The 144179-nt window shown below is 41.2% G+C and overlaps 1 long non-coding RNA gene across 1 annotated transcript; it reads left to right on the top strand.

Moving 5' to 3' along the window:
• Nucleotides 1-24688: 24688 nt before the first annotated feature.
• On the top strand, nucleotides 24689-142196 carry LOC117355063. Its single transcript, XR_004538273.1, has 3 exons — nucleotides 24689-24745; nucleotides 132648-132792; nucleotides 142066-142196. It is a non-coding gene; the product is annotated as an uncharacterized LOC117355063 (long non-coding RNA).
• The last annotated feature ends 1983 nt before the right edge of the window (nucleotides 142197-144179 follow it).

Raw genomic sequence — 144179 nt, 5'->3', positions numbered from 1 at the left:
TTATAAGTTATTTATTATGCAGATGTTTGTTAGTTTGTTATTAGTTCAGTATTAGACATATGTTAGTTTAGAATAGATAGGTATAGATTAGTTTAGGTTAGGTTAGGTTAGGGCCCTGCTGAAAGAGTCTACCTTGACGTGGCTGCAGACTTACAAATCTTTTGGTCAAAGAGTGCGGCGACAGAGAAAAGTATGTGTGTATTCGGCCCATGGAAGAAAGGGGGGTCGGGGAGGGGGAAGGGGTGCGTGGGGGTCCCAATAGGATTGCTCAGAAAGGGGCCCAGAAATTTCTGATGGCAGCCCTGGTCCCTATGCAGAGGTAAAATGTACTTTAGCTTCTCTCACAAACTGAATTCCTACTAACAAACTCAAGTTAGGGGGCTTAACAAACTTAAAGTTAGGAGGCAAGCAAACCCAAGTGTAAAAACAGATTGTGGAGACAAACTCTCTCTATGTGGTGTGGTTAAGAGAGAGTCAGCTTTCTTCCCGAGATGAAGAAGAAGGTGGGCTCCAGCAAGCTGCAACCAATATCTCTGGGAGCTGCTAAGCACTCTGAGAATTTGAGTCCACAGAACACACACGGTATACACATCTTAGACAATCTATTAACTTGTTTTGTATAAGAACTGAGAAACTGCACTATCGTGTTTGTAATCTCTTTTTTTAACAATGTTTTTACTATTAATTTTATGGATTTTATTTCTTTTTTTGTTTTGTGGTCTTCTTTGAGATTCAGTTTGGGGGAATTGGTCACTTTCTGAGAAAGGGACCCATAGGCTGGGGCAGGTTCCTCTTATGATAATAGTTCCTTTGACACAGATCAATAAGCGGCATGAATTGCTGAACTATGGGGTCACTTAAAATTGCTTCCTGGAATGTGGGAGGTGTGACTTCACCTATAAAGCAACAACAAATATTACAAGCCCTTCAACACCATAAGGTTGATGTAGCTTTATTACAAGAAATTTTCCTGTCCTCTCTTGAACATACTCGAAAGGGTCCAGAAAAGAGTGACTAAAATGGTTAAGGGGCTGGAGGAGTTGCCATAGAGTGAGAAATTGGAGAAACTGGGCCTCTTTTCCCTTGAAAAGAGGAGACTGAGAGGGGACATGATCAAAACATTCAAAATACTGAAGGGAATAGACTTAATCGACAAAGACAGATTGTTCACCCTCTCCAAGGTAAGGAGAATGAGAGGGCACTCTCTAAAGTTGAAAGGGGATAGATTCTGTACAAACGTAAGGCAGTTCTTCTTCACCCAGAGTGGTAGAAAACTGGAATGCCCTTCCGGAGTCTGTTATAGGGGAAAACACCCTCCAGGGATTCAAGACAAAGTTGGACAAGTTCCTACTAAACTGGAGCATACGCAGGTGAGGCTAGACTCATTTAGAGCACTGGTCTTTGACCTGGGGGCCGCTGCGTGAGCTGACTGCTGGGCACGATGGACCACTGGTCTGACCCAGCAGCGGCAATTCTTATGTTCTTATTTTATAAGTGGTGAGTTGGGCATATTATAGAGGTGCTACTTAAACCACAAAAATAAAAATCTAAATAAAGTAGGTTTTAGGTATAAAAAAAAGTTTTTGCTTTCCAATGATGGCCTGGGATTTGAGCCCTAAACTTCTACACCAGAGGCCAGGACTCTGATCCCTAAGCCAACTTCTCTCAACATATGTGAAAAATCTTTTTTTTAATATCATGAGTGTACTCAGTGCTCCAATTTAAAGGTCATATAGTAAAGACCAGTGGATTTGGGAATCATCACTACACTCCCACAGTTATTCACATTTCATATATCAACACCAAAACTAGATAAAATGTCATTACCAATTCTGCAACAGCCAAAATCAATTTACATTCTAATCATTATATGCAAAAAAAACTACTTTTTTGAAACGTGTTTCAATGTCCAAGGAGATTGCCTCATCTGCATCTGTATATTTGTAACTTTTAAAATGTTCACAGGTTTAGGGAGCCATGCAAAGCAACCAGACCGGAGGGATAGAAGAAAGTGAGGGCTGAGGTAGGGATAGATAGGATTGGAGGAGGGATAGGGTGGGGAAGAGTTTAGAGGTAAAGGGAATAATTGATTGGTAGGAAAAAAGAAATAAGGTGGAGTTAGGGAGATTAAGAAGGGGAGGGGGCAGGAGGGTTAAGGCTGAAGAGAATTTGACGGACGAAAAATAGGAGTTTTGTGAAAGCAGAGGAAGAGGGAGGTTGGGGAGATCAGGGAGCATTGTTTCCCTCCTGCCCTCCCTGCTGCTACTGTGTTAGGGTTCGGGTGGAGATGGGGGGAGGGAGTGGTGGTAAGGGAGGCTATAAGGGGTCAGTCGCGGCTTATTAGGTGTTGTGGGGCATAGGTAAGAACATTTATATTGGAAGGGGTGAAGTGGAGACTTATGCCTCCTTTTATGAAACTTTGATAGCAGTTTCTAGCGCGGGGAGCCGTGCTAAATGGCCCGCGCTGCTCCCGATGCTCATTGAGTTCCTATGAGCGTCAGGAGCAGCGCGGGCCATTTAGTGCGGCTAGAAACTGCTATTGCAGTTTTGTAAAAAAGGGGTTAATATGTGAGACATTTAAATATGGACTCGTGGGCAGCACCACTATGAGTTAAGGTGGCTTAATGACACCGTAAGTCACCAAATGTTATAAAAGTAGTATGGTGCATACTGGAGCTAGTTTTATTATTGAATGGTTCCAGTGAGTATCCAAAAATTTTGCAAGTTTGTATTTTGATGCATAATTACAAGTTTGTTCTCAATTATTAAATTGATTATGAATGTAATGTAGTTAAATAAAGCTGCAGCCAATATTTATGCCAATAATCATAAAATATTGTGGTTATTTGGTGTGAATTGGGGATTAAGGTTATGGCTGATGTATGAGTCCCAATGTTGGGTGTTGAAAAAATTATTGAAAAAAAAGTGTTGGTTCCTTGAGACTGGTTTCTACAACGTAAGCTCCAATTACTCCATGTGCTCAAAAGCGAAAATATGCAAAAATTGTGAAGAAAAACTTGCTCATGTGCAAATAAATTTTCAATAACCCCCTCCCCCCCCCAAGTTTCTTATTCAAATTCCCAATGCACATGAACTATTTTTTTCACAGTTTTCACAATTTTTGCTTTTGAGCACATGGAGTAATTGGAGCATACATTGTGGAGACCTCTGGAAAGAGAGTTACAAAAGTAAAAAGAAAGAAAAGTCTAAAAGGGACTCTGGGACCTAAGTGAATCAAAAAATAAACTGCTCAGACAACAAAAGATAGAAAAAACAAAAAACCCTTTTTACCATGAATTTATTGAAATATGTCAGCTTTCAGAAATGATTTTTAACAACATAAAGACAACCCCCTCCCCCCCTTTTACAAAACCGTAATGTGATTTTTAGCGCCAGCCAAGCAGTAACAGCTCTGATGGTCATAGGAATTCTATGAGCGTCAGAGCTGTTACTACTGCGACCAGCAATAAAAAATGCTAGCACGGTTTTATAAAAGGAGGGGAAAGTGAAAAACAAACCAACCAGACTTCAATAAGGTGGGCTTTTATAAAAGATGTGTTACTAGAAAAGTCACTAAGCAAGAAAAACTTGAAGGGTCTCTGTTTTCTCTAGTATAATTTACCCCCCCCCTCCTCTTTTACAAAACTGCAATAGCGGTTTTTAACGCAGGCTGGAGCACTGAATGTTCTGTGCTGCTCCCGACACTTATAGAGTTCCTATGAGCGTCGAGCACAGTGCAGAGCATTCAGCTTGCCAGCCTGCACTAAAAAACACTATCAGGGTTTTGTTAAAAAAAAAAAAAAAGAGGGGGGTTAATGAAAATACTGAATTGTACTGAAATTCTGTTTAATAATTAGCAAAAATATTGTTTAAGGGCTCCTTTTATGAAGGTGCGTTAGGGCCTTAACGTGTAGAATAGAGCACGCTAAAATGCCGCGTGCGCTAGTCGCTACCACTTCCTTTTGAGCAGGCGCATGCTAATCCGGTGCGTGCGCTATAAAGGCTAGTGCACCTTTGTAAAAGGAGCCCTAAATGTTGCCAAATAAACTAGCAGAATTTGCTAATTTTCTGCACAGAATTTTGAATTTTTTTGTGCAGTATTCCGCCAGGAGTAAGATACAGCCTCCAAAACACAACACAATATTCCAAGTGTTCCTCTGCTTCCTCCCAGACTCCTTCTTTCACCACAAATACCCAAATCTTTATCCCTTGGTCCTGATGACCTAGCCTCACTACATTGGTCTGTTTGTGGTTGCTACTACCAACTTCAGGTACAAAAATCTCTGACTTTTTATGGCCTTTTGATTAGAACATCTGCTGTTTAATCTGTGGAGCTCTCTATGGGTAGAGCACTTTAGGGTTCAAACATTATTTGTTTGAACTGTTCACGCATAGGCAGCAGAACACTATTTTTCTTTGTTTGGGGGTTCTGCCCTAGTCTCTGCCTAAGCTCTACTCCAGACCTGCCCAAGCTCTGCCTTAGATCAACCCCCCATAATAATAGCACTAATTATAATGCCATTTCTTCCATTCATTCTTCATATACTGTACACACAATATGACATTGGAGCATTTTTGTTAATACGATTATATTAACAATACATAATGGTAACCATATAATTTTGAGATATGACCAGACCACTGTACTTTTGCAAAATATAAAGGCCCGTTTTACTAAGCCATGGCAGAGGTTTCTATTGCGGCCCGGAACACTTAATGCTCCAACTCTGCTCCGATGCTCATAGGAATTCTATGAGCATTGGAGCTAATATCGCCACATCGCCTAATGCGGCTTTGTAAAAGGAGCCCTAACTATATCCTCTTCCCCCCCCCCCCATTCATCCTTTCATCCGGCATGTGCATTCTTTTTCTACCACTTCCATCCAGTGCTCAGGCATCCCACAATAATTTTGGGATTGGCTTCTCATATGCTAAAAACTAGTTTGTTTGCTTTTAGCTCTGCGGGCATGTCAGGGAGTAAAGAGTAGAGAAATTCTGCACTAACTGGTTATTGCTGCCACATCATAACATGCTAGCTGATTAGTGCATGATTAGCAAATGAGACCTTAATACCAAGAAATAGGTGCTGGCAAGTGCACACATGCTAATGGGAAATTAGAGCATGGCTATTAATAAGTAAAATGGAAAATGGGCCTCAATGTGCAGGAAAGCCCCACACTGGGGATAGTGCTGGCCACTTTTTAGTGCAGCTTAGTTAATGAGTCTCTTACATTCTTCACTCATTTTTACCTGTTTCATTTTTCTGTAGTTTTTTGTACCATATAAAAACTGTTTTTTTATTCATATTTTTAGCCACTCCTTTAGAAACCCTGATTTTCCTCCTCTTTTCCCTAACAAAATGGTTTATCGCCCTTACAATGTTACAAGTTTCAAGTTTAATAATTGTTTTGATTAATCGCTTAATCGTATTTCAAAGCGATGAACAAATTAAAATTACAATTTCTGGGAAACAATACATGACAGAACAATAAAAATTAACATACAATATTAAAAAAATTACCATTACAAACTTATAAACACAAGGAAGGGGGGGAGAGGAAATACAAAATCATTATAGAAAAGTAGTACAAAAAAGGAAAAATACAAAATGAGTATAAAAAAAAACAGTATAATATAGTACAATAAAATAATCTATGCTGCAATGAGTTTCATACCTTATAGGTCTCCTTTTACAAAGGCACGCTAGCGGTTTTAGCGTACGCTTAGCGTGTGCTAAAATGCCACGCACGCTAGCCGCTACCGCCTCCTTTTAATCAGATGGTAATTTTTCGGCTAGTGTGCACTATAGTGTGCGCTAATCTTGTGCGTGCGTTAAAAACACTAGCGCATCTTAGCAAAAGGAGCCCTTAGTTTTTCCCACTGTTCCTCTTCTTCCCCTAGCTTGTCTCATCCAGCTAACAACTCCTCGAGATCCTTCTCCTTCTTACAAAGGTTAATATTCTTTGAATGATCCACTTTTAACTGTACCAAATATAAGCACTGGTTCAAGTACTGTCTCCTCATATGTGGATTCTGAAACAGGATGTCTCTTGGATGACACAGCAACTACGATATGCCAATGAACATCTGCACTGATATTTTTAAGAATCTACCAGAATTGGACAGACTAGATGTAACCTTTATCATGCCTTTCTTCATGCAATTTCTGATGGTATAGAACATCAGCACATGTTTAGAATTATAGAATACCAGCTTGATAAAATTGGCCGACATTCCTTCCTTCTTCAACCCAGAATTAAAGCTGGAAGCAAGAGATTAAAAAAGGAACAAAAGAATCGAGCCGTGACCATTATACAAATAAAATGTCTAGTTAGTCCAGAGAAATAGAAAACAAAGCTCATACATTTATACACTTGTATATAATGAATTATAGGGGTAATGAAAAGATTTATCTAGCTTTGTTCAGCACAAATGCAGACATTTTCTCTTACATGCATAATAAATTGGGGAAGCCCCGTGAATAGGAGCGTGTCTTCTGGTCCCTGAACTAATGATCACTTTGTTCTTGGTACTCTATGTTGAGTCTGAGGGATAGCTCAGTACTTCTGGGTATGAGCTTGGATTTATAGAATAGTTTTATATCAGTGGCATACCAACGGGGGGTGGCCACCCCGGGTGCAGCACTAAGGGGGTACACAGTCAGCACACTGGGATCTCCCACCCTACTCTACCACTGTTGCTGCTTTCCTGAACCAACAACAGTAGAGGTAAATTTAAATCTAGCCATCAAAGGACCTTTGTTCATTTCCTAGCGACTGCCTATCCACCTCTTCCAATGTCACTTCCTTGTTCCAGAGCAGAGCCGGCAGCTGCGGGAAGGTGGATGAAGGTCCCACAATTGCTGTATTTAAGTTTACTGCCACTTCTGATGGGGTGGGGAAGGGGAATGATAGAATTGGGGTGGAAGGAGAGAGAAGAGAGCAGGATACTGTATGGCAGTGGGGTAGAGGGAGAGAGAAAGGGGCAGAAGCTTATGGAAATGGAATATATAGAGAGAGATATGGAAGTGGGGTAGAGGGAGAGAAAGGCACCCAATAAGCTCCTTCAAAATGCTTAAGAAAATGTCTACTTATCTCATCCTCATAATAAATTTCTGGACTTGTGACATCCAAGATACGTGGAATATATCTAGTCTGGACTTCCAGGATGATATTTTTGAATCAGATCCACACCTGATGTAAATTTTTGACCTTTGCAGCTGCTGCTCTAAGTTTTTGTTTTTTTTACTATTCTTCTCATGTTATGATAGTCTTCTTTTTTTAAAGTTAAATGCTGTTGTATTGGATTCCAGGGATTATATCAAATCTGATCATGTTATGATCACTGTTAGCAAGCAGCCCCAGAACTAGTACCAGTTCATGTACTCCACTAAGAAGTAGGTCTAGAATTGTCTGTTCCTGAGCTAGCTGCTCAATAAAGCAAACCTTGATTTCATTAATGAATTTTATTTCCCTTGCATGCCCTGATGTTACATTTATCCAGTCAATATTGGGTAGCTGAAGTCACCCATTACACTGGTCAACAAGCATTTTGTCAAGAAGTTCTATCACAAGTACCTTAACAAGGGCCACATGCTGATTCTAAATCTGAAAACAGTTTTTGTCTATCACATCCTGTTTTTAAGTTATGCATCATTTAAAAACATGGGTTAATTCAGATTGGACTGAATTTTGTCTGAATGCTTCTTTTTTAAAAAATGTTTTAAACATACCCCCTCCTTTACTAACACATAGAGTGGGTTTTAACGCCAACAGTGGTGGTAACTGCTCCGATGCTCATAGGAATTCTGAGCGTCGGAACAAATACCGCCGCTACCGGTGCTAAAACCCACGCTATGCGTTAGTAAAGAAGGGGGGATAGTTTTAAAAGATTTGAATTTTTCCTCTAATCTTAACTCTCGGGGCAAATAATGGGACTACTCATAAGGCAAATATGCATAGAGAAGATCCATGGGGCTCATAATCGAAACGGAAATACATCTAAAAACCGGCCTAAATCAGCATTTAGATGATCAGTAAGACAAGTCGTCCAAGTGCTGATAATCGAAACGGGTTTTAGACGTATCTATAAATGACTTAGGCCTTCACAGTACTGCAGTACACCCAGAGCTAAAAGGGGTGTTTTAGGAGGAGTGGTGAGGGCGGGATTTGGGCGTCCTAGACTTAGTCGTACTGCATGTATAACCAAAATTTTAACAACACTGCCTAGATGGAACTTGGACGCTGTGACTTAGGCCATTTAAAACCAGGTCTAAGTCACAGGAAGGTATCCAAAGTGACCAGATAACCACTAAAGGGACAAAGTACAGACCCCTACTTACTCCCTCAGTGATTACTGATTCCCCACCCACACCCCCATAAAATTTGTAATAAAAACGTCACATATCTGCCTCCAGAACATCAGCACCTGGCAGCCTGGCATAGGAAAGCTTAGTAGAACTGCACAAAGGTGGCTTAAGTGGTCTGGGGGGTGGGCTAGTGAACCATGGAGAGGAGGACTCAGGCCTATAGGCCACTCTAACCACTGCATGCATGGTGAAACATGTGCATCCCCCAAAGCCCCCCAAAACCATTATGTACTGCCTTATAAGTGGTACCTGCAGCCATAAGGGCTATTGGGGTGGTAGACAGGTGGGTCTAATAGGTTCTGGGGAGTGTTTGGGGGGGCTCATCATGACCTATAAGGTTGTTGTGAGATGTGTATGTGGCACCCTTTTTGTAAAGTTCACAGCAGTGCCCTGTAAGGTACCCCACTACTCTGGTGCAATGTTTGGGTGTCCAGTCCATCTCTTTGCTGACCCAGCCCATGTCCAAAAGGTCTTTTTCTAGGAATTTTTGACTTGGATGAATATGGGGTATAAAGATAGACGACCTAGCGGTCTGGACGATCTGACGGCTGGACATACAGTTAGATCATTTTTGAAAAAAAAATATTTTGGATGTACTTTTTAAAAATGGACTTTTCCGGTGTCCGATTTTGGGCGACTAGCGACTTAGGCCCATAACGGACTTAGACATATCTTTTGATTATGCCCCTCCACGTGTATGCAAATTTATTTTGAGCATACTCATTATGCATATCATGAAAGTCTGACTGTGGAGTCAAAAGGGCTTCAGTAGTTTGGAATCCCTTTGCTTTATAAATGAAGTGGAATTTGCTTCTCTGCTGTGTGCACCTCTGCTACTTATCTGTAATCCTCATTTTCAACTGTCTTAAAATAATACTTCTGTACTTTGCTGCTTCACTATTTTTCTACCTCTTCCTCCAATGCTGTCTTCTCTACCACATCTGTGGCCCTGTTTTTCCAGGTTTTTTTCCCCATTCACTTCTTTAGACATCATCTCTACCTTGATTGCATTTTTTTTTTCTCTTGTATTTTTCTTACCCTTAAAATATTCCTTTTATTGTAGTCTACTGTTGGATAAGATCAGCTAGACTCATTGAAATTATGTCTCCAGTTGATTTGATTATTCTTTGCAGCCACCCACATCATGAAAGATAAAGATGTTTTTCAGTTCCGTTTATGTTAGGAAGAATTATGTGTCTGGATGTAGAGTGTTCCTCAATGGCTCTACTTAATGTACACTAACTGATATTTTTAACATTATTTAGTTAAATTTGGGACATCTAGATAAACTCATTTCAGAAAATGAAAGATTCCTGGATTTGTGAAAGAAACATATTTACTGAATAAACAATTTATTACTAAGGCATTTACAATCCATCATTTCAACTGAGAAAATATGTTTGCTGATCTCAAAGTACACAGAGTTCTATAATTTTTCTGATCTTGATCACATCTGAACTGGAGACCTAACTAATCTTTGGCTAATTCTTATGTTAGCTCAAACAAGGCTATCTTATTAGAATGGAAGAGTATTTTAATAGGTAAAGCAAGGCACTGTACCCTAAACAGGTCAGTATTCAAATACTACTGATGAAGTTTGTGATTTTTTATTATCTCGGCTGTGTGCTTAGATTATAAATTCTTTTGGAACAGGGAAATGCCTACTGTACCTTCATCTAACTCACCTTGGACTACTACTGGAAATATGTGAGATACATATAAATAAATGTGATTTCATTTGCACTTTAAAGCACACTTTAAGTTAATCAGTATTGTTAGTAATTATGCAAAAGAACAGTAATAACTGTTTTTTGTTATTTCTCCTCCCTATATAATGAGATTTTAAGCAGTTCACAACAGTAATACTAAACAAAAAGGGAGACAATACAGTAAAATTATTATAAAACAAAATAATAGCATAGACAACACAACTAATTGCATAATTCACCACTTCAGAAATACACAAAAGGAATAACAGAAAAGTACTACTACTACTAATGATTTCTATAGCTCTACTAGGCATGCATTGCACATCAAAATATAGAAGAAACAGTTCCTGCTTTCCAAAGAACTTACAATCTAGTCAAGATGGACAAATTACACAAGAAGGTGCATCTATATGCAGTGCTCAGGTGGGGGAATTACAGAAGGAGTGATGACACAGATATTGGTGCTTAGCAGGTGGGTTGGAGTTTGGAATTGAAAACAACTTAAAAGAATCATTGGTTCTGATGATATATAGGTGAACTTGATTAAGTGAGGGGATGGTTAGAAGGTGCTGCTGTAAAGAGCACAGGTCCTTTTTCAGGAGTACGGTATTAGAAGGCTGGCAAAAATGATAGAAAACAGAAAGTGGTATGCAATCTTTATGCCCCTAATGTATATGATGCAAAGTTTTATAAATTACCGTTGAAGCACTTGCATACATTTGAGACTATTAGGGGTATTTTCAAAACTCTAGGACATTCCAAAAATGGAATAAATCAGCATTGGACATTTTTCTTGCCAAAACATCTAAGTGCCGTTTTTCGAAACCGTATTTCTGGACATCTTGGTTGTCATCCCAGTCACAGTGCGTCCAAGACAAAAGGGGGGGGGGGGGGAGCATGGTTGATGGTGTGCCCTGGGTGGGCTTTGGGTGAGCTTAGACTTGGACATCTTGTGGTGATAATCAAACTTTTTCCAAGACATCCTGGACAGAACTTAGACGTTGTGAGTTAGACCTGTTTTAAAAGCATCTAAGTGCCAAAAAGGAACCCCTACTGACCAGTTGACCAGTGGAGGGATAAAATTATGACCCCTCCTCCCTCCCCTTTTAAAAGGGCCACCCATATTAATCTGGGTGGCTAATTACATTGGTCAGAACATAAGGCTGCAATAAGTTGGGGAGTTAAGGGGTTAAAGTGATTAAAGGATTAAAGGGGGGGAGAGTGAGGGGAGGGGAGGCAATAAGTCCATAGGATTGGTTAGGGAAGAAAGACTGCCGGGTGGTAACAGGGATGGGACGGGATTGGAGGATAAGGGCAAGTTGTGATTGGTTGGATGAGGTAAAAGAGGAGCAAGAACAGGAGATTTTGGCAGACTGGGGACAGTGGGTGATGGTGTGAGGTGGGGGTGGGGAGGTAAAAGGGTCTTCTGTGGGGAAAGTTGTACCCTTCCTGCCATTCCTGGATCAGCTGTTTGAATTGAAGGGCTGGTATTTGTGGTGGCTTGGGTTCTTGAAGGCGTGGTTGTGGATTTCTTTGCAGGGGAGAGGAGACAGTGTGGGGGGATTCAATCGCAGCTTCAGGTTAGGGCTGGGCCATGGGATCAGTCTTGCTCCCAGATGTGGATGGAGATATGATTTGTAATGTACTGTAGTTTATAAGTAACTACAATTTTGACTCATGGGCAGTACCATCACCGGTTGAGGGTGGCTTAACGACACTGTAAATCACCAAGGAAGCAGGAGTAAAAGAATACCATTCAATAGTGGGAGCTAGTTCTGAGATGGCTCTGGGGAGTTGCCCAGTTGCATTGTGCAGTAGGGTGGCTAATGTGTTAATGAGTTATCTTATACTATGTTGAAGATTGTATTCAAGAGTCAATTGTAATTAAATAAATCTGCATCCAAAATTGTTTTGCTATGTTGATATTTGAGTCAGTTGGAGTGATTGGATAGTTGAGTTTAGTGTAATGAGCAGCATGAACTGGAGTGCCAATGTTTTTGGCACCAGTTTGAATTTGTAAGCATATCTTGCCATAGGCTATTTTATAAAAGCATGTGCCCAAATCCCATAGCATGCAACCCAAAAGGAGACATGGCCTTGGGACCTGCATCTGTAGGTCAGGGGCATTCGTGAAATTTGCATACAATGTAATAGAACACCAGGGATGTGCACCTAATTTGACACTCAGTGCTATAATGGGCACTAATATTTCAGCACCATTTACTGAATCTAGTCCTAGATGCTTCAGAAAACAAAGACACAAAATCAAACTTATTCCTGAATATCTGTAGGAGTTATTTAATTTCCCCATACATTATAGTTACTCCAGTACTAGAGATCCTTTACTTTTAATTTTCCCCTCATTTCTCTGTGATCAAGTATAAAAAATATTAACACATTCTTTTCAATATCAAGCAGTTCATTCTTGATTTTCTCTTCCATTTGAGTTATGTTTTGTCTTCATATCTTTCCTTCTGTAAAAAAAAAAGCTTGATTATTTAATAGATTCTTCTAATTATACAGGCAAAGCAATTTATTTTTTCAGAATCATCTAACACAGCACCTTTCTCTAAATCAGTTTTTCACGATGATTTCAGATCTGTTATTAGTTTTTTTCAGTCACGTAAACTTTTAAAGTTATGACTAATGTTAGCTTATAGGTTTTAGCATAAAGCGTTTAAGAATTGCAGTATCAACTTAAAGAAATGTTGTAGTATCTTCAGTCCAAAGTCAAATAAGCACACAGCATAAACTAAACTAAACTAAGCCTTATGTTTATATACCACATCTTCTCCACTGAAGTGGAGCTCAACACGGTTTACAGAGTTTAAAAAATATGGGAAGAGAGAAGAGAAAGAGTTTACAAAGCATAAAAAGAGGGGATGTAATCAGGAGAAGAGATTATTATATGCTAGAGAAAAGCCAGGTTTTCAGTTGTTTTCGGAATAGTTGGAGGGAGTCCAGGTTCCGCAGCAGGACAGTGAGGTCGTTCCAGAGGCCGGTGATTTTGGAGAGGAGGGATCTACCCAGTTTACCTGCGTGGAGGATGCCGTGTAGAGAGGGGAAGGATAGTTTATGTCTGTGGGCAGATCTGGTGGTAGTTGGTGTCAGGGCAAGGAAGGATAGAGGGATAAGGGGCGGAAGGATGCTGTGAATGATCTTGAAAGCCAGGCAGGAGCATTTGAAATGAATTCTGGAAAGTACTGGGAGCCAGTGAAGATTGGTAAGTAGAGGGGAGACGTGGTCATATTTGCGTTTAGCAAAAATCAGCTTAGCCGCAGTGTTCTGGATAAGCTGGAGTCTGCAAAGACTTTTTTTCGTTAGGCCTAAGTAGATGGCGTTACAATAATCGAGTTTGGATAGGATGATGGATTGTACAAGGACGGTGAAATGCTTTTGGTGAAAATAGGATCTAACTTTCCTCAGCATGTGGAGGCTGAAAAAACAAGATTTTGCCAGGGAATTCAGGTGATCGTTGAGGGAAAGGGAGGAGTCGATAGTGATGCCAAGGACCTTGCTTGAGAACTCAAGGTGTAGAGCAGGGCCTGTGGGTAGGGTGAAGAGGGTGGGCAGGTGAGCTAATTTTGGGCCAAGCCAGAGTAATTTTGTTTTGGATTCATTTAATTTCATCTGTACTGAGAGGGACCAGGCGTGAAGTCTCATTATGCATGATGTGATGTTCTCTTGGAGGTTTGTAAGGTTTGGATCTGTTTCGAGGAGGATGAGGATATCATCTGCATATGTGTAAATTGTTTCAAGGGGGGATAGTTTAAGGAGCTTCAGGGAGGTTATATATATGTTGAAGAGAATAGGGGATAGGGAAGAGCATAATTATACTGGACTGTGTCACTTAGCAACCAATATTTGTTAAAAAATGCTTAGAGTATGATTTCTTTTTGTGAGTTGTGTCTGGATTGTCACGGCATAACTTCCAACAGTAGCCAGCCATCATACTCTCATTCCAGAAACTTTGGTAGTGACGCTCCATTAACTGAATGTCCAGGTGAAAACGTTCTCCTTGCTCATCACTCACCATACCAAGATTTTCTGGAAAAAAGTCAAGATGTGAGTGCAAAAAGTGTATTTTTAATGACATGCGACAGCCAAGTTTCTGCTATGAGTCAAGGAGATTCTGAACTCTTTCCTTGCATGGAGACTAATGGTAGAAGTTTTCCACTAACCACTTGAATGCCTCCCAAGCTTCAAGCTCAGCTGCTGAGTGTGATTGCTTAAAGTCTTCATCCTGCATAACGGACTTGATCTGTGGACCTATAAATATCCCTTCCTTCAGTTTTGAAGCGCTGATTTTTGGAAATTTCTTAACAAGATATTGAAAACCTGGTGAGTTTGCGTTATCCATGGTCTTTACCAGGTTCTTCATCAACCCCAGCTTGATATAAAGAGGTGGAAGAAATATTTTATGAGGATCCCTGGGTTATAGGTATCGCTCAGCTGCTAGACACACTTGACATAATGTTCAGCTGTAGATCTGCTATTCCACAAGCACAGGAAACAGCAGAATTTAGTGAATCCTCCTTGCATTCCCACTAGCACGCCAATGACCTTCAGATCACCACAGAAGTTCCACTGGTGTACTTTATAAATGATTGCTTCCAGTAAATTCTTCATATTCTCATAAGACTCCTTTAGATGAGCAGAATGGACAATTGGTATACTTGGTTTGGAATTTCCATTGTGCAGTAACACTGTCTTCAAGTTTCTCTGTGAAGAATCAATGAAGAGACACTATTCATCTGGACAATGCACTTGTGACAAACTGTTGAAGAGCCTGTTGATGTCATGACAAAAGCACAATGAGCCATTTACAGTGAAGAATGTTGTTAAGTTATGATTCCTTTTTCTGTAATGTGTTATATTAGCATCTTTTGCAAGCAAGTGTTTTTGCTTAAGCCTTGAAGCAAGAAATTCTGCTTTTTCTTTTGAAAGATTTAGATCACAAATAAGATCATTGAGCTCAGCTTGTGTAAAGGTCTCTGGTTCTGAATCTTCGTCATTCACATAATAAGGATCAGATAATTCTGGATTGTGACCATCTGCTGCATCATCATCACATTCCTCATGTTCTACAGAAGCAAGTCCATCTTGTGGAGGGACAGGCAGTGAGTCATCATGAGGAACAGGCCTAATAGCAGAATCCAGAGTAGGATATATAATTTTGTGCTTAGTTTTAGCTGAGAATCCACTTGTGTTCACAAGGCAAAAGTAGCAATTTTTAATATAGTCTTGCGGTTCCCTCCATATCATTGGGATTGCAAATGACATTGCTGCCTTTTGGCGATTGAGCCAGTCACGATGTCCATTGAAACAACTGATACATGATATGTGGAGCCCAAGAATTATCCTAGTCACCTAGTGGACAGCCAAAGTACAATTTGTATACCTTCAGATCTATGGTAATTCGGTGACATTGTACTTTCGTCATGAATGAAATGCAGACGTAACAGAAACAATCTGGATGTTTAGTACAATGTCTTGACATGATAAAGACTGATATTAATCACCGTAAATAATGTCTGTAGCATAAAAAAACAAATAAAACTATCATTAACCCTCCTATAAATGCATGATATATTGCCCAATTAATGTTTATAATTATATATAATAAGTCTCATTACAAAAATGTGACTTGCTAGTAAAAAAACTAAACACAGATTTGAAATCAGCATGAAAAATACTACAAAACCCACCCAACATTAACTCTTATGAAAATGATGTGCTGACCTGTGTTATTTGATGCCTGTGCTGACACATTTGCTGAATATTTGGTTGTTTTCTTTATTCTTTTATTATCTGGATTGAACCTGTTGGTGGGGTTGACAGAATACAAGAGCTAGATAACATAAAATAGCATAACTTTGCAATTCTCTTTATACAAAGATTTGCCATGGATTTTCACTGCCTCTTCCATATGGCAATTATTATGTAATTATTGTTTCTACAAGTTCATTCAATTCCTCAATAACATAATGTGCCAATATTGTATCAAGCTATTTCTTTGTTCTACAGAATAACCTTGACTAAATGTGACTAGAAAGCACATCCTTAAGCTTTTTTTTATATGCTTTGATCACTCAGAACTTGTCCTATCCATAGAGGTTAAACACAAAAGCTTATGCTATCTACAGTTTCTGCATCTGTAGAAAAATAAAACCATATTGATTTTAAACTATACTCCAGGAACATGGTGCAATGTATTCTCTAAGCATTGAACACCTTCACTTTCAATAGAGTTGACTGATCATGATAAAATTGATTTTCTTAGTAGGTTGATTAAACTTAAATTAGACACAGTGTATTTGAAAAAGAACCATGTGATAAATTAAATTTGATTTTCAGGTTAATAAGAACAAGGAGACATTGGCCTCTGTTGGAATGATGGTAATGTACAAGGGAGTGCTGAAAAATTCACAGCCCAACCAACCAACTTGCTAAATTCTAAGCATTATTTTGCCACTGTAGCTGAAGAGGGTTATCTTATTTCGTTAAGTGCCAATTTGCAGAAACAAAATTCTATGTTTTTTGGCATTGTTTCAGATCATCCAAATGGCCGATGACTTTTCATGTGAGCAAGTGCAAAGTAATGAATGTAGGGAAGAGGAACCTAAACTATAGCTACATGATGCAATGTTTGTGATGTTTTTTTTTTATTGTTTTTATTATGTGTTTTATTTTGTATCCCACCTAGGTTTTAGGCAGGAAGAAGTTTTAAAATAAATAAATATGTGGACACATATGTGCATAAATGCCATTATTGTAAACATTTACCAGTATAACAGGCACATAAATGTTAGCGCCTATGTCATGATGCAAGGTTCCACATTAGCTGCCAGATTCTCTGTATGGTACCAATATTGGCAGCTGCCACTCACGAGTCAATCTTGCAGTAACGCTGTATATATAATCATGCCTCTAGGAAAGATAGGTGCCAGAAATGTAGGCCTGGGTTTTCCAGGCCTACATTTCTGATTACTATCATTGTCGTGAATTGCACCTATGTGGGTGCTTTAGGCCATTTAGACCCGGATTCTGTATAGGGCACCTGGTCTCAGAAGCCATCTAAGCGGCTTTTGAGAATCTCCCACAGACATACGGAATTGCCCTAAGTCGCCTAACCACCATAACTCTCTAACTGGCGCCTATGTTACAGACACTAGTTAGAAAATCACATTGCCGCTGAGCTGACCACAGCAAGGGAATCTTCCTTCTATGATCAGTTTAGCGACTGTGGCAACCTGCGAAGACTACTGGCAGGAAGGATGCCCAGTCACTCCTGCTGGACACCCCCCACCCCCTGCAAAGATCGCCAGCAGGAGGGATGCCCAGTCCTTCACCCCTACCAAACATCGTTTGCAGGAGAGATGCCCAATCCCTCCTGCCAGAACCCCTCATCCCCAAAAATAGCCCACCTGGAACCCCCAAAGCCCATCCGGACCCCCCCCAAGCCCTCCTCCACCAGAACCCCCCCTTACCATAATGAGATGGCCAGCCAGAGGCATCCTTCTTGCCTCCAGTCAGCTGGTCCGCTTTCACTAGAATGGTGGGCATGCCCTTTCCCAGTGCATTGTGGGATGTACCATAGGAGGGGCCTTAGGCACCTGGGCCAACTGGAATCTTAGGCCTCTCTTGCAGTGCATTCTGGAATACACTGGAAGTGGCCTAAGATTCATATTGGCCAGATCCCTTAGGCCACTCCCATGGGCATCCCTCCTGCCTGGGATGCTGTACAGGGTGCCGGCAGGAAGGTTTGGGCATCCCTCCTGCTAAGGATGCTGTGGAGGGTGCTGGCAGGAGAGATCGGGTGCCCTAGAATGATTGACAGGCAATCCTCGAATATAAGGCAAAAACCATGTGCCCCTAAATTTAAATCTGGCCTAAAAAACTTTTCTTTTTAAAGATACTTTTGACTTATAGATTCAAATTTTGATATCAGCTTACTATAAGCCTACCTATACTCCCTTATGTTCTTCCCTTTCCCCGCCCATTTTTTTTTATTTATGAAATGATGTAATGCTCGCTGTTTTCCTTTTGTCTCCTGTGAAGCTTCCCTTATCATTTTAAAGAGTCCTTTTGTAATGTGTAGTTAGATATTTATCATTGAAGTATATATTTACAGAGCCATCTCAGTTGATTAGTTTTCTCTCAATGAAACGTCTTGAAAAAGGAATAACAACGTCCATGGAAAATTAGCTCCCTGCACTTTAGTCAGACAAGGATTTTTCTTACTTAATTAATTTGAATTATATATGTTCTGCTCTTAATAGTGGATCCAATAATATTGAGGACTAGTGTGAGATCAGCTAGATTAGTTTTTCCTTGTAGTAAATATTAATTTTGGAACTTTAGTTTAATATGTTGTTTGATCTCACTTTACTGTACAAGATGTATATGCTTGGAAATATTGTAAAATTTTATAAATAAAATAAAAAAAAAAAAAAAAAGAGTCCTTTTGTTATCTTCTCTTTATAAGTATATTTTTTTAGCTATGATTTTATGTAAATCGCTTACTGGTATATCAAGCCGTAATAAACTTGATGTGATAGATCGGGGAGAAAATAGGTATTAAGTATTAAGCTGGTTTAAAGGTTTTTTGACTTTAAGGTCTTATGGAGTGAAAATGAAAGGAGCAGTTACAGTTTACGGTTTTATTTAAACATGAAATACTGCTTTATTACCTAGGCAAGAGTTTTACAACAAATAAAATAAATTAGTTAAAACATAAACAGACCTCTTTTAATTGATAGCACAACACACACAAAGTGAAACCCAGGGTCTTTAATTCAAACAGTACAATTTAAAACCAGTAAATTAACCTGCTTAATCAACAGCAGCATCTGCATTAGAGAATGACACGGGGACAAAATTCATCACCATTCCCATCCCCGTGGATAACCGCGGGAAACCATCTTCATGTCATTCTTTAAGGAGAGAGGAAAGAATCAGAGTATAATTGGGCACAACCACTGACCCGCAAGCTTTGCTTTGAAGAATGCTGGTATAGAAGGACCAAGGTTGAAATAGACACTAGAAAATGACATGGGATTATTTCCCGCGGTTATCCGCGGGGACGGGAACGATGATGAATTTTGTCAGCGAGTCATTCCTCCTCAAGCTGACCTCCAGAAAGCGAGACCTCCTCCTTATATTTAACACCTCAATTATTTCTTTAAACAACCGTTCTGGTATATCATTTAGTATGGGGAAAGGGTACCTCCAGTGCTTGCAGCTATTATGACTTTAGAACTGGTTTTGTCAATATAGCTTTAATGCAGGCTATCATTGGTCCCTTTCAATTCCCCTTTCTTCTTGTTTTGTACTTTTTATATTTTTTTTCTTTTTATAAATACCAGATTTTTCTAATTGGTGTTTTTAATTTCATTAAACTTTGTAATCAAATAAATTGATATATTTTCCAACGTAGTAACCTTAGCAATCATTTTTAGGGAAAAACAAGCTTTCTGTTTAACTCTTGTACTTAGCTTTGTTTTCCCGGCCGATTTTATGTGCAGCTGATATGATCTTCTTGCTAGGTTTTATGGTAACATTAGAATGCTCAATGGAGCATTCCTGTTTCACTCAGCATAGAGCTTCTTCAGGAGAATTGCGCTTGTTAGCTTAACCAATTTTCCATATTGTCGCGTTTACCAGCTTTCTGGCTCATAGCGCAAATGCAATACCAAAAGGTTCCCTAGTATCATCTATTTTATTTAACTAGATCCATATTCTGTAAACGGTGCCATAAGTTAGGCGCCTTGATTACACCTACTGGTGCCTAACTTAATAGTTTTAATTGGCTTTAATCAGCATACTAATTGATCAAGTCATTTAAAACCAATTAAAAACTCATTATAAAAGGTAGGTGCCGGAATTGCTCATAGAGCATGGCAGCTAGCAGTGACTAAGGTCAAAGTAAGCGTGGATAGACAGTGGAGACGACCTTGGGCACAGCTGGGCTTGATTCTCTAAAAAGCTTAGGTGAGGTAATGTAGGCTTTTAAAATCTTGGCCTACATTACCAGCACCTAACTCCCTCTTCTAAGAAACCACGTTAGCGGTTTTTAGCGCAGAGAGCATGCAGAGAGCCGTGCTACATGGCCCACGCTGCTCCTGACACTCATAGAGTTTCTATGAGCGTCGGGAGCTACAAGGGACATTCAGCGTGGCTCCCCGTGCTAGAAACTGCAAGTGCAGTTTCTTAGAAGAGGGGGGTAAGTTTTTTTATTAGGCGCTGCTAACCATAATTTTGTTAATGGTGCCTAAGCGTGATACACAGCTGGTACCATTTTTCTAGGTGCCAGCTGATTTGGTACCATCAACAGAATCTGGGCCTTAATGTACTTCTTTATACTTTGGGAAAAATTGAAGAGGCTGGATGTGAAGTATTTTATATATGCTGATGATATTACTTTGGTGATTTATATTTGAAAATTGAACAGTATGTGAATACAGTGGAAAACTGGATTACATTAAATAGATTAAAATTAAATTTAGATAAAACCAAGTTTTTCTTAACTCATTCATCAAAGCAAGTATCATTATGTCAACATTTGGCTATTAGAGAGGCTTGTTTCCTGTTGGTGGCCTCCATTAAAGTTTTGGGAGTTATTCAGGAAAGCACTTTATTATTTAAACTTCATGTTACATCATTATCACAAAAATATATTTTTTTTAGGTATGAGATGAGTGAGAAATTATTTTGAGACCGACAAGTTTAAGGTAATGATTCAAGCATTAATTAAATTATTGCACTATATGTGGGATGTGCAAATAAGATTTTCAAGAAACTAGAGAAATTGCAAAATGTTGCATTGAGATTGATATGAGGGAGTGCTGAAAAGTTCTCAGCCAAACCAACCAACTTCTTAAATTCTGAACGTTATTTTGCCACTGTAGCTGAAAAGAGTGTTATCTTATTTTATTAAGTGCCAATTTGCAGAAGCAAAACTTTGTTTTGACATTATTTCAGATCACTGATTGAATTATATCCACGTTGTTCTCAGTTGGGCTGAGAACTTTTCATCACCCCCTCATATTCTGCTAGTAAATTTAATAGGGTAACTCCTTTAATAATTAAATCACATTAGTTGCCTAAAAAGGCACGTACAGTGGAACCTTGGTTTACGAGCATAATTTGTTCCAGAAGCATGCTTGTAAACCAAATTGCTCGTATATCAAAGCGAGTTTCCGAATAGGAAGTAAGGGAAGCTCCCTTGATTGGTTCCACCTTCTCCCCCCCCCCCCCAACGAGGCCACCAGCGCTGCTTCACCCCACCTCCGCTCGAACTGGCATTGCTTCCCCCCACAAATGCCCCTCCTGAGAACCGGTATCATACCCTCCCCCACTTGAACTGGCATCGCTCCTGCCCATGAACGCCCTCCTGAGAACTGGCATCACACCCCCCCACTCGAAAGGCATCACTCCCACCTGCAAACACCCTCTGAGAACTGGCTTCGCACCCCCATGTTGGAGCGACATCCCCCACCCGCCCAAACAAGCCCCTTACCCCAGAGAACGAGAGCCAGAATGCCTTGAGCATGTGCAGATGCTCAAGGCCTGGGCCAAACAAGATGCAGGATCTTCATTGACTGGCACCGGCACGTCCTGTGGGTTGGTTCTGCGTGCCGGTGCTAGATGGGGTAAGGGGCTTGTTTGGGCGGGCGGGGGATGCCGCTTCCAGCATGGGGGTACGATGCCATTTCTTAGGGGGCATTTGCAGGTGAGAGCGATGCCGTTTCTAGCGGTGGAATGCGATGCCATTTCTCAGGGGGGCATTCACGGGCAGGGGGGAGCGATGCCAGTTCGAGTGGGGTTTGCAAGTCACAATTTGCGAGAATGTTTTGTTCATCTTGCAAAACACTCACAAATCACGTTACTTGTAAACCGAGGTTTGAATGTATTATTTTTAAAGCTTGTTGTATAGTTTAAAATAATGTTTATGGTCAAGCTCCAATTTATATATTGAGGCCAAATCAGACATTTCTATGACTGATGTTTTTGTTTATTTTCTCTTGCTTTTATGTATTATTGTTATGCACATTTTGTTTTATATGGTTTATTCTGAAATCATGAGTCCTATTGAAGTTGATGTCATATTAGATGACGGGTGGTAGTGACGATTGCCTTCCCAATTTTACTAAGCTTGATTCCTGAGTAATGACCCTTCATCCTTCCACTCCTACTGGATGTGGATGATGTCGTGACAACAACTGCAAACCCCTTATACCATGATCAAGGTGGGGAAGCCTCCTACGCGTAGGCTTCCAGAGGGGAATTTTAGAGGGGAATGAGGATGAATCAGAGGAGAACCAGGAATAAGACCTGCATGAAAATGTAGGTGGAAGATGACATAAGAATAAGACCTGCATATATTGTAGGCAAAGACCCCTGTGAAACCCCAAATAGTTATATTTCTAAGAGAGACATTATGCATATAAATTCAGATTTCTAAGCAGTCATTTTCCTTTCTGTCAGCAAAAGAGAGAGATTCACCTTTGCTCCAGAAACCAGCAGTCAGATCTCCTGACTGTGGCATTAATGTTTTGGGACATGATATGATGTTATCCTAAGAAGCACTAGCAAGGACAGTGTAACTCAGGAAGGTGGGGGTCTGTTCTCCGGAGTTATTAGCCTTAGTATTGAAAATGCATTTGTCAGGGAAATATAGAAAGGTCAGTTTTGGCACCAGGTGACATCACGTTTCAGTATGACTCTATGATGAGTGTTTACACCATATAGCCAATAGAAAAGCAATTGTGTAATCTGTATCTGGGACTACTGAGCAAACGTGTATAAATGTTATGCTGGATGGCATGAGGAGGGAGAGAAGAAGAGATGAATCCTAATTTCAGAAGCTAGCTACATTGTATGTATATTATCCTTATCTGCACTGAGTGCTGCTTTTTAGTATATTTTGCTAACTTTCATTTATTGCTAATAAATATATTTCATACCAGTTACCAAGGAGAACAAGGTCTATTTCTGTGATGCGATGAGCAGCTTATCGCTGTCAATGTCCATGCTTGTATCTTTACTGTCTTGTAGTAAGGAGATACAGTTGAAAGACCATATAACATTACATTACATTTCCCCTAGGGGAAAAAATCACATACAGTGGTGCCTCGCATAACGAACGCCTCGCACAGCGAACGCTGCGCACAACGAACTTCATGTCTTGCTTCCTACAACGAACTTCGTTTCACACAACAAAGTCGCCCGAGCTGCATCCTTCCGCGCAGGCACTGCGCTTAACTGCCCTCTCTCCGCCTGGCTCCCTGTGCAGTGGCGGACCGTCGGCTCGCAGGGGCCCGGCGCCTACTGCTGATGCGTTGGGGGGGGCAGAGCTACTCTCGCCGCTTCCCCGATGCTAGAAAAAAAAAATGAACAGTTAAGTCCCAGTTTTTGCCGCTGAGACTCTGCCCTCTCTCACTGTAAAATTAGACTCTACTTAGTCTGTCTTTAAATTTAAAAAATGTGTGTTGTTTTAAAAAAACAATTATGTTTTTAGATGTATCTAAATAAAAATAATAACAAAAAAATTTATCTTTTTTTATGTCATCTTAGCATATTTTATGCTACAGAACGAATTATTTTTTTAACATGTATTGTTATGGGAAAACGCGTTTCACATAACGAACTTTTTGCAAAACAAACTTGCTCCTGGAACGAATTAAGTTCGTTGTGTGAGGCACCACTGTATTAACAAATTTTTATGTTCATTGCTACATAAGAATTGCCATACTGGGACTGACCGAAGGTCCATCAAATCCAATATCCTGTTTCCAACAGTGGCCAACCCAGGTCCCAACTACCTAGTTAGATCTCAAGTAATAAAACAGATTTTATGCTGCTTATCCTAGGAATCCTGGGATTTTCCCAAGCTATCTCAATAATGGCCTATGGACTTCTATTTTAGGAAATTATCCAAACCTTTTTTAAACTCTACTAAGCTAACTGATTTCACCACATTCTCCGGCAACAAATTCCAGAGTTTAATTACACGTTGTGTGAAGAAATATTTTCTCCAGTTTGTTTTAAATAGCTTCATTGTATGTCCCATAGTCCTAGTATTTTTGGAAAGAGTGAACGTGCGATTCACATCTACCCTTTCCATGCCACTCATTATTTTATAGACCTCCATCATATCACCCCTGAGCCATCTCTTCTCCAAGCTGAAGAGCCCTAGCCTTTCCTCATAGGGAATTAGTCCCATCCTTTTTAGAATTTTTGTTACCCTTCTCTGTCCCTTTTCTAATTCTGTTATATCGTTTTTGAGATATGGTGACTAGAACTGAACACAGTATTTGAGGTGCAGCAATACCATAGAGCAATATAAGAGCATTATAACATTTTCATCTTTGTTTTCCATTCCTTTCCTAATTCCTAACATTCTATTTGCTTTCTTAGCAACTGTCAGTACATTGAGCTGAGATGTGGAATGATTTACCAATTGACATTAGGCTATGTGTGAGTTATTTACAATTTTGGAAACATCTTAAAACTTGACTGTTTCAAAAACAATTATCATATAGAGATCTTTTTATAAGCTGCTATAATGTTATATTTCCTGTACTTTGTATTTTCCCTAGGTATGTGATGGGATCTGTTAAATCTAAGAAAAGAAAGCTCCTGAAATTCCTCTACATTAGAGAAGGTAAGACAATAAAGAATAAGAAAAAAGAATCGAGGAGAAGTATAAACATGAAGGAGCAGACTTTCCGAGTACAGAAGAGAGACAATGAGAAAGTTACATATAAGAGCAATACTTCCACTCGCCTTCCCCTACCTAAGCTTGCTCAGAAAAGAGAAACCAGGTGAATTGTTTTATCTGAGTTACTACTACGAAGATACACACTATAGAGCTAATCTACATTATGAGTGTTTTTTTGTTTTAACTGAAATTAACAAGAATAGGAAAGAAAGTTAAAAACAATCACATCATTAAAAACTTTACTGTTCATCATGATTTTCAGATGTAAATTATGCATTAAAAGAAAGGTCATTTCCAGAAAGTGTTCAAGACAATCATTTCTGAAGCATACATTTCTTTTTTTAACAATTTCATGAAGAATATTTAATAGGTTGAAGTTTAATAAGGCCATTATTTTCATGGGCTCAGTATGATTTTATTAATTACAAGATAGGGAGTCATAAGGGATTTATTCGGCGTCATCCCTAATGTGTATAATGCAAGGTCTGTTTCTTCACATCAATAATAAATATTATGTTAATGTGACATAGAGTTTGATTTTTTAAATATTATATATTTTAATGATTTTTTGCTTTTCCTTTTAAAGTCTATCAACTGCTCTGTTTATAATTTCAGTAGGCTATGTCTTTCTTCTTGTCATGATGGTGCCTTAAGCAGATTTGTGAATGCTTAGCATGTTGAAGCGAGACTGAGTTCCATCAATGTTTCAGGAACCTTTTAAGACACCACTCTGACAGCCAGAAAGATGTCTCCTAATGACAATATACTATGGAGGCAGTTAAAAGCTGCCATCAATCCATGAGTTGCTGTGGCTCCATTGAGATCCTCGGGGACTCTGTGGAACTTCACAAATGACTGGTCTCTTAAAATGGGAAGCAGTGCACACTTGAAGGTTTTAACTAATTTATTTCCTAATAATGGTACAATACAAAGCACAGCTGCTTGTGTTCTACATAAAAGGAGATTGCAATAATATGACAACTTGAGGGAAATAATCAGTCCTTGCTTCCTCACAGGCTTCATACTTTGAATAAGGTCTCTTTAAACACAATCCTCATTTCAGTAGCCTGTCCGTGACATGGCTACACACTTCAATATGCAATAACTTCCTCCGGCATAATCACAGTTCCAATAACCAAGGGATAATTGATCTCCTTGTCAGTCCTCAATCTCACTTTCCAATTCTTTTTCCTACCCCTTACCCTAAAACAACAACCGACCCCTCCCAAGGATCCTTCCACCCTCATAGATCGCCCCCCTGGCCTACCTTCCCAATCTCCGAGATCTAGCAGAGAATAGGGAAACGTGATGCCTACTCAGTAGCAGTGGCTTTGTAAGGGGGGATAGTGGACTGCCCCGGTTGCTGTCTTGGTGGGGGCGCTGGCATCTATCCTCGTCTCTACCTCCCCACTCTACCCCTGCCTCGCACATGCCTTTAATTCCCCACCACCATACCTCTAACCCTTTGCCCGCGAGCAGCAGGTCCAACTTGCTGCTCGCGCCAACCTTGGCGCTTCCCTCTAGTGTTACTTCTGGGTCCCACAACTAGGAAGTGACATCAGATGGAGAGCTGATGCTAGTGAGGACAGCAAGTTAGAGATGCTGGGGAGCTAAACAAGTACAGAGGAAGGGGAGTGAGTGCATGCAGCGGGGGGGGGGGGCAAAGAAGAGGGCAAGGGGGGTGCCACAGCCCTGGTTTCTTCCTACCCTCACAATGCCACTGCCTGGTAGTACCGCAAGACTGCCACTAAAGGTTATATCAGCCATTCTAAAAGGGAGGCAGTTGTTGACGGGACTGCATGTGCATCACTCCTGCCCATTCTCACCTAGGTCACCAGGGATTGGGGGAGATAGTTCTGGGGAGGACTAGGGAAGTGGGGATTCTTGGGGAGGCTCAGTTACTGTGCCAGGGGTTGGGAAGGGGGAGGGGGATATAACACATCAATCTGATATCCAGAAGTTATGTGGGTGTCAGTCAATATTCAGTGCTGGCACTTGCATGTTTATGTAGACATAGGGCTGTATTCACTAACCTGCCCGATCGCGAACATGCAGATAAGGGCAATCGGAGAAACGCCCCCATCTGCCTGCATGGCTCGTGCATGCGCAGAACGTGCAGATCTGTCCTAGCCGCGACTTTAAATCTGTGGGCTCGCACTGAAGGGAAGGCGGCAGAGCCAGGGGGAGCAGCAAGGACATGTCAGGCAGGCAAGCCCAGGGATGCAGGACTGCAAGAGCCAGGGCAGGCAGATTGAGGCAAGCAGATCAGGGCTGCAGGAGGTGTACGAGGCTGCAGGAGATTGGGGATGACAGGGCAGAGAGCAGGGCTTCTTTAGAACAGGAGAGTTGGAAAGACGTTTCCGACTGCTTTCCAGCAGTCGCTTCTTCCGTTGATTCGGCCAGCCCTGTCAGATGTGGAATTTTGTGTACTGAATCGCGTCACTGTCCAATTTGCATGTCTTTCTCCTCATTTGCATGCACGGATTCGAAGCGGATCGCAGGAGAGGTAAGTGAATCAGGCCGGAGGGAAATTTGTTCATTAAAGGGTTCTATATGCCCACTTAGTTATGTAGGCATCAGCTCTGAATATTGCCGGCACCCATATAAGTGTTGACTCCTCTCTGACTTTGTTCCATAACTCTCCTGTGCAGACCAATTTAAAATGACCTGTTAGTGTCAATATTTATTGGCACTGCCTGGCTAAGTGCCACTGAATATAAGCAGATAGCTGGCTCCACATGATTTAAGTGAGCAGAAGCCTCTCCTTTGAATACTAACCTCTTTGTAATTAGTGTCAAAACTGGTGCTATTTAACTTATTTATAAATGATCTGGAAATTGGAACGACGAGTGAGGCGATTAAATTTGCAGATGACACTAAACTGTTCAAAGTTGTTAAGATGCGTGCAGACAGATCTTGGTAAATTGGGAGCCCAAATGGCAGATGAAATTTAATGTAGAGATGTGCAATGTGATGCACATTGGGAAGAATAACGCAAATCATATTTACCAGATACTAGGATCCACCTTGGGGAGTCAGTACCCAAGAGAAAGATCTGGGTGTCATTGTAGACAATATGCTGAAACCTGCTGTCCAATGTGTGGCAGCGGCCAAAAAAGCAAACAAGATGCTAGGAATCATTAGAAAAGGGATGATAAACAAGACTAAGAATATTATATATAATGTCTCTGTATCACTCCATGATGTAACTCACCTTTTATTTATTTATTTGATTATTTTTTAGCCTGCCTTTCCAAAGGAGCTCAGAATGGGTTACAAATCAGGTATTCGGGACTTTTCCCCATCTGTCCTGTCCTGGTGGGCCCACAGTCTGTCTAATGTACCTGTGGCAGTAGAGGATTAAGGGCTCCTTTTACAAAGACGTGGTAGAGGTTTCTACCATTGGCCACTGAGGTAAATGCTCCAATGCTCATAAGAATGCTGTGAGTGTCGGAGCATTTACCTCACTGGCCCGTGGTAGAAACCTCTACCAAAGCTTTGTAAAAGTCAGCATAAGTGACTTGCACAAGGTCACAAGGAACAGGTTCAAACCCAAAACCTCACGGGTGCTGAGGCTGTAGCTCTATCCACTATACCATACTCTCCTTGAGTATTGTGTTCAATTAGGGTTGCCTTACCTCATAAAAGATATAGTGGAACTAGAAAAAGGTTCATAAAAGAGGGACAAAATGATAAAGAGGATGGAACTCCTCTCATATGAGGAAATACTAAAGAGGGTAGGACTCCTGAGCTTGGAAAAGAGACAGCTGAGGGAAGATATGATTGAAGTCTACAAAATCCTGAGTGGGTGTAGAACAGGTACAGTGAATCAATTTTCTTTTTTGGTTTAAAGTTTAAACATTTTTATTGAGTTTTAACAGAAAAATAAGTACAATCATTCTACAACAAAGTACAGCATCCCCACCTGTAAAAACATTATATAGCCAGGTTTCCTCACAAGTTATTCATTAATCTAAGCAATAAGAATCCTAACAAATTCCATAATTTTGGAAAATGATGCTGCTGATTTCGCTTTACTGCTGCAGTGCTCTTCAAACTTTCTCATCAGATATTCAGTATTCCAGCAAGTACATTAAGAAAATTCCCCAATTGGCTTAGTCCTCCTTCCCCTTGTATCCCGGGATACAGAGGGAGGATCCTAAGATCCTGATGGCTCAGGACACTCGGAAAAAAACAAAAGGAAGTGACCCCAAGATATCCACAGAGAAGAAAATCCAGAGAAAACCAAAAATAACTCTGTGGAGTGATGATATTCCTAAACAGACTTTATTTGAAAGAGTCAATATTCTAAAGTTACACCAAAATCATCCACATAAAATAATTTCATCCACATAAAAGTAGGTTATTGGTATACAGGACCCAACATGGTCCGCGTTTCAACAAAAAGTCTTCTTCAGACCCTGGGGGTCCTATAAAGGTGAATACGTGGGAAACAATTGTGTGGTGAACCAGAAGTGAGACACTGCTTGCGTTTAGTCAATGACTGTTCCGTCTAACAATCCCCAGTCATTGACTAAAATAAGTCTCATTTTGCTGCCATAGTTATGACGTTTATTAAGTTACTTTAAGTAAAAATATTTATTGATAAAAGTAAGATAAAAGAAAGAAAAAATCAACACAGAAAAAGATTTATAGAAAAATCATAAGTGAAAAATATCAAATTATTTGGAGTTTTTTAAGTCAATGATAGACAACCGAACCCCTCTTAAACGCGAACAAATATTATCTCATGTAAATGGTTTGCGGGGTTTCTGAGACTCTTTTTCCTCCAATTTAATTATCTATCTTTGGCTTACACAAGAGATTGTTTGTTTTGGGGTGATAAGCTTTACACTATAGAGCCCACCGTCACCCTGAAACCCACCAACATCAGCCCCCCATTTTATAAAACCATGATATCAGTTTTTATCGCAGGCCAATGCCCTGAATGCTCTGCACTGCTCCAGACACTCATAGAGTTCCTATGAGTGTTGGGAGCAGCACAGAACATTCAGCACGCTGGCCTGTGCTAAAAACTACTATCGTGATTTTGTAAAAGAGGGGAGGGGGGTATATAAAACATCATTAATAAAAAAAAATTAAAACCATCCTGGACTTTTTAAAACCAACAGGAGGAAATTTTTTTTCACTCAGAGAATAGTTAAGCTCTGGAACACGTTGCCAGAGGATATAGTAAGAACGGATAGTGTACCTGGTTTTAAGAAAGGTTTGGACAAGTTCCTGGAAAAAAAGTCCATAGTCTGTTATTGAGAAAGACATGGGGGAAGCCACTGCTTGCCCTGGATCAATAGCATGGAATATTGATACTCCTTGGGTTTTGATCAGGTACTAGTGACCTAGATTGGCCACCATGAGAACGGGCTACTAGGCTTGATGGCCCATTGGTCTGACCCAGTAAGGCTATTCTTATGTTCTTATGACTGACCAGGATGATTTCAATTACAAAAACCAAACTGTTTTATATTGGTGGGATTTTGGATGGGGATGGGCTCTACAGTGCCCAGGATTGTTTTAATATTTTTTTTTTTAAGTTTTATGTTGACATATTTCTGTTGGTGTGTGTGTGGGGGGGGGGGGTACTGAAACCATGGCGAGGGAGATGCTATGGGGAGGGGGTAAAGAAAGCTAGGATTAAGCTGATGCTATGCTACAGGGAGAAGTGGGGGAGTAGGGAAGGGTAAGCTGATTTTGGACATAAGGGTGGGGGGGGAGCAAGGGAAGAGTAGGGATGATGCTGGGCTACAGGGAGGGGTGAGGAAGGGTAGGACTTATTCTAGGCTACCAGACAATTTATTTATTTATCTATGTATTTTAGTATTTATAGACCACTTACAGTTTAAGTGGTTTGCATTAAGGCACCCAAGTATTTCTCTCTATCTGTCCTGGTGGGCTCATAACACTGGTCAACAAAAAAAAGAAGTTTTTCTTTGCTACTGAGAACTTAAGAAGTGTTCTTAGTTAATTTAATGGCGTTGCTTTCAGATCTGTAATTGAAATTCAGCTAGCACATCTGGTTTCTGGGATACACGTTACTGCTTTTTTAGACGGTTTGCCATTTCAGCTAAGTTAAGGAGTTAATGCAGTTAAGGATTTACTCTGAAAACACAAAGACAATAAGGAGACATGCTACAGCCTCTATTAACTCACACAAAAGTGATGTCAGCATGTTCAGAAATGTTTGAGACACTTGCTTTTACGCTTGTACTGTACATTTGTCTCTCTTTACAAGAACCAACAATAGTCTCTCATCATACTTGGATTGAACTTTCCCTGATATCTGCTTTCCATCACCTTGATATCTTGATGAAATCTTTCCCCATGCTCATCGCTGACATCACCAAGATTGGGTGGGAAGAAGTCAAGCTGAGAATGTAAGAAGTGCATTTTAAGTGACATTCTGGCACCAATTAGCTGTTATGCTGTCAGCATATTCTCCATAAGCTCAGTATAATTCTCTGATCTGTGATTACCAAGAAAATTTTGAACAACCAACACAAATGCTTCCCATGCTGCTGATTCAGCTGGGTTCAGCTTCTGTTTGAACACAACATCAAGGATCAGTTCATGGATCTTGGGTCCAACAAAAACACCTTCTTTGATTTTGGCTTCACTTTTCTTGAAATCAAACGTACTTCTTAGGTGCTGAAATGCATTACCATTTCTGTCCATTGCCTTGATAAAATTTTTCAGTAGTCCCAGTTTTATGTGAAGTGCCGGAAGATAGATTTTCTCATGAAGTAATAATGGCAGGTGCTTCACATTGTATCTGCTAGGTACGGATTAATCTCGGTTTGGCCACTGTTTCTGCCTGTAGTGATTGGCATCATCACGACTGTTCCAAAGACACAAGAAGCACATGTATTTGGTATATCCCAGTTGCAGGCCCAGAAGGAATGACGTAACTTTGAGAGGTTTCACTGGTGATATGCATAGTGTGTGAGTTTTAAAAGTGTCTCCATCGACTCGTACGTTTCCTTCAATCCAACTGCATGAGCAACAGGAACAGATGGCTTCTGGTTTCCATTGTGTAAAAGTACCGCTTTAAGGCTTGCTTTGCTTGAATCAATGAATACTCTCCTTGCATCAGAAACATGTTCATATCCCAGTTCATGCATGAGACCATTAATATCAGTACAGAAACATTTGGTACAAGGAAGCCAGGATGTGTGACGGTCACGGAAAAAAAAGGTATTTTGGTATCCTGCTTTAAAAGATTCCATTGCTTCAACCTTGAAGCCAACAATTCTGCTTTCTTTTTTTACAGTGACAAGTCTCTAACCAGATCATTAAGATCTTCTTGAGTTAGCAGGTGAGGTTGTTTTTCATCCCCTTCAGGTTCATACAACTCCTCCACAGAAGCAGAGGCACATTCTTCATCTGAACATTTGGCACATTGTGCTGCAGATGTGGAAGGAGGAATTGGAACTGGATTCTCTGAGTCATGGGGAACGAGGCTTAATTGCTGACGGGCAATCAGGATACACAATTTTTGATTTATTCCTCTTTGCGAATTCAGCAATTTTTGTCATGCAAAAATAACAGTGTGAGTGATGATTTGATGGTTCACGCCACACCATGGGTACAGCGAAAGGCATCTTCTTCCATTTCCCATTCAGCTACTGTGTTAATCCGAAAGAACAGAAAGTGCAGCACACATGAGGTGCTCACGCTGTATCTTGGTCACCAACTTTACAGCCATAATAATGCTTGTATGCACTTTGAAGTCTGCTGGAAAGATCCTTCCGCTGATCTTGTGCAGTGTCCGCAGACATAACAGAAATTATCAGGATGGTTAACACAATCTCATCAGTTTCAAGATATAGGGCTCCTTTTATCAAGGTGCGGTAGGCGGTTAACGCGCGGAATACCACGCGTTCAACCACCTGCCACGCTAGTCGCTAACGCCTCCATTGACAAGGCATTAGTTTTTAGGCTTGCTGCGAGGGTTAGCGCATGATGAAATATCCAACGCGCTAACCCCCATAGTGCGCCTTGATAAAAGGAGCCCATAGTGTTAAGAAAATTTTTGCCTTGAATTTAATATTCAATGCTTTTCTGCATTTTAGTTGTTGAAATTATGATTTGATAATGTTTGTTTTTGATATTGCATTATTTTTCCCTGGGGGAGATGGGAAATTTATGTTTGTCCATTGTTTGAATCATATGTTTAGCGACTAAAGGGCGACCAGGATAATATGTATGTAACCAATATGTAAACCGCATAGTTTTACGCAGTATATAAATGGTTAAATAAATAAATAGACAAAAACAAATAAAATATAAAAATGCTCGGGTAGAGAAAGCAGCACAATCACTTTTTAGTTTAAACTTTCAAATTACTGGTACAATACAAAGCACAGCTGCTTGTGTTCTACATAAAAGGAGATTGCAATAATATGACAACTTGAAGGAAATAATCAGTCCTTGCTTCCTCACAGGCTTCATACTTTGAATAAGGTCTCTTTAAACACAATCCTCATCTCAGTAGCCTGTCTGTGACATGGCTACACACTTCAATATGCAATAACTTCCTCCGGCATAATCACAGTTCCATGTATGATCTAGATCGATGAGCTGTTCTAAAATGCAAAATTGTGTTACAGAAACGGTAAAATACTGACGCTTCACGGTACCGTTATGACAAAAATAATATAAATGCAAACTGACGCATAACTTAAAAACAGGATGTGATAGACAAAAATTGTTTTCAGATTTAGAGTCAGCATGTGGCCCTTATTAAGGTACAGATGACAGAACTCCAATAGCAAAATGCTTGTCGACCAGTGTAATGAATGAACACCTAAGATGAATTAAGAATAAAGAAATTGTTGATCATTACCTCAGCAAAGATATCCAAAATGAATTGATTGGTGGGATGGGGAAGCACATCCTTCAAGCCATTGCAGAAGGAGTTAATCATGCAAAATATTTTGGCGTGATCATGGACAATACACTTGACAGCAGCCACATTAAGCAGCAGCAGCAGTTACACTCCATATTGTTTATTGTGAACTACCCTGTTTCCCCGAAAATAAGACCTATCCACGAAAATAAGTCCTAGCATGATTTTTAATAAAAGCTCTACCCTAAAAATAAGCTCTAGTTAAGATCGACCCCTGAAGCCCCCCTCCCCCAAATGTCTCTGACTCCATCCCTGACACTAGTGCTGCCCGACTCGCTGAAAAAATTGGACTCGTCAATTCAGCAGTCCCTACCCCAGTGAGATCTGATATACCTCCACTCTGAGTCCTCCAAAAACAGCTGCCGTTGCTGCTGTTTTTGGAGGCCTCGGAGCAGAGGTATGTCAGTCTCACAGTGGGAGGGTCAGTGAGGTTCTGCTGCAAAAGGGGATGGGTGACAGGGGAGGAAAGATGCTGCACATGGGGGGGGGGTGCGAGAAAGGAAAAAGGAAGAATTGGGGTGGAGGAGAGGAAGGGAGAGATGATTGTAGTACATGAAAAAATTAAGACATCCCCCCAAAATAAGCCCTAATGCGTTTTTTGGACTCCAAATTAATACAAGACACTGTCTTTTTACGGGGAAACACGGTATCTGTTCATGTATGTTTGTGAGAATTTTACTAAATTCCTTGCTGTGGAAGCTACTACTGGTGAGGTACTATGTGATACTCTTTTAGACCAGCTGCAGGGCATGAAAATTAATGCTAATGACTGCAGGGGACAGAGCTATGATAATGCAAGTAATATGAAGGGTAAAAACCAAGGTGTACAAAAAAAGTATGCAGGACACTAACAAGAAAGCTTTGTTGAGGCCCTGTAGCAGCCACAGCTTGTATCTGGTTATCCTGGATGCTGCTAAATCATCAGTGCTATTTGTGTCCTTTTGGGGGGGGTACTACAGTGTACTGTAGTAATGGTGGTATGGGAGATTAGGGGGGCAGGGAGGTGAAGGAATCAGAGGGCCCCCTCCTTAATTTCTGCCCTGGGCCCCAAAATGTCTAAAACCGGCCCTGTATGTGCCAAAAGCATAGCATGGCTTTGGCATCGGGGAAAAGGACACCATAAAATAAGGACAAGCCCCCCTCATGTCTAGGGGGGGGCGCGAGTGACAAAAGGACTAAGGCAGTTGCCCAGGGAGGGGAAATGGGTGTGTTGGGGAGGGGCTAGGAGGGGTCAAAGGAGAAGGGGGGAGGGGAACAGGCAGGGAGCCAATCAGGGGAAGGGATATAGGCACTGGGGTGGGGAAAGGGGGGCAGGGTGACCAGAACTGAGGCGGAGACTCCAGTTCGAACTTTGCCAAGGGAGCATCTCGGTGTTTCCCTCCTTGCCCCAAGGGTGCGTCCTGCTGCCTGCTCGCCCGTGCTTGCCATGTTCTGTGGGGAGGGATGTTCCATGTCGGATGGTTTCCTCCCAGGGTGGCATAGGACATCCACACAGCATGTAGCATGAGGCAGGCAGGTAGGCAGTGGAGGTGCCCCCTTTTGGGAGGCCGATTGCAATGGGTGGGGCGGGGGTGCATATTTTTTCTCTCACAGGGCGTATGTGTCTTGCAGGGCGCTGGAGCCATGGTGGCCGAGTTGGGTGGGAGCTGCCTGTCTCGGCCTGACAGTTGGAAGAGCTGCCGTGCTGAGGGAGCAATGGGGAAGTATGGACCGGCGCCGGCAGAGAGGAGCATGAGGCAGGTCAGGTAGGCAGGAGGTGTGTGTGTATGGGGGTGTCCTTTTTGGGAGGCTGACCGGGTGAGAAATGGCAGTTGGAAGAAGAGGACATGCTCCCCATCGCCTGGGAATCCGGCATGCTCGGGCCTATCTGCTTGTACTTCGGTGGTGTTTGCAGCTGGCTTCAGCAGTTGGGCAGGTAATATGAGTGGGTCCGAGGCTGCCGCAGCCACTGAGAGAGGTGCCCGGGGCATGTGGGTAAGTGGCAGAGGTTGCATTCGCTGGCCCTGCTTGTCCAAAGGGCGTAGAGCGTAGGGCGCTGGAGCCTTGGCGGCCGAGTTGGGCGGGAGCTGCGGCAGACGAGTTGGGCATCAGTGCAGGGTTTTTTTTCCTCCCTGAGTCAGCGCCGGCTTGAAGAGCTGCCATGCTGAGGGAGCAGTGGGGAAGTACAGGCTGCTGGCTGCTGTGGGGAACGTGGGCCCACGGGGGGCGGCCACTCCTAGAGGTCCGGGCGGCAGGTACACGGACAGCTTGGGGTGTTGCTCTACACTCAAGCAGGCAGGAGAGAATTTTTCATCCGAAGCACCGCAGTCGGCCGGGTGAGGCTGTGGGAGCGTGCCTGCATTCATTACTAGGATTCTAAGTCCTGTTTTCTAGCATGCTAAGGACGAAGCACGGGAGGGCAAGAGTCGAGTGGGCGACTGGCTCACACGTGTTTGCAGGGCAAAGAACAGGGCAGCAGGCTGACACACGATCGCAGGGAAAAGAACAGTAGTGGCTGATTAGCTCATGAGCCCTTAGGGACTGGTCCTGTATAGGACACCGGTATCAGCAGCTGCCTAAGAAGTGGCTGGGAATCGCACACTGGCTTCCTATACAGTCATGTCTGTCTTAAAAAACAGATGCCATAACCCCCCCCCCCCCCGATTCTCAAAGTGGCACCCATGTCATCCCCCCTCCTTAATTTCTGCCCTGGGCCCCAGAATGTCTAAAAACCGGCCCTGTATGGGCCAAAAGCATAGCATGATTTTGGCATCGGGGAAGAGGACAGCATAAAATAAGAAGTGCCAGCGTAAGTAGGTTTACAAAACTGCAGAGGCACTATTTTCATTGGAATTTCATCTGGGAGAAAGGCTGCTCTCCTTACGACCCCCTAGCTACACTTCTGTTATGGCAATTACCCTAAGATTCAAATGATCAACCAGTCTTTTGCGGTGTAAAGGACCATCCATTCACTCTATAGTTTAGCAAAATTTAGTCATAGATCCACTTTGTGATCTTCTGCCTCATAATACAAACATTTATGGCTATACAACTCTTTCCAATTTCATGGTTCATTAGTTTTTTCAAAGGACCTAATTTATTTAATTGCGGGCTCTTACATAAAATAACACAAACAGTTTATATGTTTCACTATCTTTTCTCACTGAAACCTATTAAATCCTTACTTCAACAGCTCAGACAAAATGTTTTCCTACAGGCACCTTCACAGAGGTCTGTCTCCATCAGTTGACAGGCTCTGTCCAAATTCTCCCTCAAAATAAACTGAAATGAAAATTGTCCACAAAGCCACAACATATATTTTAATTAGATTCCATTTTATTCTGATAGCTAGTAGCCAAATTAACTCATACAGCTCAGTGTTTATAACTGCAGATTCCTCTTGTTACTTGTGAGTCAGGCAATTCATATATTTGCCCATTGCTTTAATGCAATTTATGCTGAAAAAAATTGTTATTGAGGACAGTGGCAGAGTAAGGGTCTCGTGGGGGCGGACTTCCCCGGGTGCCATTTTCGCAGGGGGCACCAACACCTCTCTTCCTCTCTGACCTCCCCCCCCCGTACATCTTGAAATGTTTGCCAGCACGAACAGTATCTTCCACTTGCTACTTGAGTCGCCCTTGGATCCCTTCTGATGCCATTTCCTGGTTGTGGGTGTGGATCCCAATGCCTAAAGATGTGCACGCAAATTTTAATTTATGCCAATTAGTGCTGATACTTGATTATTAGTGCTATAATTACTAATTGGCTCATTTATCAATTAAAATGTTCAGACACAATTTTGAGGACCATATAATTAGAGTGTAGCTGATTAGCTCATGAGCCCTTAGGGACTGATCCTGTATAGGATACTGGTATCAGCAGCTGCCTAAGAAGTGGCTGAGAATCGCACACTGGCTTCCTATACAGAGTCACGTCTGTCTTAAAAAAAAGATGCCTTACTACCCCCCCCCCCCCGATTCTTGAAGTGGCACCCATGTCACCGGCACCGGTTACAAAGTCGCGCCTGCCTGATCATGGGATCTTTGCCATCAGCTGATCGTGACAAGATAATCCTTGATCAGGTGAATCTTCAGGCCTCTTTGAAGCCAAGGCTTTAGGGAGTCTTATCAGCTCAGCTGATTGATGGAAGTACCCAGCCACAATTAGCTGAGCCAGCTGTGGCAGGGGACCCCCAGCACCCACCCATCTCCAAAATCAACAGGAGGGATGCCCACTCCCTCCTGCCACTGGCATGTGATCCCCCAACACTCCCCCAAAGCATCAGCAGCAGGAGGAATGCCCACTCCCTCCTGCTTACATCCCCCTGAACCCCCAAAACCCCCCTCAACACTTCCACGACACCTCTAAGCCCATCCCGATACCCACACCCCCTATACCTTTGTTAGAGAAAGGCTGGCTGTAGGGATGCTTACTTTCTCTGTCTGGCAGGCCCACCTCTTCAAAATGGCAGGCCTTCCCCTTCCTGGTGCATCCTGGGATGCACTGGGGAGCAACCTAAGGCCCTGATTATCAGATGCCTAAGGCCTCTCCCCTAGGAGGGGTCTTAGCCATCTGGGGCAATCAAAGTATTAGGCCTCCTTCCCGATGCATCCTGGGATGGAATGGACATGGCATAAGACTCCGATTGGACCATGTTGGGCGTTGGGGGATTGTGGGCTGGTGGCAGGAGGGAGTGGGCATCTCTGCTGCTGATTTCAAAGGTGAGTGCTTGGGGTCCCCTGCCATAGCTGGCTCTGATGAAATTCCCACTGCAGCTCCTTGTGACCCTAGGCAAGTCACTTAACCCCCCAGGTTACAAAACATAGATTGTGAGCTCACTAGGGATAGAAAACTGTACCTGCATATAGAATTTATGTAAATCACTTTGACTGTTCTCACAGAAAGATAGTATATCAAATCCCTTACCCTTACCTTTTCTTACTATCCTTCCTGATCTTTAAACAATCAATCCCCTTTGCCTTCCCTAGCTAATTAGCTCCAAGTCATTCCTCTCTACTTCTGTCCATCTGTCTCATACTCCCTTTCCTTCCATCCATACTCATATTTCACATACTGTATCTTTCATCTGTTCAAATTTAATCTATTTCATCAGCATACCATTTATTGGCACATTCCAACAGGTCTACCTGTTTAATGCACTTATACCCCTACTCAACTTGCCCTCCACACCTTGTTACTAGCAATATCACCAGGTTGCAAATCAGTCCATCTTTGAGAGCTTCAGTTCCATTTCCTCCAATTCCCCTACTGTCTTCAGATATGTCCTATGCTTGTCATTACCCCAGATTTAAGTCTATCAGGCCCTCCTCTTGCTGTGTGAGTTGCTTTTCTATATTCTCCATTTTTTGTCCTAAATATATGGATGAGTTGAGTGTGTGTAAGATTGTGAATGTTTTTGAATGGTTTTGTTTATAGGATTTGCTGCACATGCGCTTTGATCTTTGACTGCGGTATTCAGTGTGGGTTTGTAGTATGGAGCGTTTATATGGTGGTTCTAATTATGTTTGGATAGTTTTTTGTTTTTATTTTCTAATTATTCTAGTGTGAAAGTTCTGATCATGAGCGGCATCTGTGCTATGGTTAAAAATGTCAGCATTTTGATTTAGAGCGTCATTACGTTTCGCTTTAGCAAGCACGTTAGGGTCACGTTTTGACCTGGTTAATACACATGCGCTCTGTAATATAAATGGTGGTCAGTCAGCGCTTTGTTTCAGAGCAGCTCCAGACCCGTGTAAGAGAGGACGCCAGAAATTAGGTTGGTTCTTTGAATGAACAGTGTGACTGAGTCCTGATAATTTTCAATAGTGTCTTTTAGCGTTAGTTTTTAGTCACTATATGTTTGTTTAAACGACGGTTTGATTATATATCAGGGTGATTTTCTGACTCTTTTAGAGGGGTTATTGTTTAGACACATGAGTGTTTACCATGCTACAGTTTAGTAAATTAGTTAAGTTTCAATTCTTTTAAGGTATTTGTGTGGCTGATATAAAGGGCGTTTGCTGTCAGTGTTTAGGATTATTGCAGTTCCTGACCCGTGGAAGATAAAATGCCAGCAATTAGGTATCTTTGAATGAGTTGTGTGATTGAGTTTAGTAGTAATTTTAGTTGGTTATTTAACATACGCACTGATGATTCACTAATTTTAAATTTAATTAAAATTAATTTTACATTAACTTAAAGGAGTAGTTGGGTTTTAGCTCGTGATTTCCGCTTCACTATTAGGGGTGATTATACACAGCAATGGCAGACATAATTGTCTTGTGACTTATTACTGCTTATGTTTAATTAGTTGAGGAATATGTAAAACAATTTTAGTAATTTATTTTTTGAATATAGGCTTTCAAGTATTATCTATTTATAAGTTTTCTACTGAATTCAATTTTATTAAGCATATTTAATGTATTACATGAAGTTGATGAAAGTTTATTAATATATGTATGATAAATATTAATTAAGATTTCCTCTATTAAAATTGTTTTATTGAGAGGATTATTGATTATATAAGTTATCATGATGATTTTCATATATGTATTAGTTAATTTTGTTATCAGTATGTAATTTTATTAATTTTGAATATGTATTTATCTATGAGTTAAAATACAGTTTAGGGTAATTGTGTGATTAATCATCTTTTTGTATTTATATTATGCAGTGCTCCCAGTTGGAACCCTTGATAAAGCCTTTTTGGGCGAAACGGGTCCCGTCGGGTACACTATTGATGGAGCAAGCTATTTTAACACAATAAAGGACAAGTAAAATGGAATGACAAGTTGTCTTGGATTGATTCATCAGAAAGAAGTAATTTACAGTTTGAACATTTTGCCTGTTAGATGTTTTATCCTAACAAGTGAGATAACCAGTAATCTCCCATTGAATATTTGGGGTTAGCACCTACCACTAAACCGGCTATGTCATGCAACTTATCCAATTAGGTATGGATATTCAGCACTAGACTGGATACAACTAGCAGTTAAATCAAACTGCATAAATAGTAGTCATATCTTTAACCACTATTTAACTGGTTAGCCACTGAATATCAGTTTACTATACTATTCAGGCCTTATATCCCACAATTTTTCAACAAGGATTCAATGCAGCTAACAAAAGACTGTGCAGTGATTAACAATAGAAACAGTTAATGAGACAATATAGATCAATTGAAACAGATCTAGTGGCCAGAGTCATCTTATAAGGAGAAGAGAAATGTCGTTAGTGTCATCTGGAAGCGGAAGTAAGAAGCAATCTGTCATATAGATATTGAAAGGTTACATCAAATGTATGGATCTTGGAATTTGAAAGTTGACTCAAACAGCTTTTTGTGGTGGACTTGTAAAGACGGGATGGCTTGGTGCAGTGAGGATGCTTGCAACACGTTCTCCTGCCAAAACTTTTTTGTTCCCATTTATCGGGGCTATCCTATAACAAAATGCCTAAAAGAAGGGGAAGAGCGGCTGCCACACCACGGTAACCTGAGCTCAACTTGCAAAGGCAGGTTTCAAGTTTATTATTAGCATTTGATGAATCGCCTATTTGAATTACTAAGCGATGAACATCTTCCCCTTGGTGGATTTCTTTACATCTTCCCCTCGGGGTGAGGTGGCTGCGCCGAGCCAGAGGGAAGTCTCGGTGCTCGGAAGCGAGGTAACGCTTATCCCTGCAAGACCAGTGCCTCCCCAACAGCTGAGAGAGAGGGGAAATTATGGCTGCTCAAAAGGGACAGGAAGCAGTTTCCCTAGCTGAGCTTGGAGAGCTTACCGGTGTCCCAAAACTCCCAGGCAGAGAAATCAATTATGGAGAAGGCAGCGATGGCTCCAGCAGTTGGAGGAAAGATTCCAGTGGTTCCCTTGTTGGTAAGGCCATCGGAGTTCACTTTGGAGTCTATCTGGATGGCTTTAGACTCACTTTATAAATTGTGTACAGGAACTCTATCACTGGTTAATGCACAGGAAAAAAGAATTCAGGAGGGAATAAAGTCTCAGGGGGAAAAAGTGGGCTGCTTGGACCAATGAGTTCAAGGGCTACAAAAGACCCAAACTACCTTAATGCAAGATAGACTATTGCTAGTAAGGAAAGTTGAAAATTATACTAAAATGTTGAATTTGAGTATACTTAACTTTCCTAAAGTTGTAGCAATGTCTCCTAGAGACTTATTCTATAAATTCCTTAAGGACTCGTTTAAATACCCAGAGACTGGTTTTCCACCCTTACATAGAATATACTACCTTCCTGTATCTAAGAAAGCTTCTCAACCTGAGGTCTCATCTGATCCACCGAGTCCAATGAATTTAACAAGAATATTGGAAACCTCCATGGACGAAGTTACTTCATATTCTACACTTCTGGTAACATTTGTCTTTCAACAAGACAAAGAGGCACTTCTTAGGCTGCTTTTTAGGCTTAAAGAAGTGACCTATATGGATTCTAAGATCTCCATATTCCCAGACATCTCAAAGTTAACTCAGACCAGAAGGAGAGGGTTCCTACAGTTGAGACAATCCGTACTTTCTTTGGGGGCTAAATTTCAGCTTAGATATCCTTGTAAATGTTTGATCCTTTTTGATCAATATTCATATAGTTTTTTTGACTCCTCTCAGCTATGGTTTTTTTCTAGAGGGAAAGGGAGTAAAACCATCCAGTGCCTCCACAGTGGCGTAGGTCATTAAGAATAATGTAGAAGATGTAACACTACACTAATGATTTTTTTCTTTATCCTTGTTAAATGTCAGATCCCACAATTATGGGCTTTATTTGAGAGATTTATATCTTATAATGAGTTTTATTTGTTTTTATTTTATTTTTGTTTCTGTTTCTTTTCAATCGTATGTAAAATCTCTCATTTTCCTTATATATACTGTATACTGGTTTATGTATACCTATAAAAGTATTAATAAAATAATAATAATAAAAAAGAAACATTGTGTTATTCTTGAGTTCAGGAAAGAAGGTGTAACCTTGATGTTTGTGGTGAGTCCATAGGAGGTTTTGTCATATATAGCTTTGTGGGTCATGCATACCACCTTGAACTGTATTCTTTTGTTTATCGGTAGCCAGAGAAGCTCTTTTAGAAATGGGGTAGCCTTGTCCACTTTGCTGGCTCTGAATATCAATCTGTCTGCTGTATTCTGAAGGAGGGAGGTGAGAGAGAGAGAGAAAGAGAGGGAGACTGTGAATCATTGGGTAGACCAGGAAAAGAGAAAGGGGTTATATATATCTAGGGTTACCATATGGCTCCCGAAAAAATAGGACAGATTGAGACATCTGGGTTTTACTTCCATTGCTTTCATTGGACGTAAAACCCAGATCTCTCTATCAATCCTCCTTATTTCCTTTTTTTATATCTATATAATTCTTCATTTTAACACTTCCAATAAGTGAAAACAGTAAAGAATACAGTTTGCATAATAAATAACACTTAATAATCTTTCATGACATTAACAAAATAATAACCCTCCCTCCCTACCCCATATTATCAATCAAATTATCCATTAGTTCTTAGAAGTAAAATAAGTATCATATAACATATATGTCCTGCCTATATAACAATCATTTATAAATCATAAAAATAGTAAACAGAACCTTCACCCCCTCCCAAATCTTTAAGAAAGATAGTATTTCATTTAAGACCTTTTATTCCCTTCCCCCATCCCCTGGATATGTAAAGTAATACGTAAAATAAATTTAAACTATAATAATTCTATAAAAGACGTCAATGGGCCCCATATTAATTTGAAATTTTTTGTGTTCCCTGTCAGATCAGCATTCATTTTCTCAAATTTATAAATTAAACATAAATTTAACATAAATTTGTGAAATTGTCGATCCCAATTTTTCCAATTTCTTGTGATTAATTGTATCGCTGTTCCCGTCATTATTAAAAAAAGTCTTCTTTTATATTTATCTAGGGGATCTTTTACATATAACAGTGTGCCACAAATCACAACTTCATAAGTCAAAGGGATCACAACTTCTAAAATATTATTTATATGTCCCCAAATTGACTTCCAAAAAATTTGAATCATAGGGCAATAAAACAGTAAGTGATCCAATGTTCCCATGTCCAGATGACAGTGCCAGCATCTATTAGACCTTGAATTATCTAACTTATTCAATCTAACCAGGGTCCAAAAAGAACGATGTAACAAAAAGAACCAGGTTTGTTTCATAGATGCCGACGCTGTACATCTCAACCTCCAAGACCAAATCCGTGGCCATCGAGATACAGAAAATGTACTGTTTAATCTCGACCACTCCAAATGTCTCTAAGAGCATTTTTGGGTTTTTTTATACACTAGTTCAGATAACAATTTATACCACCTGGCAGCTTGATGTCCAAGCATATACTGCCTGAAAGCAAAGGAATTGCAAGCTATAATGATTTTTAAAATTATGCCAATCAGGGAACTCTTTCTGAATAGCCTGCTATCAGTTGCAACGATTTATAGAATTGATATTTTGAAATACCAAAAGTTTTGTTGCAACTCGTGAAAAGTCAAGCAATTTTCCTTTAAAATAACATCTTCCAATGATGTTGCATCCATTACCTTCCAGGCACTTTAGAGCTGCCTATATTGTATCTTGGAGTTCAGCCATAGGGATTGACACAAAGACTGTTCTATAGGAATTTCAGTAATCTTATTAACATATCTTAAAGTCTTCCAAGTATACCAAAATAATATATATTATCCTTAGCATAGTTAGGTAGATTTAATATCCAATACAGTGACAGACGCATTGGGGACATGATTTTCCATTCCAAAATTAGCCATTCAGGATAATACTCCGTGAGATCAGGCAGGATCCAATACATACATCAGATGCAGAATATAGGTCCTGATGATTCTATAGAAATTTGGAAAATTTACCCCTCCCTCCACAATTGGTTTTTGCACAGATACTAAAGCAATTCTAGCAGTTATTACCCATCCAAACAAACCTAATAATGATACTGTTCAATTTCTTATAAAATGACCCCTGAAAAGTAAATTGTAACTTACCCATGTTGGTACACAAACCACAGGCAAGGATCATCATTTTAATAGTTTGGATTCTCCCCCACCAAGACAAATGTAAAGGGGTTCCATGCTCACAACAATTTAGTGACCTTCAGCAATAAAGAATTTTTCATTTACTTTCATCGTATCTTCCAGTGTCTTATAGATCCATATTCCTAGATATTTTATACCCTCTTCTTTCCATAGAAAAAGGGAACCGATCAAACAGATCCTTTTGACAATGTAAATATTAAATGGAAGAATTTCTGATTACTCCAATTTATTTTAGAATCCTGAAAATTTTCCAAAATCTTTCAATCAGATCCAGTAAATGAGGAATGGTAGATTCAGGATTTCTCAAATGAAGCAAAATGTCATCAGCATATGCCGAAACTTTATATTCTCGGCCTGCATAAGGAACACCCTGAGTCTCCTCAGTCTGTTGAATAGCCAATAATAAGGGTCCCAAGGTAATATCAAACAAAAGAGGAGATAAAGGACATCCCTGCCTAACTCCCCTCTCTAGACAAAAACTATCTGAAAAAGTATTGTTTATATATATTCCTCCTTATTTCCATTGCTTTCAGTGGAAGTAAAATCCAAATGTCTCAATCCGTCCTTCTTTTTCTGGAGTCATATGGTAACCCTATATATTTCAGAAGTTTCTTACCTGTCTTGGTGGATTTAAAACCTGAAAACCCAGAGTGGCTTGTTTTGAAGACCTGGATTGAACTGCCTATTTGTGGATTACAATGTTCTTGGTTGCACTGCTTTGCCTGGCTGAAGTCTGGATTTTGTGAAAGGTTTTTTTGTTTTATTTTACTGAGGTTTTAAAAGTTGAAACCCCGGCAGGATCCTTTTGAAGCCCAGGATTGTACTACCTGTTTGTGGATTACAATCTTTGGGCTATGATTGACTGATTTTGGGGAGATAGCCCATCAGTGTATTTGAATCTAAGGTGATTGATCCAAGCCAGCAAGACCAACTTGAGAGGAGAATCCAGAAAGCCTTTGGAAACAGAAGGCCTGCCCTGGACCTTACACTACATTACCTAAATGTGCCTGTTGCAGGAGCTTGGGGGTGGGGTGAGGGATGTGTCTTGCAGTTGCTTAAGGGTTATGTGTAATCTAGAGTTAGAATGTGGGGGCAGGGGGGTTTAAATTCAGGTTTAGTCACAAGGGAGGGGGACAGGTATTATTTCTTTATATAATAAAATAGTTCACCCCCACTTCACACACACACAAAACAAAAACTACTATAAAGAAACAAAATGAAAATAAAAACAACAATCCCCCCCAAACTAATGATAATACGAGGGGCTGCTGAAAAGTTTTCAGCCCAACCAACCAACATCCTAAATGATTTTGCCACTAAAGCTGAAAAGAGTGTTATCTTATTTCATTAAGTGCCAGTTTACAGAAACAAAATTCTGTTTTGACATTGTTTCAGATCATTGATTGAACCATATCCACGTCATTCTCGTCGTGGTTGGGCTGAGAACTTTTCAGCACCCAGTCGTAGTAAAAATCATCATCATCATAAAACTTTAAACCCTAGGGATTATAATTTCCCAGGGGTGGGGGGAGTAGGGCTATATATCCATTCTTATAATGAGGAGGAGTGCCTTGCTTAGCTTGACCTGGGTGTAATGACGGCCCTTACCCACAACCATGGAAAATACCAACTCAATAAATACCTGAGGCACTGAGTTCAGAAAACCTGAGAAGCAAAATTGTTCTGAAACAGTGAAAAGCTCAGCATGTTAACCTTCCCTTTGATAATTCATTACACATTAAAATTATGCTGGGCTTCTGCTGGCTACCTTGAAATGTGCAGCACAGGGAATCTTAATTATCCTGTGATGATCACACTCTGTAATTAGGCTACTGCTTTATTATAACCATTAATACTACCTTCTGGTCTTTTAAAGGTACAACTTAAAACAAACATTTCTCAGGTCAGATGGAAATGATGTTAATACATGGCATTCAAATCTAAGTATAAACCAAATTGTATATGCATGAAAGGCTTTAATTTTGCAAATGGGTGTAAACCTCAGATGTTGCTGCATGCTAATAAACATTAAAATGAGTTATTTACTGGAAGTCCCATTTAATGGAATAGGACCTATTTACTAATAACATGAATTAGTGGAATTAGCATATGCTAACATGGTTGAACATTTTAGTACATCTAGGGCTCCTTTTACGAAGCAGCGTTAGCAGTTTAACGCGTGTAGTAGCGCGTGCCAATTTGCCAGCTGCGCTAGCTGCTACTGCTTCCTCTTGAGCAGGTGGTAGTTTTTTGGCTAGTGTGGGGGTTAGTTAATACTTAAAAGCTGCGTGCCATAAAGCCGCTAACACGGCTTCGTTAATGGAGCCCCTAACCCTCATCTGGTCCCATGATAAAACAAAAATGTATTTAATTAATATTAGTCTTGCAACCTGTTCCATAACCAAATATGATTATTTTAGATGTGCTTCTTAGATGTGCATATACTAACATCTAGATGTTTATATTGTATAAATGCCTATTTCCCAAATTAACAAAGCTGGGATATATACCCAAGGAGGTGTTTATTTTATTTAAAATTATTTATAACCTGCCTATCTATAAATCTAGGCAGGGAACAATACAGACATACAAATTCAGCAAATAACAAACGATAAAATGCAATATTTATTTATTTTTAAAATTTCTATACCGTTTAGTCCTAAACGGTTTACATAATTTTACATACATAATTCTACAAAACAAGTAAGATCAGACAATACATAAACAAATAATCCTCAGAAAATCAACTATGAAAATGAAAGCCAAAAAGGCTTATACAAAAAAATCATATAAAAATTCTTCAACAAGCAGCAATCATAAAGGATCATTATCTAGAAGAAGGCATTTACAAATAACCGCGTTTTAAGTAATTTTCTAAAGCTGACCTTTTCACAACATTTTCATAATTGGCTGACAAGCGAGTTCCATAGTTTAACCCCTGTGCAATAGGAACAAAAACAGAACAAAAGATACAATAAAAACAGAATTAATTGAACCTGCACATCTATACACGGTCACACAACTTATCCTCAAGTGGACAATTCAGTACCAGTACAACTCGTGGGCTGAAGCAAAAAAAACAAACCACAACCCTACATATACTTATACTAACACATGGAATGCGCCAAAAGCTTGCTCAAACGACACTGTTTTTATTCCTTTTCTGAACTGACAAAGCACAATCAATTGACGCAATGTTATTGAATTTATCCTATTATAGACCAACTGGCTGATCTCAAGGACTGAGCAAATGTTGAAGTTGGGTTTTTCATCTGTAAAAGATATCCAGGTTAAAAAATCACTATTACCATCTTATTTATGGTTTTGTAAAATCATAACAGCATAATTTATATCCTGAAAATAAGAGAAGTTTAATGTATTTAATACTTCTCAAACTTTGATATTGTTTGTGCTGGATTGTATTTTATTATAGGAAGTTTCCTGTTTATTTCAGGATTCAATTTAAATATGCATGCATTGTCTTTAAAATTTTGTTTGGTATTTTTATAGCTTTGGTTCCATTAATTTGGAATGCCCAAAGATCTAGCTTCGCGTGGATACTCAAAGATTAAAACTTCCCTTCCCTTCTTTTAAGGGAATTAGATCTATAGGAAAATTGGCAAATTCATATACAGTATGTTTAAATTATCAAATACAGAGTGATCAAGATGGCGGCAGGCTGATGGTGGCATTTTTGACTTCTGGTCTGTTGTCCCACCTTACCTTTGAATTTTTTCTGCTTTGGATTCAAAATACCTCATTCAAAATGGAAGGGATTTGGCAAGACTGTTCCTCCTTCAGTCGAGATGTCCCTGGCTCAACAACAGATGATTTTGAGATACGCCACCACTGCAGTTCCCTTTGTAGCATCTGGAGAGGCTTCCATTGTTTCTTCGGCTAGAGGAGAGTCTGACAATCAGGGATTAAACATCACTCTTTCATCTCCAGATTCCTACCCTCCACTGCATCCCACAGATTCTATGTCCTTGCAGGGGCTTTCGGGCAGCGTGGCTGTTACTCGGGAAACCCCATATCGAGGGGCAAGGTCTGTGATTTCAGTGGATGAAACAGAAGAGCAAGGATCCTCAATCGCGAACGTTTTGTGGCTTGGCTTGAGAAGCCATTGGTGGTGACACTGGCATTATTTATAGAATCAGGGTCTAAGTGTCTCTGCACTAATACGTTTAGCATGTGATGTCTGCCATGCTATCTTGAATATATAATACTATGTCTGCCAAGCTATGTTTGCCATGCTTGTTATATTATACTTATCATGTGCTATGCTTGTATATATGACTATGTCTGCCATGCTAAGCTGCTATCCTATGTTTGTTGTGCAATGCTTCGTCATGCTGTGTCACACTGTGTCATGTTTGTCATCTTATATTTTACCAGGATTTATTATGTAGGTAAACTTGTAACCCGTTCTAAGCTCTCCTCGGAGGATGGGATATAAATAAATAAATAAGTACGTAACTGCACTTTAGTAAAAAAACAAACACTTTTTATGTTTTTAAAATAGCTAACACAAATGGTTATGTCCCTGATTGGACTCCATTTTTATCTTAGATGTAACAGTTGTGAAATGGATGTTCCTGCTGCATATAACTGGTACATAAACATCCATTTCTCCATGTATCTTAGAGCAGGCTCTATGTTTGCAGATCTTACTCTAATATAATTCCAATTTGTACGTACTTGCTAAAATGCTATTAAACTCCTTATACTGTTCAAGTTCAAGTTTCAAGTTTAATAGATTTTGATTTTTTACGCAATATCATATATTTCAATGCGTATTACATGCTTCAATACATAAAAAGAGAGCAGTATGGACAAAATAAAATAAGATAATACATTACATACAAATCATTTGTTCTATTACAAATTAGTACAAACTGGTACAAATGGGTAATGGGAAGAACTACAATTTATACAAAAAAGAAACATTTAAGGTTTGAACACAAAGGATGGGATTATTTAAGAAAAAGTATAGAATGAATGAAACAGAGGACTCATTTGGGGGGGGTTTCCCTTGGCAACGCGGGCCCCCCTGGAAAGATCGACAGTGCTGGGCCCCCCCCAGAGATTGACATCACTGCCCTCCCCTGGCATCGCCATCAACCAACCTGAATAATTGACATCAGAGGGGATGGACCGGCAAATGCAGTTGCGCCAAGGTCCTGCGATGACTGCGTCTGCTGGTCCAACCCCTCCGACGTCATTTACCTCTTCCCTGAGCAAAGCCGGCAGACGCAGTCATCGCAGGACCTTGCAGCAACTCTTTGCATCTGCCAGTCTATCCCCTCCAATGTCACTTATTCAGGTTGGTTGATGGCAATGCCGGGTGAGGGTGGTGTTGTCGATTTCCTGGGGGGGCCCAGCACTGTCAATCTTTCCGGGGGGTGGGGCAGTGCTGTTGATCTTTCCCGGGGGGCCCACGTTGCCAAGGGAAACCCCCCCCAAAATGAGTCCTCTGTTTCATCGGGCCCCCCTGACAACTTCGGGCCCTAAACACGTGCCTAGTTGGCCTATTGGTTAATCCTGCCCTGGGAGAGGGACAAAGATGCTAGATCTGGTGTAGGAGAGATAAAAATAGAGAGCAGTGAAGCTGGAATGAATCATGTAAAAAGGAAAGAGGGGTGCAGGCTGGATGGAAAGGGGAGAGGAGCATAGAAAGAAGGGAGATACCATATGGAAGGGGGAGAGGGCAGACAGTGGATGGAAGGGGCAGATGCTGGATTGAAAAGACAGAGAGGGCAGCCGCTGGAAGGATGAGAGTAAAAAAAAGATGAAAGCAGAAACCAGAGACAGCAAAAAGTTAGAAAAAAATAATTTTATTTATATTTTGTGATTAGAATATATCAGATTTAAAATATATATATCCTGCTAGAGCTGGTATTAAACATAACTGAGGACTGCAAAGCCCAGGCAGTACTTCTTTAGCTTCCAGCTTGCTTAGGGTTCTCTCTGACCAGGGGGCAGTTGTCCTAGTTGCACTCCTCTAACACTATTCCTGTCATGTGTGACTGCGGTATTCTGTTAGCATGATATTTCTGTGTAGCGTTCTGTAATAATTTTGCTTATTCAATTTTCTTGATAGTAGAGGAAATATATGCAAAGGGGAGGGGAGACAGGGGTTTTGTTGATCCTTGCTCTGTATTATTTGTATTTATAAAATGACAATTGTACAGAATATTGTTTTTTTTTTAATACTTTAATACAATACGTTCAATATAAAATCATAACTGAGGCTTGTGTGGATGTTATCAGATGGTTTGCGGGGACCGAGCTCAAGGGGATGGGGTGGAAATTGTTTTTTTTTTTTTATTTCAGTCTTAGTAGTTTGCCAGTCCACAAAATAATTCTTTTATTTCCACTGGTCCATAGGTGTAAAAAGATTGAAGAACACTGCACTACATCAACTGGCTCCAAAAGCTGTAGATCCAGGCATACCGATTTCGCACATCAAAATAAAGTATTAATTCTCCCTCAAAAATATTATTTTCCCAGAACTTAAATAAACACGCTTCTTAACCACTCATGCACACTGATATTACCAGTCAGAGCCTTCTGAGCTTCCCTGAAACATCATGCTGCCACCCCAGATGAGCAGTCTTTTATTTAAGGTTAAAAAAAATAACATGGTTACATTTGGGAAGCTGAAAAGAAAATCATATTCCTAATTCCCATTTTAAAATGCTTGAGATAGATGTCTTATTTGCAATGAGTGGATTACAAAAAAAAAAAAAATCTTAATTGGAAAAATAGCAAATCCTCACAATATGTTAAATATACTGCAGAATGACAACAAACAAAGGCTAATAAGTCTGAAAAATAAAATGTTTGACTTTTGGTAATAACTATTTTTATTTCACAGTCTATACGTATAAATGAAGTGCTACAATTATGAACTAGTGTGATAGACCCTGAACTGAGAAAACTATGTCCTCTGGCTTACCTAATGGGTTCATACACTACTGAATTGTGAATACATTGTTAAACATTAGCCTGGAAGCAAGAGATAAGACAGGACACGCTTCCTCTCCTGATCATTCAAGTTGTCAATCAAACCTGACAAAATATAACTATGGAATTTCAGAACTGAGTACAAGGCCCACAGGAGGAATGCAGTGACCAGACAATATGCCAATTAATGGAATTAAAATGAAAAGATTTCAAGGAGTGGGGGAAGGGCTAAGGAAAGGTTCCATGTGGGTATGATGTAAAATAGGAGACAATGGCTAATCCAATAAAGACAAGAGAATAATGAGTAAGCTATAGGAGAATCACAATATTTCAAACTGATGATGTCAGAAGACTTAAAGAACACTGATTTGTGATTGCCACACATTTACTTTCTCCCAGCAATCTAGTTGAACTAAGACTCCTTTGTTGTTCAAATTGGCTCATCATTAACTTCAAGTGAAAAAGTAGCGTTCTTTTATAAAGAGATATAAAGCCTGAAACTCAGTTTCCATTTATACAGGAGAAAATTTTATCCTGTAAGAGATTTGTCAGTATATATTTGATGAACTGGTAATTCTGGATATGTATGTGACACAAATTGTCTCTCTTAATAGAGGGGCCATGACAGATCTTTGCCCATGCAACTCCAGTTATTTTTAGTTTTCAGGAAGTGATTAATATGTTTTTAATTTTTTTTATTACTGTATTTTACTATATTTCTCCTTAGTGTCTGAATCTTCAAGAATTGCAGTTTAGATTTTTGACACCAATCATACTCTAGAGCAGGCTTGTCCACACTTTTTTGTACTGGGGCCCACATTTTATATTTTGTAACATTCAGAGGATCAAAACACACACCACTGCATTTCGCCAAATGTTTTGTCAAATAGTGGCAAATTATGACAGTGCATTTATCTCCTCCACATCGTTTACACCAGTCTCTTGCTCATCTGGCTTTGGCTTCAGAAAAATGGGATTCCTGCTGACTTGGATCTCTGCAAGCTTGAACCGCGCAGTGCTGGAAGTTCAAGGATTCCACCTGGTCCCTGTGACCCCACTATTACAACCTTTTATGAGTGTGTTTTAAGGGATATTGAAAAGATGGAACAGAAGAGATATGTCAAATATCAACAGAATCTCAGTCAGATAGAGATCAAAGCCATTAATGATCTTAGAATAAACCAAAATATTGTAATTAAGCCTGTGGCCAAGGGCGATGGTATCATTATTATGGATAGGGACAAATATGTAATAGAGATTTTTAGGCAAATTTATGACGTGACATTTTTTACGCCCTTAGATCTGGACCCAACGTCAAGCCTATTAGTAGAAATTAAAGAATTGGTAAATACTGCCTTCCAGGCAGGCTATATTACATTAAAAGAAAAATCTTTTCTCATAAATCTCTACCTACTATTTTAAGTTCTTGTAAACCGTGTCGAGCTCCATACTCATGGAGATGATGCGGTATATAAACTTAAGGTTTAGATTAGATTAGATTAGATTAGATAAATGAAAACCCAGTTATTCCCACAATATATATTTTGCCTAAGATTCATAAATCTCCAACAGATCCACCAGTAAGACCCATCATTTCAGCCAATGGTTCTGTTCTAGAACCCCTATCAGACTTCACAGATTATTTTCTACGCCCATTTGTTCCTCTCATACCCTCTTATGTACGCGACTCAGTACATATTATTACTATTCTAGACGAATTTGATGGGGATTTAGAGGATTTGATATTTGTCACCCTGGACATTGAATCACTACAAATCTATAAATGGAGGCTATACAAGTTATTAACACATTAATTAATAGGAACACACATAGCTGGATACCCAACAGATTCATTATCACAGTTGCTACGCTAGCCCTCACACAGAACTATTTTTGTTTTCAAGATAAATTCTTTTTACAAATAAAGGGTACAGCCATGGGTGCCTCTATGGCCCTGACATTGCTAATTTATATGTGGCTGAATTCAAAAAGAAGTTTCTAAATACACATGAATATCAGGAAGAAATCAGGTTGTACAAACGTTATATAGACGACGTATTCATTTTGTGGAAAGGTAGCAGTTCAAGATTACATTCTTTTTTTGAGTGGCTCAATTCATGCGACACCAATCTCAGATTTAAGATGAACCATGATAATCATCACATAGCATTTCTAGATATAATAATTTCTAAGGATCGATACAGTTTCCGTACTACAATTTATAAGAAACCCACAGATAAAAACAATTACTTGCACTATTCCAACTTTCACCAAAAACCACTTAAGAAAAACTTACCTTATAGTCAATTCTTAAGATTAAAGAGGCTCTGTTCTACACCTGAAGAATTTGAAAGGCAGGCACCATCCATGGCTAAAAGATTTGCTACAAGAAGATATGACTTAGAAGATATCTTTAGTGGTTATACACAATCTAAACTATTACATAGAGAAGATTTGCTAAAAACTGGTAAAAAAGACCATAAACCACCAGATTTTACTTGTGTTCTTAGACATTCACATCTCTCAGGAGATGTGAAGCGCATTATTATGGACAATTGGCACATTTTAGAACTACACAAATGTTTTAGGAATACCAAACCAACTATAGCGCTTACTAGAAATCCTAATCTTAGAGATAAATTAGTTCCCTCTGCTCTTCCCCATATTACACCAGTACAGGGCAATCACACCGGACATCAATAATAATAATAATAATAATTTTATTCTTATATACCGCCATGCCCATCGAGTTCTAGGCGGTTCACAACAATTACATTAGGATCCGCATTGACCTGCCGATTTACAAACAATGTATTGGATTTACAACATCTTCAGCCGAACAAGACTGAAGAAGCGGAAGTGGGAAGGAGAGAAGGAGGAAAGCGGTCAATAGAGGGGGGGGCAGGGCTGGGCAGGCCGATTTACCACAATTTATTGGATTTATAACAACTTTAGCCGAACTTGGCTGATGAAGAAGTTGGGGAGCAGGAAGACAGCGATCAATAAAGGGGAGGAAAGGGTCGAGTGTGTGGCCAGGTAATTCCGGAGAGTGGGCGTTACAGGGCTTGTTTGTTGAATAGATAAGTTTTGAGTGTTTTTCTGAAGTCGAGGTAAGTGGGAGCCTCGAGGATCATTTGGGCGATCTATGGGTTCATCTTGGCTGCTTGGAAGGCAAAGGTTTTGTCTAGGAATCTTTTAAGATGACAGAGCTTTAGCGAGGGGTAGGCGAACAGTTGGATTCTGCGGGATTTCTTGTTGGTGCAGTAAAGGTTAAAGAGGGGATTGATGTATCTTGGCGAGAGGCCGTTTACCGATTTGTAGCAGAAGCATGCAAATTTAAAGAGCACTCTGGATTCGAAAGGCAGCCAGTGAAGTTGGTGGTAGAAAGGGGTGATATGTTCCCATTTCTTTAGGCCATAGATGAGGCGAACGGCGGTGTTTTGGATCACTTTTAGTTTCCTGGTAGTTTTCTTCGTGGCGTTCAGGTAGATAATATTACAGTAGTCTAGAATGCTGAGAATGGCAGATTGTACTAGAAGGCGGAACGAGGAGTCATTGAAGTATTTTTTTATGGTGCGGAGTTTCCAGAGTACCGCGAAGCATTTCCTGATGCTGAGGTCAGTGTGAGTTTCTAAGGATAAATGTCTGTCCAGCGTAACACCAAGGATTTTTACGGTGTTTTCAAGGGGGAAAGGCCTTCCTTTCAGTTGGATTGTGGTGTCCTTGATTTTGTCGTTGGGGGAGGCCCAGTTTGCTCAGTTTGCAAACATTCTCTCAATATAACCACTTTCGTACATCCGAAGACTGGCAAGAAATATTATCTCAACTTTAGTAGTGATTGTAACACAGAACAAGTTGTTTACATTATTATCTGTCCCTGTAAACTCCTTTATGTAGGAAAAACAAAGAGAAAAATTAAGACTAGGATAATAGAGCATCGGAGTTGTATCCTCAGAGAAGTACAAACAGCGCCTTTAGTTGTACACTGGAAAGAATTAGAACACACTATTGATGATCTCCGCTTCTTCGTTTTCAAAACCTTTAAATTAAGATGGAGAGGTGGTGATATTGATCACATTTTACTACAGGCCGATCAGAGAGCCATTTTTGAGATCAATACTATTACTCCAGCTGGTCTTAATCTTGAAGTTGACTATCGTCCATTTTTATAAATCATGTTCGTTGATATAATTTTTCTTCATATTTATCGATCATAGAAACATAGAAATAGACGGCAGATAAGGGCCACGGCCCATCTAGTCTGCCCACCCCAATGACCCTCCCCTACCTCTCTCTGTGAATAGATCCCACGTGTCTATCCCATTTGGCCTTAAAATCAGGTACGCTGCTGGCCTCAATAACCTGAAGTGGAAGACTATTCCAGCGATCAACCACCCTTTCAGTGATGTCCCCGTGCAGTTTCCCGCCCCTGATTTTCCACGGATACCCCCTTGTTGCCGCGGGACCCTTGAAAAAGAAGATATCTTCTTCCACCTCGATGCGGCCCGTGAGATACTTGAATGTCTCGATCATGCCACCCCTCTCTCTGCGTTCCTCGAGTGAGTACAGCTGCAACTTATCCAGCCGTTCCTCGTACGGGAGATCCTTGAGTCCTGAGACCATCCGGGTGGCCATTCTCTGGACCAACTCCAGTCTCAGCACATCCTTACGGTAATGCGGCCTCCAGAATTGCACACAGTATTCCAGGTGGGGCCTCACCATGGATCTATACAATGGCATAATGACTTCTGTTTTAAGAATCACACGTTGGTTCCCTTTTTTTATCAAATGTTAGAGAAATGCATGAATGATTTTATGCCTTTGTAACCCATTATGTATTCTTGTTCTATCTTACCCAAATTGCTTTTATTCATTTGCTATTTATACTTATTCATTTTATAAATTTTACATTGTTGCAATTTTTACTATTTATATTTATATTTTTTATCCGATCATACTCATTCATTGTATTGTCATACGTCTGTATTATCTATTGTAGTATTTCAATATAACTGACGTTTTGATAGGTGTTTAGTTATCAGCTTGTATCAATTATTGCTGTATCATTTACATTATTAACATTTTGATATGGGTTTCACTCATCAATTGAGTCACTTTGCATTGCTTTTCATTTATTTTATTTCTTTATGTATTTTTCTCTGCTTTTCTTCACTCTCCATGTATGGCTTAAATCTTTGCTAAAGTCCTCATTCACCTCATATGAGTTTATTTCCACACATCATTGGAGATTCCCTTGCCCCAACACTTTCATTTTTTTTCTTTCTTTATTTATTTCACCATTCTTTCATTTTGTAGTTGGCTTCATGGTACAGCTTAGTTTCCCCCTCTTTTTTCCCCATTCATTCATTTATTTGTTCTCTTGAAACAGCTCTCCTTAGCTCCCCCATTGAACATATATTCAGCGGTGATTCGTCCTGGCTTAGTTCCATCATCTCACACCAGCTCTCTTTGGTGCGAGTTTGTACATGCCTCTCCACTCATGGCAGCCTATCCCCTTCCTTCTTCCTTTCTGACTCTGCCTATTTAAGTTCCTGTTTCCTGTGCCATCTTTTTTTTCGAAATCTATCAGCCTACATACAAGCTGCTCTTCGACGTTCGTCTTCACACAGGCTTCAGGTAAGATTCCCTCCTGGTATTCCCTTATTAGTAGTTTATGTCTTTGTATGCGCTTTTTATACTCTTAGCTGCATTTGCCATGTCTTTTCAAGAGACTGTTTGTTTTTTATAAGTCTTTTTAGGCATTTTCTTTTTTGAGTCATAGTCATGGGGCGAGTTTGTTTTTTTAATTTTTTTAGTTTTTATTCTGGATTTTCACCTTTTCTTTCGCTATTTTTTTTAAGTTTATCTCAGGTATGTTTTTATTGCTTATGTTTCCTGGTATTTGGTTCTGTTTTTCACGTTTTTTATTTTCATTTATCTTTATCCTTTAATTTTGTCGTATTTGTCGCTTCAAAAATTATTAAATGAGGGTTTGATAGTTCTTTAAGAATATAAGAAGTTGCTTCCGCTGGGTCAGACCAGAGGTCCATCGTGCCCAGCAGTCCGCACCCGCGGCAGCCCATCAGGCCCATGACCTGTAATGTGATCCTTCTCTAAGCCCTTTGATCCCTTTTATCCTTCTATCCATACTCTATCTAAAACCTATCTCTACCTCTATCTGTATCCCTCAATCCCCCTATCGTTCAGGATTTTTTCAAAGATGTACTGCTTTGTGGTTCAGTTTTCATACTTAGGCCTAATCGTTTTAATATTTTGAGCATTATGGCTATTACTCTTTGCCATCATGTCTGCCATTATGAGTACTTAATTGATTTTCATTTCCCTTTCTTTTGAGCACAACATTTAGCATATTTCTGAATTCTTATCTACTTTTACCTCTACAGCATGCTTTTTGCGGTTCAATTTGACTCCTTTCCAATCTAGGTAGGTTCCACTGATTCATTGCTTTTATTCACCATCTTTTTCTTCTTTTTAAATTTCACTCATTGGTTTGTTACTTATTGTTTATGATCTGTCATCTGATTCCCTTCCCCCATGCCCTGGAATCTTTCTTCTTCTTCCATCTCTCCCTCTCCCTCCATGCACTAGTATCTCCTTTCCTTCTGTTTCCTCCCTCCTTTCCTTCCTGATGGTCTGGCATCTCACTTTCCTTCCCTTCCCTCCCCCATATCCTGGTATCTCTCTCCTTCCTTTCCCTACCTTCCCTCCCCATGCCCTGGCATCTATCTCCTCTTCTTCCATTCCATCTCTCCTTATCCCGCCTCCTCCATGTTATGGCATTTCCTCCCTTTCCTTTCCCTCCCTTCCCCATGGTCTGGCATCACTTTCTCCTCTCCTCTCCCTTCCATTCCTTCTCCCTTTCTCCCAACTGGATGGCTTTCTTCCTTACCCCTCCCTCCCTCCAATCAGATGCATGGTGCAGCATTTCTCTATACCCGCCCCCCCCCTCCGGATGGGTACCTCTCTTTCTTTCATTGTCAGCAGCCTTCGCAACTCGCTGCTCTGCCAGGTCCAGCCTACTTCCCGGTTCCGTGAATGCAGGACCCAGCAGAAAGGAAAGCCTGATACCGGCAGAGTAGTGAGTTGTAAAAGCTGAGGCTGTCACTGCCGTAAAGAGAAGTTCCCGGACCATGACACCGACTGGTGTACCAATCGTTTTTGAAGAAAAATTGATTTATTCATCTGTCTTTTACACATTAAGCTTTTCACTGCACCACACAGAGCTTTTTCAAATGCCAGGGAAGGTGTTTTGTGCCAATGAAGTTATTGCCTGAACACCTTTAAACCACCATTGTAGAATGGGAGGGTCTGTTTCTGGGGATTTTTCCTCCTCTGTGTTTTTGCCTAGCCTGTGTTGTTGCTTTTCAATATACTTTGCACTATAACATGTGAAAGAGTTATTTATTATTATCATTAGTGGATTTTCCCAGAATCTACTTTTTTTTTTTTTTTTTTTTTTTTGGGGGGGGGCAGGGCAGTGAGAACCGATATTAAGCAGCAGTGCAGTACCTGCCTTAGGAACACAGACTGCAGAAGTTTGTCCAACATTGGCTTTAGTGCCCATTACTCTTGCCCAACATCATACCTCAACATCCATCCTATATTTCCATCCTCTTTCTATTTAGGCATCCTCTGTATCTATCCCACGTTAACAAATAACAGCACTGCATGTTATGTTATATGAGGGTTCTATGTATACTACAGATTTATCTGCAGATATTAAATGACATGTTTTACTTTTTCCACTGTAATTCTAATTCCCCCTTTAATTATCTTCTAAAAATATGAGCACTTGCAGCTTAGTTATCTTTGATTTACTATGAACCATGATTAAATCCATCTTTCAGTATCCCTGATTGAGCTTCCATGAATGTGAGACTGACTCATACAAACACCAAATAAGATGAAAATCACCTCAGCGTTCCTAGGCTATTTAAAATGGAAATTGAGAAAGCACGGGGACAAGCACAGAGAATGCTTAAAGGTAGAAAACTAAATGCAAAGTCAAAGATCATGTACGTGCTGCCTATAAAAAGTCTGATATAGAAAAAAAATATTAAAATTTTATCAGAAAAGGTGATGTGTTGAAAACTTTAGTACAGCAAGTCTCTTCTTGCATTTTTATATTGAGAATTCATTTTCTATAAGTCTTTTTTTTTTTTTTTTTAAGAAAACTAAGGAGATGTTTTCTAAAGTGTTTTTCAAAATTTTGCATTCATTGCACCTTAATAGCAAAACTGTAGGTAAAGTATGTGCAGAGTATCTATGCTAAGTGTTGAGGATATGGTCAGCATATGCCCAAGCTTTACCACACAGGATAGGCAAACAACACAGAGGCATGCATCAAATGCACCCATACCATCTCCCAAAGTCTTCAATGTTGGCCTCTATGCTAAAATCAAAACTTTGCATGCAACCTTCCTCTCATTCACATCCGTGGTCATATAATGCAGAGAGAAGAAGCAGGCCTCCTCAGCTCCTACCCCATTTCTGCCCTGGTTCAAAATCATGGCTCTGACTCCTAGTGTTTTTTCCATAGTACTACTGCTAGGGGTTAATCTGCTAATCAAGAACAATAGCTCTAAGAATTGAGGAGCCAACAATACCCTTTTAGAGCAGCATAAATAATTAGATAAAAGCTTGCTGTTTTCAGCCCAAATCCCTGAAGCAGTGAACTTGAAACCTGTGTGGTTTTGGGCACTGGAGGGGCTTTTAATGGCAAATGTAAATTAACATACACCACTGCCTTCTTTCAGATAAATAGCTTCTTAACTGCAGAGAACAATTCTATTTTATAGAATACCTTTTGGATTTACATTGTCATTATTTAGAGGATGTTATATTTAATTTTGGAGTGCACTGTGAAAGAAATATATGATCACTCGATATAGCAGCTTACTATTATTGGTGTAAATTTTTTGAAGTTCACCTTTCACTCAATAGATTTTGACTTTTTTTAAACAATATAATTACTGTATTGATTAGTACATTGTGGTCATTTAATATACTGAACTTTTTGGAAGAGGGGTCAGTGATGCGATATTTAATCCAGGCAATAACAAGGTAGAAGCAAAGGGGGACTGTTCAGTTCCTGTCCACAAGATGATTAGATGGAGTCACTAGTTAATCCAAGGGGGTATAGTTGTGGTCTTTGAAGGGGGAGGGATTTGGCCAGCTGGAGTGACTTCACTTGGAGCGATCTGGACTCGGGGATGCTGATGGGAGAGTCTTGCAAGGGGCATCAGGGGTCACCGTGCCATTATTTAGGGGTGTGGTCACTCTTCTTGTATCATGAGTACACTGGATGTCATGTCTTGAGGCAGTATGAAGTTTATCTGCGATATTAGCAGCGATGAACTACTGCATGCAGTTAGTAAGGCTAACCACACCCAGTCTCTGCTCATAACCCTCTACTCATTCTAAGTAGCTACCATGGGTCTGCATTAACAGTTACCACATGCTTAGCATGATTTAAGACTGCTTTTACTAAGCACTAATGCATACTAAAAGGGCTTACTATGGAATGGTACATTCTGAATGTGCTACACTTTTTTATTTTTCTGGGAGGGGATGTTTCTGGGGGATGGAGAGTAGGCATGTTTATGCTCATCAGCACATCTGCATTGCTGCACACTGATTAGTGCAGGATTAGCACATGAGCCCTTGTCACCTAAAAAATAAGTGGCAGTAAGAGTCCCCTGGCTAATATTTGGTATTGTCCATGCACTAATAGTAACATTAACATGTGGCTATTAATTTGGAAAACGGAAAATATGCCATTTTCTGGAAGCGGTAAAATGAACTTAGCACAATGAAAAGACCAGTATAAGGGTGCATCTTCTAACACAGCTTTGTCGAAGGACCCCTTCGTAAACATCCCCTAAAGGTAGATTTTTTTTTTTTTTTTTCATTGTTAGTAAAACATAGGAGCCCTTTTGCTAAACTATGCAGAGCTGGGAGCATTGATTATAATGTGCTCTGAAAGCACAATCATGCTAACCTTTACAAGCTATCATGACTGCACATGCTAATTCATGTACTAAGGCCCAGATTCTATAAATGGCGCCTGAACCTAGGCACCTAGATTAGTGTGCCTTGTCAATTTAAATGCCTAAATTAGCTTAATCTGTGCCATTAATAAGCAATAATAAGCTCATAATTGGCAGTAATTAAAATTAATTTGCTGGTAGGCACCTAACTCGGTAGGTGGCTATGGTGCTCATAATCGAAAGAGAAAAACGTCCAAAAACCTGCCCTGTCCATCGTACCTCCTCTGCTGCTGGAATCCCATGAGAATTCATGGGAGCCATTCAGAAAGCTGCTTAGCGCCAAGAAGCAGCAACAGCGCCAAAGCACGCTCCTATTCGGTATCGCTCAGCAGCTGAAGCTGGAACTTGCGGCAGTGTACAAACGACCAGGTTAGCAGTGGGGCAGGAGTGTGGAAAGCTTGCTCCTACCTGCTACACCTCTGGACCACCAGGGATTCCAGCGCCAGAGGAGATACAATGGACAGGAGGGGGGACAGGGTGATGAGCCTGGGAGGAAGAGAAGAAAACTGTGTGCAGTGCCTGGTAGGGAGAAGGCTGGCAGGGAGGGAGCTGGGTGCAGAGCCTAACAGGGGAAGGCACTTAAATATTAAGCCGCCTGACTTATATTCGACTCAACCATTTTTCCTCCTTTTGGGGGGAAAAATGGGAGTCTTTATATTCGTATCGACATATTCGAGTATATATGGTAAACGTGATTTTTTTTTCCAAATTAGAAGTTTGTCTCTGCTGCTTATTAACTAAAAATATTTATATGAGGGTAAATTATAAAGTAAAGACAAAATACATTTAATGGCTTTAATAGAAATAACGGTGATCAATTGAACATATCACTTTTCCATGGTCCCCATTCAAGACAACACATTTGTTTTATTGTTCAACTAGCTTCTGCATTCCTGCAGAGAAGTTTTTTGGCTGCTTCCAAAGCCAGGTGACCACCGCTTCCTTTACTTCATTACGCTTTTGTCTTTTATTTTCTGGGTCACAGTGATGCATCCATGTCTCATTGCCAGTGACAATTCTCTCCATAATATTTGGATTTTCTTCATACCATCTCAGGAACTGGGTCACAACCTCCACATGCTGTTTCTGCAGATCAGTAAGCTGTTTGGGAACCCATCGTGCACAGATGTTCCTGTATCCCAAGTCATCATGCATTCTGGCAAATGCAGATCCATAGCTGATATCCAAATTTGCAGCAAATTGAGACACCATTATCCATTGGTCTTCTCAAATCAAGGCATCCGCCCGGTCAATTTGTGTGCAATGTTGATGGGTGACCAGAACGACCTTCATCAGTTACACCTGTTCTTCCTGCTTTAAGCCTTTTTACTCACTCATAAACTTTTCATTGGTAAATTTCCACAGGTTTCACTCCCTCTGCCCAAAGAAAATACACTACTGCTTGTTCTTTGATGGTACAATCTTGCAATGGAGCATCCAGTTTCTGACCTCATGGCTGCCACATGACTAAAGAACGAGTGCTGTACTGTGCGTGGATGAACTATCAAACAGGCAATATATGAGTATAAATGTTGCATTTTAACAATTGCCTTTAATTTTTGATTCACCCTTTTGGGACAAGCTATTTGGAATAGTGTGTTGCAGAGTAAGTCTGATTCACCTGAAGAGTGTGTAAGGCTTTTACTTTTTAGGGCGTACTGGCACCTTTTCCATTGCTTGATAAAAATGACCCATGGTCCTCAAGTATTAATAAAGGAGCTCAGGTTCTGCACACTCAGTGCTGCCTTTTCACGGATTCTATGGCTGGTTGCAGGGGGCCTGGCTACTGTGAAATGGGTTCCTCAGTCATCACCCCACTCTTAAAGAATGGCCTGTGTATTTGACTACCGGCACCTTTTTTGCTAGAAAAAAATGCACTAGGAGTGTGCATCGTTTTTCATTAATATTATACAAATTCATTATAAAATTCAGGATCAAATTATATGTTATCTCAGTCTGACTGTTCTTCAGTGGGTATGTTCTCTATAAATTCAGCTAGCAATTGGGTATGCCCACATGAAGCTTTCTTGAGATGGTCTCGAAGGAACCTCAAATTTCTAGCATGTTATCTGCTTTGCAGTCCTCATAGGCTATTAATATACAATTTCTTTTTCTTTTCTTTTTTTTTATTAATTCTTTATTCATTTTCAAAAATACATTAAATGTTAAATATATTCATTCATATTAACAATAAATACATCACTTACAAACAATCATTGATATATTTCATAAATTCTTATCACTTCCACTTTCCCATCCCTCCCTCCCATATATTGGAAGGATTGGAGGAGATTAAATTACAACTTCTGGTGGAATTCTTTATGTCATATCTATAAAATGGAAAGGTTTATTGCATTACAACGGGGATATTTTAAGAAGTTTCAGAATGTGTGGAAACCATTGACAAAGTATTGTAAAGATTAATTTGAATTTGTTTCCCTTATATTTATCAACTTAAGGTATAGGGAGGGGGAAGTTTATTATTATATGTTTTATATGATAATATACAATTTCTTAGTAACCCTCCACCATATTTGAGTCTGAATCTTGATAATTGTCCTTATATTAAGCCCATTTAGATTCAAATTCTAATATGGATCTTGAGGGTCCCCATGGGTTTTATACCTTTTTGCAGTAATTTCTAAAGAACTTGAGAATGATTTAATAGTTTTGTACTCCTCAGCCTCTATGTTTAGATAATATGTTCTTAGGACTCATTTAATCTTTCCTGTCTATTCTGTTACATCAGCTATTTTAATCCATTCCCCACTGCTTTCCCAGTGGGTTAAAAGTGAAAAAGAGAGGAGATGACCCTGAAAGAGAACTCCCCTCAGCAATGGATAATAAAATGTATTCAATAGATTAATATAACATGGTTCTTTGTTAGCTGAGGCACCGTGTTAGACATAAATAATGCAATAAAATCATAAAGAACATTTAGATGCATAAAACTCATACACATAAATATCAATGCATAATTTTGTCTTTGGGTAATTTTATAGTGATTATGAATGTTGTTTGTTTCTATTCTTATTAGTTTTTAATATTGAGGTTTTTTTTGGGGGGGCTGTGTTTGTTTCTGTGATTTTATGCTTTTATTATTGCATAAACTTTGTATTGGAAGTAGGATATAGATAATTGTACATAAAAAAAACAAAAAAAAACAGAGGCCCCCTTTTATGAAGCCGCGTTAGGCTTTTTTATTACCAGCCATGGCAATATTAGCTCCAACGCTTATAGAATTCCTAAGAGTGTCGGAGCTACTACTACCACGGCTGGTAATTAAAAAGTCTAATGTGGCTTCATAAAAGGAGGGGAGGAGGTGCAGAAGTTGAAATGCTATTCCTAGTAAATGTATTATGAGCTAAATATGTATTGTAACCAAATAAACACAAAGGTGGAAACATCTTCAATTAGGCACAAGACTCACAGCTCTAGAGCATTCAGAGCTTGATTTTCAGAGGGTGAGAGCACATGATCAGCGACCTGAATTGTCGCCTTCTTCTTCAGCACCTACCATTTCTTTTTGTGGTCCTGAGCATGGGACGCACACTCATAAATCTCAAGGTGTGAAAAATAACAAAAAATGCAAAATGGCGCTAACGTAAAGTTACCAAAGTAATTTTATTGTTTTAATTTTTCCAATCATGACACCAAAAAAACAAAGCATAATTGCATTAACAGTTACGTTAGCGGGAGATCGTTATAGTTGCCAAAATGCTGGCCTTCTGATAACGAGCTCAGTTTAATATCTCAAGACACTCTATTATATACTTTTGGCTCAGTATGACATCATCAGTTTGACAGCCAATAAAAATCAACAAAGGAGGTGTTTAAAGTTAGACAAAGAAAAAAGTTTCAGAAATCCTATTTGTTTGTTTACATTCATTTCTGAATATACATTAACATTTTATAACATTTCCAATATTCCTTTATCATTCTTAAAACTTATTTCAGACAATTTGTCTATGTATCAAACAAGCTGCTGAAAAGTTCTAAACCTGCTTTCGTGTTACCTACAAATAGTGCTGAAAATTAGTCAGCCTGCTTGTCATTACAATAAAGGAGAAGGAGGACGAGAAGGAGGGGCTGTTTTCCCCCTCTCCCTGCTAGAAACTGTTACAGAATCAGATTTCATTGATCTGCACACAGAAGCCTTCCTATGTTAGAGACTGGAACAGCAGTTTCTAACTTTAAGTTAACCATTCCTGGATGTTGTGTCTTCCATTTTATTTTTAATACCAATTCTTTCATATCCACACATTCATATTTGCTTGGGCCCAAGCATCCAGTCATAATTTCATTCATATCTCGGCCATTCATATTCAATGCATGTTATATCCTAGTTTAGGACACATTATCCAATATGTTTTTCCTAGCCAGCCTAAAGCACATCTGGTATCAATTAACACCACGATGCTGAGAAGCGGGAACCTCTGAACAAAAACTTGACAGAAAGTTAATGGAGTCCATGCACATCCCAATTTCCTCCATGATCTAGCCCAATAGCAAAGTACACAAAAATAATATTATTATACTGTCCCTCAATATTAATCTGTAGTGTGTTTTTCTGGCTTTGACTGCATCGATATTCAGATTTTTATTCACCTTTTTTCGTACGCTTCTATTTGGGCGTGGCCTTAACTAACACATATGCTTGTATCTAACTAGAGTTACATAGAATCATACGAAAAAACCAGCACTTAATACTGCACTATCATATCCTGACGTCCATTCCATTACCGTCCCATAAACATCACCCCCTACTGGCCACGAGGCACTACTCCTCAGTCCTCATCCTTCCAGGTGTTATGATAGAATGCAATGACCTGCTTGGCAATATCCTACCAGGCACACTGCTTGTCATGGGCACTGCCAACCCCCCCCAAAAAAAAAAAAAAAAAAAAACTAACTCGGTTCTTCAGGATCACATCTAAAGTGGCTTTTCTTGAGCCTGTCACTGTGTCATAGAAACACTGTGTAGGAGGATTAGGGGTTAATTTTCAAAGTACTTAGACACACAAAGCACCGTAGAAACCTATGGTACTTTGTGTGTCTAAGTGCTTTGAAAATGAGCCTCTAATTAGCTTTTAAATATAAATGCATAAGCATTTGCTAATGAAAAACAGGTAATTCATTGTGAGCAGGTTATATAATTTAAGTAAACTACTAGATTTTTCACTAGCATTAAAAACATGTAAGTAGTTAGGCCAGCAAGTAGATGAATAAGTGTCACAATCTGTATATATTCAAAGTTTTCCAAATTCAAAGCCTTCAATTCAGCTCCAAACAGTGCCATGAATACATTATTTGCATTTGGCTGAATAGTGGTTTAAATTTGAATATGAATAACTCATAATCTGGGGCTCTGCTGTGCTAAATCCTAATGAAATAGACACTTGGGGGAAGATTCCTCAAAATTTTAATGTGGTCACTAAACCGGTTTCCAGCCAGTTTTAGCGTTCATATTGTCACGATCCTAGCCCTAAAGCTAGACTCGTGCCTAGCCTTTACTAGTGCAAAAGCTAGTCCATTGGTTCAAAGGGCTAACCAGGGAGATAAGGTTAATCCCAGTAGAAGGGAAATGCTGAACTTCTCCTTTAACCCTGAAGCAAACAAACGGCAGGGAGTGGAGGGGTTTAGAGAGGAACAGCTTTAGAACAGCCTCTGAGTCATGCCTCTTCCTCTACTGTTCCCCAGCTGAAGGTCATAAGCAGGAAATCAGTCAAGCTAAGCAGGCAGGGCAACTAACTCCTCCTCCTGTGAGAACAGGGTGTGGGCAGCTCTGCAATTTAGAGGCTGCTCTCAGAAGGAGAAAGTTAGTCTTCCCTGAGCCAGCTACAGGAGAGGGCTCACCTGAGGCAGTGCTTCATTCCCAGGATATTGAAATGCTTGAAGCAGATACTGACCTGGGGCTCAGCCAAGCAAGCAGTTCCAGAGCCGATGTAATGTTCCCAACCAGATGAACTGACTGAGGATACCGGCATGGATTTAAGCTAAGTAGCTGGGCTGGGTGATTAGCAATGTAGCAGTAGTGCTTTGACTGTTTGTTTCTTAAAAACAAGGTTCTATGCGAATTGTCTGAGGCTTGTGCTGCTGTGCTATCCTGAAGCCAGAAGAAAGAAAAAAAAACACGTTTTTTTTTTGTTTTTTCAACTTTAAAGAGTCATGAAAGCATGAAGTTGATATATTTTTCTGCTGAAGAATGTAACTGAGGGAAGTGAAGCAAGTGGGGAGAATTCACTAACAACTAGGTTGGGTTAGTGGGCCAGTCTTGGCATTCTGTTTTCAGAAAGTTTAATAGTGAATTCACTTGCTCCCCTCGCCCCATTAGCTTTCCTGAGCTGATTGTGGGACCAAGCCGGTCTAATCTGAAGGCTTGAACTCAGCACCATAAGGAAGTGCTATCAGGATCTTGTTGTCCTGGTGAATTGGAAGGGCAGCAGCAATTTTGGACTTTCTTTTGCTGACTTGGAACAATATTAACTTTTGAGTTTGGTTTAGGATTTTGACCTACCTGAATGAAGGTGTGGGCTGTGCTATACCTTTTTGTAGCAGCCACATATTTGTGTTTTTGTTGGACTTACTGGATAGTGTGGAGTCTGAACTGGATACAAGTAGACTCACATGCCAGTGCTCAATAAATCGTTTGAATGAGTACCAGGAACTGATTCTCTTGGATTGTTTTTGTTCCCTGTATGGTAGAAAGGGTCCAGCAGGACTTCCTACCTTTTGGAAGCACGCAGGAGTGAAGGCAAAAGTGAACAGGGTCCAGCCCCATTAAGCATATTGAGCTGGGCGTTTTGTTACAGTTGGTATCAGGAGTGGGATGGTGCGCCTCCTGCTGGACATTCAGTGAACTTTGGGGAAAAAAAAAAAAATTTTTTTTTGATATAGTTGGGAAAAAAAAAAAAAGTTTTGGACTTTGGAACTAATTTGTTGTGTTAGCTTGTTATTTTAGTTTTGTTATATTGGTTCCTGTCCTGGAGGATCTTGTGGCCGGACGTTCTGTTGGAGTGACCGGAGGGATCTGACCTGGACCGTGGGGAACCGAAAGCTGAGGAAGAGCTGGAGAACCTGTGGAAATAATAAGAGGACAAAAACGCAGTAAGCGAACTGGGGGCCAAGGAGGCCTACAATCAAAAGGCTGAGACTCACCTTGCTCTCTGGTAAGCTGCTAGACCAGGGGGGGTGAGGGGAATTGGGCTACCCTAGTTATATGGTACCGGCACTTGGGTTGGTCTTTCTGTTGTTTCTATATGGCAGGCCGCACGACACGATGGACCAGCAACAGCTGATCGCGTTCATTGGCCGCCGAGAGGCAAAAACAAAGCGAAGACCTACAGGCTGTACTCAAGGCGACCCAGGACTTATGGGAGCGCAGCCAGGAACGAGCTAGGCAACAGCACAATGAACTTGTGGATGGTAATGGGGTGAGCAGACCAAACTAGTAGCTCAGCTGCTACAGTGCTCATTCCCCAAGTGCAGAGCCGCGTGGGGCCAGTCCAGAGACTGGTAGCAGAAAGGGACTACTTCCTTACAGGCCCTGGAAGAAAGTAAGGAACAGGCCCGGGGGATAAGAATACGGGATCCCAAAGTCAGATCCATAAAACGGGGTGGGTCCAAGCCCAGGGAGGTCTCACGGGAGAGGCTACGGTGTTTCTGCTGTGGGAAAGAGGGGCATACACAAAGATTCTGTAAAAAGAGAAAAGATTTTGTGTACGCCCGGGGACTAGCGGACAAGCACCCTAGGGAATGTCGGGTGGAGGTCCTGGTAGCAGACAAAGAAGTCTCAGCACTTGTGGACACAGGCGCCGAGCAATCGGTGGTATCAGGGAAACTGTGGGAAGAGCTAGGTGAAGGCCCAGGCACAGGGATGGAGAAGGTACCCATAACTTGCATTCATGGGGAGGCCCATGAATACCCGCTTAGACACCTGAACCTTCAGTATAAGGGAAAAAAATCTCTCTTGCCAGTGGCCGTATTAGATTCGGCGCCTTACCCATTAATATTGGGTCGGGACTGGCTGGTACAGGCACAGACAGGAAGAGGCAGCGGCAGTGAGAGACAGGGAGGATATGTGTTGGGCACTCAGGTAGAAGGAAGTATAGGTGATGCTCCAGCAAGGATACGCAAATCACGAGCGCCGAAACCGAAACGGTGGAAGCCCATGATTAGGTGGGCCCCACTGTCGGACCAGGCCAGGGCACCCACAAAGGCGTACCCTAAGGCCGCAGGTTATGACCTGTATGCTGCGCATAACCAAGTGATCCCGGCTAAGGGAAGGGCTCTGGTAAAAACTGACATTCAAGTGTCTCCCCCACCAGGTGCCTATCTTAGGATAGCACCAAGATCAGGATTAGCCTTAAAACAGCTAATCGATGTAGCCGCCGGGGTTATTGACCCGGATTTTAGGGGTAATGTAGCGGTCCTACTAGCCAACCATGGGGACAAAGAGTACAAAGTGCAAGTGGGAGAACGGATGGCACAGATGATATGCGAAAGGATCTGGCAGCCCAGTCTTGCTCAGTGGTCTCACCTCCCAGAGACGGAGAGGGGAAATCAGGGATTTGGATCTACCGGGGTAGGAACACTAGAAAATGGAGCTCGCTCTGACTTAGGTCCCCTCCCGAGGGAAGAGAGTGAGGCTGCTAAGCTAGCCTGCCTGGATGCGGAGATACTGAAATTAAGGGATGAGTTGACATCTGCACGAAGGGATTGGGAGGCCAAGCTGAAATTGCAGGTGGAAGCCAAGTCTCAGGCTTGGGAGGGTCAGTTAAATAGGGATAGGCTAGGGACGAAAGCACTGCCCAATACCAGAGAGAATCGGAAAAACTGACTAGCCTCATGGCGCAGGTTACCTCCCAGCTTGAATTAGTCCAGGGTCAAGTTAAGGAAAGCCAGGCCCAACAACAAGAGATGCAGCATAGTGTCAGAGAAATTAAGGACACTTGCGGTGAGCTAACCAGCAGAACTGGCACGACAGAGGGTTGGGTGGAAAAGCAAAGAATGCAAGAGGAGCAAATAGAACAACACGCTCAACACTTTGAGAAGGTCCTGGATACGTTTAAAGGAATGGATCAGGATCTTGAGGCGGTAAGGCAGCAAATCGAAAACATGCAGAAAGAAGGGTTAGGAGGTATAACCAGGTGATAGCAGCATTGGCTCAAAGGGTGGATGGATTGGAAGGGGCCCAGGGACAGGTTGATGGGGACTTAGGGGAACCATATAAGCAACCGCTGTTGAGATGGCCCGAGGACTTTGAGAACTCTGACCCGCCAACTATAGAGCCGACAAAGAAATTTAACAAACCAAGGAGACGCTACTAATATGAGTTCGTTCTAGCTCTTAGGTAGTTGCCCGCCTTGGTGGGGATGTAGAAAAGGGAGAGAGTCCTTTTGAAACCAGAGGACGGTCAAACTTTTAGGGTAGGAGTATGTCACGATCCTAGCCCTAAAGCTAGACTCGTGCCTAGCCTTTACTAGTGCAAAAGCTAGTCCATTGGTTCAAAGGGCTAACCAGGGAGATAAGGTTAATCCCAGTAGAAGGGAAATGCTGAGGCTCAGGGGAGATATGATAGAGACCTTCAAGATCATGAGGGGCATAGAGAGGGTGGATAGGGACAGATTCTTCAGGCTGAAGGGGTCAACAGGCACGAGGGGGCATTCGGAGAAACTGAAGGGAGATAGGTTCAGAACAAATGCAAGGAAGTTTTTCTTCACCCAAAGGGTCGTGGACACTTGGAATGCGCTACCGGAGGAAGTGATCAGGCAGAGTACGGTACAGGGATTCAAACAGGGATTGGACGGATTCCTGAGGGATAGGGGGATCGTGGGATACTGAGAGAGGTGCTGGGATGTAACACAGGTATAGAAAGCAAACCAAGTAATAAGTATAGAAATCCAACCAGGTCGTGCATGTGCAAGACCGGAGGGTTAGGACTTCGATGGGAAGATAAGACTCAATGGGAAACCAAGGTGGCAAGGGGGCCCCTTCTGGTGAATCAGAAAGGCCGTGACCTGTTCGGGCCGCCGCGGGAGCGGACTGCTGGGCAAGATGGACCTGTGGTCTGACCCAGCGGAGGCACTGCTTATGTTCTTATGTTCTAACCCTGAAGCAAACAACCGGCAGGGAATGGAGGGTTTAGAGAGGAACAGCTTAGAACAGCCTCTGAGTCATGCCTCTTCCTCTACTGTTCCCCAGCTGAAGGTCATAAGCAGGAAACCAGTCAAGCCTAAGCAGGCAGTGCAACTAACTCCTCCTCCTGTGAGAACAGGGCGTGGGCAGCTCTGCAATTTAGAGGCTGCTCTCAGAAGGAGAAAGTTAGTCTTCCCTGAGCCAGCTACAGGAGAGGGCTCACCTGAGGCAGTGCTTCATTCCCAGGATATTGAAATGCTTGAAGCAGATACTGACCTGGGGCTCAGCCAGCAAGCAGTTCCAGAGCCGATGTAATGTTCCCAACCAGATGAACTGACTGAGGATACCGGCATGGATTTAAGCTAAGTAGCTGGGCTGGGTGATTAGCAATGTAGTAGTAGTGCTTTGACTGTTTGTTTCTTAAAACAAGGTTCTATGCGAATTGTCTGAGGCTTGTGCTGCTGTGCTATCCTGAAGCCAGAAGAAAGAAAAAAAAACACGTTTTTTTTTGTTTTTCAACTTTAAAGAGTCATGAAAGCATGAAGTTGATATATTTTTCTGCTGAAGAATGTAACTGAGGGAAGTGAAGCAAGTGGGGAGAATTCACTAACAACTAGGTTGGGTTAGTGGGGCCAGTCTTGGCATTCTGTTTTCAGAAAGTTTAATAGTGAATTCACTTGCTCCCCTCCCCCATTAGCTTTCCTGAGCTGATTGGGGACCAAGCCGGTCTAATCTGAAGGCTTGAACTCAGCACCATAAGGAGTGCTATCAGGAATCTTGTTGTCCTGGTGAATTGGAAGGGCAGCAGCAATTTTGGACTTTCTTTTGCTGACTTGGACAATATTAACTTTTGAGTTTGGTTAGGATTTTGACCTACCTGAATGAAGGTGTGGGCTGTGCTATACCTTTTTGTAGCAGCCACATATTTGTGTTTTTGTTGGACTTACTGGATAGTGTGGAGTCTGAACTGGATACAAGTAGACTCACATGCCAGTGCTCAATAAATCGTTTGAATGAGTACCAGGAACTGATTCTCTTGGATTGTTTTTGTTCCCTGTATGGAGAAGGGTCCAGCAGGACTTCCTACCTTTTGGAAGCACGCAGGAGTGAAGGCAAAAGTGAACAGGGTCCAGCCCCATTAAGCATATTGAGCTGGGCGTTTTGTTACAATATATTTTAGTGTGGATTATCAAACTGGCTTACCGTGGTCTTTTCCGAGCTTCCTAGCAGTCTCTGACTGTGTCATACAAATGTATTATAATGAGGTCATTAATATTTAAAGGAACACTCCCGTCGATTCTCTATTATTGCTGGGTGATTCCCTAACTTCACTGTATTACATTTGTGAGCAAAATTTCCTGGCAGGTCTGAGCTGTTATAGCCTTACTTTCTGGTTAGTGCCTGATGCACTGATTGGCTCAAGCATTGACAGGAAAGTAAGGCTTGACATCTCAGACCTGGCAGAAAATTTTGCTAAGCAAATTTTGCCAAGCAACCCCTTCCCCGACCCACCCCCCCCCCCCCCGGCAGCAGGAGAGATGACTGAGATGACTACTCCGTTCGCCTCCATGCAGCAACTCCTGACACCTCCTCCCTGGCAGCAGGAGAGATGCCCACTCCATCCTGCTACCATGCAACAACACCCAACATCCCCCCTGGCATTGGGAGGGATGCCCACTCCCTCCTACCACTACCGTAGTGCCCCAATGACCCCCCCACCCCCTTTCCTTGTTTATGAAGTCTGGCCAGAGGAATGCCTACCCCCTCAAGCCAGCAAGCCCGCCTCTTCAAAATGGCAGGCCTTCCACTTCCTGAAATGTCAGAGAGGGGCCTAGGGATAAGAACATAAGAAGTTGCCCCCGCTGAGTCAGACCAGAGGTCCATCTTGCTCAGCGGTCCGCTCCCGTGGCGGCCCATCAGGCCTAGTGCCTGAACAGTGGTCCCTGATTAATTTTGTAACTTACCTCTAATCCCATCCCTACAATCTACCTTTACTCTTATCTGTACCCCTCAATCCCTTTGTCTTCCAAGTACCTATCCAAAGCTATCCAGGTTGCTTAAGACCCCTCCCATGGGAGGGGCTTTAGGCATTTGGGTCAGTCAGAGCCTTAGGCCCTTCCCTGGTGCATCTGATAAGGATAAGGAAGATGACTAGAGACTTTGAAAAGAAATTTGCTTTGGAAGCAAAATCAAATAAAACCTTTTAAAGTTATACTTGAAACAAGAAGCTAGAAAAAGAAACAGTTGGACTGCTATATGATTGAGAGGTATAAGAGGCACTGGGGGAGGACAAGGCCAACGAAGAGAGACTAAATTAATTCTTTACTTCGGTTTTCATTGAGGAAGATATGGGGGAGATACTTTTGCTAGAAATGGTATTTAAAGGGGATAAGTCGGAGGACCTGAAGCAATTCTCTCTAAACCTGGAAGATGCAGCAGCTTTGTGACAGTTCTGTGAATCTCATGAGGCTTCCACATGAAGTCTCAGCCACCATTTTGAAAAAGCATTGAGACTATACTAGTTGCAGGGGGCAGGAAAAAGTGGGATCTATCCTGTCTCCAAAGAGGCCACTAGTCCACCAGGGTTGTTAAGGTAGGTCTAGGGAGAGCCTGCCTCTCCCCACTGCTGTGGGATTATTGCAGAATACAAAATGATTTACAGCTACTGTAGTAATAGCAGGCAATTTTTGTAAACTTTTCCCATTACTGCAATAATTACTGTGGCAACCATGGTGTTACCACAGTAATGGTTACTGTGTCACTCTCTAGTTTAGTCCCTTTCTGAAATGGGGCTATAGCTATAGTTTATTCATTGGATCTTGTATTTTAGCCAGAAGTAAAGGGCAGAGATAGTATGCACATCGAAGAAACTGGAACACTTAGATTTAAGGATTAAGAGCTCTGTTGTACCGATGAAAATATTCACCTACTGTAGCTCAGTGTTGATAACTTAGACACGGCTATTTTGTGTCCTGAAATGTTTGGATGACAAAGATGAGGAGTTAGTGTGGCTGTTACACTGGATAGTCGATATAGTCTTTTTGGCCCCTATTTTATAAACAGTGCCTAAAACATAAGCAATGAGGAATGTGGTGCATAACACATGTCAGTCTTAAGTTAGGTGCTGTTTATAGAATCATGCCTAGCAGCGCCTAAGTGGTCTTAGGTGCCAGTAGGTGTCCTAAACTTAAGCATATCCTATTTATGCCAGGATTTTCTTGGCTTACATACCGGTATCTAAGTTAGACACCTACCAGCACCTAAGTCAAAAACAGGAGCATATATGCCAAATATGTCCTTAATCACATCTACTGTCTGGTATGAACCTTGTACAAGGTGTCTACTGAATTAGGCACCTACCATCCAATTAATTTTAACTTAAGCCAATTATAAGTTACTAATTGCTTGTTATCATTACTAATTAAGCTTTTGAAATTGAGATAGATGCACTCCACATATTTGTACCAACAGTCTTTCATACATTTCTCCTTCTCAAAAAGCCAATTCAGCAAAAAGCTGTGAATTTCTAGCATACACTAGAGACACCTTGATCTCATAAATAGAATGTGTACAAGGTCAATCTTTTGTCTTATTGTGAATGAAAAGATGAAAATCTTCTGCTAATACCACAGAAACTTGAGAAATAGGGTCTCTCTGGGTGGAAAAATAAATTACCTCACCCCCAGAAAAAATGTAGAAGGCATTGAAAGTCCTCTGGGGGAGCAGGTGTTATTCTAGAAGCATAACGCGTGGTGTAGCGCATGGTAATTTTGTGTGTGCGCTAAAATTGCTAGCGCTACTTAGTAAAAGGAGCCCAATATGTTTCGTAGGAGATATTTTTCAAACAAATGTTGATTTGTAATTCACCTAAATATTCTTCAGTAGAAAAATAATTGCCTGTAGCAGTGCTCTCTCAAAATTTAACAAAGGTTAGAACTGATACAAAAGAGTATAATGTGACTGAAAATAAGAAACTTTTTGTACTATTTATATTGACGAGCATATAGAGGATTAAAACTGTATAATGACATACCTACATTTTAATACAGTGCAATGGGTGGAAAATTGAAGGCAATTTTTATTTATAAAGTATCTTATACTGTTGAATAAGGTATCAGGAACGGATTTTATTTACAGGGTGTATGGAAAGCTGGTCCAGATGTGTAGCGAGTGGATAGTCAGTTACCACTTATATTAAAGGCTTAAGAAAAGAGCCAGGCTTTCACCTGCTTTCTAAAGTAGAGGTGGGAGTGACTTCCAGATTATCGGGGCTCTTCCTGAGAAGGCTTGCTGGCAGGTATCACATTGTATAATTTCTTTTAATGAGGGTACAAATAGTAATGCTCATTGAAGAGACTTAGAAGCCTCAAAGGCATGTAGAAAGTTGATTTATTGTTTAAGTACTCTGTCCCTTTTTCCTTTGTCTGAAGATCTGGCAAATCAAAGATAGTTTTAAATTTGTCCCTATAAGGTACCGGTACCCAGTACAGCTTTTGCATGAAAAGTGAAATATGGTCATGCCACTTGTAGCCTTTTACCAGTTGTGCTGCTATATTCTGAAGTTGCTGCAAACTCTCTTTTTGGTTTGACTAACGTACAGTAGCCTAGTCCTGACATTATCACAGCATGGACTACTATGGTCAGACTCTTCCTTATATGGAGAGAGATTTCAAAGTTCATACATGTGATAGAAACAGTTTTTAAATATTGTTTGAATTTGCAGGATTAAAGTAAATATCCCTCAGGGTGGGTTGGTTGATATTTGTAATGATATAGAGCAGTGGTTCTCAAACCTGTCCTGGAGGACCATCAGTCAGTTGGGTTTTCAGTGTATCCTAAATGAATACACATGAGAGAAATTTGCATATAATGGAAGTAACAGGCATGCACATCTGTCCCAGGCATATTCTTTAGATATATTGTGAAAATCCAATTGACTGGTGGTCCCCTAGGGCTGGCTTGTGAAACACTGATCTAGAACATCTTTCATAGATGTAAGAAAACATGTTTAAAAGTCAGGAAGAAAGAAAAACATTCAAATAGTTACCAAAATGATTATTAAAACCCCAACTTTTATAGTTTGTATAGGTTGGGACAGTCACAATTTGCAGCCTGTTGTACAAAAGGCTTACTGAACACAGAGCCTTTTGTAAAATACATCAGATACCTAGTTGTCTTTATAAAAGTAGGCTTTCTATATAGACATCTTAAAATGTCCTTTAACTAGGCACCCCATTGTAAAATTATCTCCTAAAAGTATATCGAACCCAGGCCCAGAGAATGATCCCTTGAAATCTGTGCATACTGCTGGCTTATTTGCTTTGCTAGATCTGCCCATTTACACAAGTAAATAGCTTTTAAACAATGACTTCCAAAGATGTCAGAGAACATAGCATTTATGGGTATAAAATATGTTATAATTAAGGATATCATCAATTAGGTTAAAGAACCTTATGAACAGCCTTTAATCCTACTACTAAACATTTTTGTTTAAGGGGAATGTAGTGACGTTTATAAACACTATATACATGTAATTGGTATTTGTTCAGCATGTTTAAAATTTTAATGGCTTCCTAAACTTCATAATGAAAAAACAACTCCATAGGGTAAACCAATTACATTTAATAAAGTTTTAAAGTTGATTTCTTCTTGTACTACTAATTTTTATACTAATTATTATAAATATATACTTAAAGAATGTAATCTATTTCTTAGATAGTTTAGAGGGAAGAATTCACTTGGGCAAAGTTTGATGAAAAATCACATTACAAAAATATTCACTACTAATCTTGCATGCAACCAGGCCAACAGCAATTTTAAAAGTAATTTATGAGGGTAAAAAGCAATTTCTTATAGAAAAAAATCTTCTCAAACTCCCTCCTTTACAAAGCTGTGCTAGCATTTTTTAGTACCAGCCACCACAGTAACAGCTCCGACGCTCACGGAATTCCTATGAGCATCCGAATTGTTAGTGCCACGGCCAGTGCTACAAATGCTAGTGCAGCTTTGTAAAGGAGGGCCAAAATTTCCCTTCTGACTGTAGCTACAAGTATGACACATTTAAGGCCCCTTTTACAAAGCTGCGATAGTGATGATGACGTATTAAGGACGTAATAAAAATCTGTTCCTTACCATTTTTTAATCATTTTAGCATATTTTACAAAATATTAGACTACTTATTTTATTGTTCCCCTTCCTTTTGTTTTGGTCCTTCTCCCCCCTCTTTCTTTTATACAAATTGTATTTCTGCCCCTTTCCATCCTGTATCGGTAAGTTAATGTTTGTCAGTGCATTCGATGTTTGCAGCATTATTTGTAATTTGTTTTTAACATACGCTTTTTTTATACTTTGTTTTTATATTATGTAAAACCGCTTTGAATTTTGATAAGGCGGTATATCAAATTTTTTAATAAACCTGTAATCTGATGATGCAGCAGTAAATGCACCGAAGCCCATTCAGTTCCTATGGACTCTGGATTTACCGTGGCAGCATCACTACCATGGCTTTGTAAAAGGGGACCATAGAAAAGTTGTTAGATGGAAGGAGGAAAAGCATACGCAGACTGTGTTTTAAAATCTATATGCGTGTTTTCCCAACACAATTCTACCATCAAAAGAAACAGGGGCAAAGATTTGCAAGTGCTTTTGGTGTGCAGTAAGTTTCAAAGAGAAGATTTCACTTTCATGCTTAGGTCAGAATGCTTAGATAAAACGTATTGGTGGATCTTGCTCCAAAATAGTTTGAAAACTGTCCCTCATCCCCTACATAGAAGGAAAATCTGAATTAACAAGGAAACTTAAGAATGTTTTCCTGGAGCCAATATAATTTAACTAATAATGATTTAGGGGCCTTTTAATAAAGTGTGATAAGTTTTTGCACATACCACACTTCAGGGTCCTTCTACTACACTGCAGTGGAAAGTAGCCTTAGCTTGTATTTGTATAGATTTTCCTTCACACTAAGGGCTCCTTTTATAAAGGTGCGCTAAGGGGCTCATAATAGAAAGAGGAAAACGTCCAAAAACCGGATTAAGTCGGCACTTGGACGATCATAAACGAAAGACGTCCAAGTGCCAATAATCAAACCGGGTTTTGGACATATTTCTAAACGACCTAGGCCTTCATAGTGCCAATGAACGACCATAGCTAAACGGGGCATTTCAGGAGGAGTGTCGAGGGCGGGATTTGGGTGGGACATGGGCAGGCTTAGACTTAGCCGTACTGCATGTATAACCGAAAGTTTTACAACAGAGCCTAGACGGAACTTGGACGTTGTAACTTAGACCATTAAAAACATGGTCTAAGTCACAAAAAAACTACCTAAAGTCACCAGATAAGCACAGCAAACACATAATACAGACCCCCACACACTACTCCAGTGATCACCGACCCCCCATCCCATAAAAATCATAATCACACCTTTAAAATTCAGCCTCCAGACCATCATCACTTGGCAACCTGGCATAGGAAAGTCTAGTCGTCCTGCACAGAGGCAGCTTAAGTCATCTTGGGGGTGGGTTAGGGACACATGGAGAGGAGGCCCTATGTCCATAAACCCCTGTAATCACTGCATTGATACTGAAATATGTGCACTCCCCTATACACTCCCAAAATCCTTTTGTATTGGCATATAAATGGCTCCTGCAGCCATAAGGGCTATTGGGGTGGTAAATAAGTTGGTTTAGGGGATTCTGGAAGTGGTTTGGGGGGCTCATTGTGACCTATAAGGGAGCAGTAATGAGATGATGACATGGCACCCTTTTTATGAAGTTCACAGCAGTGCCCTATAAGGTACCCCACTATTTAGGTGCCATGTCTAGGTGTTCAGTCCATCACTTTGCAGACCCCTCCCATGTCCAACAGGGCTTGTTCTAGGCGTTTTTGACTTGGACGAAAATTGGACAAAAATATGGTATAAAGATGGACAATTTAGTGACTTGGACGATCATGTCTGCAGGACGTATAGTTAGACGATTTTCAAAATGAAAAAAAATTTGGACATATTTTTCGAAAATGTGTCCTAAGCTGTTTTTTACTTTGGACGACTTGCGACTTGGACAAAAATGGACTTAGACGTTCCTTTCGATTATGCCCCTCCATGCGTTTTAGCGCGTGCTAAATATTAGCACATGCTAACCACGCACTAAACGCTAACGTGTGCATGTTAGTCTACGGACATGTTAGTGGTTAGCATGCACTAAAACACGTGGTATACCTTAGTAAAACAGGGGATAAGACCATCTATACTTTAGCCATTCAAATGGGCCTTTTTTGTGTTTTTTATTAGTCATTTGTTAATGTTTCTATACGTACAACAAAAGTGAACAATCATGAATCGAGTATGTCCAATTTCTATATATAAAGAAAGAAAAAAAGACCTCAGTGAGTGGACCAGCCTACGTCAATAATCAACATTCTGCAAAGCTGTAGCTCCAAAACTCAGTTTAATCATAGGTCAAAAAAACCCTCCTTTTTTTTTCAATTTGAAACACTTATCAATTATATATTGTATATTAATTTCTGCAATTATATGTTGCATATTGATTACATTGCAAATCCCATCAATCTCAATAAATATTTAACACTGATACTCTTATTATATGAGTCCTCTCTATGGTCAGTAGTCATATGCTTACAGTACTAATGCACTATATTCAAGCTCCATCAATATGGCCATAAAAATCTAATGCAAATAACAGCACTTAACTTGATAAACTTAACTATATCTTCAGAGCACCTCCGTTTTAACACACAGCTTCTTCAGGGGTATGAAGCAGCTATCATTTGCTATATCCATGCATCGTCGTAACTCACTGACTCACAATGAAATCTGCAATGAAAAAATATTGTGTACAAAAACGTGCTTAGATATATGCACTTACATCCAGGCACACAGAACATATGTCTATAAGTCCAATAAACTCATAGACAATTTTATCATTGTATAATGGCTTAGAAATAACCTGAGGTTTTTCCTTTCACCATAGTAAGTGACAATATTTTCAGCAAACGGTTGAGTATTTAAGGGCTCCTTTTACAAAGGTGCGCTAGCGGTTACGCGCGCTAGCCGCTACCGCCTCCTTTTAAGCAGGCGGTAGTTTTTCGACTAGCGTGCACTAAAAACACTAGCGCACCTTCGTAAAAGGAGCCCTAAGTGTGGGCTGTGGTGTTTTCCTCCATTCCTCATATTCATTTGATCATTTGTATTTTGGCAATATTTTGATGTTCTCTTGCCTACAAAACATGGGAATTTGAGGTTCAGTCTTCTCAAGGTTCTTCTCTTTCCTTATAGGTCACACATTCACTATTTCCACGCCATCTTCAATTTCTTCAAAACTACTACTTTCCAGTGGGGCTCCCCAAGGATCCATTCTATGCTCACTATTTAACAAATTTTAAGCCCTCATTTGGAATAACAGCAGTAAATGCTTTATCTATGCAGATGATAACTTACTTCTTTATCCAACATCTGTGTTACAAACAGATATAACCCCTCATCAGAATTTATATCCTATATAGCAGGCTGGTTATCCCTATAGACCAGGGGTCTTAAAGTCCCTCCTTGAGGGCCGCAATCCAGTTGGGTTTTCAGGATTTCCCCAATGAATATGCATATTCATTGGGGAAATCCTGAAAACCCAACTGGATCACGGCCCTCAAGGAGGGACTTTGAGATCACTGCTTTAGACAGAAAGTTATCCCTTTGCCTATTTGATTAATGGGATCTATCCCCCCTCTCACTGTTACAACTGTTTGACCTACCTATTTCCTCAGTTCCCTCTTTTTGCCATATGGGAGTAATTTTAGAGCCCCATCTAGCTTTCCATTCACACATATATAATGTTATAAAATCAGATTCTATATACTTCAGAAAAGAAAATTTGTTCCCTTCATTCTTTGACTTTCAGGCACTCCATACTTCATGTATTATTCATACCCCCCTCAACTATTGTAATATTATTTATGTGGTCTACCTCAGTTCCAGTTAAAACATATTCAGACATATTTCATGACATCCATGTTGCTCTGCATATGTTTGTGATATTAAATGGTTTATTGTGTTTTCTTTATCCATATTATATTACGTATTACATATAACCTTGTGATCATATTGATGAGTTTTCTTTTTGTTGCCTTATAGGCTTATTACCTCCCTGTCCTTTTTTAAGCTGTCACCTCTATTTTACTTGCTTTAGTTTTATTTTAATTTGCATTTGATGCATACTAGATTAAGACATAATTGCCAATGCATTGATTATATCATTATGTTATTAAGATGGTTACCATGTTTGGCATGCATTATTATGCATCCTATGTTTATGATTTTTGTTCTTATAAACTTTAATAAAGATTACTTGAACTTAAAAAAAAACATATTCAGACACTTCAGAATGCATAAAAGCACAACTCTTCAAATTGCACTCAGGATTCAATTCAGGATTAAGTTTAAGATACTACTCCTCACTCATAAAGTATAATACGCCAATTCTCCCTCTTTCCTAAAATCTCTAATCTTTCTTTACACCACCACAAGAATACAATTGACTCTCAAAGACTGGCACTTCCCTCACCTAAGCTTGCCCGATGGAAATCCACAGGCCATTCTGCTTTTCACTTTCTTGCATCATCTTTATGGAATTCACTTCCTCCCTGCTTACACTCCAAATAATTGCATACAAATTTTCCTAATTGGTCATGCCTAAAAAATATAGAACATGTTTATTTCCACAAAACTTTGCTTTTGTGACTAGAATAGTCAAATTTTGCAATTTACCTGTTTAAAATGTTAAAACATTTAATTTTCATCTTTTCATTCTTCAAAAGTCATAAAAAGCAACATATGAATCACAATTAACATCTCATTTCTGTAATTTGTTTAATTTTTTTATTGACTAAAATACAATGTTTGGCCCGCTACAACTGTAATTAAATATCATTTATATTATTTGATGTTGAACTAACTAACCAAATTAATTATATTATTTTCACTAGTGGAGATTAAAATTTAATTCTATAATAATTTTTAATTAAGTGGTTCATTTACTAACAGTTAACATGCGCTAACACTGTTAATGTGTGTTATTTGCCGATGGGCTCATTTTATAAAACTGTTAATGATGCTGAAAATGAATTTCATAAAATTAAATGAGAGTATTAATTACTCTATGAGAATGAAGTTTCACATTGAAAAATAATGTTTAAAGGTAGTTTATGATGCATAACAAAATAAATAAATATGTGGTATAACAATTAACTTCTAATTCTTTAATTTGATGAGTTATAATATCTGAACATAATGCATACTAAGGGCTCCTTTTACAAAGCTGCGCTAGCGGTTTTAGCTTGCACTAAATTGCCACGTGCACTAGACACTAACACCAGCATTGAGCTGGCATTAGTTCTAGCCACGTAGTGCGGGTTTAGCACGCGCTAAAATGCTGTGTGCGCTAAAAACACTATCGCAGCTTTGTAAAAAGAGCCCTAAATAATGGACAGTCTAAGCTAAAAAAGTAATAAACTGCTTAAAACATGACTGGGGTAAACCGGTTCAAACTAAGACATTGAGTCATCTTGTTGGACATCCTCCCAGAAGAGGTGATAGATATAAGGACAATATCTGAATTCAAGAAAGCACAGAGAATCTGAAGGAAAGGAAGTGATTTCAAAGCTCAGTGGTTGGTATGACTAGGCAAACCAGATAGGCTGCATGGAGGAAGTCCATGTCAAAACAGTGATATCCAAGTCAGAACTTCCCAAATCGATGTACATCCATTTGGAGTATGCGAGTAAATCAAAGAATTTAAAATAAATAAACTTGTTCATGAGATTGATGTCCATACATTGGAAACGTCCAGCATCAGCATCCATTTTACAGACTGTAACATCTAAGTTATGAACGAGGCAGGGGGTTTAAGACAAGAGGCATGGATATCATTATAGACATCCATGCAGAACAGAGGAGCAACCTAGTGGTTAGTGTAGTTGACTGTGAACCAAGAGACTCAGTTTCCAATCCCACTCTAAGGGTCTCTTTTAACAAGCCGCAGTAGCGAGTGCTGCTCGGCAAATACCCCAAAACCCATTTAATCCCTATGGGCTTCAGTGCATTTACCATGCTGGCCTGTGCTATTTGGCTTGATAAAAAGAACTCTAAGGCCCGGATTCTGTATAGGAAGCCTGGTCTCAGAAGCCGACGGGCATCCTACACAGAATCGCGCCTAAATCCGCCTATAAAGAACCCGATTCTCTAACTGATGTCCATGTTACAGACGTCGGTTAAAGAATCAAGTCATGTAAGTAGACATGGCCGCTGAGCTTATCGTGGCAAGGGATCTCCCTGTCATAATAAGTTTAGTGGCTGAGGCCGTCCATCCCCCCTGAATAATCACTGGCAGGAGGGATGTCCAATCCCTTCTGCCGGACTCCCCCCCACATAGACCACAGCAGGATGGATGCCCAATCCCTCCTTCCAGAAGCCCCCACACCCCCGTAGATTTCGCTGCACCCCTGGACCCTCCATACCCACCTGGTACCCCCCACCACCCATACTATGGATGTTTCTTCCCCATCGGTAATTGATTTTGGATGTCCAGTTTTCAGGCCTTCCATAATCCCGCCTAAAACATGCCAACATGTCCCCTAGCTATTTGGATGTACTGTATTATTCAATAGAAACATGATGGCAGATAAAGGCCAAATGGTCCATCCAGTCTTCCCATTCACAATAACCATTATCTCGTCCTCTCTCTAAGAGATCCCACATGCCTATCCCATACTTTCTTGAATTCAGGCACAGTCTCTGTCTCCACCACCTCTTCCGGAAGACTGTTCCAAGCATCTACCACCCTTTCTATAGAAAAGTATTTCCTTTGATTACTTCGGAGCCTATCACCTCTTAATTTCATCCTATGCCCTCTTATTAATCTCATTCCAGATCTTCTTGTCAAATGAAAGAGACACAACTCATGTGCATTTACGCCACACAAGTATTTAAATGTCTCTATCATATCACCCCTTTCCCGCCTTTTCACAAAAGTATACATATTGAGATCTTTAAGTCTGTCCCTATACACTTTATGATGAAGACCACGCACAATTTTAGTAGCTTTCCTCTAGACCGACTCCATCCTTTTTATATATTTTTGAAGGTGCAGTCTCCAGAATTGTACACAATACCTCCTTTATCCTACTGGTCGTACCTCTCCTTATACATCCTAGCATCCTTTTAACTTTTGCTGTCAACTTTTCAACCTGTTTGGCCACCTTAAGATCATCACATACAATTACATTCAAGTCCTGCTCTTCTGTCATGCAGATAAGATTTTCACCCCCCTAAACTGTACCGTTCCTTCTGGTTTTTGCAGCCCAAATGCATGACCTTGCATTTCTTAGCATTAAATTTTAGCTGCCAAATTTCAAACCATTCTTCAAACTTTGCGAGATCTCTCTTCATGTTATTCACCCCATTCGGGATGTCTACTCTACTACAGGTTTTGGTATCATTTGCAAAGAGGCAAATCTTACCTGACAGCCCTTCAGCAAGATCGCTTATAAAAATGTTAAAAAGAGCAGGCCCAAGAACAGATCCTTGAGGTACACCACTGATATCATCCCTTTCGTCAGAGCAATCTCCATTGACTACTACCCTCTGTCATCTTCCACTCAACAAGTTTCTGACCCAGTTCGTCACTTTGAGGCCCATTTCTAGGGCACTCAGTTTATTTATTAGACGTTTATGTGGAACACTGTCAAAAGCTTTACCAAAATCTAAATACACCACATCTAGTGCTCTCCCTTTATCCAATTCTTTTGTCACCCAAAGAAATTGATCAGATTTGTCTGACAAAATCTTCTTCTAGTGAATTCATGTTGCTTCTGGTCCTGTAATCCATTGGATTCCAGAAACTTCACCATTCTCTGTTTTAAAAGTGTTTCTATTAATTTGTTTACCATAGAAGTCAGGCTTACCGGCCTGTAATTCCTTACTTCCACTTTTGTATAAAGGGACCACATCCACCCTCCTTTAATCCTCCGGTACCAGTTCTGACTCTAGAGAAACATTGAGAAGGTTAGTCAGTGGACCTACTAGAATTTCCCTAAGTTCCTTCGGCACCCTCGATTGTACACCATCTGGCCCCATCTCTTTGTCTACCTTTAATTTATCTAGCTCCTCATGAACATAATCCTCTGAAAATTGATCAGTCTACCACTATGCCATCCCTATTCATGTTTGTCTTCTGTGGTTCCACTCCTGACACTTCAGCCATGAACACAGAACAGAAATATTTGTTAAGTAATTCAGCCTTTTCTTTATCAGCTTTCATATATTTCTCCCCTTCACTTTTGAGCTCACAATGCCACTTTTGCACTTCTTCCTGTCACTGATATATCTAAAAAATGTTTTGTCTCCCTGTTTTACTGTATCAGCTATTTTTCTTCCATTTGTATCTTAGTTTCACGATTACTCGACCAGCCTCTCTTAGGTTTTCTAGATATTTTTGCCTGTCTTCCTCTTTCTGCGATCTTTTGTAGTTTATAAAAGCTAACCTCTTATTCCTTACCTTCTCAGCTACTAATTTTGAGCACCAAAGCAGCTTTCTTTTCCTCTTACTTTTATTTACTTGCCTCATAAAAAAGTATTTTGCCTTTATAATGTCTCCTTTCATTTTTGCCTGTTGCATTTCTACTCCTTCCAGATGTTCCCATCCAGACAACAATTCCTTGATGCAATTCCTCATCTGAACAAAGTTCATTTTTTTAAAGCCTTGAACCTTTACTTTTGAATGAACCGTCTCTATACCTGTCTCAATATAAAACTGATAATCAATCACTGTAACATCAGAAACATTTTGTGGAGCCCATTGACTGATTTTGTTAACATACAATAATGGTAATGTATCTTTTCTTTCTTAGATTTCCTTGCACATCCAGGGTGGGGGGAAGGGTTTTTTGAAGATTAAAAATTATTTAATTATAATGTTGTAATACATAATATGATTTGATATATTAATAATTGGGAGAAGGGTGGGGAAAATGATTGTTTTCTTTAATATCTGTGTGAGAATGGTGCGTTTTATGTAATCTTGTTATGTTATATTATTTGTAATGCACTGTCAAAGATTGAAAATTAATAAAGATTTATAAAAAAAAGAAACATTTTCCCCATTTGTAAGCACTAAGTCCAGTATGACCCCCATCCCATTGAACCAGTTCGCCTTGTTGCTACTCTTTGTGTTTTGCCAGGTACTACTGACCTGGTTTGGCCACCATGAGAACGGGCTACTGGGCTTCATGGATCATTGGTCTGACCCAGTAAGGCTAATCTTATGTTCTTATGAATTCCCTACTTCTAGAAGACCCCACAATAGGGGTATCCCAATCAACATCCAGCATGTTAAAATCACATGTTAGTAAAACTTTCCCTTTTTTTAGATATGTTCTGAATATCTACTATGAAATCTCTGTCCACTTCTTCCGTCTGTGAAGGAGGCCTGTATATCACACCAATGTAAATATATTTATCAATCCCTCTTTCCAAATTGACCCACAGAGCCTCTTCCTTCCTTGCTTCCTTCTTTTTCCTGCGGATCCTGAAATTGTGTGGTTTTAATATGATCTTTAAAATATAATGCTGCTCCCCCTCCTTTTTTTCCTACCCTGTCTTTCCTGAACAGATTATAGCCCGGTATAATTAGATCCCAGTCATGGTTCTCCATGAACCATGTCTCCATGTTCACAACTCTATCCAACTCATCTTCTTCTAGATCCAGAATCTTGTTTCCCATACTTTGAGCATTAGTATATACAGTACTGCTTTCCACACATTGCCCCCATTTCCCATCCGTGTAGAGGTATTCAATGATTTATTTACCTGAGGGCTTATACTCACCCGGGGGGTAGTGGGGGATGGACTTTGATTACCCTGCCCTCTAGTTTAAAGCCTTCTTCAGTGACATCCAAGTCAGAATTTTCCAAATTGATGTCCATCCATCTCCTGTTCATGTTCAAAAATACATGAGATGGATGTCCATACATTTTACAGACTGGAATATCTAAAGTTTTGGACAATTCCTTGAGGAAAGGTCCTTTGGCTGCTATTGAGACAGACATGGCTGGGCTGCTGCTTGCCCTGCGATCGGTGGCATGGTGTGTTGCTGCTGTTTGGATTTCTGACAGGTACTTGTGACATATCATTCACTATGGAAATAGGATACTTGGTTAGATGGACCATTGATCTGACACCAGTTTGACTATTTTTATGTTCTTATTTCTAAGCCATCTTCTCGATCTACTGCAAAGGAATATACTTTTACAACATCAGCCCGCAGGGACATAATATTATACAGACAATATTGTATAATTTTAATCAAATTTTAAAATTAATAATATGATATATTTTATACAGATACATTACTTATTCACAGGCCTGTTTATAGCTCATAGTCAGATAATTATTTTGCAGAATTTCTCTTTGAAAATGAAGCAAGTTTGCAATTCAACTCACATGCCTTTAATTATGCAAGTATTGCGTGTACAAACCCCAGAGACTAGCTCCTTTTTGCTGCTGCTTCAGGATATAGGTTCACTCCTACGTTCCCAAGTTAATGCCAAACAATATCTTCATGGTATGGCACTGTAGATCTGGTTGTGAGACATTATTTTCTGGAACTGGTGAAGTTTTCTCTTAGCATGAGAGCCACATCATAAAATTGAGGAGTTACCCAATTAATCTATCAAACACATCATTCCCAGTATGTGGCTTTCCAAGGAAAATATTCTACCATGGAAGTTTCCCTATGTTCTCTATGTAAGCATGCCCAGACTGGAATCATTTCCATGGGCGTTATGCAAACTGCCCTGAATGTATGCCTGGACATGCCCACACTATATCCAGCAAGGTATAATGTGAGCAATAGGCCTATATTAAGAATTAGGCTAAGAATTAATTGCATTAGCCTGAAAGTAACATAACATAAGAACATAATATAAGAATTGCCGCTGCTGGGTTAGACCAGTGATCCATCGTGCCCAGCAGTCTGTTCACGCGGAGGCCCTTAGGTCAAAGACCAGTGCCTTAACTGATAGTAGCCTTATCTGCATACATTCTGGCTCAGCAGAAACTTGCCTAACTTTGTCCTGAATCCCTGAAGGGTGTTTTCCCCTATAACAGCCTCTGGAAGGGTGTTTCAGTTTTCTACCACTCTCTGGGTGAAGAAGAACTTCCTTACATTTGTACGGAATCTATCGCCCTTTATTTTTTTTATTAATCCTTTGCTATATTATTATTGTATTACACACAGCTGAATAGTTCGCTTGTTTGAATCTATCCCCTTTTAACTTTAAAGAATGTCCTCTCGTTCTCTTGGAGAAAGTGAACAACCTGTCTTTATCTACTAAGTCTATTCCCTTCATTATCTTGAATGTTTTGATCATGTCCCCTATCAGTCTCCTCTTTTCAAGGGAGAAGAGGCTCAGTTTCTCTTACTGTACGGCACCTCCTCCAGCCCCTTAACCATTTTAATCGCTCTTCTCTGGACCCTTTCAAGTAGCACTGTGTCCTTCTTCATGTATGGCGACCAGTGCTGGACGCAGTATTCCAGGTGAGGACGTACCATGGCCTGGTACAGTGGCATGATAACCTTCTCTGATTTGTTCGTGATCTCCTTCTTAATCATTCCTAGCATACTGTTTGCCCTCTTCGCCGCCGCCACACATTGCGTGGATGGCTTCATCGACTTGTCAACTAGTGCTCCCAAGTCTCTTTCCTGGGGGGTCTCTCCAAGTACAGCACCGTACATCCTGTATTCGTTTATAAGGTTTTTGTTACCAAAATGCATCACCTTACACTTATCCATGTTAAATCTCGCCATGTTGCGGCCCATTTCTCGAGTGTTGCAGATCCTCGTAATCCTCCTGTGTCTTCACTACTCTGAATAACTTCGTATCGTCTGCAAATTTAATCATCTCACTTGTCATACCAATTTCCAGGTCGTTTATAAATATGTTGAAGAGCACAGGTCCAAGCTCCGAACCCTGCGGCACTCCACTTGTGACGCTTTTCCAGTCTGAGTATTGTCCATTTATCCCCACTCTCTGTTTTCTATCCGCCAGCCAGTTTGTAATCCACAAGAGTACATCACCCTCGATTCAATGGCTCGCAATTTTTCAAAGTAGTCGTTCATGCGAGAAATTGTAAAAATGTACTTTTTGTTAAAGCGGTATGCGATATGTAATTTTAAATGTGATTTTCATGATCAGTAGTCAAAAATCTGTAGTATGCACCCAAAAGAGTTGAAGAAGCAAAAAGTTTGTTGTCTAGTGTTATTATAAACAGTTTATCATTAGCAATAATAAATGGACAGATAGTTCTAATACATAAGCAAGAATGGGAATATGGAGCTACTATAATACTAACTACTATTTATGGAAGCTTTTATTTAGGGAATAAAAGAGCCCAAGAGCTTGTCTCGTTGGGCGACTATAACAATGGGCGGGATAGCCCAAGTAGTCGCTCATGCTGAGACAGTTTGCAAGGGCATAGGGGAAGTAGTAGGGTAAGAGAGGATAGGTGGTAGAAAGGAGGGACTTGGTCTCCCGCCAGGAAGGGATAGGTTGAGCAAGGGGAAGTAGTAGGGTAAGAGAGGATAGGTGGTAGAAAGGAGGGACTTGGTCTCCTGCCAGGAAGGGATAGGTTGAGCAAGGGGAAACAGGTCCTGATGGGAGGGGAGATTAGAGGAAACATGCCTCCAGGGGACAGCGTGTATCCCTGTCCCTCAAAGGCAACTGTCGTGCCTACCCTCCCTTTTGGCTATAGGGTTCGCTCAGGTGATTTGGGGGGGTTTAGGGATGTCACAGCGGCGGTAACCCAAGCTACAAGATTTTGGTTCATCGGAAGATAAGCAGATATTTGGCAGTCAGCTCAGTTGAGTGGTGATGCCACGGGTCAGGTGACCCTGTAAGGGGGGGGGCATAGCGGGCCATGCCTACACCCCTAGGCTCATAAGGGGAGGAGCGGTTAAGGGGAAGGGAGCTCAAGTGAACGAATGTCTTGAGGCCTGTGGCACGGAACAGGGGCATGGAGGCCATGCCACCCCCTAGGTTCTTGCTGATATGGCAGGATCAGAGGAATACAATTGTGAGTTTTGTAAATTGCAATGTCTTGTAGCTCGGGGTGAAGCAATTGTTCATTGCTTATTAGTAGTCCCAATAAACAAAGCTGCACCCTGATTATTACCATCAATAAAGTGTCTGTGTTTTATCTATTGTTGACATTATTGCTGAGAATATAAGTGTATGAGTAAAGCGAGGGGTTTTTTGTAATCAGTGGGTTGGTGATGAGTTAGAGGGGGTGTGAGGGGATGACAACTTGGCCATTCTAGATCCATATGTTAAATGTTATAAGTAGTTTACAGGACTTGTATGTTGTTTATAATTATATATGTCTTTTTGTAAATTGCTTAGGTTTAAGCGGGCTAGAAATGTAATAAATAAATAAATAACCTATGATTTTGCAAAGGTTTGAAAACCTATTTGCAAGATATCTCATTGACTTTAACAGATGAGCAGATCTTCTATTTGTTTTGATTTTTAATGTAATACTGTAATTCCTGGTGAAGGCCAGCTTCTTATTAACTTAGAAATCACATTGGGGTATATTAGCAATTCATAAATATTTATGTAATGTAATGTATTATCATTAGAAAGATGAAAGACACAAGTACCATTAAGCATGCAATTATCATAATAACTTTCTAGGTTACTATACCATACAATATAATTATTCTTACCTAGGGGGATACATAAATCTTACAAAATAATATAATTGACCAACTATGTAAAAGCAGCCACTGCCTTGTCACACTGTTTCTTTGCCTTTAGATCTTTGGCCACTATTACCCCAAGGTCCCTCTCCCTATCAGTGCATATCAGTCTTTCACCTACTCAAATGCATTACTCTGCACTTCTTTGCACTGAATTTTAATTGCCAGATATTAGACCATTCCCCTAACTTTTGCAGATCCTTTTTCATGTTTTCCACTCCCTCCTCGGTGTCTACAATACTGCATAGTGTCTCTGTCATAAATTCTTGTACCTGTGTATAAGCCAATGCCAAGGTGCTATTTAACATGTCCATACTTACGTATGTTCATGGTAGCTGTCTGATGATGATACCACAATGTAACCAAGTCTCATTGATATGATTGGAGTGTTTGTAGACTGTGGGTGTCAATTGTGAATAAGTCCATAGCTTGTCTTATTTTCTCATTACTACCTGCAATTTCATTAGTAAGCACCTCTGAACCCATAGCATTGATGATACCCCAAACCTGTTCCATCAACTCCTAATGTATGTCTTTCCATGGAGTCCAAGCTCAATTAAAGTCATCATACAGGAAGTGCACTAGGGATAACTAACAGAAATATTAGTAGCAGATGTATTTAAGGAGATAGAATGAGCAATGGGAGTAGAAGATAACAAAAGGGATTTAGCAGCATTATATTTGACAATATATCCTGGAATAGAAGATCCATCAGGAGGAATGGTGAAGTTAGGGTCAATGTAGCAATATAGGGATTTCTCATTGTTCATGTAACTGGTATTTTCAAAACACAAACCCATAGATACAGCTGTAATAGTAGACACCGTGAGGTCTCATTGGTTCTTTCTTGCATACCATTATCACAATGTATACCTGTAATATTAAGAGTGTATTGTTGTGTTGTAGGTAGCTGACTCCAGGAATTGGGGTAACATTTCTACTATGAACCATGATAAAATACATCATTATCTCACAGGGATTTTTTCAATACCTGTCTTAACCTTAGATTCTACTCTTATATGCGGAACATCTCCAAATATATCAGCAACCAATGTGTTCTATATGGCTAGCCTACAACAGCAGTCTGTATTTTTATCAGCAGGTATACAGTATGATTGGAGACATAGGGGACAGAAGGGGGGGCAAAGGGGCCGTGCCCCCCCCCAAAAAAAAAAAAAAAAATTGGCAGTGGCGCTAGACTCCTGACTTCCCTACACCTACCTTCTCACCACCGGTGTTTGTTTCTTTTAATTTTCAGGCAGCGTCAACAACATCAGCGTGCTGCCATCGGCCTGCCCTGGAAGTCTTTATTCAGCAGCGGTTTCCTGTTTCTACATAGGCGGGCTGCTGCTGAATGAAGGATTCCAGAGCAGGGCAACTGTAGCATGCTGATCTTGTCGACGCTGAGAAGGTAGGTGAGGGGAAGTTGGGAGTTTGCCTGGTGCTTAGACTTTGGTTTGCAGGGAAAAGAAGGAGCAGAGGGGCGGCCTGGCTCGAGGGTGATAGGCTTGGAGAACAGCGCCCTGCAGAAATTTGTCTTGCAGAAGCCGCCATGTCCCTTGGCCTCTGGTGTCTCCTTGTACCGTGCTTTACTGATAGAGGTGGCCTGCCTGCCTCCGTTTTCATGTACAGCCCCGATAAGAGGGATATGGTTAGCAAAGCGGCCCAGTATCTATAGACTTTGCGCCATCCTTGTTTGCTGAGGTTCTTGTCCTGTATAGAAACAGATGGAATTCATCTAGTCACAGAGAGGGTACAACCCCTGGAGATGGCCATGGAGAATCTTTTCTCTGAGGAGATCTGTGCTAAAATCTATGACATTCTGCAGGCGTTGGTATTTCTGCATGATAGAGGAAGCTCAGCTCACAACAATATTAGATTATCATCTGTACTTGTGGCTCACGTATTCTATTCACTGAGTTGGCCAGGGCTCTGAGAGGCTGCAAGGGCAGCCTTTTAGTGCTAGGAGGAGGGAGAGTCCCAGTACCCAGTACTCTGTACACGATTGACTTTTTTGCTGCTTTGTTATATATATGGGACCATGTCCATTTCCATACAAGTGATTGCTTGGTTAATGTGCACTGTTCAAGAAGAAATGCATTTGTTTCTATTTCACTGGAGGTTGTACTGCATGCAGAGTCTTGCATCTTAGGGTTTTGTTTGTATATTTTAGTACTTTTAGTTTCTTGTCCTGTATTTGCATAGGGGTTATCTGTGTTCTGCATGTGTGACCAAGGCCAGGTGTTCTGGTAGGAATGAATGTTGAGAAACATACAGTGTGCTTTGCATAATTTTGTGGTTAATCATTATGTATTGTTAATAAGATTATAGTGTGTGTGTATATATGAAAAATGAATGGAAAAAATTGTATTACAATTAGTACTATTATGGGGCGGGGTCTGGGGTGGAGATTGGGCAGGGTCAGGGGCGGAGCTTGTGGGCCGCCCGCCCCCAAACAAAAAAGTGTTCTGCTGCCTATGATTGGAAACAATTGCTTCTACATTGGTGGTGATCTCCCTACAGTAGCCCATGCAGGGAGAACAGTAGGTAGGTAGGTAGGTAGGTAGGTATTAGGAGTTATAGTGGAAATAGATAATGGAGTAGTTGAAGGAGTTGTTGTAGTGCATTTTTGCCACTGGGCTCGCTGAACCTGGCAAACCTCAGACTGGCTAGTTTGCTGTATTTCTAGATCTAGGATGCTTATGTTACCCTCATGATCTGTACATAAAAGCAGTGGCATAGTAAGGGGGGTGATGGTGAACCACCCCAGGTGTCATCTTGGGATGCCATCGCTTCTTCTCCTATCTGCCCCCCCAAACTCTTTGTTTTTTCACCAATACAAACAACATCTCCAATTTGCTACTTATGCTAGCCTCAACTCTTCCCTTCCTCTGAAGTCAATTCCAGAGGTGTGTGTGTGTGGGGGGGGAGGGGGGTCAACAAGAGGGCAGAAGAGGTACCACCACTCTGGGCACCTCCTACCCTCACTATGCCTCTGCATAAAAGTGTCAAATTCTGGGTATGATCCCTCATAATTACTGTTTTGTTCTTCTCATCACTAATTATAGGAAAGTCAGCAAAACTGACTAGACAATCCAATCTTACCCCGATCATAGGAACCAAAGATTGTAGACTGGTATCTGAGTGAATGAGTTTCCTATAAAATGCTTAGCACAATTGATTCTGCCTTCCTGTAATGACCAGATAATAGAAAATAGTCCTGTTCATGGCTGACTACAGAAGAATATGGTATTGGAACAAGTTACTATGCTGTTGTCAAATATCTGTGGTGGTTTCTTTAAGTTAGAGGTATATCTTTGGACTAAAGACTTCTTAATACTCTAGGGTTGGAGACAGGCAATGGATGTCTTACCACTACAAATATTAGGGAATCAACAGTAGCATTTTTTTAGATCCCTTCTGTATGTAAATATATGGACTACTTAGAAACATGTTTAAATATTGTAGTAACTGGTTCTGGGATCCTGTCCTTGTCACAATTGATTCTGTTTCACATATTTATATTTGTCTTCCATAACCTTCATAAGTACTTTTCCCCCCTAATTGAACTGAAATGCTGGTACTAATGAGCTAGTACAATTCTTCCCTATCAGTTTAAAGGATTTCTTTTATTCTCTCTTTTCTAGAATAGAGTGGGTAATATCAAGTTTCAAGTTTCAAGTTTATTAAAATTTTGGATTAATCGCTTTGTCTTTTTTTCAAAGCGATGAACATACATATATATAAATAGAATTAGTTAATATTACAATATTAAAAACAAAAATTAAAACATTAATTATACATGACCGTAAAAATAAATATAAAAGAGACAAAAAACATGACACAACATGAGTATAGGGAAAAAAGGGATAAGAACTGCAAAATATAATTAAAAGAAGGTTGGGTAAAATATCAGCCACTTGATATAGAATTGTTATCCATAGGATAACTATAGTCACATTTCTCCTCATCTTAAGATTCTTGATTATGCTGTGACTTCAGTTTGATTTAACCACGCCGACAAACTACATCAAAGTTTAATTTTCACCATCCAAATTTTTTATCTTCACTTACAGAGTCCCACTACAACATACTTTTAAGCAGAAAATTAGAAATAGCAATATTTTACATGCTAACCATAGTCAATGTGTAATTCCTAAGAGGCCTTTTCCCATTCCGAATAAGACGAATAAAGATTCCATGTAGTAGTGTGCCTAATATGACACACTGGTGAGAAACAATTTTCATGTACTGATTGTATTACCAAAACAGATAAACTTTCTTGCGCACTCATGGTGACAACAAAAGAAAATAAAATTGTTTATGCTCATACACAAAGTCATGTATCAGATAGGAAAATAATTGATCATATTTCTTTAAATGAAAAATGTGTATCCATTTGGGGGAAATTCTATAAACGGCACCTAAACGTAGGTGCCGGTAGGCGCCCTACTGGCGCCTGTTAATTGAGAAACACCAATGGTCATCTGGTGAGTTTGGGCAACTTTTTTTTGTCACTTATTATTAAAACATGTCTTGCCTCAGTTGTCCAAATTGTATCATAGATGTAATCTTAAACGTTTGATTATGGCAGAAAAAACATCCAGGTTTTAAGCCTGCCCTAGTCCCACCCATACCACTCTTCTAATACTCTTTCTTGAGATTTAGACAAACTACTGATCAATGGCATAAATATCCATCTAGAACAGTGGTTTCCAACCCTGTCCTGGAGGACCACCAAGCCAGACAGGTTTTCTGGATAGCCCTAATAAATATGCATGAGAGAGATCTGCATATAATGGAGATGCCAGGCATGCAGATCTGCTCCATGCATATTCATTAGGGCTATCCTGAAAACCTGATTGGCCTGGTGGTCCTCCAGGACAGGGTTGGGAACCACTGGTCTAGAATATAAGTTTTGAAAATAGTGAATTGGAAGGGTTTGACAAGAGACGCATCTATTTGCCTCTTTATGCCACTTTTTGGTTGTTTTTTTCTGTATTGAAAATGAGCCTCTAAGTGAAATTATAACCAACACGTCAAAATCAATTGTGCACACATGCAAAAACATATTTATTTCAGGTTTCAATGCAAGTTCCATAATATAAGAATGGAAGATAAGTTGAAAGTAAGGGGAAAATCTATCAACCTGCATTTCTGAAAATGACAGGGTAATGTTCAGGATCTTCCTATGCTGGAAGCATTTCACATGCTTATTTTCTGTAACCAATGAGCAAATGTAGGTTACATGCAGAAACTAAATAAAAATATAGCATACATTAAAATACACATTCTTATGAAGTACAAAGGTTTATCTCGTTATCTTAGCTAAATAATACTTCTGAGAAATTTAAGATCATGTTTGTTCTCTGCTTGATTTTGAATAATACAATCAGTTTCTCTTGTCTGATAATGGATCATCTTTCACATTAAAGCAAAGAAATCTAAACTGACAATCGGAGCTCACAGGTCATCAACTATTACTGTTGCTTTCCATAGTACTGTTCCCTACTAACTTAGCCATTCTAGCGCACAGGAAAAAGAGGATATGAAGTGAAGTAGCCAAAGGCATCCTCATCTCCTTCTGTCATGGGGGATTATTTATTGGGGGTAGTGTTCCTTCTATAGTGCAAAAGGTAATAAAAGTCTCTAAGCTACCCATGAAGCACAGCAAGCAGTGTGTAAAATCTATGAGCGCCATCTAGAAGATAATACTAAGCCTGCTGAAATCTGTTATTAATAGATTGGCCTGAAGAAAACAATTTCTCAGGAACTGAGTGTATCAGGCATACATTTTCAGCTTGCCCGTGCTTCACACATCTGATTAAAGAGCAATAGACTTCCATCTGGAAATTAACACCATCATGACATCTAACTGCAAGTGAAATTATTCACAAGGCTTTACCATTTTTGTTAGTCAAAAGGACAGGTTTAAAAGCACAGAAGACAAAAATGAGGCAGTTAAGACTCACGAGACCCATCTAGTCCAGCTCCAGGTGCAATAATGCAGAGCCTGCCTGAGCGCAGGCTTTATCCGCACCTTATATTCTCACTCCAAGTAATATTTGGCCTTATCCCACGATTTACAGAGCCGTGCAAAAGTTTTGCATCACCTCCGAGTAATACATTGTTCCGTCTTTCTTGCTGGATCACAGCAATATTTCTGATGCCTACTGCTGCATATTATATACTGATGTGTTCAGAATTTTATGCTCTATCACCCTGCAAATTTTAAATTGATTTAGGACTTCAGATTTAAGACCTGTAATACATAAACTGCAGCATGTCAAAAAATGTTGATATTTTGTAAATGGATTACATTAGCTATTTCAATACATAGTAAGCTTATTTTATATTTTAACTGTTACCCCCTTCAAGAGGAAGTAGCCCTGAAAAGGGCTGGTTGTTTTCTGCTATTCTAATAATGTATGGGCCAGCCTTTGTTCTTGATAATAAGCTTTGTTTTTCAGTGTTTTCTGAATACCTTGACAGCAAGATTATTCCACAAATTCTCTAAACTAAACTAAACTAAACCTTGGGTTTGTATACCGTGCCATCTCCACAGTGCAGAGCTCGGTACGGTTTACAGAGTTAAGAGGAAAGGAACTACAATGAGGGGATATAGGAGAAGGACTAAGGAGATAGAGAGGGACAGGATACTGGAGAACGGGAGGTGATTAGATTTTTGAAAAGAGCCAAGTTTTCAAGTGTTTGCGGAAGGATTGGAAGGTGCTTGAATTTCTGAGCGGGGATGAGAGGATTGAGATCTGGTGACTGCCCTGGCCATTCTAGTAATTGAATATGGCTCAATGTCATCTCCTTTGTCACCATCTTTGCCCGATGACAGGGTGCATTGTCATCCTGGAAGTGGAAGTCACCCTGGAAGAGACTCCTTGCAAATGGATCCATTATGTTTTGCAAAGTGAAGAGATACTTGGCACCGTTCATCAAGCCATCAATCACCTGAAAGCGTCCAATCCCATTGGCTGGCATACAGCCCCAGACCATGATTTTTGTCAGATGCCCTACAATCAAGTCCAGACACTGTGGTTTGAAAGCCTCATTCTTAAATCGTCTTACAAATGTGTTGCACTGGCTTCCTAACACATAGAAAGTACTCTCATTGGTGAAGAGAATATTTTCCCACACCTCTGGAGTCCACATGCTGTACATTCTGGCCCACTCAAGCCATCGTTTTCTTTGCATCAACGTGACCAACGGCTTCTTTCTTGCTCCACAGCCACATAGGCCAAAATCCAGGCACCGCCGACATACTGTGAGGCAGATATGTTCACTGAACACATTTCCTGCTACTTGGCTGACAATTTTGGTGATGTGAGTTTGTGATCTGCCACTGAGATCCAGCAAACAACCCTGTCCTCTCACACAGTGGATTTGCTTGATCTTCCACTTCGAGCCCTGTCAGTCACATTTCCTGTCTCTTTTTTCTTACCGAGCAAGCGTATGACTGTACTTTGATTGCACTTCACCCTGGCTACAAATTTTCCGGCTTGAATAGCCTTTTTCATTAAGTACAACCACCGTCACACGTTTTTCTTTTGAAAGATTTCTAATGTTTCCCATGTTGCGATTATGTTGTCACTGGAGTAGCAGATGGTTATGAAAACTGATTTTCCCGCTTCGCCATATATGCACGTAAATGCTGCGCTGTGATTGGTTCCTCAAAATAAACATTATTGGCTGAAAATGGAGTGATCCGATTGGACTGTTTTGATCTGGTTTTGACGCAAAATATCAACGTATTCAACATTTCACAGTTTATGAATTACAAGTCTTAAATCTGAAGTCCTAAATCAATTTAAAATTTGCACGGTGATAGAGCATAAAATTCTGAACACGTCAATATATAATATGCAGCAGTAGGCATCAGAAATATTGCTGTGATCCAGCAAAAAAGACAGAACAATGTATTACTCGAAGGTGATGCAAAACTTTTGCACGGCTCTGGTATATCTTGTAATTTAATAATACTTTAAATCAGTGTCTCTGTCATTTGCATGGATTTTTCAGCATTGAATCTTTTTCAACACTGAACCTCTTGCCTGCAGTGTTTCATCTTTTTTTTTCTCTGTCTCTTTCCTGTGTCTTTTATCTCTGAGCAAGGTCATTTTTTTTTCTGCGTATTGGGTGTGATGGACTCATGTGAGCACATCATAGGGAAATACATTTTCCTGCTGATTCATCATGTTTTCTAGTTTGTGTAGCTCAGTAATAGCTCACAGAAAAAGTTCACTGCCTATTACAAAAAGAACACATAAATAAACTACATCTCTAAGGTATTGAATTTGAATTATAACACTTTCTTAATATTAGACTAGTCTTAGAGACTAGAATAAACATTTCTGTAGTAAACAAATTTTTATTTTGGTCTACAGAATAGAAAGCCAAGTTACCTATCTGTAGCAGGTATTCTCCATAGACAGCATCATGGGTGGTATCATCATTGGAGCTTATGCACAAAGTTTATCCAAGTTAAAATTCTGGAGAAACTTCCTGCATGGGCTCCAATGACATCATCCATGATATGAGCACTTGTTTTCTGCTATGTATGAAGAACATCTGTTACAGATAAGCAACTTCAAAACACTTGAAATTTTGAGTTAATCCACTGTGTGTGCATGCCACATCTCACTTGCTGCCGGCACATGGAACCACCTGAGTCTATATGCATAGTTTGAGTCAGATGCAACTCCTTGGGGATGTAGATGGGTATAGAAGGAATTATAACCTACTGCCCATAGAAGTACCTGCTATAGGTAAGTAACTTGGTTTTCTCTGATGATGATCAGTATAGCGAGTCCTCACATTATGGAATTCCCTAACTGCAGGCTGCCTTCAACAGAAGGGAATAAAAAACAATAACAAAGTGTTACAAAAAGTAGACACCAAGATATTTTGGTGGCAACTAACCATGTTCATAGTTTTCTTTTTATTATTTTTTTGAAGAAATCCTGGAAAATAATGCTGCCCGGGGATGGAGTTAGATTCTAATTCCCAAAAAACATTCTGGAGGACAGACTGGTCGTGTGGGGAATCCTTTTCTAAACAGTAATGGGCTCTGAATGTATGAAGAGATGTTCATGTTGTAGCAAAGCAAATGTTCTCCATTGAAGCTGATCTCGTAGTTCTGACATTGAACTATGACATGACCCTCAAGAGTCAAACTTGCATGGGTATAGCCGATTAGACACTGTCCACTCAATATTCAGTGATATTTGGCTAGCCAGGAATAGCTTCTGGCCATCCTAATAACATTTAGCTGGCTATCAACCGATGTTCGGCAGGAAATAGCCAGCTATTTCCCACTGAATATCTGGCTTGGCAAATAGGCTGGTGATTGGCTATGTCACGTGACATAGCCAGTTACCGCCAATATTCAGTGACTCACCAACTAAGTTCAGCAGCCAGATAGATCCACCTAAAAGGCTGGCCTATTTTTGGCTGCTAAGATTTAGCCAGCCAGCTGTTGAATATTGGTTTGACTGGCTATATCTGAGCTGGCCAAAAATGGATCAGAAATTAAATACCAATTGCTGGATATGGCACCAACATTGAATGTCCAGGTTTGCCACAGACCGTGGGAGATAGATGGCTGCCCCCATGGTCTAAATATTGGGCACTGTGTTTTTATCGATGATATTCCCTATCCTATTTGGGTCAAAATAATAAAAAAGTCAGTTGAATTCTCTAAGGGATTTAGTCTGCTCTAAATAGAAGACCAAGATTCTCTTGCAATATGATTTCAACGTTGTGGGAATGAGGTTTGGGAAAAAAATGTTGGCAGGTATTAGATTGACTAATATGGAAAGAAATGGGATGAGTGTGCAGAAATATCTTCTTGTTAAGAATTAACTGTTTGGCTGTTTTTGCTCTGTTTGCTTCACAATAAAAATGTGTTAAAAAAAAAAAAATGAATCAGTTACTAATGCCTAGAGTTTATTCTGCATGCTGAAATCACCACTGCCTATAATAAGACCTTTAGGCCAGACATTTCAGTTCACAGATGCTTCAAAGGGAGCTTTCATCCGATTTATAGGCAGCTCTATCTAACCACTAGCCTTAGCCAGCCAGCTGATGAATATTGGCAGTGACCAACTATGTTGCGAGACATACAGGCCACTGGCCAATCCAGCAAGCTAGATATTCAGAAGGAGATAACTGGCTGATTGGCTGTTTTTCTGATGGTGTCTGTTAAATGAAGCTTATTGATTAAAATGGTTTTGGCCACCATCAGGAAAGCTAAGTACTTTTTCAATACTGCATGTGATTTATGTGTTCACTAATTTGTTTGAATGAGGTTTTGACCTTTGATAACAATTATGGCTCTGTTTTAGTGTTGAAAGTATTGACACAAGGGCATTTCATTTATGAGGTCTTTTTCCTCACATTTTTTCATTTTCAGTTTTCTTTAGCTTATTACTGGGTTCACCTATATTCATTGCTAGTATGGTTAAAGGACCATCACCTGGACTTGAATCCCAATAAAATTACTGCATGCTGGATCACTGGCCATTCTAACCTACCCACTTAAGCACTAGTTATAGTTGGCATGTCTATTAAACCTATTGAGCAATTCATAGTTAACTTTGTTTCCACAAATTTCTTCAGTCCTACAGTTGTGCTTCTCTTCATCGTTACTTTGATTTCCCAGCCCTACTCTTGTTTTTTTATTTCATGTGCTTATTAGTTCACATTTTGATTACTTTAATGTAATATATGCCAGCATCTCAAAATCTTAATTAAAGCAACTCCAGACTCTTCAAAATACATCAGCTTGTGTATTATGTAATACTAGCCCCCTCTTCTCTGAAACCACGCTAGCAGTTTTTAGCACAGAGAGCCGCGCTGAATAGCCCACACTTCTCCCAATGCTCATTGAGTTCCTATGAGTGTCGGGAACAGCGCAGGCCATTCAGCGGGGCTCCTCGCACTAGAAACTGCTAGCGCAGTTTTGTAGAAGAAGGGGTAAGCTTAGAGACGGTGCCGAAGATAGAAGAAGAGCAGCGAACCTAGGGGTTCCTTTCTGGGAGGAGAAGGGCAGCGTCGGTGCTGAGCACTGAAGAAGGAAGGCAGAAGGCAGAAGAAACAGAAGGCTCGAGGAAGCGTCGAGAGTTCGCTCCGCCCACCCTCACCGCATCAGAGGCAGCGCCGACTCCCCCTTGAAAGGGGAGGAGCCAACGGCACCCAGCCGTTCGGCACGCGGCGAAGGCGAGCGGCAAAGGCACTCGCCTTAGCAAAAGCGCCTTTGCGAAGGGCATCAAGAAGGCCCAAGTCACTACACCCAGGAGCACCAGGGAAGAACTGAAAGGTAAGGAAGAAGCAGGCACAGAAGGAAGAAAACACACACAAGCAACAGTAAGGTAAGGTAGAGCAAAGGCAGCACACACAAGAAGAAGGTAGGAAGCAGGCGCAGAAGGAAGCAAGCACACAAGAAACAAATCACACAAGCAAAAGTAAGGTAAGGTAGAGCGCAGGCAGCATACACAAGAAGAAGGCAAGAAGCAGGTGCAGAAGGAAGCAGGCACACAAGTAATAAACGCACAAGCAAAAGTAAGGTGAGGTAGAGCGAAGGCAGCACACACAAGAAGAAGGCAGCAAGGCAAGAAGTAGGCGCAGAAGGAAGCAGGCACACAAGGAACACGTAATCTTAATCCTAACTGTTATCTTAAAGTAGGAAAGACAATGGAAGCAGAGGGAAGCCAGAAGATGAGCTTTCCAGTGTTCTGCACAGACTGTCATATGTATGACTACCTCCCCTCGGGGAGACAGTCATATGTATGCGGTCGGTGTCAGGAGCTGAAAAGCTTGAAGAAGGAAGTCAAGTGACTAGAGGACAAGATACAGGAGCTAGAAGGACTTTACACCACGAAGGACCCAATCAAGACAGGTGAAGACTTCATGAGTGAGAGACACATTGAGGAGGAAGTCAGGGAACTCGAGAAATTTATTGAGGAAGCATACAGGAGGAGGGTGGAAGAGAACGAACTTCAGATGAAAGATGAAGTTATACCAACACCAACATGGAAGGGAGAACAAGAAACAGATGACCTCAAAGAAGATACCCACAGAGGAATTCCGCACGAGGGGGAGGAATTGGCTAGTCGATGCCCAGAAGAAGAAAGAGCGAAGCACACCGAGGACATTGACCTGAGACCAAAGAGAAAATTGAAGAAGGGAAAGTCAGCGATCCTAGTGGGAGACTCGATCCTGAGGCATGCGGACAGCCACATAGCCTCCCAGAAGTGAGAACCAAGGACATCGTGGACAAAATTGGAAAAATCCTGGAAGGAGCGGAGACAGAAGAGACCACAGTAATGATCCACATTGGGACGAATGATGTCAGCAGGAGAGACTACAGAAGAAGCATGCTGATAGAACAGTTCAAGATTCTGGGAAAGAAGCTGAAGATGAGGACCCAGAAGATAGCGTTCTCAGAGATCCTTCCGGTACCGAAGGCAGATGTGAAAAGGCAAGAGGAACTACAATCAATAAATGCGTGGATGAGGAGATGGTGTGAGGAAGAAGGATTCCACTTCATGAGGAACTGGACAATGTTCTGGGGCAAGAGCAAGCTCTACAGGAGAGATGGGCTGCACCTGAGCGCGGCGGGAACTAGACTTCTAGCAAACAACATAAGAACATAAAAACATAAGAAGCGCCATCTCCGGATCAGACCTTCGGTCCATCTAGTCCGGCGATCCGCACATGCGCAGGCCCTGCCAGGTGTACACCTGGCATCATTTTTAGTCACTACACACACTACAAGCTGAATATCTTCAATTATATAGCCACACCAATGATATTCATATATAAAAATGCTTTCAGAAGACCAGTGCTAACATTCAATCACACTATAAGAGTAATAATACACCCAAGATATGAAAACAGTAAGGCCTATAAGATTTACAGGAAAAGCCTGTAAATCACTATGCCAGTAATAACGTTGACATAGTATATAATCAAGCCTTCAATGTTTTTACAGGAAAAGCCTGTAAAGCCACTATGCCAGTAATAACATTGACATAGTTTAAATGGACCTCCTAGATAACAACCCTCTCAGGAAGTGTCAAAGATAACTTTAACAAGGTGTAGTATTTTCCATTACCCTTACCAAAATTCACCTTTAATATTTTTATAACCTTTTTTCTGTTTTACTATATTTTTCTATTTTCTCCAACTAAATTTCGTAGAGAGAAAGAGCACTTATCTTATTGCCTTCTGGAGGCTCAAAATCACTGCAGCTGCAGTTATAGCGGTGTCCAACAACCACTAACGAACAATATCGCTTTTCTTAATCCAACATATCCCCACAATCGTACCACTACTCACTTTCAAAAAACGAGCCACTGCTTCAATGATTTCCTTTCTGTTTTCATATCTTGGGTGTATTATTACTCTTATAGTGTGATTGAATGTTAGCACTGGTCTTCTGAAAGCATTTTTATATATGAATATCATTGGTGTGGCTATATAATTTTTAGTCACCCATATCCTTCTATGTCTCATAAGAACATAAGACATAAGAAGTTGCCTCCGCTGGGTCAGACCAGAGGTCCTTCGCACCCAGCAGCCCACACCCGCGGTGGCCCAGCAGGTCTATGACCTGTCAGGTGTTCCTTGACTTAGCCCTATGATCCCCCATTTTCTTCTATCTATACTCTTCCTAACCTATCTCTACTTTTATCTGTACCCCTCAATCCCCCTATCGTTCAGGAATTTATCCAATCCTTCTTTGAATCCCTGTAGCGTGCTCTGCCCTATCACAACCTCCGGGAGCGCGTTTCATGTGTCCACCACTCTCTGAGTGAAGAAGAACTTCCTGGCATTGGTTCTAAACTTGTCCCCTTTCAGTTTCTCCGAGTGCCCCCTTGTACTTGTGATTCCCCGTAGTCTGAAGAATCTGTCCCTGTCAACCTTCTCTATGCCTTTCATGATTTTGAAGGTTTCTATCATGTCTCCTCTAAGTCTCCGCTTTTCCAGGGAGAAGAGCCCCAGCCTTTCTAACCTATCAATGTATGAAAGGTTTTCCATACCTCTTATCATTTTCGTTGCTCTTCTCTGGACCCTCTCAAGTATTGCCATGTCCTTCTTGAGGTACGGCGACCAATACTGGACACAGTACTCCACGTGCGGGTACACCATTGCACGATACAGCGGCATGATGACTTCCTCCATCCTGGTCATGATACCCTTCTTAATGATACCCAACATTCTGTTTGCTTTCTTAGAGGCTGTTGCACACTGTGCCGATGATTTCATTGTTGTATCCACCAGCACACCCAAGTCCTTTCTCAAGGTTACTTTCCCCTAGCAATGATCCCCCATTGTGTAGCTGAACATTGGGTTCTTTTTCCCTATATGCATGACCTTGCATTTCTCTATATTAAAGCGCATTTGCCACTTTTTTGCCCACTCTTCCAGTTTCTTTAGGTCCCTTTGCAGGTCTTCACATTCTTCCACGGTTCTGACCCTGCTGCAGAGTTTGGTGTCATCCGCAAATTTGATAACTTCACACTTCGTCCCTGTTTCCAGGTCATTTATGAATATATTGAACAGCAGCGGTCCCAGCACCGACCCCTGCGGAACACCGCTCATGACCCACTGCCAGTCCGAGTATTGGCCTTTTACTCCAACCCTTTGCTTTCTTTCTGCCAACCAGTGTTTAATCCATCGGTGAACATCCCCTTCCACCCCGTGGTTCCACAGCTTCCTAAGTAGCCGCTCGTGGGGTACCTTGTCGAAGGCTTTTTGGAAGTCGAGGTAAATGATGTCTATGGATTCCCCTTTGTCCATCTGGCTGTTTATCCCTTCAAAGAAGTGTAGTAAGTTTGTTAGGCACGATCTTCCCTTGCAGAAGCCATGCTAGCTCACTTTTAGTTGTCCATTCTTTTCTATGTGTTCATAGATGCTGTCCTTTATCAGTGCTTCCATTATCTTACCCGGAACCGACGTTAAGCTCACCATCCTGTAGTTCCCTGGGTCACCCCTCGACCCCTTCTTAAAGATAGGTGTGACATTTGCTATTTTCCAGTCCTCCGGGATCTACCCAGTTTTCAAGGATAGATTATAAATTTGTCGGAATGTTTCCGCTATTTCGTTTCTTAGTTCTTTTAGTACCCTTGGGTGGATTCCGTCCGGGCCAGGTGATTTATCGCATTTCAGTCTATTTGCCAGAGGACATCCTCATGACTTACCTCTATTTGTTCCAGTTTTTCATCTTGATCCCCACTTATGATCTCCTCGGGTTCTGGTACATTGGATGTGTCCTCGCTCGTGAAGACTGACGAGAAGAACTTGTTTAACCTATCAGCTACACCTTTTTTCTCCTTTATCACTCCATTTCTGTCTCCATCATCCAACGGTCCCACTTCCTCCTTCACCGGTTGCTTCCCTTTCACGTATTTGAAGAACGTTTTGAAGTTTCTTGCTTCCCCAGCCAGCCTCTCTTCGTATTCTCTTATTGCTTTCCTGACCACTCTGTGACATTCTTTTTGGTATTTTTTTTGTTCCTTCCGGTTTTCCTCAGTTTGGTCCTTTTTCCACTTTCGGAACGATACTTTCTTGTTACCTATCGCTTTCTTCACTTCATTTGCTATCCACACTGGGTTTTTGTTCGATTGTTTTTTGTTTTTTTTTGCACCCTTTCCTAAACCTGGGGATGTACAGGTTTTGTGCTTTTTGCACCATGTCCTTCAGTAGGGACCAGGCTTTCTCTACGGTCTCCATCTTCCTTGAGCTGTTTCTGAGTTTCTTTCTCACCATTGTTCTGATAGCACTGTAGTTCCCTTTTCTAAAGTTGAGCGTTGTTGCTGTGGTTCTCTTCACTTTTGATGTTCCTATCTCTAGTTTGTACAGGATCATGTTGTGATCGCTATTTCCTAGTTGCCCTACTACGTCCACTTCCTTTGCGGATCCCCCCTAGTCCGTTGAGGATTAGGTTGAGGGTGGCATCCCCTCGTGTTGGTTCCTTGACTAGCTGTTCCATGAAGCAGTCCCTCACAGTCTCTAGAAATTCTGTTTCCCTTGTGCAGTTGGAGTTTCCAATACTCCAGTTTATCCCAGGGTAGTTGAAGTCCCCCTTCATCATCACACTCCCGCTTTTGCATTCCCGCCTCAATTCTTCTTCCAGGTCATGGTCATTTGCTTCTGGTTGTCCAGGTAGGCGATAGTACAATCCCAATTTCATGTCAGCTCTATTTCTTCCTTGCAGTTTAACCCATAGCGATTCCAATCCTTCCGCCCTTGCTGCCGTATGCATCCCAACCGAGTGAATGGAGTCCTTTATATATAGCACCATTCCCCCTCCTTTCTTGCAGGTCCTGTCTCTCCTATAGAGTTTATACCCCGGCAGTACTACGTCCCATTTGTTGACCTCAGTCCACCATGTTTCCGTGATTCCAATTATGTCTAGGTCCTCATGTTTGGCCATGACTTCCAGTTCTCCCATTTTGGTCGTTAGACTCCTCGCGTTGGCGTATAAGAACCTGGTTTTTTCTTTCCCTACTTTTTTTTTGTGGTTTGTTTCTCTTGCCTTCCTCCTCACAGGCTGCCAGCCCCTGAGTTCCGTTTTGTACTTCCTCTTCCTGTGGTGCGTCTTCTTCGTCCTCAGCCTGCTTCCTCATTTCCACCTGTCCCTCTAGCTCCTGCTGTTTTCTCTTCTTATTGCTCTGTGGATTCACATGTTCCTTGGACCCCTTTAGTTTGTCTTTTAATTCTTCCCCGCGTTTTTCCCGCTGAGTATCTTCATTAAATACTCTTTTCCGACGCGTTGTCGCCAGGTCGACTGTCGACTTTCCCCTTCCTCTTAGTTTAAAGCCTTGTCTATTTCTTTCTTGATGTTATTGGCCAGCAGTCTCGTTCCTACCGTGCTAAGGTGCAATCCCTCCCTCATGTAGAGCTTGTTCTTTCCCCAAAATGTTGTCCAGTTTCTCACAAAATGGAAACCTTCCTCTTCGCACCACCTCCTCAGCCACGTGTTTATTGCTTGTAGCTCGGTCTGCCTCTTTGCATCTGCCCTCAGTACTGGCAGGATCTCTGAGAAAGCTATCTTCCGCGTCTTCAGTTTCAGTTTTCCTCCCAGGATCTTGAACTGCTCGGTTAGTGTAGTCCTACTGTAATTTCTTCTGTTGACATCGTTCGTTCCCACGTGGATTATCACTGCCGTCTCTTCCATCTCGGCTCCTTCCTGGATCCTCTCAGTTCTGTCGGCGATGTCCTATGTTTTGGCCCCTGGGAGACATGTCACAAGCCGGTCCTCTCTCCCTCCTGCTATGTGACTGTCCACTTCTTTCAGGATTGAGTCTCCTACTATGATTGTAGATTTCCTCTCTCTCAGCTTCCTCTTTGGTCTCAAGTCTATATCTTTGATGTGGTTTGATGCTTCTCCCTCAGGGTTCTGGGGAGTCTTTGCCTCCTCTGTTTGCTCGGATTTCCCTTTTAGCTTCCTCTTCGGTCTCAAGCCCGTATCTTTGGTGTGGTTCGATACTTCTCCCTCAGGGTTCAGGGGAGTCTTTGCCTCTTCTGTTTGCTCGGATTTCCCCTTTTTTTGCCTCCTCTTCGGTCTCGAGTTCGTATCTTTGATGTGATTCGATACTTCTCCCTTAGGGTTTTGGTGAGTCCTTGCCCCCTCTGCTTGCACGGATCTGTTGCAAGGTCCTTCTCCCCCGGTGTCTGTTGGATTCTGTCTTCCATCTGCCGGTTCCTGTCTGTGTTTCTGGTGATCCTGTACCTCCACAATCCTGCAGGCCTCCTCGATGAATCTCTCGAGCTCCCTAACTTGCTCCTCAGTACAGCTTCCTCTGGTGGGGTCCTCAGTTGCCCAGCAAGGTTCTTCTGAGGTGCGGAGTCCCTCTAGCTCCTGGACTCTGTCCTGCAGTCTTCCGACCTCCTTCTTCAATCTTTCCAGATCCTGGCACCGACCGCATATGTACATCTGCCTACCCGAGGGGAGGTAGTCGTACATATGACACTCCGTGCAGAATACTAGGAAGCTCCTCTGGGTTCCTGCTGCCTCCATTTCTCTTCCTCCCTTCTTTAGTCCTAGAATTCTCAATATATAGTTTGTATGGTTTGTTTGGTTCTTAAGAAGATCCAAGTGGATATAGTTCATAAGATGTAGCTAGGATTTGGATAGTGGTGGTAGAGTTGGGGAATACACTTTTGCAACTTGGACATATAAACATACGACTGGTACATGTGCTCACCAGGCATTTCTGTGTCTAATATGTGTGTCTCGTGTATGTATCTAGAGTATGCATCTGATGCACGTGCCTAAACCATGCATCTAAAGATTGCAATTTATGTAACAAACGATTTCCCTGCCTTTAATAACTACACCTGTCTCTGGTAATTACGCAAGCCTCTATCAAATATGCATGCCTCTAATCAGTATACATGCCTCTACACAGTTACATATACTTCTTTTTTTTATTAATCAAAAGCTTTATATACTTATACATACTTATATATATATATACTTCTAACGCATGCATTCTAGCAGTTACACATGCATCCTAGCAGTTACACATGCATCCTAACAATTTCATAATACATCTTAACAGTAAAAGCTGTCTCTGACGAATTATCCAGCCCTTGATAACTACACCTGTCTCTGGAAATTTCGTAGTCTCTATCAAATATGCATGCCTCTAATCAGTATACATGCCTCTACACAGTTTCATATACTTCTAACAGTTAAACTCATGTATCCTAGCAGTTACACATGCATCCTAACAATTTCACATACATCTTAACAAGTAAAAGCTGTCTCTGATGATTTACTCTGCCCTTGATAACTACACCTGTCTCTGTTGGTTCTACAAGCCTCAACAGTTGTTCATGCTTCTAAGAGTTACAAGCCTGTGCGTGGTTTTGTTGGCGGCGGTCGGATGGCTTCCCTGTAGTCGCTTCACAAAGACGTGATGAAACGGCGGTGCGCCGTTGGTGTCCCTCTGTTCCACGAGAGTGTCCCCGCTGGTTTCGGGGGAGGGGCGGACTGGCTCACACTCCCCCGCAGGATTGGGCTCTCTCCTCTGCTCTCTGGCGGTGCGCCGTTGGTGTCCCTCTGCTCCACGAGAGTGCCCCCGCTGGTTTCGGGGGAGGGGCGGACTGGCTCGCGCTCCCACGCAGGATCGGGCTCTCTAATCTGCTCTCTGGCGGTGCGCCGTTGGTGTCCCTCTGCTCCACGAGAGTGCCCCCATTGGTTTCAGGGGAGGGGCGGACTGGCTCACACTCCCCCGCAGGATTGGGCTCTCTCCTCTGCTCTCTGGCGGTGCGCCGTTGGTGTCCCTCTGCTCCACGAGAGTGCCCCCGCTGGTTTCGGGGGAGGGGCGGACTGGCTCGCGCTCCCCCGCAGGATCGGGCTCTCTAATCTGCTCTCTGGCGGTGCGCCGTTGGTGTCCCTCTGCTTCAAGAGAGTGCCCCCATTGGTTTCAGGGGAGGGGCGGACTGGCTCACGCTCCCCCGCAGGATCGGGCTCTCTCCTCTGCTCTCTGGCGGTGCGCCGTTGGTGTCCCTCTGCTCCACGAGAGTGCCCCCACTGGTTTCGGGGGAGGGGAGGACTGGCTCACGCTCCCCCGCAGGATCAGGCTCTCACCTCTGCTCTCTGGCGGTGCGCCGTTGGTGTCCCTCTGCTCCAAGAGAGTGCCCCTGCTGGTTTTGGGGGAGGGCCGGACTGGCTCACGCTCCCCCGCAGGATCGGGCTCTCTCCTCTGCTCTCTGGTGGTGCGCCGTTGGTGTCCCTCTGCTCCACAAGAGTGCCCCCGTTGGTTTTGGGGGAGGGGAGGACTGGCTCACGCTCCCCCGCAGGATCGGGCTCTCACCTCTGCTCTCTGGCCGTGCGCCGTTGGTGTCCCTCTGCTCCAAGAGAGTGCCCCTGCTGGTTTTGGGGGAGGGCCGGACTGGCTCACGCTCCCCCGCAGGATCGGGCTCTCTCCTCTGCTCTCTGACGGTGCACCGTTGGTGTCCCTCTGCTCCACGAGAGAGCCCCCGCTGGTTTCAGGGGAGGGGCAGACTGGCTCACGCTCCCCCGCAGGATCGGGCTCTCACCTCTGCTCTCTGGCGGTGCGCCATTGGTGTCCCTCTGCTCCAAGAGAGTGCCCCTGCTGGTTTTGGGGGAGGGCCGGACTGGCTCACGCTCCCCCGCAGGATCGGGCTCTCTCCTCTGCTCTCTGGCGGTGCGCCGTTGGTGTCCCTCTGCTCCACGAGAGTGCCCCCACTGGTTTCGGGGGAGGGGAGGACTGGCTCACGCTCCCCCGCAGGATCGGGCTCTCACCTCTGCTCTCTGGCGGTGCGCCGTTGGTGTCCCTCTGCTCCAAGAGAGTGCCCCTGCTGGTTTTGGGGGAGGGCCGGACTGGCTCACGCTCCCCCGCAGGATCGGGCTCTCTCCTCTGCTCTCTGACGGTGCACCGTTGGTGTCCCTCTGCTCCACGAGAGAGCCCCCGCTGGTTTCAGGGGAGGGGCAGACTGGCTCACGCTCCCCCGCAGGATCGGGCTCTCTCCTATGCTCTCTGGCGGTGCGCCGTTGGTGTCCCTCTGCTCCACGAGAGTGCCCCTGCTGGTTTTAGGGGTGGGGCGGACTGGCTCACGCTCCCCCGCAGGATCGGGCTCTCACCTCTGCTCTCTAGCGGTGCGCTGTTGGTGTCCCTCTGCTCCGAGAGAGTGCCCCCGCTTGTTTTGGGGGTGGGGCGGACTGGCTCACGCTCCCCCGCAGGATCGGGCTCTCTCCTCTGCTCTCTGGCGGTGCGCCGTTGGTGTCCCTCTGCTCCACGAGAGTGCCCCTGCTGGTTTCAGGGGAGGGGCGGACTGGCTCATGCTCCCCCGCAGGATCGGGCTCTCACCTCTGTTCTCTGGCGGTGCGCTGTTGGTGTCCCTCTCCTCCAAGAGAGTGCCCCCGCTTGTTTTGGGGGAGGGCCGGACTGGCTCACGCTCCCCCGCAGGATCGGGCTCTTTCCTCTGCTCTCTGGTGGTGCGCCGTTGGTGTCCCTCTGCTCCACGAGAGTGCCCCCGCTGGCTTCGGGGGAGGGGCGGACTGGCTCACGCTCCCCTGCAGGATTGGGCTCTCTTCTCTGCTCTCTGGCGGTGCGCCATTGGTGTCCCTCTGCTCCACGAGAGTGCCCCCGCTGGTTTCGGGGGAGGAGCGGACTGGCTCACGCTCCCCCGCAGGATCGGGCTCTCTCCTCTGCTCTCTGGCAATGCGCCATTGGTGTCCCTCTGCGCCACGAGAGTGCCCCCGCTTGTTTCGGGGGCGGGGCGGACTGGCTCATGCTCCCTCGCAGGATCGGGCTCTCTCCTATGCTCTCTGGTGGTGCGCCGTTGGTCAATGTCAAGAGAGGAATAGAACAGGCTTTAAACTAAGAAGAAGGGGAAAGCTGATAGTCGACCAAGCATCGACGATTCGGAAAAAGGTATCCCGTGAAGATACTGAGGGGAAAAAAGGCTGGGAAGAAACAAGGAATAAATTGCATGAGTCGACTAACCCAGATGAGGAGGTTAGAAAGATTGTAGCAAAAGAGAAGAACCTAAGGACCGAAGCACAGGGAAAGGAAATGAAGACAACAAAATACCAGGTTCTAAATTGCATATATACTAATGCAAGGAGCCTAAGTAACAAAATGGGGGAATAAGAAGCCATGGCCAATGCAAAGAATATAGACATCATTGGAATCTCTGAAACATGGTGGAATGAGGAAAGCAAATGGGATACAACACTGCCGGGGTACAAGCTCTATCGCCAGGATAGGTCAGGACAGAAAGGAGGTTGAATAGCACTATACATAAAAGAAAGCATACAATCAGCAAGAATGGGCACAGCAGAGACGACCAACAAGCTGGAATCGCTATGGGTTAAAATACCAGGGAGGAAAGGGCCTGAAATAAAGATGGGCCTATACTATCGTCCACCCGGGCAAACTGGAGATATCGATGAAGAAATGGAAGCCGAGATGAAGCGAGAGTGCAAAAGCGGTAACACGGTTATCATGGGAGACTTCAACTACCCCGGGATAGACTGGAGTCTTGGAAGCTCAAAATGCGCTAGGGAGACAGAATTCCTAGAGACTACACAAGATTGCTTCATGGAGCAGCTTGTTAGAGAACCTATGAGAGGAAATGCCACTCTAGATCTAATCCTAAATGGGCTAAGGGGACCTGCAAAGGAAGTGGAAGTAGTGGGACCATTGGGAAACAGCGATCATAATATGATCAAGTTCAAAGTAGAGGTAGGAACACCAAAAGGAAAGAGAACCATAGCGACAACTTTTAACTTCAGGAAAGGAAACTACGAAGCAATGAGGGGAATGGTAAGGAAGAAACTTAGGAGCACTTCCAAAAAATGGCAAATGGTAGAACATGCCTGGTCTTTTTTCAAGGACACGGTGAGCGAGGCACAAAATCTGTATATCCCCTGATTCAGAAAGGGGTGCAAAAAGAGTCGAACAAAAGACCCGGCATGGATAACTAAAATAGTGAAAGAAGCGATAGGCAATAAGAAAAATTCATTCAGAAAATGGAAAAAGGACAAAACTGAGGGAAAATGGAAAGAGCACAGGAAGTATCAAAAAGAATGTCACCATGTGGTTCGAAAAGCCAAAAGAGAGTATGAAGAGAGGCTAGCCAGGGAAGCACGAAATTTCAAACTGTTCTTCAGATATGTTAAAGGGAAGCAGCCAGCTAGGGAGGAGGTGGGACCACTGGACGATGGAGACAGGAAGGGAGTGGTGAAGAAGGAGAAAGAGGTTGCTGAAAGACTTAACATGTTCTTTTCATCTGTATTTACAAACGAAGACACAACCAACATACCGTAACCTGAGAAATTCTTCAATGGAAATCAAGCACAAAAGTTAACATCCATGGAAGTGAGCCTTGAAGATGTGCGCAGGCAGATAGAAAAACTAAAAACTGACAAATCCCCGGGTCCGGACGGAATCCATCCAAGGGTTCTGAAGGAACTAAAGGAGGAGATAGCGGAACTACTGCAGCAAATTTGCAACCTATCCTTGAAAACAGGCATGATCCCGGAGGATTGGAAGATAGCCAAAGTCACGCCCATCTTTAAAAAGGGATCAAGAAGTGACCTGGGAAACTACAGACCAGTGAGTCTGACCTTGGTTCCGGGGAAAATGGTGGAAGCACTGATAAAAGAAAACATCGATGAACATCTTGAAAGAAACGAACTTCTGATAACCAGCCAACATGGTTTCTGCAGGGGGAGATCATGCCTGACTAACTTATTGCACTTCTTCGAGGGAATTAACAAACGGATGGACAGAGGAGACCCCATAGACATCATATACCTAGATTTCCAGAAAGCCTTTGACAAGGTGCCTCATGAACATCTGCTCCGGAAACTGAAGAACCATGGGGTGGACAGAGACGTACATAGATGGATCAGAAACTGGTTAGCGGGTAGGAAACAGAGGGTAGGGGTGAAGGGTCACTACTCGGACTGGAGGAAGGTCACGAGTGGTGTTCCGCAGGGCTCGGTGCTTGGGCCGCTGCTATTTAATATATTCATAAATGATCTAGAAACAGGGACGAAGTGTGAGATAATAAAATTTGCGGACGACACCAAACTATTTAGTGGAGCTCGGACTAAAGAGGACTGCGAAGAATTACAAAGGGACTTGAACAAACTAGGGGAATGGGCAATGAGATGGCAGATGAAGTTCAACGTTGAGAAGTGTAAAGTACTGCACGTGGGAAGTAGAAACCTGAGGTACAACTATATGATGGGAGGGATGTTATTGAATGAGAGTACCCAAGAAAGGGACTTTGGGGTAATGGTGGACATGACAATGAAGCCGACGGCACAGTGCGCAGCGGCCGCTAAGAGAACGAATAGAATGCTAGGTATAATCAAGAAGGGTATTATAACCAGAACGTAAGAAATTATCCTGCCGTTGTATCGGGTGATGGTGCGTCTGCATCTGGAGTACTGTGTTCAATATTGGTTGCCGTACCTTAAGAAGGATATGGCGTTACTCAAGAGGGTTCAGAGGAGAGCGACACATCTGATAAAAGGGATGGAAAACCTTTCATATGCTGAGAGATTGGAGAAACTGGGTCTCTTTTCCCTGAATAAGAGGAGACTTAGAGGGGATTTGATAGAGACTTACAAGATCATGAAGGGCATAGAGAGAGTAGAGAGGGACAGATTCTTCAAACTTTAAAAAAATAAAAGAACAAGAGGGCATTCAGAAAAGTTGAAAGGGGACAGATTCAAAACAAATGCTAGGAAGTTCTTCTTTACCCAACGTGTGGTGGACACCTGGAATGCGCTTCCAGAGGAAGTAATAGGGCAGAGGTACTAGAGTTTAAGAAAGGATTGGACAATTTCCTGCTGGAAAAGGGGATAGAAGAGTATAGATAGAGAAATACTGCATAGGTCCTGGACCTGTTGGTCCGCCGCATGAGCGGGCATCTGGGCACGATGGACCTCAGGTCTGACCCAGCGGAGGCATTGCTTATGTTTTTATGTTCTTATGTCTCAAACTTTATTAGCTCCCTGTAGAACAACAAAGAAAATTCAAAATTCTCTATCTAACCCACAAAGCTATACATACTAATTTATCCAACTATATAGCTAAATTAACTATTACCTATTTGCTGGCATAATTTTTTACGCTCAATGAATGACTATAGGTCTTGCAAATCCACCTGATGCTTGCTGAAAATCCATTAGACACAACACTTTTTATTTTCTAGCACCTTTCCTTTGGAAAAAGGGGAAATACAGTCGTATGTATATATGAAAACTCAAGAAAAAACATACTTTGTTCATTTACCAGAAAAACCCACTCACATCCAAACATCAAACAAATAACAGATAGAAAAAAAAAATAATAGATATTAAAAAACGGGCCTTATCCACTAGTAGCCGGGACTAAACAGTGCCCTAAGCCACTCGTATCATCACTGGTCCGAAAAAAAACTCCTTACATATATATTATTGCAATCAATCTTTCATTGCATAAACTGCTTTTCAAAAGTTCATTTTCTGTCAAGTGTGTCAATTTAATGTGAATAAAAGTTTAATTCTGTATAAAACAAGTTGAAATGCTAGGAGTGAAAAAAATTATTTCAAATTCATATCAAAGCATATAAAGCGTGTGAAGGTTTTGGCAAAACTTATCTCAGGGAATGCTTCGCTCAGCACAGGTAATCTTTTCATCCAATGTATCAAAATACTTATACTTGTTCCCCAGTATTTGTTCCCGACAGAAAGCACTTCTGTTTTGCCCTATCGAGGCTATTTCAGGGGAAAAGTTCAGTAAAGTTTGCTTAGCATTGCTCTCCCCAAACACTTTCACAAGACAGGCGAATAGAAGTGGCATTCCTCAAAATGGTTGCCATCATCTGGTCCAAGTGATTTGCTACTGTTCAGTTTGTCAAATTGACCCATTACATCATCCAGTGTTACAGAGATTTCTATGAGTTTCTCTGATTCATCAGAATTGAATATAATTTCTGGCATTGGTATCTCCCAAACATCTTCCTCAGTGAAGACTGAGGCAAAGAATTAATTTAATCTTTACACTAGCCTTCCCTGAGAGACCCTTTTATACCTCAGTTGTGTAGCAGTCCAACCAATTCTTTTCCTGGCTTCTTCCTTTTAATATACCTAAAAAAGTTTTTACTATGTGTTTTTGCTTCCAGCGCAATCTTCTTTTTGAGATCTCTTTTCACCTTCCTTATTAGCGCCTGGCATTTGACTTGACATTCCTTGTGTTGTTTACAATTATTTTCAGTCAGATCCTTCTTCCACTTTCTGAAGGTTTCTCTTTTAGCTCTAATAGCTTCCTTCACCTCACTCATGAATCACGCCAACTGATGTTTGGTCTTCCTTTCTCTCTTTTTAATACATGGAATATATTTATTCTAGGCTTACGGGATGGAATTTTTAAATAACATCTATGCCTGATGTATATTTTTGACCGTTGTAGCTGTATCTTTAAATTTCTTTTTTACCATTCTCCTCATGTTATCATGGTCTCTTTTAAAAAAAAATAAAAAAATTAAGTGCTTTTGTATTGGATTTCCTATCTAAACTTATTCCAGGGATTATATCAAATCTGATCATGTTATGATCATTGTTATCAAGCAGCCCCAGCACCATTACCTGCCTCACCAATTCATGCACTCCACTAAGAACTAGATCTAGAATGGCTTCACCTCTTGTCAGTTCCTGAACCAGCTGCTCCATAAAGTAGTCCTTGATTTCATCAAGGAATTTTATCTCCCTAGCATGCCCTGATGATGCATTTACCCAGTCAATATTGGGGAATTTTATAGGCAGGAGTGTAAAATAGATTTTATTTTCATGTACATTATTTTAAAAAATATATCTGTATAAAAAGCTAGCTCAGGTAGCATTATGTATTATCATCAGTGGCGTACCAAGGAGGGGGCGGGGGGGGAGATCCGCCCTGGGTGCAGCCTTAGGGGTGGTGCACAGCCAACCAGATCCGGAAAATGTTTGATCGCCAAGGCAAAGTGAGTCAATCGCGGAGCCCATCCCGGGGTCCTAAATGCTCTGATGCTGCTCCAACACTCATAGAATTCCTATGAATGTTGGAGCAGCATCAAAGCATTTAGCACCCCGGGCCGTTGTAGAAACCTCTACCATGGCTTAGTAAAAGAAGTCCTAAGTCAGTTTTTAGATGTGATAGACTGTAATTGTGACAAAAACAAATTGGCTTTTGGAATCCAAGTCCTTCCAATTCATTTAAAGGGTGCAAACCAAAAATGGGTTCAATCTTTGCAAGTTACCATTTGCTTTGAAATGAACATCCATCTCCAGCAGGTCTTTGCTATGGACCTTGCATCAGATTTCAAAGTTATGCATGTACTTTCACACTGAAATTTGTTATGACAACAAAATGTTTAACTACTCGTGGAGTCTACACATTTTTTTCTTTCATTTTTGACTCAGCAGTTCTTTTACTTGCTATGGCAATCTAAATTAAACTGGAATCTTGCACCATGAGCTTCCATTTGAACTACTTAGGAATTTTTTCATGACTTTATATTATCCCCCTGCATAGAACATATTCAGATGAGTCATGGCACAGCCATCCTGGACTGGAGGCAATATGGCCTGGATCCATTTGTAACCTTATAACCCTGGGACCTGACTCGAATTATCTTGTCATTGCTTGCACACAGTTACAGTTACCACAGTCACCTTCCCCCTGGTTGATATGAATGCTGCCTTTGCAGTATCCACAGCCCTGGATGACCCAGGGAACAAAAGTGTCAAGCTGGGAATCTGTTCAAGACTTTCTGCATGATAATCAGTGGCGTACCTAGCATATGTGACACCCGGGGCCAATCAATTTTGGCACCCCCCCATCTATACAAAAAATATGATTTTTAGTAACAAGCCACACATCACACATGAGTACCTAGGAAAAGGCAGCATCTTACATATTGCAGTGAGCAGTACATCAATACACCCATTGTAAAACTAAACAAGCCAGACCAGTACAGATCAATCCTACACCGTCAATCCTAACAGAAAACCATGTCTTTCGAACATACAGAACACAGAAAACACCTTTGCCTAGCATGGAATATGTAATCACAAACTAACCCCTCCCCCTTTTACAAAACTGTAGTGTGGATTTTAGCCACGGTGGTAACAGCTCTGACGCTCATAGAATTCTGAGCATCAGAGCTGCTACCACCACGGCTGGTGCTAAAAAATGCTCCATAGTTTTGTAAAAGGGGGGATAAAATAGAAATACATAGACAAAGGTTAAATTGAACCAGCAAGAAGCAGGACTCTGCATAAAATGCAACACCACAGAAACAGTGACATATGTCTCCTAAAGCAATAAATAAATAGAAAATTTTTGTTCTACCTTTTTCTTCTCTGGTTTCTGCTTTCCTCATCCTGTTACTATCTTCCTTCCATCCACTGTCTGCCATCTCTCTGCCCCTCCCTATATGGCATCTTCCCTCCTTCTATGCCCCTTCCAGAAACTGTATGCCTCCCCCTTCCATCTCTCCTCTAGACCCCCCACCCCTTTGGTCTGGCATCCATCATCTTCCCTCTGTTCCCTCATGGTCTGGCATCTTTCTCCTTTCATCTCTCTTTCCCTTCCCCTTCCTCTCTTCTCATTTCCTCCGCTCAGATCTGATATCTCTGTCTCCTTCCCCATTCTCTGGCATCTCTCTCTTCCCTTTCCTTCTCTGGTCTTCCTTCTTTATTTTCTGCCTCCATTTAAATTGAATTCTTTCTTACTATGCAGTCCTCAGTTTCCCTCTTTTCACTATGTCTACTCATAGCATGCCACCCCTTTCCTTCACCCCTCCACTATCTCACTAACTCTATCTTCTTCCCCCATCCATCAAATGTCCTTTTTCTTTATCCCTCCTTCCATCCAGTATGTGCTCTCTTTCTCTACTTCCATTCAGTATTTGCTCTCCCTTCTCCCCACTTCCATCATCTGACCTCTTCTCTCTCCCCTTTCTACCCACTTCCATCATCTGCCCCCTTCTCTCAATCTCTCCATACACCACAGGCCCATCTTTCTCCCTTCCTCACCTTTCTGATTTTGGCAACAAGATCTGCAAGGCCCCCCCCCCCCCCCCCCCCCGGACAACAGGCCCAGTCTGACAAACCTCTCTGCCCTGTGGCCAGCGATGTCTAAACAGCGTTGTAGTTGCATATGGCTGCTGTAAAGGTTATCTCTGATGCAACTTCCGGTTGTGTCAGATATGACCTTTACGGCAGCCACACGAAGCTTCAATGCTCTAGCTCAGGGGTGCCCACACATTTTGGGCTTGCGAGCTACTTTTAAAATGACCAAGTCAAAATGATCTACCAACAATAAAATTTAAAAAAAGCACAAAGCACACTGTACGCTGAGAAAATGTTAATTATCATTCCTATTCTGGGTTTTTTTTCAAAGAGGTCAAGGCAGATGACTCTATGCACTGTCACCTCAGTAACAACCATACAAAAATAGACAAATATACCCCCTCCCTTTTTACTAAACCACAATAGCAGTTTTTAGCGCAGGGAGCTGCGCTGAATGCCCAGGGCTGCTCTCGTTGCTCATAGGCTCCCTGCGTTAAAAAACGCTATTGCTGTTTAGTAAAAGGGGGCCATAGTGCAAAATATAGACAGCAGATATAAATTCAGACACATTTTGATCACTAAATTTAAAATAAAATAATTTTTCCTACCTTTGCTGTCTGGTGATTTCATGAGTCTCTGGTTGCACTTTCTTCTTCTGACTGTGCATCCAATCTTTCTTCCCTTCTTTCAGCCTATATGCTCCCTCTCCTCCAGATCTCATTCCCTCCCCTAATTTTTTCTTCCTCTTTCCCTGCCCTTTCTTTCTCCCTGCCTCCCTTTCTTTTTTCTCTCTTCATGCCCCCTTTCTTTTTTTCTGTTTCCCTTCTGTCTCCCTGCCTGCCCCCTTTCTTTCTTTCTCCCTGCCCTCCACCAAGCCACTGCTGATACCATCGGGGAACAGGCCCCAAAGCTGCTGCCGCCACGGCAGCCACAAGCTCTCTCTGCTTCCCTACGTTGGTCCGACCAGCATTACTCTCCCCGACGTCAATTCTGCCATCGGAGAGGAAGTTCCACCCAGCCAGGCAGCGATTGGCTGGCCCGAACTTCCTATCCGATGTCAGCCTTAGGGGGGGGGGGTGCAAAGCCCCCCTAAGGACATCTAACTTTAGGCATCCACAATGTGGGCATCCATTGACTTACATGTCCAAATAAAGTGGATAATAAGACCAATTAATGACTTTAACAAACATTAATTAGAATTTAGACGCCCAAACGCTGGATGCGATTCTGAAAATGGATGTCCACAATTTCATGGATGCCTATCGGAAAAAGCTGTGCCTAAAAAAATAGGCATGGTGTGGGAGTGGCTGTGATTTGGACATCCATTTGCAAAATTGTATGCCGCTCAGCCCAAACGCGTCTACCTAACACCTAAAAGGTAGGCATTGCAAAACCAGGTCTACTTTTGAGTGTGTGCTGAGCATTAGGTAGACATGAGTTAGGTGGATGTGACTTAGGCATCAGTTAGGAGTGCCAGAGGCGCCCACATATAGATGAACGTGGCTATTGGGGGGGGGGGGCTAAGGAGGACTCCAGGTTGATATAAAGGTCAAATTATGCATTACTTAAGCAAAGCACATGAATAAAATATATATATTGCATACTAAACTTCTATTTTGGGGCTAAAGAGGATTCCTGTTTGATAATAATAGAAAAAGATGGTTAATAATGCATTACTCAAGCAAAGCAAATGAAAAATATATATGTTTACTGAATACTAAACCTCATTTCCAAAAGGTTAAGAACATAAAAAGAAATATACCACTCACACAATGGCTGTAGTTCAGAACAAGTGGATATGTCTGATGTACAATCTTAACAGCATCAATATGCATCTAGATGGCAAAATGTCACTAAAAGTAATAGGAACCACTGCCTGAAAGGAAGCACCTGTGGCTCAGTGATTAAAGGTATTTTTTTCCATCTTCCTAAGGCCTTGAGTTCAAATCCACCCTCTTCATAACCTTCACAGATTCTTAATTGCTCTCATAAGAGAGTATAGATTGTGGACTTTGCCATTTACATTAGCACTCTGCCTTGCCAGGGTCCAGAGGGAAAGCTTTTATCATATAGTGCCTAAGATCTCTTACGGTATCATCGCATGTGGCTCAGTGGTTAAAGGCACTGCTTCTATCTTCCAAAGGTCATTGATTCAAATCCCAAATAAGGTCAGATACCCCAGCACATATTCCTAATTTTTAGTGGCATTCTGCCACTAAATAGGTAATTCTTGATGATATCACAATGATGTCAAGATTGTGCATCAGATATGTCCACTTGCTCTGAACTACAGCCATTGTCGGAGTAGTGTATTTCTTTTTATGTTCTTAACCTTTAGGAAATTAGGTTTAGTATGATATATATATTCATATTCATATTGTTGTGAACCGCCTAGAACTCGAAATGTATGGCGGTATATAAGAATAAAATTATTATTATTATTATTATTATATTCATGTGCTTTGCTTGAGTAGTGCATTATTAAACATCTTTTTCTATTATTATCAAATAGGAATCATCTTTAGCCCAAAAATAGAAGTTTAGTATGCAATATATATATATTTTTTTCATGTGCTTTGTTTAAGTAATGTATTATTAAACATAAAAAGTAGAAGCCCCATTCAGCTATATTTGGATGCCTCCAGCACACCTAGGAGATGCCTAAGTCACATCCACCTAATTGAAGCCTATCTAGCACCCAGCTCACGCACAAAAGTAGACCTGCTCTTGTAAGCAGTGTTTTTACTAAAGCTATATATATATATATATATATATATATATATAGTGACAAGAAAGCACCGGTCTTGAGGGAAAAACCCTGCTCTAAAACCCACAATCCCTAAAGCGAAGCCAGTTCAGTGGCCAAAGAATAGGGTTTTAGGCAGAGTAAAACAAGCAGGGTTAAAACAAGAGAGACATCTACAAGGAAATCCAGTGGGGAGGGCTTCCAAACCACAGTCTAATTGCCATTATTCCTTTCCCAAGTACAGAGAAGTTTCCCTGCAAAACTAAGCTGTGAAACAGAGAATCAACCCAGAAGGGGACAGGACTACACTTGGGAAGCTGCAAGCACGTAAGCCTTCAGACATGAAGCAGAAGGGAAATAAATTAACCCCAGCTGAGGCAGGAAGGGGAGATTTGAGCCCAGCCCACAGCTCCACGCTGGACATTCCCTCCTCAGAGGAAGAAAGACAACTTTTTTCCATCCAAAGAAAGACAAACAGAACTTCCACCAGCAGCTAAGTATTGGGACCTTGCAGAGGGGTTTGTAAGGGAAAGGCAAAGTTATGCTACAGAGGGGGAAAGGGAAGCTTGGCCAGGCAATTCTTCTAACTATCCTAAAGGGGGAGGGGAATGGGAAAATGTAAATGCAGAAAGCATGGAAATAGCTGAGTATGATTGTGATACCAGTAGTATGGGCTTAGAGAGCCATACTAATATCTCAGAAGAATATAATTTGCCAGAAGAAGACATAGAGTTGTAATGTAACTGCTCACTAGCACTGCTCTTTGCAAACGTTTCTCCAGCCAGAATATTAAATGAGATGGGAATGTGTATGTGCTGGGGGAGGGCTACAGAGTGCTGACAAGAAACAGGGATCAAGCACACTTGCTAGGGGAATTAGCCGTTCCCTGAACAAACTTCTAAACTGCCGTGAAATAGAAAAGGGTACTTGGAAACTTGGGTGGGGCATAAAACAACTGTAAACACAGGAAGGGTTGTTGTGTTTCCACCCCCACTGGAAAGCAGTGAAAGCTGAAAAGTTAAAAGACAACAAAAACTGTTTTGGTTTATTGTTTTGACTGGCTATGATATACCAGATATTGCCTTAAGAGAGGGGAGTAAGCTGGCAGAGCGCTCCCAAAGTGGCAACACAGCTACTTGCAGGTAGGGGTCCCAACAGAGACTATAATATTATTTTGACATTAATATTAGAAGCAAATTATGCCAGGTGGCAATGAAGACTGAACTGCATTGAAATTATCACTGGATTTAAGTCTGATATTTGGGGGGGAGGGGGTTTCTTGTGGACAAATAAAGTGTAAACCTTATTTTGAACTGAATCCAGAAAAATTCTGTGTTTTTCTTTTCACTAACCAAATCAAAGGCACCCAAAATCTTGCCTGTGTTCCAAGCCAGGTTTTCTCACTAGCTGAGAGCCTAGCCTGGCCATAATATATATATATATTGCCACACACTCAGATAGTAAAATACATGTCAATTTAAAAGCCAAGCTTATATCCTCTTGATTTACAAGCAGTAATTTCTCTAGGATAAATATCAAACATGAGCCTTCAACATTTTCCCAATTCTTCTTTTGGTCTCTATGTTCCTCAAAGTAGATGAAGAAAAAATAAATAAATAAATAAATATATATATATTTATCCTAGAGAAATTACTGCTTGTAAATCAAGAGGATATAAGCTTGGCTTTTAAATTGACATGTATTTTACTATCTGAGTGTGTGTGGTACAATGGTTAGAGCTGCAGCCTTAGTACCCTGACATTGTTGTTTAACTCTGCCACTGCTCCCTATCACAGAACAAAAATAAAATAAAAAAGGATTAAAAGATATATAAATAATATATACTACTGGTTCCAGCATTTCACTGCATTCAATCTTAATGAAAAAGCTTAAAATTGACATTCTAATGATGTCATAATAATGAGATGTGATAATGTTATAGACATTGTGAAAATATCTATTTGATATCTAAAAGGTGATTCTGTAAAGGATGTCTATTTAGACGCATCTAGACTTGCTGAGCTGCGCTGAGCACAATTCTCTAAAGTGCGTAAACCACGAGGTATATACTCCTTCTTACAGTATTCAATGAGCGTCATCCCATGCAACTGTGCCCTAATGTATCTTTTGGATAATTGAGACAGTTCATCCCATATAATTCTATTGGACAGGATAATGCAGCTGATGATCGCTCTATTGTGGTCCCAAAATCGACCTGGTTACCGCCGGGTCCGATTGATTCTTTGTTGGACTCGTTTCATAAACTGGTAATGAATGAATTGAATCAAAAAGAAAAAAGATTTTCAAGAAAAGATAATAATCTCTCAGAACGGGAAAAACAAGCTTTAAGTACATTAGAGAATGATAACTCATTAGTGATCAAAAAGGCAGATAAAGGTGGATATATTGTATTAATGAACAAAATGATGTATCTGAGGGAGGCCTATAGACAACTGGAAGGAAGTGAATATGAGAAAATATCTGTTGATCCTACCGGAGGTCTTCAAATAAGGATCAATCAGATTACTAAAAAAGCTCTAGACTGTGGTTTTTTGACTAAAAAAGAATTTAAATTTCTCAATGTTTTGTATCCAAAAATCCCGGTCTTTTATCTACTTCTGAAAATTCATAAGTCATTAGTTAATTCTCCAGGTCATCCGATTGTCTCAAGTAAAGGTTCTTTGTTAGAAGCCTCCTCTATGTATGTTGATAAATTCCTTCAGCCTTTTGGTAAAGTGAGTAGCTCATATATACAGGATACAACTCACTTTTTAAGGAAGTTATCAGAAATTATCCTAAAAAAAGACTCTATACTGATTACAATGGATGTGTGCTCTCCATATACAATTATTCCCCAAATTGAAGCAATACAAGTATTGAGACATTATCTGGAAATGCGTTCTAGACCACATTTGGTCCCGACTGAATTTATTTTGGAATTAGCTGAAATTGTTATGACTGAAAGTTTCTTTCTATTCGAGGACGATCTATTTTGTCAAAAATCCGGGGTGGCCATGGGTCTTACCATGGCACCCTTGGTAGCAAATTTATTCATGACTACTTTTGAAAATCAATGGGTTTATCCCTCGAGTTATTTTCTGAAAATATCAATGTGGTACAGATACATTGACAATATCTTCTTTGTATGAGAAGACACTGAAGAGGAGCTTATGAGCTTCTTTACATATATAAATACATGTCACCAGAATGTGAAGTTCACCCATACATACAACAAAATGAAGATACCTTTTTTGGATGTACTAGTCACTTGGAATGAGGATGGCTTTCAAACAAACGTTTTCCGAAAAGAAACTGATAAAAATTTGGCGTTGCACTTCTCGAGTTTCCATCCCAGTTGTTTAAAGAAAAGTCTTCCCTTCTCCCAGTTCCTCTGGTTGAGAAGGATCTGCTCTTCTGTCCTGGAATTTAAAGATCAATCCAAGATAATGAAAGAGAGATTTATTAAAAGAGTATACCCCAACAAGGTTGTGAATACAGCTTTTAAAAGAGCTCTATATAATAATAGAGATTTACTTTTAAAGCCAAAACAGGATAATAGAACATCAGAAGATCAAGAACATGAAAAAGTCACATGTGTGCTAACATATGCCAAAATAGTTCCACCATGGTAAAAATTTTAAGGAAACATTGGCAGATGTTGAACATTACAGGAAGATTTAAAGATTTTGAATTACGCATTGCTTACCGCAGATCAAAAAATTTGAAAGAAATTGTTTGTCCAGCTGTATGTTCTGCTAATGAAATTAACATGTTTTAAACATGACAAGGACATATTATCTGCGGTTCCTGTCAGATGTGCAACATCATGGAGTGCACTAAAGTGTTTACTAACCCAAGAGATAAAAAGGAATATAGGTTGAACCATACGTCTAATTGTAAAACCCAGGGAGTCATCTATATCTTTAGATGTCTATGTAACTTGATTTATGTTGGGCAAACCTCAAGAGCATTTAATATTAGATTGAATGAACATAAGAGTAATATCAGCAGGGGAAACACAATAGCACCCCTTGTGAAGCATTGTCAGGATTATAAACATGATTTTTTTTCGCTTTAAAAGCATTGATTCTGGATGTGATAAAGCCAGGGAGGAGGGGAGAGGATTTTAAAAAAAATTCTGGCTCAGAAGGAACAACGCTGGATTTTTAAACTAAATTCAGTACAACCGGATGGACTCAATAAATGTTTCAAGTGGCAGCATTTCTATTGATTGTTTGCCTATGTAATACCATGGACATTGTGTAAATAATGTTAAAGAGTGCTGCGGGTAACTGTCTGTTGCTGGTAAGATGCCATTTTTTTTGCTTCAAGCCACCTTAAAAGTTAAAGTGCCTGAAAATGTGCTGGCTATACGTCATGCCGTTTCCTTTAAAACAGGACATGAGACACTATATTTGTTTGTTGCTCGGAACTAACGGAGACGTGAGGATACAAAAAAGAGGTTAAATAGTAGTGTGAATATGTGGATTTGAATAACATAGGTTTTAAACTGAATAGTAATTCTTAGCTTCTCTCATAGCGTTGCGAAAAAAATATATCCCTGATGCAGCGGGTTGTAAGCGAGTCCCGCGAAACATAGGCCTCGTTGGACGACTACAATGAATTTCAGCAACGGCTGCTGTTTAAAAAAAGAATATATTCAAGTGGATCTAAGCTAAGTAGACGAGAAAACAGATTTGATTTTCTCAATCGCTAACATGAATTGATACTATTAACTGTAATAATTTGAAGTATTCTGCATATCCTTAACAGTACATCAAGAGCACATAGGAAGCACCTTATGAATTAAGTTTTTTCATGAATTTAAGCATTGTGAGCACTATATGAAATGAATGAAGATGAACTGCGATTAAATGAATGGCGTTGGAATGAATTGAGCGAAATTGAAATTAGATGAACTGAGATGAACAGAAGTTTTTTAATAGATCTTGAGTAGTATGCTAAAGTATATATAAAAAAAGCACTTTTAAGCATTGATGCACTTTAATATTAAGCACTTTAAGGGCTTTTGTTTCGGTGAGTAGCCTGCATCTGAGGTCTATGAATCAAATAGTTCCTTCTTACTTTGAGCGTATAATAAGTGGCAAAGTCTCACAGATCAAATCTCCTTTAAATGTGCCAAAGTGATCCGAGCAATACTCAAACAGGACCTCCACACATTGTGTTGATGTAGACTACTCACCAAAACTTAGGCCATATCAGATCCTTTAAATAAAGATTATCTTGGTCCCTGTTCAGGCTATTTTTGCTTCTTTTTTATTTTGCATCACTGTATTTGGCAACAGAGCATAACAAGGTCTCGACTAATAGAAAACTATTCAAAAATGCAAGAAAAAGAAAAAGATCATTGCTATCTAAAGCCATGCTCCTATAATCACAGCAGGTAGAGCAAATTACAAACCATCATAGATCAGAAAAAAAACCCCACTTTAACAGTAAAAATATAAAACATTTTATCAGTGTGCCAAAACAGAGTGAAAAGCTCACACTGGTATCAAGTAGGAAACATAATAGTCATGAATTCTGAGTATAGCAGCATGATGAGGGTTAAGGTCAAACTTAGCAGAAGCACCAGAATGTTAACTGGCAGTGAACTGATGTGAATTTAACTTAAAATGCATGGTTCATTGGTTTCATTTTGAAAAGGGAATATTGATGTCTGTAGTACGTAGAGACAAATTATGCCTTAATGATTTCCTAATAAAGTAATTTGTTCATAGATCACAAGGGAATACAGGCAAAAAAAACTGCTAACAGCAAGGCCAAGATAATTATTTTTCAACATCTAATTATACCTACATGACCAATTTAGGCTAGAGTTACTTAACTTATGTTGATACAGTATGCACCATTCAGCTTTCTGTGGCCTTTAATGATGGGGCAGAGCAGTTCCTGAGAGAAAATTTAATACAATTAGGACCTATCATTTTATACAACAGTTTGACTTTTTTTTTAATAGAATGTGCAGCAATAATTAAAAAAGACAATCACACGGCATGGCAGCTTGCAACATTGATCCTAATGTGGTCAAAATTAATTATTAATTGATGTATACATGCATCCCAGCTATCACTAGATCTGATCATCCATAGCTCAGTGCAAATTGGAGAAGTAGCCTAATGGTTAGAGAAGCAGGTTGAGAACCAGGAAACTTAGAGCTAGATTCACTAAGCAAACCAGTCGTGTACTGATCAGTTTGCGACCCCTGTGCGACCCGATTTTCCTCCAACCCAATTCACTAACCTCTGTTCCGATCATCCTCCAATCTGCAAATGCAAATGAAAGGGAACGGAATTCAAATGTAGGCAGTGATTCACCAAAAAAAAAAATGAGGGACACCGACTGGGCTGACCGATCAAAAATAAGCAACTACTGAGGACCAGTTGCTCAGATCCTATCCGACTGCCCTGCCTTCTGCCACCCTGTTCCCTGCCCTGCTTCTCTGCCCCGATCTCCTTCTCTACCTCAATCTCCTGCTCTCTGTCCCGACTCTCCTGCCCTTCCCCAAAGTGCAAGACCGTGTTTTTAACCCACAGGTTTAAAACAGGTTAAAACCACAGGCTTGAAAGTGAAGTTATAAGCAAAAATAAAAACATTGCTGCTTTGTAAGCATGCGCAGACTATCTACAGGCAAAGAAGATGGTCTGTGTATGCTTCAGGATCGCTCACTAGCGATTCGTGTGGTCGGGGGGGGGGGGGGGGCATTCCTATAATCATCCCCATTTAAATACTGACCCGTTGTGGATCAGTTGGCCTGCCATGGATGGGGCATGATCGGCAGGTTAGTGAACCTAGCCCTTAGTAGTTCAGATCAAAGGACCATTTAGCTCAGCATCCAGTTTCCAACGATGGTCATTCCATGGCACAAGTACCTGACAGGATCTCAAAGATGAGCAAGATTCCATGCTGCTTACATCTAGAGATAAGCAATGGCTATCCTCAGGTCTAATAGCAATTTACAGATTTTTCTTCCAGGAATTTATCTAAACTTTTTTTTAAACCCAGCTATACTAAACTGCCTTTTCCTATATCCTCCATAGCTTAACTATGCATTGAGGGAAAATATATTTTCTTCTATATGTTTTAAAATATACTCCTTAATAATTTCATGGCATGTCCCTAGTCTTTGTAATGTTTGAAAAATGAACAATTGATTCACTTTAACCTATTTGACTCCACTCAGAATTTTGTAGATCTTTATCATATCAAGTTTTAAGTTTTATTAAAATTTTGATGTATCACAATATCATTAATTCAAAGCAATGTACAATCAAAGCTAAATTTTCTCAAAACTGAAGATGCCTAACCTCCTTAATCTTTCCTCACATGAAAATTGTTTCCAGTGACACAGTAAGGGGGTTGTGGGGGTGGCGGACCACCCTGAATGCTGTCTTGGTAGGGGTGCCAGCACCTTTCCTACTCTTCGCCCCCTACCTTTTCAACTCTTCACTGACAGCATCTCCAACCTGCTGCTCATGTCAGCCTCAGTCAGTTCCTGATCAGGTGGCCAGGAAGTGATGTCAGAGGGAGAGCCGAGACCAGCACAGGTAGGGTTACCAGATGTCCAGATTTCCCCGGATATGTCCTCCTTATAAGGACATGTCCGGGGGTCCGGATGGCTTTTCAAAACCCGGCACTTTGTCCGGGTTTTGAAAAGCCTCCTCTCAATCGCGTTGGGCAGGAGACAATCCGCGCATGCACGGATTGCCTCCTGCCCCACCAAAGCAGGCAGTGGGGAGGCAGGACTGGGGCAGAGGGGCGTGGGCCTAGGGGCGGGTCTAGGCGACTCCTACCTTTGCTATGTCACTGGTTGTTTCATCACCTTGTTTCATTTTGATTGCCCTTATATATTATTCAGGTTCAGTAAATACAGTCAAACCTCGGTTTGCGAGTACCGTATTTTCACACTTATATACCACGCACCCGTGTAAAATGCACACACGGGTATACCGCGCGAGGAACACAAATTGATGTAATAAAATGTTAATATAGCGCGCATACGCGTATACCGCGCATGCTAAAACCTCCTCCCGCCTACTCTGAACCGGCATCCTCCCCCCCCGCTCGCGTCACCCCCCCTCCCCCTCTGATCCGAGATAATCTGATCCGGCATTCCCCCTGCGAACCGGCATCCTCCCCCCCCCCCGCTCGCGTCACCTCCCCTCCCCCGCAATCCTACATCCCCCCCAACACCGCAAATACAACTCTTACCCGATTGGGCTGGGCTGGGCTGGGCCGTGCGGTGGGAGAGAGATTCTCCTTCTTCCTCTGCCGGGTTGGACTAGGCTTTGAGCATTTGCGCATGCTCAAAGCCTTTTGGTCTCGCTCTCTCCGAGATTGCCGTCATCTTCTATGTTTCTATGTTTCTAAGATACATTACATTGAAGATAGCTGGACATTTCCAGGAAGATACATTGGAAGATAGCTGGACATTTCCTTGAAATTACATTACATTGGAAGGTTGTTGGTTTCAAGTTACATAGTGAGGTTTCAGGTTATATTTTGTGACAAAGAGAAGAAGATTCCAACATGATGGGTTTCATATTAGGTTAGGTTCACTGAATATGTTTTTTTGAATAGTAGTGTTTTTATTTCTTCAACTCATCAAGTTGCTAGGACTCAAGCAACTATAGAAGTCACATGTTAGCACCTAACACAGCTTGGTAAAAGTGTCCCTTAGATAGCAAGAGGGTAGGTCAGGGTGTACAGAGTGAGTGGTTAGGGCAAGCTGAAAATACCAAAATGTAATGTGATAGTAAAATAGTAAATGACAGCAGTCCATCCAGTGTGCTCAATAGTCACACACATTATAAATTCATGATTTAATTGTTGTTGGTTTTTTTTTCTGTGACATAGAAGTTCTCACTCCAACCTATCCAAACCACTTTGTCATTTGCAGAACACTGTCCTGTCCTGCACTGTCCTCATGTTCCAGATCACTGGAGTTTCTGTTGAAGCCTTCCCCAGTCCATGCTAAATTGCATTACATTATACAGGACACAGACCATATAAGTCTGCCCACCGTGTGGCCAGGGGTGTATGACACAGTGGTTAGAGCTACAGCCTCAGTACCTTGAGGATGTGAGTTCAAATCTTAGGCTGCTCCTTGTGACTCTGGGCAAGTCACTTATTGCCCCAGGTATATTAGATAAAGTGTGAACCTACTGGAACAGAGAGGGGTATCTGAGTATCTGAATGTATACCACTTAGGCTATAAGTGCTATATAAATAATGGCCTTAATTCTACATTTTATACCATTCATTTTCTAATAGAGATTCTCAGTGTTCATCTTTTGCTTTTTTGAAATTTGCCATTGTTTTCATCTCCTCAGGAAGGTATTCCAGGCATCAACCACCTTCTCTATGAAAAGTAATTTCCTGACACTACTCCTCAGTTTACTATCCCATAACCTTAATTCATGTTCTTTAGTTTTACCATTTCCCCTTCTCTGGAAAAAAAAAATTATTTCTATATTAATATCTTTCAATCTCCTCTGTCCCTCCTTTCTTCTAGGATCCCCTCATTTTAAAAGAATATAAAACTAAAGATAAAGAAAAAGGCAAATCTCAGGGACTTCAACAGTTCAAAATGCGGCTGTGAGCCACCGGAGACAATGTGGTCCAAAAGGGCTCCCAAATTCGTTGGAAGGCCCTTCCAGGTAAGGAAGAAATGTCCTGGACTCCTCTCCGTTCCCAAGAAAGCAACGTAATCATTAATTTTGTTTGGCATCAGTGAGAGTGTGTGTGTGTGTGGGGGGGGGGGGTTGGGTTGTGGGTTGGGTTGGTGGGGTGGGCTTGTTGGATTTTTTTTTTTGTGTGTAAAAATTTGGAGCTATTTGTTCTTCTCTGTACTTGTTTCTCCTTGTTGATTTTCTTGGTGCTCAATAAAATATATTTGACAATAAAAGAATATACTGTATTTAGCTCTGAAAAATCTAGGAGTAAATATTCATCCAACGGCAGTGAAAGTTTTGCTGACTGCCACCAGCATTATTCCTGGATATTCAATGCCGGGCTATGACCAGACTTCAATATTGAATATCCAGTTTATGTGGCAGCAGCTAACACATCGCCAGTTAAGTTGATGTTCAGAATTTAACTGTCCACGAAGTGCAGCTTAAAGACAGGTCTGTGCTTTATGTGGTCTCATTTATGCAGTTACCTTGACCGTATAATATCAGCACTAGAGAGTGACATGGGAACAAAGATCATCAATTATAAAACTAGGTAGCACTGGATTGTGATAAAGATTCATCCCCATTCCCTCCCTGCAACCAAAGATGTTTTCCCGTTCACACCCCATCCCTGCAGTAAAGTTCCTTTTTCATCCCGGTCCCTGCATTTTTCATCGCCATTCCCTCCCCCTTCCCCCTCCCTACCTTCAAAGTCTTAATTTTATTCCACACAACTGCACTCAAAGTAGAAAGATGATTTTATGGGCCTAAGGCATTGTAAATAAACATTTTTGCCTGGATTCTTGAACTTGTGCCAATATTAGTGACTGCCTTAAAAATGGCTGCTGATCACATGTCAATCACGCATTGGCAATGGTTTCAGAACCACACTCTCTCTTCCCCATTTCCCTTCAGCCTCTTCTCCCCACTCTCTTTATTGTTCATGCCTACTTTGGCGTAAAGGTGGTGAATTAGTCAAGATGCAAGCAAGAGCTGTATTGAACTGAGAGACTTTTGATGAAAGTGACATTTTTCTGTCTCATTGGCATTCACATTTATCAAGACAGCTAGCTTCTCTTGAGCACCATCTCGAATCTTATTACGTTGATATGTGAGATATTTTCCTTTGTACCAGCTAGACAAATAACAAAGAGGTCCTCGTATCTTCTTTTCTGGGTACAAGATTTGTATCTCCCAAAAGGCAAGCTCGGCTACAGGAATGAGTGGACTTTTTTCTTCTGCTCCCAGTGACCCAGATGGAGCACCAGGGACATAGAATAAGCCTGTGGGGCCTACCTATACCATGGGGAGAGGGGCGGAACTCTTCAGGGGACTTTATAAGGGGATTGAGGGCTTAAAACAAGCAAACAAACAAACAAACAAAAGGTTATAAAGGTGCTGACTGATATTCAGCTTTGAGCTGTCCGAAAATAAGGATGCTTAGCTCTGCAGGTGCCAATACTGAATATTACTGGCACCCACATAACCCCAGGCTCCTCCCTAATACTACCCTCTGACCTTCCCCCCTTTTTGTGAGCAGCCAGAGGTGATATTCAGCGGCACTGCTCAGTTCAGTACCACTGAATATTGGGGCTTAAGCAGCCCCAGGGTATTTAGTCAGGAAGGAGCCTCTCCTGTCCACTTAAATCACTTAGAATATACTGTATATCGGCTCACCTGTGTCTCCAACAAAATGCTTCCTCAGTGGCAAACTGAAGGCACCATTAGATTAAATTGATTGTTTACCAGAGGATATTGACTTTTTTTTAAATATATGGTCAATATATTTTTTTTAAATTCTGACTTAGCACTAGCTTGCAAATAGACTAAGGACTCCTTTTACTAAGCTGCGATAGCGTTTTTAGTGCACGCAGAATTTTAGCGCACGCTAAACCCATGCTACATGGCTAGAACTATCGCCAGATCAATGCTGGCATTAGAGTCTAGCGTACACATCAATTCTGCGCACACTATAACCGCTATTGCAGCTTAGTAAAAGGAGCTCTAAATATCCTATTATATACAATAGATTCAAAGGATCCTTTAATCACATAAATAGCTGCCTTAGTGCTACTAAAACCCTATGGGATATGTTCACTAATGCAAACTATTTTTGGAAGATTATGACAGGAAACTTTCAAAATTGAATTGTTATTAAATTAAGTTTTAGCTCCCAATACACGGAGCTAATTATATGCAGAACATGACCATGCTCCACGGCTTGTGTTAATTGATTATGATCCTATGAATACAGCTCTACTCTTATATATATATATATATTTTCTTTCTTTGTTTCTTCCAAAAATCAACCAAAGCAATCATAAACCCAGGGGGTAGAAATTACAGTTAGAGGGGATGGTAAAACTACTGGCTAGGGTGGTGAGTAGAGGGCAGAGGGGAGTAGGGTATGAGTTGAAGGCTGTCTCAAAAAAAGTGGGTTTTCGGCCTATTTTTGAATAAGGGAAGGGAAGGGGCATAATGGATCAACAAGTTCAAGTACAATTTATTTGATATACTGCCAATATAAAACCAAGGTTAAAATCATGTGTCTTACAATAAATGTTGGCGTGGGGTTAGTAAAAACATTTAAACTAAAAATCCCCCCCCCCCCCACCTTTTTACAAAACCATAGTGTGATTTTAGCCCCAGCCGTGGTGGTAACAGCTAGGCTGTTCATAGGAATTCTATGAGCATCAGAGCTGTTACCACCATGGCTGGTGCTAAAAAAACGCACTACAATTTTGTAAAAGGGAGGAGGGAGATAAAAGAAAAAAAACATTATAATATCAAACACTGGAAACATAAGGGACAAGGCAAAAGGGTAGAATTACAATATTTGAAGGGGAACAGGCAAAAACATAAATGGAACAGGATAAAATAATCATTTCAAAATAATATTCTTGATCAATATAAAAATGTTATATATTAAAAACCAATGAGGAGTAGTAGGCTTTCTGTGTGGAGGTATAGGGGAAGGGAATTCCAGAGAGTAGGAGCCATTACTGAAAAGGAGGATTTATTCCTGGCATAGGGGGCATAGGGCCTGAAAGGAACAACATTTGGAAATGGACACGGAGGAGCAGAGTACTGATAAAAGCAATTTGTCTGAGGAACGGAGTTCTCGGGGAGGAGTATATGGAGAGAGGAGAGATACTGAGGGGCTGCAAAATGAATACACTTGTAGGTTAGTAATAAGAATTTGAACTATATGTGAAGGCAGATTTGAGGAGAGGGGTGAGGTAAGTGTAACGAGGTTGGAAGAAGATAAGTTGTGCAGCTAAGTTTTGTACAGATTGCAGGGGCGAGAGCCAGTTCAGAAGGAGATCTGTTAGAAGTAGATTTCAATAGTCTGTCAAGTTACGAGAGTGTAGACAAGAGTATGGGTAGTGTGCTCAGAGAGGAAGGGGCAAATTTTGATGATGCTGTAGAGATAGAAACAACAGACTTTAGCACTCTTTTGGAGGTGGGTAGAAAATGAAAGGTTGGAGTTGAAGGCGACATTAAGGTTATGAGCAGAGAAGATAGGAACAATAACAGTATTATTTTCAGTACTTGTGTTTAAGCCCGTTACATTAACGGGTGCTAGAGTAGATGTCTGTCTGTCTGTCAGGGTTTTTTTTTCCTTTGTCTCTCTCTCCTTGGACACTGTCTCTCTGTCATTCTTTCTGTCTGTGTCTCTCCCTGGCCCCCTGTCTGTTTGTCTTTCTTTCTGTCTGTCGTTCTTTCTTTCTCTCGCTCTCCTTGACCGCTGTTCATCTGTTGTTGTTTTTTCTCTCTCTCCTTGGACGCTGGCTGTCTCTCTGTCTGTCTATCTCTCTGGCCCCCTGTCTGTCATTCTTTCTTTCTCTCTCTCTCCTTGGCTACTGTCTGTTTGTCTGTATTTCTTTCTGTCTGTAATTCTTTCTTTCTCTCTCTTTCTCCTTGGCCGCTGTCTGTCTGGTTTTTTTATTATTATTTCTCTCTCTCTCCTTGGCTGCTGTCTGTCTGTCTTTCTTTCTGTCTCTCTCCCTTGTCTCCTGTCATTCTTTCTGTATGTCTCTTTGTCTCTCTCTCTCTGGCCCCCTGCCTGCCTATATTTTTCTGTTGTGCCATCCCTGACTGTCTCTCTGTGGCCCTCTTCTATATCCCCCCCCAGAGCAAAGCTGTCTGCCTCCCAGCACACCCCTCCCCCCATAGCAGCCTCCTTTCCCTATCCCTGACTGTCTCTCCATGGCCCCCTTCTGTCTTCCCCCCAGAGCAAAGCTGTCTGCCCCTTAGCACACCCCTCCCCCCAAAGCATCCCCCTTTCCCTCTCCACGACTGTCTCTCCATGGCCCCCTTTTGTCTTCTCCCCCCACCAGAGCAAAGCTGTCTGCCTCCCAGCATACCCCTCCCCCCAAATCAGCCCACTTTGACCTGAAGTACTGGCATGACACCCTCCAGCCGTTCCTAAATCACCACTGAAATTCCTCCATGCGCGGACAGCCGTCCAAGCCGTTGCACACCGACAGCCGTTGTAAGCCGCCCCGTGTGCCTCAAGCTGTTGCGCGGACCTCATCAAGGGACACAGCACGAATCAGGTAGCACAGCCTCCTAAGTGCGCATGCACGCTTAGAGGATTATTATAGAGGATTTATATACCACTTATAACCTAAGTGGTTTACATTCAGGTAATCAAGTATTTTTCTCTATTTGTCCCTGTGGGCTCACACTTTACCTAATATACATGGGGCAATGGGGGATTAAGTGACTTGCCCACAGTCACAAGGAGCGGTGAGATTTTGAACCCACAATTGCAGGGTGATAGGTCTGTAGCTCTAACCACTGTGCCACACAGAGAAGGAGAATGGAGGGAGAAGAACAGTTCAGTCTTGGACATGTTTAGTTTAGGTGTCGGAAAGACATCCAGACAGCAATATCAGCCAGTCAGGATGAAACCTTTTCTTGGATTTTAGGTAGAATCTTAGATGTAGAGAGGTAAATCTGAGAATCAGAAAACTTTCGAAAAATAAAAGAACAAGAGGGCATTCGGAGAAGTTGAAAGGGGACAGATTCAAGTTTCAAGTTTCAAGTTTATTTAACTCTTGATGTATCGCCTATTTTGAATATTCTAAGCGATGTACATAATATAATAAAACATAAAAACATTAATATAAACTTAAAAACATCAATTTTCAATATTAACTAACAAGAAAGCGAGGAAAAGGGGGTAAAGTTACATAAAGGGCATAGGAAAAAAGGGAAAAACAAAAGGTTGGGTAAATAATTACAAGGCACTCTTTGTGAATGTTAATTTAAACAAAATAGATAATTTAGAATTTTTAAAGGTCATAGGCATCCCTAAACAGATAAGTTTTTAAAAAATTTTTAAAAGCTGAGAAATCTTGTTCCATTCTAATGTACTGGGGAAGGGAGTTCCACCATTGTGGACCTGCGACAGTAAAAATATCTGCTCTTCTCGTACCGATGATTTTTAGAGAAGGGATAGATAGTAAATTTAATTCAGATGAACGTAAAGATCGTTGTGGTTTGTAAGGGATCAGTGATTTTGATATGAATTGTGGTTCGCTAGATATTAGAGTCTTAAAGATTAAAAACATTATTTTGTACATTATCCTATGGTTAATTGGTAACCAATGCGCGTCTATCATCAGTGGGGATACATGGTCAAATTTTTTGGCGTTGTAGATAAGTTTGATAGCCGTATTCTGGATAATTTGGAGTCTCCTTCTTTCCTTCTGAGTGATGTTTAAAAATAGGGCATTGCAGTAGTCGATTTTTCAAAACAAATGCTAGGAAGTTCTTCTTTACCCAACTTGTCGGTGTGGTAGACACCAGGAATGTGCTTCCAGAGGACGTAATAGGGCAGAGGACGGTACTGGGGTTCAAGAAAGGATTGGACAATTTCTTGCTGGAAAAGGGAATAGAAGGATATAGATAGAAGATTACTGTGCAGGTCCTGGACCTGTTGGGCCGCCGCGTGAGCGGACTGCTGGGTGCGATGGACCTCGGGTCTGATCCAGCGGAGGCAGTGCTTATGTTCTTATATATCAAAACAGTGGAGTGGAGGTGTAGTCTAGTGCAGGCTTTTAATTCAACAAGACTAGGATGTTCCTGTGATGTTCCTTGTGTTCTTGGGTGAGTCAATTAACCCTCTCTTGCCTCAAGTACAAACTTAGGGCCCCTTTTACAAAGCTGTGGTAGCTATTCACCCATAGCAAATGCTCTGAAACCCATTCAATTCCTATAGGCTTCAGTGCATTTCTCATAGGAAAAGGGTTCATAGTCAGTTGCACGTGAGACACCAGCGCGCCGACAATGGAGGGCAGACAATTCAGCGTAAGACACCAGCGCACCACGGGAAAACTTAGTTTTAAAGAGCTCCGAAGTGGGGTATGAGTGGGGACACCCCCCCCCCTTTACTGCACAGTGTTCGCATTGCTGTTGGGGGGGTTGGAACCCTCCATTATAGAGAAAACGGAACTTTTTCCGCTTTTTGGGGGGGAAAGTTCTGTTTACTCTATAATGTGGGGGATTCCCCCACGGCAGCGCGAACAGTATGCAGTAAAGTAGGGGGATTCCCCCCATCGGAGCTCTTTAAAACTAAGTTTTCCCACGGCGCGCTTGTGTCTTGCACCGAATTGTTAGGTGCTCGATTGTCGGCATGCTGGTGTCTGGCGTGTGATTGTCCCATCACCAGGAAAAGTGGTATTGTGGCTTTGTAAAAGCCACAATACCACTCTTAGATTGTATATTATGTAAAAAAAACAACCCAGAGAAATACCTGTTAGGTGCCATCGACTTGTGTTCGAGTTCTAGCAACTTGATGAAAATACTGTACCTTGGTTTATAATTTGTTCCAGAACCATGCTTGTAATCCAAAGCACTCATATATCAAAGCAAATTTTCCCATAGAAAATAATGGAAACTTGGACGATTCATGTAAAATCTTCTTATTAACTTGTCAAATTAATTACATTTTATTGCAGGCCTTTAATACAACTGTACATATGAAATATTAAATAAGAACAAAAATAAATAAAAGAAAGGCAAAAAGAAAAATAGACAGGGAGTGAGTTGAAATCAGTCATTAAGGTAGCTTGGCCACCACAACTGGACACAACCTTTGCAAGCAGGGAAAAGGCGCCGTTGCCCAGCTCCAGGGGCAACCAATAACAGCAGTGTCATAAGGGAGAAGGCTGGCCATCGGTTAATTGAAGGCATCTCGTATGAAGCCCATGAAGTCTGACCACTCTGCTTACCCACCCCCTGTCTATGCCCTAATGACCCAATTTCCTTATCTTGACCCTCGTAGGGATCCCACATGGGTATCCCATTTATTCTTAAAGTCTGGCACGCTGTCTGCCTCGATCACCTGCATTGGAAGCTTGTTCCAATGATCAACCACTTTCTCTGTGAAGAAATACTTTCTGGTGTCGCCATCTTCCGGGAAATGTCCAGCTATCTTCAATGTAATGTAACTTCCTGGAAATATCCAGTTATCTTCCAATGTAATCCGCTTAGAACCGCAAGGCACAAGCAGAATAGAAATCTGTAATGTAATGTAATCAGTTACAGATCTAAAAAAAAAAATTCAGTTTTGTCCTAGTCCAGTAAGGTTCTACCGCATCATCCCCATGGTTGTTTTCAACATGTCCAGCCATCTGATTGCAGGTCGCTCTCTTCACCTGGTTCATTCGATCTTCCCAAACATGATGTCCTTCTTCAATGATCTTTCTCTTCTGACAGTATGACCAAAATAAGATACTCATAACTTTATCATTTGGGCTTCTAGTGACATAGCCGGTTTGATCTCTTCCCGAATCAATTTGTTAGCTCTTCTGGCAGTCCATGGCACATAAAATCCTTTTCCATCACCAAAGCTCAAATGAGTTAATCTTCTTTCTGTCTTGTTTCCGTAGTGTCCAGCTTTCACACCCATAATTGACCACAGAGAAAATTAGTGTGCGGACAAGTCTGGTCTTCATTTGGAATGTCATTTCCTTGCTTTTGAATACTATGTTGAGAGTCTTCATTCATTCTGCGGAGTATTTCTTCCGTGATAGTTGAATCTTTGTTTATGAAAGAGCCCAGGAGATTGAAATCCTTTATGTGCTCAGGCATCCTGCAGTAACTGCCAAATCTACACACATTAAACGCATATTACCATATGGCCATTAACACAAAAGATAGAAAATTGGCCTTTTTATTGCCACCGTAAAAATGGCTTTAGAGCACTGGAAAGACCCCCACAAGGGCATGTTAAAGCCATTTTTTTGCCACAGCTTAATAAAAGGACCTCTAAATGTGGTATGGAACACTTAGAGCTGCGTGGTCTCTGCAACTCACAGGTGCCTTTGCTCTCCTGTTTTAACTGATGTATATCTAGGATTGCATGTAAGAAAAATCCTAACTGTTTTGACTACAAAAAAAATTGATTGGTTGTGTCAGCAGTTATTGTCAGTCACACTATATTTAGTTCCTGGATTTTTCAAATAAAGTCAGCAAAATAAGCCTCCAGAGAACAGCAGTAATGAATAACTACTGGAAATACCAATAGGGTAAAATAGTAAATATAGATTTTTTTTTTCTGTAGAAGCTGTAAATGATTTAAGGAGTAGGAATTAGTGAGTTGGCAACAAATTAAAATACTAAATTCTAAAATGTCAATTGAAAATATGTTTATATCACTCTGTGGAGTTAATTATTGATGTGGCATGGAAGGATACAAATAGCAAGGTATTCTGAAGGGTTTACTTTTTTTCCTCATAGACACAAAAGTTTGCTGAAGGTATACTGTGCACCTTTCTTGTGTCAGCATTTGGCATACAAGTGCCCTTAAGGCAAGCAATGTGCTAATTTTAATTTTATAAGGAAATGAAATGAGCATGTATATAAATAACAATACAGTAAAACCTTGGGTTGCAAGTAACTTGGTTTGCAAGCGTTTTGCAAGACAAGCAAAACATTTGATTAAATTTTAACTTGATAAACAAGCAAAGTCTTGCAATACAAGTATATACAGTATACACACATCACATCTCCTGCCGCGATCGCAATCACCCATTCCCCCGAACTGCCATGAACCGTGGCAGGAGAGATTGGGCATTTCTCTTGCCGTGGGTCATGGCAGTTCAGGGATGGGGCGATTGCTGCAGGAGAGATGAGCCATCTCTCCTGCCTCGATTGTTGCAGTGGGGGATGGGCAGGTTGCCAGGGCTGCTGAGCTGATCACATGTCCAGCACTAACTGTCTGTTATGTATTTCTCACTATCTCAGGTGGAGCTTACTTCCTTATCCTGTTGAAAACCTGCTCTACTTCAGATGTCCCATTCCCTCTGGAGTTCCCTGCATCCAGTTTCTTTGTAACAGAAACTCAGAACCAGGCACAAACACCATATTTAACAGGCTGGCTTGGATTTCCAAGACAGGTCTGGAGGACACATATACAGGCAGGACACCTGTTGTACATGAATAAAAAGTTTTATTTGTTACAGTTGCCTCACATGCAAGGTTAACCAAGTCCATGTAACATAGAATCTGGCCCTAGCTAGAGCTGGAACAAGAATCCCTACTTCAATAAGAAATGGCGTACCTTAGCCAAGCCATCAATAGTTGTCTCACCTGAATAGCATCTCTCTCTCTCTCGTCAACCTTAGTCAGTTTTCATAGACAGCATTCAGCTTCCCAAGGCTTCTGCCATCAGCCCACTCTCTCTCTCAGGAACCTCTTCCCCTGGGACCTCCCTCTTTCTCTCTATCTATCAGGAACCTCTTCCCCTGGGACCTTCCTGAATGATTCCTGTCTGGGACAGAAGTACTCCTTCCTGCCTGAGTCCTACCTCTCTGACCCAGCAGGGCTGTATTCCTTTCCTAATGGGACCTCAGCACTGAGCTGCAAAGCTCAAGACATTCTGGGTCATGTAGTTTTCTCTGATTTGCCTAATTCCCCCTGCTGCCCAAGGGTATAACTCTCTCATGTGCATTATCTCCCCTTCTACCCTCAAGCAATCATATTTCTTTTCTATCCTCTCTTTCATTCTTTGCCCCTCCCTCCTTATGTCAGCACCTCTGTTCTTTCTCCTTTTCATCTAGCATATTATCCCTGTCCCTTCATGTTCAGCACATCCCCTCTATCTTCCTACTTTCCCTTCTCATGTGTCCAATATTTCCCCTAATATTTCTACTCCCTTTAGGGTCCAGTGTCCCCATTTGTGCCTTTATATGTCTTCTAAATCCCTATTCTCCCCTTCCTTTCCATCCTGTCCATCTTTTCCTTCTTCATCCACCCCATCTGGTTCCAGTCACTTCCTCACCCATCCTGATCCATCTTTTTCCCTTCTGTCATACTATTTTTTCCATTTCAACTATCCCACTCTCCCACCCCAAACAAGCACCTTTTTTTCTCTCCTCCCCTAATCCAGCACTCTACTTTCCTCTCCTGGCTGGCTAGCTGGCCCTGACCAGCCATCACACCTCTCAGCCTTACTCAGTTGCTATCAGCACTAAAACTCAGTTCCATACTGACATCACCCACCAAAGCTGAAGCTGAAGATTATTATCATGACTGCGGGCCACCTGCTGCAGCTCACAGGTGCAGGAAGTGCTCCACTTTCACATCACCTCTGATGCTATTGCCAACTTGGGCACAGTTCAGGAGAGAGAAGCCATGGAACCTTCTGTCTTGACAAGTGACTAAAGGTTTTGCTGGTTCTACTTCTGCCCCTCTCTGAAGTCACTTCCTATTTTTGAGGGTGTGCTCCTGATATAGAATAGTGCTTAGCACTGAATGTGTCCTTCATATGGCAAGGTATGCTGTTACTTTTACTAAAGTCTTGCACATGCTAATGGCCAATTGGCCCATAGGTACAAAATAAGATATGCAACATTTCTTGTAATTTATACCATATTTTCAAGCAGAGCGTATCCTGGTAGATCTTCAAAAATGTGCATTTATTTATGAAGGTACAAAACTACTCATATATAGCTTGTACCTGAACTATCTGTGAAAAGAATGGAAAAATATTCTCATAGATCTGAAAATTCTGCGTGCACATATAGTTCAATCCCCAAACTCTATGAGGGAGTGCGGACAGGTCTTAACCCTTTCAGGACCATAAGGATCGTAGGCCAATTTTTGTGGTTTTGACGACATTTTTATGGTAAAAAGGGCTTGCAGATGCCAAAAAATTGATTTTTTTTGTGAAATATCATTAATTTTTTTTAAAAAAATCACACTTCTGGCCTATGGACAGTGTGGCAAGTGAATCTTCTCGTCAATCTGGCAACGACGCTAATGAATGAATGTCGGAACCAGTTTGTTTACATAAAGGCAGTATCATATGGAATCCGTACATATCAAATTTAGAACTGTAGACTATCCCAATCAAAATT

This window comes from Geotrypetes seraphini, chromosome 2 (assembly GCF_902459505.1).
Source record: "Geotrypetes seraphini chromosome 2, aGeoSer1.1, whole genome shotgun sequence".
Lineage (NCBI taxonomy): Eukaryota > Metazoa > Chordata > Amphibia > Gymnophiona > Dermophiidae > Geotrypetes > Geotrypetes seraphini.
This window is presented reverse-complemented; position numbering and strand designations above follow the sequence as displayed.